The sequence below is a fragment of the Urocitellus parryii genome, chromosome 6 (genome assembly GCF_045843805.1).
Source record: "Urocitellus parryii isolate mUroPar1 chromosome 6, mUroPar1.hap1, whole genome shotgun sequence".
Classification (NCBI taxonomy): domain Eukaryota; kingdom Metazoa; phylum Chordata; class Mammalia; order Rodentia; family Sciuridae; genus Urocitellus; species Urocitellus parryii.
In genome coordinates, this window is record NC_135536.1 from 192683413 (window position 1) to 192784715 (window position 101303).

General features: G+C 47.9%; 1 protein-coding gene across 2 annotated transcripts; it reads left to right on the plus strand.

The window, feature by feature from the left end:
* The first annotated feature begins 25776 nt into the window (after positions 1-25776).
* On the plus strand, positions 25777-96250 carry B4galt5 (beta-1,4-galactosyltransferase 5). 2 transcript variants are annotated; one of them, XM_026390999.2, is made up of 9 exons: positions 25777-25914; positions 79469-79603; positions 85160-85273; positions 86385-86509; positions 87811-87927; positions 89364-89551; positions 90195-90317; positions 93364-93465; positions 94175-96250. In XM_026390999.2, the coding sequence occupies exons 1-9, from the start codon at positions 25800-25802 to the stop codon at positions 94320-94322; spliced, it is 1167 nt and encodes a 388-aa protein (XP_026246784.1). In that variant the 5' UTR covers positions 25777-25799; the 3' UTR covers positions 94323-96250. The 2 variants fall into 2 exon arrangements, with proteins under 2 accessions (XP_026246784.1, XP_026246785.1); XM_026391000.2 differs by lacking the exon at positions 25777-25914 and adding an exon at positions 26560-26579.
* The last annotated feature ends 5053 nt before the right edge of the window (positions 96251-101303 follow it).

Genomic DNA, 101303 nt, shown 5'->3' on the forward strand with positions numbered 1-101303 from the left:
ATGTAATTATGTGGGTTTGTCTCTGTGTCCTCCCCAACCCTTTTTAAAATTTTTATTTTGAAATGGGTTCTCCCTGTGTTGCTCAGGCTGGCCTCGAACGAAGTTGCCTCAGCCTCCTGAGTAGCTGGGTTTACAAGGCGTGTGCCATCGTGTCCAGCTCTACACGTCTGTCTATCTGTCTATCTATCTAAATACACCGGAGACTAGTCAACAACCTGGCCTCTGGGGCAGAGAGGTGGCAGGAGGATGGGGGAGGGAGGGACAGTTGGGAGACTTACTTTTTCTGGGAATTTTTATTCTGCTTGAATAAAGCAGCAGCAGAGCCATCTGACCTGAAGCTGGCCTGGCTGGAAGGAGGCCCCCAGGGTCAGTCCTGTCCTCTGCCTCTGCTGGGTGACTCCTCTGTGTCTCACCGTGGCAGCGCTCTCTCTCTCTCTCTCTCTCTCTCTCTGAATATTTTTTAGTTGTTGATAGACCTTTATTGTATTTATTTGTATGTGGTACTGAGGATCGAACCCAGGGCCTCACACATGCCAGGCAAGCGCTCTACCACTGAGCCACGATCCCATCCCCCATGGCATCTCTTTTGACTGAGCATCACTAAGTGCCTGAAAAGATTCCGGTGGCCAAGAAAACTGTGCACTCTTCATTCCCTCCACTATGGAAACCCCTATGTGGTTAAAGCTGCAAGTCCTGAATGGGGGCCGTGCATAGTGGCGCACTCCTGTAATCCCAGCTGCTTGGGAGCCTGAGGCAGGAGGATCACAAGTTCAAAGCCAACCTCAGCAACAGTGAGGTGCTAAGCAACTCTGTGAGACCCTGTCTCTAAATAAAATACAAAATAGGGCTGGGGATGTGGCTCAGTGGCTAAATGTCCAGAAGTTCAATCCCCAGTACAAAAAAAAAAAAGAAAATAGTAGTAGTCCTGGGTGGTCCCCAGATGACACATCTGCCCCACATCTGCTTTCTTTTGTAATACCAGATTCGTGGGATCCCAATTGACCTCCAGGAGCCGAATCCGATGCAATCACACAAGAGTCTTTATTGCAAGCTCGAGCCTGGACTCACTGGCAATGGCCCTCAGCAACTCACAACCGTTCCCGACACAGCAGTCCTAGGGAGTGAGTCCCGGTCCTTTGTTCAGTGAGATTTTACAGGTTTTGGGGGGATACTCTATGCATAACAACAACATACAGCAAATCATTCCATACCGCGGGAAAATCAAATAACTCTTTTTTTTTTTTTAATATTTATTTTTTAGTTCTCGGCGGACACAACATCTTTGTTGGTATGTGGTGCTGAGGATCGAACCCGGGCCGCACGCATGCCAGGCGAGCGCGCTACCGCTTGAGCCACATCCCCAGCCCCACAACAACTCTTAACATTGATTAGCACATTCACTGGGGGGAACAAGTTGGGTAGGGGTGATTGGTTAGTACAAGAAGGGGATTCCTTTGAACTGATGGGTTTAGGCTAAACTACATGGTTTCCCAACATGTTATCAACCACCATAAACTACTTGGGGGTCATCTGGCATCCCAGGTATTTTCCTGTCTCATGCTGATTGGTGGTTGCTAAGAGGTTGCTATGGGTCCTCACCTAGCCTAACTGAGTCAGGGACACCTGGCACTGGAGATCTCTCCTGTTATTTGCAGACAAACAACTCAGCAGGGTGGCTATCTGCCCAGAAAGGCTCTAGGGATTTTTCCAAGGACAAGGGTCACGCCCCCTTCCTTAGGACAGACCTTGGGGTACAAGCTGCTGTTATTTATTTTCAAAAAAGGAGTCACATTAGTTTCTCACTTTCACTTAAGGATGAGAGCTGCTTAGGACTCCAGAGAGATCTGGGTTCTACCCCAGCTCCGTTGTCACGTCACTGATGGTAGTGCTGTGTGTCTTTGGGAAGGTTATTTACCCCTCTGTGTTTGGGTTTGCTCCTCTGCAGCAGCTGTATTGCTGGAAGTGTCAGTGCTGTCCTTCAGACTGGAACGTCTCCCCAAGGCCCAGGTGTTAAAGTCCTGGTCCCTGGCGTGGTGAAGGTGTGGGTGACGGAAACTTTGTGAGCTTGACCCTCGCGGGAGGCCTCTGGTCCCTGGGGATGCCCTTGAAGGGGACTGCGGGCCCAGCTCTGCTCTCTTCTGTTTTTCACTTCCCAGCCCTGAGGTGAGGGTTCTGCTCCAGCATCGGCCTCCATCATGATGCGCCACCTCAACAGCTGAGCCCAAAAACTGTGACTGAACCTCCAAAACTGTGACCAAAACAAACCTTTTCCCTTTATAAGCCGGTCATCCCAGTTATTTGTTGCAGTGACAGAAAGCTGACCAACACAGTCGGAGACTTGGCAGGTCTGAACTGTTGGGCTCTCTGCCTCCTGGCAATCCATCAATCAGTCTGCTCCCGTTGCTCCCACTCCCATGCCCCCTCCTCTCACTGGGCCTTCGCATACGCTGTTCCCTCTACGGGAATGCTTTTCCCTCCCTCTCTTTGCCTAATTAATGACCACTTATCCGTCAGGGTCTCTAACACTTGACTGCAACTTTCATGAGGGCAGGCCTATTTTTGTTTCAACATATAATGCACCTGGCGCTTAGCACCACTGGCATTCAGTCACGTGTGAGGGAACGACTGCATCAGTAAATGAAGGAAGAGATCCGTTATTGCTAATCTGCTCAATCAATGTCCTGCAAAGGAAGATAGTAGATACCTATCTCCTATCACCATGGGGACTGAGGGCATGCATTTAAAGTGTGTGGGGTGGTGCACACCTGTGATCCCAGCTACTTGGGAGGCTGAGGCCAGAGGCAAGTTTTCGGCCAGCCTCAGCAACTTAGTGGGACGTTATGACTTATTATTATTTCCGACAGGTATCCAGGTGGCTTCCTGGTGGCTCCAGCTCTCAGCCCTGCTCAGATGGGAGGCCCCTGCAGGCCCTCCACACCTTCACCCTGGCAGCTGGTCAACTCACCCATCCCAGCAGCCTCAGTCACACTCCAGAGGAGAGGACTGTGCCAGTCCTGAGGAAGCGAATTCTTAGCACCTGCCGGTCATCTGGGAGGACGTGGCTTGGGTCTCTGTGAACCAGCTCACTGGGCTACACAGCGCCCTGCGCATACTGTGGTGTCTGATCAGTTCCTGGGGATCCCTCTCTTCGAAGCAGGTGTGTGCAGCTCCGAAAGCCATGCTTCCTAGCCCAGGAGACTGCGCTCCCAACACAGGCAACTGCACAAAGCGGGTACCTGAGTGAGCGGATCAGAACGTCTCTCTTGAAAAATGGGATGATGAGCTGATGCTTCTTGTGGGTTGTTGTTAAAGGAAGTTGGGTGTGTGGGCAGGTGTGAGGTGGCCATGTGTGTGACATGGGCCTGAGGAAGGAGGGAGAGCACAGAGAAGCAGAGACAGGGAACCTGTGGGCAGGGACAAAGAGACGTAGGGTACTTGACTTTTTAGGTGTGGATCTCGAAATGCGTGAGGCACTTCTGGCCTTCACGTTTGATGTGGTGCCAGCAGCAATCCCCAAATCCAGCTGGGTGGTATGGTGGACACCTACCGACTCTGCCTTTCTGGTCTCCCAGAAACTGCACCCGAGGCTCCCTGGAGAGTCCCCCCTCTCCGAGCTCCTCCAGGATGCTCCAGCGGAGCCGCTACCCAGTCGGCCTGGCTCCAGGCGGCCAATCACAGCCTTTGAATGCCCGAGGCTGCGGGGATTGGTTCAGAGACGGATACGCGCTCGGTCAGAGCCAATGAGACTTGTCGGGCCTCGTTGAAGCCGGAGTGTCTGGTCCTGCAGTTGCCGAGGCTCCGCGTGGTCTTGTCCCCAGGAGGGGGCTCACTGCGGAGCTGGGGAGTGGCTGGAGGTGGAGGGAAGGTCCCTGAGCTGGCACTGCTCCTGGTGTTGCCAGTCCTCCCGTTTCGGAATTTCATGGGTTTCTGTCGCCGGGAGCTCCCGACCCTCGGACCGGGCACCCTGCTTCCAGGAGGGCGCGTCGGGCGGGTTCTGACCCAAAGAGCCCGGACCAGGACATGGAGCGCGCCCACGTGCCCTCCCGGTGATCCCGTAGGTTCCCGGTTTGGGGCTTTGGATCATTTTTCGGACTCTCTTTTGAGACTTTGGGAAAAAAGAAGTGGGACCCCCGCGCGTCTGGTCCAGGGTTACGGCTGTGAGGGTCCCACCGAGTGGGGAGGCTGTGGGTTCACTCCGCCCAGGGGTGCAGCGCCAGGGCTTCACGGACCCGGAGGCCGACGCCCACGGTGTCCCTGGTCAGGATACCCAGTGGCGAAGGCCCATGCGGAGGACTTGAGCCTGGCCTTTACCACCGCCTGCGCTGCCCTCAACCGGGCGCCCCGCCCGCCCGCCAGCGTCAGATCCGAAGTCCCCAAGTCTGCGCTCTCCGCTCTTTGGCCTGCACCTTCCAGGTCTAGGTGTTCATCTTGAGCAACAATCAAGCTGGGCGTGGGGGCTTGTGCTGTAACACTGATCACTCAGAAAGCTGAAGGATCACAATAAGAATTTCTATCAAAATACAGTTTTAAAAAGGGGCTGGGGTATTCCGAAGTAGGGGCCTTGCCTGGTGTGGGAGACTTGGGTTCACTCTCTGGTATCCTCCCCCCCCAAAAAAAAAGAGGGCTGGAGTTGTGGAGCTGTGGCCCAGGGTAGAGCCCTTGCCTTGCACGTGTGAGGCTCTGAGTTCCATCCTAGCACCACATAAAACAATAAAGGCATTGAATCAACCTACAACTAAAGTAAATAAATAAGAAGGAAGGAAGGAAGGAAGGAAGAGAGAAAGAAGGAATGAGACAAAGGATAGTTGTCTTTGAGGTTGTGGGCTTCATAGCACAGGAGTGAACTGGAACCATTCTAAATGGAAATTTAAATAAAACGTGATAAGACAGATCACGCTAGGGAAATCTGTATATAGGTTTATGATTAAGGTCATAGGCTCTGGAACCAGATTATCTGGGCTCAAACCCTTGCTCTCTGCCCTCCTCTAGCTGGAAGATGGATGATGTTGGTCAACTTATTTGACACCTCTGAGCTATACTTTCCTTTTTTGTAGAATGACGGTTCTCAGGAAGATTAAGGGTTAAAACATTCTTTATCACCTGAGTGGTTGGTAAGGGTGGGCTCCTGAACTACTTTCTCTGGGTGGGAGTCTCAGCCCTGCTGTCCAGTTAACTTTTCTGTGCCTCATCTTCCTCATCTGTAAAACGGCATAATAGTGTTATGCTTGTATATATGTATTTTTTTTTTTTTTGTACTAGAGATTGAACTCAGGGGCACTTTACCACTGAGCTAATCCCCAGCACTTTTTAGTTTTTATTTTGAGACAAAAATCTCATAAATCGTGAGGCTGGTCCTAAACTTGTGATCCTCCTGCCTAGCCTCCTGAGTGGCTGGAATTACAGGTGTGCACCAGCATGCCCAGCAATAATAGGACTATTTTGCTACACAAAACAAATAAAGTGCTTAGTACAGGGCCTGTCACATAGCAAGATTTAACAAATGTTAACAGTTATTTTTTGACTTGCAGAAGTCTTGTAGAGGGCTGGGGATGTGGCTCAGGCGGTAGCGCGCTCGCCTGGCATGCGTGCGGCCAGGGTTCGATCCTCAGCACCACATACCAACAAAGATGTTGTGTCCGCCGAGAACTAAGAAATAAATATTAAAATTTAAAAAAAAAAAAAAGAAGTCTTGTAGGGTCACCTATAATACTTTTTTGGGGGAGTAGGGGAGTACTGGGGATTGAACTCAAGGGCACTCGACCATTGAGCCACATCCCCAGCCCTATTTTGTATTTTATTTAGAGTTAGGGTCTCACTGAGTTGCTTAGCACCTCACTGTTGCTGAGGCTGGCTTTGAACTCATGATCCTCCTGCCTCAGCCTTCGGAGCCACTGGGATTACAGGTGTGCGCCACCACAGCACCTATAATACTTTTTACAAATTCTGTGTGTCTCTTCAGTGGGTAGCTGCTAATGTTTTGGAGCACTTCAGCATACCCAGTACTGTGCTAAATTCTGTGCTACTGTGTGCTTTTATGTGGCCTTTGAGCTTGGAGTGCTTTTCACATTTTTAAATGTTTTTTTTTTTTTAAGACTCAAAAGAATAACACTTTGTGATGCATAAAAATTCAATGAAATCCAAGTTTCAGTGTCTTAAAGTAAAGTTTTATTGGCACCTGTACGGCTCTACCCATCTGTTTTCTTTGCCCTACATCAGCAAAGCTGAGTATTTGTGGCAGAGACTGATGATTTTCAAAGCCTGAAATATTTACTATATGGCTCTCTACCTAAAGGATTTGCCAAACCCTGTCTTATTTGAGTCTTATAACATTTTTATCCGCTTCTGCTAATCCCGTTTTATCTACTATCCCATTTTTAATCCCTTTCTGCCAATGAGAAGTCTGAATCTCACGATGTTGTGCCAGGTTCAGGGAATGCGGCAGAAAAATCTAGGAAAGGGGCTCAGGAATCCTGGCTCCTGTGTTCAGGGCTGGAACCTCCACTTTGCGTCTCTGCCTGAGACGTGACTGGGAGTGCCCCACCTACAACCTGTCGCCCTGTTGTAGTGGAGGCCGGTGCAGAGCCAGGGACCGCACAGTGTCTCCTCAGGTGGCCTCCAGGGCGCCCTGCCAGCCCTTTTTACCCCTGGAGCCTGGCCTGGCTCACACAGGCTGCTCTGTGAGGCTGTGGGCAGGAGGCCTCTCTGGCCGCCGTGTTGGGTTACCCCGGTGACATTCAATTGTTCCTAAAAGAGATGGCCCATTTTTGGCAGCTCCTGGTCCTGGATTCCAGGAAGCTCTGCCTGACTCCGTTTCTGTTTGCTGCGGATCAGATCAGCGAGCTGGCCTGCATCACTTCGCCCTCAGTGACTTCGCCTGTTCCTCTGACTCCCCTGTCACAGGGCCCAGGGTCTCACCCCTGAGAAGAGACCCCGGAGCATCTGCTCTATGGGTGAAGGACCCAGGCCCGCGTGGCCCTGGCACTGCCCCTCTGCAGGCTAGTTTGATGGGAGCTGGGAAAACAGGAAATGGACACACAAACTGGATCCCAGGCTCTGTCATTTACTGACTGTAATTCAGGGCGACTTTCCGAAACCGGAGTCTCTGCACTATGGAGACAATAATAAAATCGCTCCTATTCGATGGAATAACAAGGCTTCTCCCCCGCATGCTCCCTAGAAATTTTTTCAAAATAAATTAAAAAATAAAAAGGCCTAGAGATGTAGCCAGAGGTAGAGCGCTTGCTTAGCCTGAGTAGATCCCCAGTACCTCAAAAAAAGAAAAAAGAGGTAGATCTACATGGCCTGATATCCTGATATGATAAGACTTCCAAAATATAGCATTCGGTGAAAAAAGGGAAGTAGCAGAAGAATACAGAGAGGGTGAAAGGTTACATAAAACACAAAAGTGCAAAATGGCCCTTGAGTGTCCATGTATTTGTAGATGCTCAGAAGGTGTCAGGGTTGGGGCGGTTGTCTCTAGCCACTGGTGGCTGGCTATTTACATTTAGATACAAATTAAATGGGATTAAATTTAGAGTTTCTCAAAGCCATCAGCCGAACTTGAAGTGCAGCAGAGGCTAATGATGACATTTCTGTTGTTGCAGAACTTTCTATTGGATGGTGCTGATCTGGAAGGAAAGAAAGGCCAACTGATAATGGCAGTTCCCTTGGCATGGTGGGGACAGGGATGGAATGCATATTTATTGCCTTCACTGTGGCCGCTGTCCTCAGCACTGGGGCTACCCGGATGCATAAACAGACCCATGGCTGCCCGGGGAGCCGCCATGCCGGAGGGTGGTTTGTCAAGTGGAAAAGCAGGGGCCAGGGCCTGGGTGCAGAGTACGGGCCGGTGACACAGGGTGGCCATGACACATTGTTTTCACTTACCTGCATGTTGTTCAGATGAGGAGACTCCTTACTTGTATAATTTACACTTTGTAAAGGACACAAGGGGCTGGGGTTGTGGCTCAGGGGTAGAGCGCTTGCCTACTGTATGTGAGACAGTGGGTTTGATTCTCAGCACTGCATATAAATAAGTAAATAAGATAAAAAGGTCCATTGACAACTAAAAAATATTTTTAAAAAAAGAAAGAAAGAAAAAAAAAAAGAAATGAAAGCCCCCAGTTGCCGAGAGAGGAAACCTGGATTCCCATCCGATTCTCACCCGAATGTGCACCTCGTGGCCTAACCCTTCTGGGACTTTTCTTTACCTCCCTTGTGCATTGGGCAGGAGCTCTGGGCCACCCGCCTGCCCTCCTGGGGTTGGCTGCATCTTTGATCCTCTCTACCTGCCCAGGAGACCGGTGGAGCTTCTATGGGAAGCTTCTAAGGGAACCTATTGCGAGAATTGCAAACACACACACACACACACACACACACACACACACACACACACACACACACACCAGAGGAGAAGGCAGCACAGGAGGCCTCCGCAGCCCCAGAGGCTTGAAAATCCTGCAAAGTGCCTCTGGGCACCTGGGTTAAAGTGATCCAAGCTCCTGAGACTCGCAGCTCCAGCAGCCAAGACGGCCCTGCAGGCCCTTCCTAATGACATTTAGCAGCGCGTACCTTCCCCTGGGCACCTTTACACAGACTAATTTATTTAATCTTGAGGACAACTCTGCCAGGTCAGCACAATATATCACTTCCAATTTACAGATGGGGAAACTGAGATCTCAACTAGCTACCTAACACCTGATTATTATTTTTGGGGGGTACCAGGGATTGATCCCAAGGGCACTTAACCACTGAGCTACAGTCTCAGCCACTTTTTGTATTTTATTTAGAGACAGGGTCTCCCTGAGTTATTCAGGCTGCCTCTGGACTCCCCATCCTCTTGTCTCAGCCTCCTGAGCTGCTGGGATTACAGGCGGGTGCCACTGCACCAGCCTAACACCGGATTATGAAGTGGGGAGGCTGGACATCAACTCAGAGGGCAGCCTCCAAAGCCCTGGGTCTTAACCACCTTGCCTCAGCACCTGCTGCATACAGCCAACTAGGACAGAAAACAGAAGAAATCGAGGCTTTGCTTGTTGAAAGCAGTGTCTGCTTGTGTTTGGGGCGCACAGACCAAGTGGGGAGGAGCTCTGAGGGAAGTTACTGGAGTCTACCTGCTTCTCCTTTGCCAAGATATTCTCTGGATACCCAAGGGCCCAAAGCCAGTGCCAGCTACAGGAGCAAGGGCTTGTGGGCCAAGGGAGGACTTCAGCTTTTATTCTGAATAAAGATGGGAAGGACTTGGAGAGCAGGATTGGCAGGGCAGTCCTGGTTCTTCCCAAGGGAGGCTTGGTGGGGAGACTAGGGTCCCCCTCCTGGGTCCCACCTGACTCCCCAGTGCAGAGTCCTGGGAGAATGTCTTCAAGCCCGTCCTCAGCCTGCTCTCTGGACTCTCCTGTGCATTTCACTGGGGTCTCCACCTGACTCAGCCACGCCCACCCGAGCTGCAACTCAGCCTTCCTCTTGTAGCTACGGCTGCTGGGTTGCAGTACCCATTTTGCCATTTACCAGCTACGGGAATTGGGTAAATCTGTGCCTTAATCTATTCCTCTTCCTCCTCCTCCTCTTCCCCTCCTTCCCTTTCCCTCCTCTTCCTCCTCCTCCTCCTCCTCTTCATCTTCTTGAACTGGAGATTGAAACCAAGGACACTTTATAGCTGAGCTACATCCCCAGTTCTTATTTTTTGAAACAGGGCCTCACTAAGTTGCTGATGCTGGCCTCAAACCTGCAATCCTTCTGTCTCAGCCTCCAGAATTGCCAGGATTATTGGTGTGCACCACCATACCTGGCTTCAGTTCCTATTTCTGCAAATGGGGATGGAAAGGTTACTAATTAATAGGGTTGTTGAGTGAATTAGCTAAGTTAATATGCGTGACATACTTGGTGTTGTGTCTGGCACAGAATAAGAACTTAATAAATACCAGCTGTTTTGATAATTGCTGCTGCTGTTTTCTTTCTTTCTTCCAGCTGGTCCTGGAGACAGGGTCTCGCTAATTTGCTTAGGGCCTCACTGAGTTGCTGAGTCTGCCTGGAACTTGTGATCCTCCTGCCTCAGCCTCCTGAGATGCTGGGATTGCAGGCGTGAGCCACCATGCCTAGCTCTTTGATCCTTCTCTTTCTTTTTCTTCCGATTTTGCAGTGCTGGGAATCAAAACCAGGGCCTTGTGCATACTAAGCTCATGCTCTACCACTGAGCTGTACTCCAGCCTTGTTTCTTAAATAAGTCCAGGGAGCCCAATCTTCACTAGCAAAAAACTTTTCCACCCTTTCAAGCATATTGGAGATGTTAAAATACAAGCTTGGGAGTTCCACAGAGATCCTGGTCCCTGGCACAAACCTAGATAAGTTTCTGTTGCTTATAAGCCACCTGAGCCACCCCAAAAGATAAAGCCTGAAAGTTGGCACCCACAAGTGGGGGAGGAGCTGCTGATGCAAATATTCATAGTGTGGAAGAGACTTTGGAACTAGAGGAGTTTTGAGGTGCACGCCAAGAGAAACCTACGTTGCCATGAACAGACTATTAATATTAAGGGTGAAAAAAATATATATTAAAAAAATATATATTAAGAATATAAAAAGCCCAGAAAGGAAAGAGGAAGCTGCAGAGAGAGCTTGCCCTTCTGACCATCAAAGAGAACACTTTTGAGGCCAGGAACAGAATGCTGAGGGGTTATGAAGAGTAAGCCATTCTGATGAGGAATGTTATTGGGAACTGGGGGAGAGGCAGCCCTTGTTATAAAGTGGCACCAAATTTGACTCAGTTGTATGTCATGGTGCTTCATGAAGATGGAACCTTATGAGCAGTAAAATTGAATATTGCAGGGCATGGTGGTGAACACCGGTAACCCCAGTGATTTGGGAGGTTGAGGCAGTAGGATTGCAAGTCGGAGGCTAGTCTCAGCAACTTATTGAGAACCTGTCTTGAAATCAAAAGTAGAAAGGGCTGGAGATATAGCTCAGTGGTAGAGCACCCCTGGGTCCAATCCCTGGTATCACACACACACACACACACAAAAAAAAAAAAAAAAAAAAAAAAAAAACGAAAGAAAGAAGTATGTTTTTAAGCAGTGTTGTAGGTGTAGATAGTTCTTTCCTAAGTGCTTACAGTAAATGGGAGAAGACAGAAGTGTTAATCAAAAGGTCAGAGCCCTGGCATACTGGGGAAAAATGAAATGCTGTTCAGGAGAGAACAAAGGACATTCTGATAAGGTTAGTGTGGGTCTGTTGTCCTAGAGAACTGGAGAATGTCTGAAGGCATTGCAGGGGGTCACTGGCCTGCCCCTCCCATCACAAACCCGGATTGCCAGACCCCAGCAATTTCAAAGGAGGTGTGGGTGCTGTGGGGCCTTGGCTGCCAATGTCGCCCCAAGGCTCCCCACCTCCATTCTGTCTCCTCAGCCACCCAGTTACAGCCCCAGGGAGTCCCGGTATGGCACACGCTGTGCCCCCAAATCTGGGGAGGGGGGTACGGCTGCGTCCACCTGTTACCGCTGTTGATCCCAATGTTGAAGAATAACACCAGAGAGCATGCCGAGGCGAGGTCCGAGTAGAAATTAGAAGTTTATTAAAGGACAGCAGAAAAGAATTCTCAAGAAGGGGACCCAAGAGGTGGAATCCATGGAAGTGTGGTTGTCTCCTCTTTTTATAGTTTTTTCGGTGATGGAATGTAGGTGGGAAGGCCCGAGGGGTGAGGCACAGGTGGGCCAAAGAAGTCATCTTCATTAACATTTCTTTGGGATGGGCTCTGGGCCTTGGGGACATGAACATTCCAGTTGTTCTGCTGTTCCTGGATTCCATTCTCAACCTGGCCTCCCTTTTGGATCTTACTGGATATTAGACCCGGTTTACCTGACCACACTGACTGCCTAACTTTAAATCTGGCTTCACACCTAGGTTTCTAAGAATGGCCACAAGCTCTGGAGCTCAGGCAGAGAGTGGCTGCAGGGACAGCAGAGAATCCCCCGAGGGACACGTCCAGCAGGGCTCTGGGACGGGGCTGCCTTGGAGCCCCCAAAGCACAAGTCCAGCCCCGGAGAGCCCCAGGCTCCGACTCTAACCACCAGAGTGTGCAGAAGCTGCAGCAGCAAAGCCTTGGAGTCAGGCTGTCCTGGGAGTCTGTCCTGGGAGTCGAGCTGTGGGGGCAGGACCGTGGGGGCAGGACCTCCACCCTAGGGGGTCTGGAAGGCCACAGCCAACCCAGGGAGCCTGGGGGCAGAGACTTGAATCCAAGACCGTTCTCAAGCCTCGGGGGTTGGAGCTGCTCGCGGACCTGTTACCCCTTCTTCCTCCCAGTTCCTCAGGAAGGTCTCTGCTGAGCGATCTGCCTCCCGTGAGTCATCCAGTCCTGCCCAAATCTAATTTAGATAATCTTTAGATGAGACTTTGGACTTAGACTTTAAAGTTCAAGGAGTGAGTTCAGACTTTGAGGCTGTTGGGACAGAACAAATGTGTTTTGCATGAGAGACAAATAGGAATCAGAGGGCTGGGAGTGGCCTCTGGGAGGGGGTGATCTTGCCTGAAAGCCGGATTCTCCAGGTCCATATGTAGACACTGGAGGCTGGAGGGAGATTTCCCTTCCACCCTCTGAAATTGTACTGGAGTGAATTGACATTAGGCAGATTAAATAGGAGAAAAGATACACACATTTATTCACATGAATGTGGAAAAAATCAGAGACAGGACTCACACACAAAACATGAGACTCTCCAGCAGCCATTGGTGGAGGCTTAAGTAACTTTCTGAGCGACCTTAATGAATAGTTTTGAATAGGGAGGTTTTTGGGGGATCTGGAGGTGCTGGTGACCAGGGATGGCAGAGGAGAGGGGAGAGATACCTGGTAACAAAGTTTGTTTCATTATAGGTAAAGTCTCTCAGAAGAATAGATGAGACGTCTGTCCAGACAGGCAGGTGTCCTGGTGTGGAGATCTTTAGTCTTTTCTCTCTGGTTAATCTTGCCTGATTAATGAAATTTCATAATTGTTGCAGTCCTCCTGGGAAAGGGACCTCAGAGGAAGCCCCTGCCAGCACTTTGGGAAACAGAGAAAACCCAGAGACAAGACAGTGGCGGGTCAGGGGCATGTGAGGGGCTTCCCAGCGCGACCTGCTCTCCTGGGTTCCAAGTCAGGGCACTTTGGATCCGGTGAGTCGTGATCTCGTACGGCCAGAACCAGAACTTTTAGAAGTGTTTCCTCAGGTTTCTTATTACTATAGTGATTTAAGTTACAGCCAACCACTTAGTCCAACTTTTCATGGCTGAGAAGGAGTGGGAATGACATCACTCCCAGGAATCAGATGCCGATACAGCAGCCCTTCAGGTAATCCTATAGGACCGGATTCTTCATAGGCAGGTATTAGGAGAGCGGACCTTGCAAAGTGGTAGGTCATGAGGATGGAGCCCACCTGGATGGAATTTGTGATCAGTGTCCTTATAAGGGGCCCCAGGGAGCTGCCTCCCCGCTCTTCCACCCTTGAGAGCACTGTGAGAAGACCCCAGCTAACCAGCAGGCAAGGCCTGGCTACACACTGCATCCGCCAGTGTCTTGATCTTGAACTTCTCAGTCTCCGGAACTGTGAAAAATACACCTCTGTGGTTTATAAGCCGTCCAGTTTATGGTGATTGGTTATAGCACCGCCTGGACAGAGACAGCAGGCGGGAGGGTGGAGGTCTAGGGAACAGGAAAGAGGAGCTAAGCTGGCCAAGAAACCCAAGTACAGGGGCGGAGAAGCACCATCCGCTCACTACAAAAGGCTGAGTTCTCCTAGTAGAGAGCATCTTCTTTTCAGAAATAGAAAGAAAAGTGTGCATCCAGTGGGGAAGCGACAGAGAGAATGACCAGAAAAATACACATGGCTCCTGAACATGTCGAAAGAATGCTCACAGAAAACGAAATGCAAGCTAAACTACAGAGACGCTGCCTCCCTCAGCGAGGCTGGTGAAATCAGGCACCGGGCACTTTGCTGCTGGGGACGTGCATGGTAGGGCCAGTGTGGCACCATCTGGCAGTGTCAGTCACGGAGATGCACCTGTTGATTCAGAAAGTCCATTTCTGGTCATTTATCCTGCAGGATATGCTACAAAGCATAGAACAGCTTTGTAACATTGTTAAGGTAAAAAGAGGTGGGGTAGAGGCTGGGGGTGGGGTAGAGGCTGGGGGTGGGGTAGAGGCTGGGGGTGGGGTAGAGGCTGGGGGTGGGGTAGAGGCTGGGGGTATAGCTCTGCTGTAGAGCACTAGGCCACCAGTTCTATCCCCAGCACCAGAACAGAGTTAGGAACAACCCAAATGTCTATCCCAAGACTAGTTAAACGAATTTCGGTTTATCCATAAAATTGAATGCTACGTGGCTCTAAGAGGAACCAGGAAAGTGTAAACGCACTGGCACATTATAGGAAGGGCAAAGCAAGATGATGCTTCTTGTGTACCAGGGTGAGGGAGGAGAATCTATATTTATATTTACTTTTTTAAAAAATATTCATTTTTTAGTTGTAGTTGGACACAAACCTTTATTTTATTTATTTAGTTTTATGTGGTGTGAGGATGGACCCCAGGGCCTCACACGTGCCAGGTGAGCGCTCTACTGCTGAGCCCCAGCCCCAGCCCTTATATTTACTTTTATATGCATGAAAACTCCGGAAAAATCACAAGAAATGAACAATAGTGGGGTGGGGCTGTGGCTCAGTGGTAGAGTGCTCGCTTAGCACATGTGAGGCATTGGGTTCGAAACTTAGCACCACATAAAAAAAATGAAATAAAGATATTGTGTCCACCAACAACTAAAAAAAAAATTAAAAAAAGAGAAATGAACAATAGTGGTTAGCTGTGTGTGTGTGTGTGTGTGTGTGTGTGTGTGTGTGTGTGTATCATGAGAGACTTGTAGAAATGGGAACCAGTTCAATAAAAAATAAGTGTGGGATGGGGCAGGAGTTGGAGCTCAGCAATAGAGCACTTGCCTTATACGTGTGAGGCACTGGGTTGGGTTCCTAGCACCACACATAAAAAAGCAAATAAAATAAAGATCCATCAACAACTAAAAAATAAGTGTGGAAGTTGATTTATTTAAACTGGATTTAACACAATCTCTCTCTCTCTTTCTCTCTCTCTCTATTTATACACACACACACACACACACACACACACATATATATAAATGTTATTGAGAAACATTACCCATAGCATACAATGAATCCATTTAAAACATACAATTAAAAAATAAATAAACATAGGATTCAATGCTTTTTAGTGTATTCACAGAGTTGTGCAACCACCATCAAGTTTAGAACAATCAAGTTTAGAACATTTGCATCACCCCCCCAAGAAACCTCACACCCGTTAGCAGCCCCCCACCTCCCTGCATCCCCCATCCCTAGACGACTACTATCTATAGATGTGCAGATCCTGTACATTGCCTTAAATGGACTCACACAATCTGTGTCTTCTTTCACCCAGCATAAAGCTTCCAAGATCATTCCCATAGTAGCATGTGTCAGTTCTCTTTCTTTCTTTCTTTCTTTCTTTCTTTCTTTCTTTCTTTCTTTCTTTCTTTCTTTCTTTCTTTCTTTCTTTCTTTCTTTTTCTTCTTCTTTTTTTCTTTCTTTCTTTTTCCTTTTGGCTGAATATTATTCCTTTATACTGACATAACACATTTATCTGTTCATCAGTCAATGGATATTTGGTTTTATGTTTTTGTTTTGTTTTGTTTTTTGGTACTAGGGATTGAACTCAGGGGTCCCCGACCACTGAGCCACACCCCCAGCCCTATTTTATATTTTATTTAGAGACAGGGTCTCACTGAGTTGCTTAGCACCTTGCTTTTTGCTGAGGCTGGCTTTGAACTTTCAATCCTCCTGCCTCAGCCTCCTGAGTCGCTGGGATCACAGGCCTGGGCCACGGTGCCCAGCCGTCAATAGATATTTGACTTGCTTCCACTTTTTGGCTGTGATATCCAATGCTACTCTCAACTCTCGTGTATGGTTTTTCTGTGGACGTGAGTTTCCCTTTCTCTTGGGTCTACACCTGGGAGCAGAATGGCAGTCAGGGTAGCTGATTTTAACTGTTTGAGGAAGCACTAGTTTATTTTCCAAAGCAGCTCCACGATGTTGTTACATTTCCCTCCAGCAGGGCAGGAAGGTTCTAATTTTTTGATACCTTTTACTTAGTTTCTGGTGTCCTGCTGGGGTGGCGGCAGCCCTGGCGTGGTAAGCATGAGCTCTACCCCTGAACTGCCTCCCAGCCCTGCTTTCCTTTGTGCACAGCATCGCTGTATGAACAAGGTGTGGAAGAGGTGCAGGCAGGCGAGCCAGGCAAGGCTAGGGCTGGGCCGCCTTTCATTTTTTCCTCTAATAGTGACGGTTCCGTTGTTGGTGTGTGCCAGGCCAGCCAATGTCACCCAGCTGCGCATCTCATGCCTCGTTTTGAGCCCCCTCTTTTCTCATAACATTATAAACATCAATTACCGACACACAGGAAGTTCTAGTTCATTCATTGTAACTGCTGCGTGGTGTGCCACCAAGTGACCAACCCATATTTCATTCACCATTCCCCAGGGATGGGATTTCAGCTGCCTGCAGTTTTTACTGCCGAGCTCAACCCGCACGGAGGGGGGGGGGGCGGCGGCCCTCTAAGGCTCTTCTCTGCTCACTTGGCCAGAGTTTCTTTGGAGCACATTTCTAGAAGCAGAGTTTCTGTCAATCTCTAGATGTGAGCTGGTATCTCATTATGTTTTTAAGCACATTTCTCTGAATACTTCTGCGTGGTAGCAACTTTTTTTTTTTTTTAAAGAGAGAGGAGAGAGAGAGAGAGAGAGAGAGAGAGAGAGAGAGAATTTTTAATATTTATTTTTTAGTTCTCGGCGGACACAACATCTTTGTTGGTATGTGGTGCTGAGGATTGAACCCGGGCCGCACGCATGCCAGGCGAGCGCGCTACCGCTTGAGCCACATCCCCAGCCCCTGGTAGCAACTTTTTATACGATGATGAGCCCTTTGGGTTTCCTAGTCTCAACAAAATGCCTTTTGAAAGCCTTTATTATTTGTGATTGGACTGATGCTTTCTCTTCATGTCTCTCTCTCTCTCTCTTTTTTTTTTTTTTTTTGGAAGGGGTAGGTACTGGAGATTGAATCTAGGAGTGCTTTACCACGAACTACATCCCAGCTCTTTTTATTATTTTTTATTTTGGGACAGGGTCTCCCTAAGTTACCCAGGCTGGCCTTGAACTTGCGATCCTCCTGCCTCAGCCTCCTGAGTAGCTGTTACAGACATGTGCCACCGCACCTGGCTGGAATATTGAGCTCTAATGTAGGCAAGTGTACTATTCTTCCCCTCTTAGTTTATGTTCTTTGTGCCTGGTTTAAGAAATTCCTTTCTTGGAGTGGGGTACAGCTCAGGGGTATAGCACTTGCTTAGCTCCAGCACCACGAACAAACAAAAACAAACAAATTTCTTTCTGTCTCAGTTAACTTAAAGATATTCTGTGTTTGCCTTCCTTAAATCATCTCAGAGCTTTTGAAGACAAAATTTTTAAAAGCATCATGTGGTGGGCTTGGTGGTGTGTGTGCCTATACTCCCAGCTGCTTGGGAGGCCCAGGCAGGAGGTAAGTTCAAGACCCTCCTGGGCAATTTAGCATAACCCTGGCTAGACAATAACATCACATTAATGATGCCAGAGGAATCTGTAAGATGCTCTTATATTCCATAAAAGGGCGCATGGTTTAAAAACCTGAGAAGCAACAGCGATCACCTCTTCCCATCCTCGGGCCTGGGGGGCACCAGAATACGCCACTTGAAACGTGCTTCTTGGGCATATGGATATTCTGAGTTAAAGGTCACTGAGAACCAGCAGAAAAGCTTAAAAATAGGAACCACATTTTCCTTTTGTAGAGGAAATTTACATCGATAGAGGAAATTCAGTCACTTTCCTGTAAATTGCCTCCCCCACGCCCCCAGCAGCCCCAAGCCCTTTGTTCTATGTTTAGCACATGTTGTCACTGAAGCCCAAGCTCCACTCACCCCTGAGGTCAACAGCACTGGGAGCTCCTGCGTCCACGTGATGGATGCCACGTTAATGAACTTGTGTTCCTGCTTCTTGTAGTTCATCTTGACTGGTCTAGTTGAAAGCGTCCAGTGAGGAGCCTCAGATGGGTAGAGGAAAAGCTTTCTTCTCTACAGACCCCGAGCTCAGGCCAGAATTGTATTCGCTGTCATGTGGGTTTGATGGATCGTGGCTGGGCTCCGGGATGTTAAGACCCTGGACTCGGATTCTCTTTCCCGGCCTTTGATCAACAGCCTTCATTCCCGCTTGTGACCCTGGGCTTACTTGGGCCATAACTCCCCGCTCTGGCCCCATTTCAATGCTCTGGCTGGCTCAGAGCCCTCCCCTGGGGCTCCTGGGACACTTGTGGGGAGAGGGAAAGAGAAGCTGAAACAGCTGTTACTCCTTCCTGAGACCGTGACAATATCGGATTCCTTCAGACACCTGCCACAGCATACTGTCCTTGGCCAATCGGCTTCCACTGTGGCCACAGGGATGGCCTTTCCTCGAAGCTGGGTGCTATCTGGAGCCCAGTCCATCTCCCGAGAGTCACTCGGTGGTGAATGAACTGGGCCTGGCTTTGGGTTGTCAGCTCCCAGGGACTGGGTTGGAGAAGGGGCCATGGGTGGCTTCAAAATGGGAACTTCCCATGGAAACTTGCCCACAGCTTCCTCCTCTAGGGCCATTTCAGGATCTTCCTGGGCCCCTCGCATTACTTTTAAGTCCCTACCACATCCTATTAAGCCTAAGAAAATTGCCTCTTCATGTTGTCAATAGGTGCAATTAGATACAATCATCTGAATCCAGAGGCAGTTGATTGATACTACATTTTGTAGACATTTTAATTAAACATTGGTTAGTTTCAATTTTACAGTGTTTTTTTTTTGTTGTTGTTGTTGTTGTTGTTGTTGTTTTTTTTGAGTCAGTCTTGGTCTCCAGGTCTCCCATGTCTTTATGGGTCCTTGAAATGTTCACACAGTCAGGCTCTGACTTATGGTGTCTAATGGTGAAACGGTCCAGCCACCAACTTTCATCAGACCAGACTGACCAAGATCCTGATAGCCACAGAATCGCCAAGGATTCCCCAAGCACCTTCCTGGGTTTAAAATCACCGGCTGCTTCCAAACCTCCTTTTCCCCTTTATATAGAGTAAGTGGATATGGCAGAGATTCTTTCTCCCCTTGGCAGAATCAAGGAATCTTGCTGGACACCTTCATCTGTGTAAGATCTTGGAATGGGGTCTGAACCCCCTCCTACGTACGGATAAAACCACAGGATATTTGCAGACTTTCAGATTGTGAGTACAGCCGTGGCCTGTTGGCCAGCCTCCTCCTCTGGCGAGGGGCATATTTAGAGAATGGCCTCCTATCTCTTGCATCCTGAACGCACACAGAGTCCCCCAGGTTCATACCATGGGACCCCAGATCTAAAAGAATCGGGCAAATGAACACCTTCCTCTTGGCAGAGTTGTTCATTGTGAGGAGTTCTCTCCTGTCTTAGGATTGCCAGTGTGGAATCTGCTTTGACAAAAGGTCTCCACAGCCGGTCTCTGTCTGTAGAACTATGAAATACAATAAAGCCTCCTCATTATGAACACGAAACGTTCCTGAATACTTCCTGAGGATAGAATTTGGGGGTCGTAGAACAACTTCTTCTTCTTGTATATAGAATTTTGAAGAACAGTTAATCATGGGATGTTTGCAGAGCCCCTTCTTGTGCCTTGAGTTTTGTTCTGTTTGCAGACCGCCTGCCTGGGTAGGAAATCATGGAATGTCCACAGAACCGCTTTCCTTATCCTGATGGAACATCTGCAGAGCTTCCTCATCTGTGTGGACTTGGAATGTAGGCAGAAACCCCTTATGTGTGGAATTATGGGAGGCTGATTGAGCTCTCTCCCACATATGTGCTCGGGGAACCCTGACCGAGCCCCCAACCCTGTAGGAACTCCTGAAATGCTGACTGAGCCCCCAACCATGGAGAGACTCCTGAAATGCTGACTGGTCTCCTGATGGTGTCGAATCACAGGCTGTTACTTAAGGACATTCTTCAGTATAAAATCTTGAAGTCCTCAGGAGGGCTGGAGGGCAGGAAGAGAGCAGACATGGGCCATGGCTGTGCTCTATCACATGTTGGAGAGAAGCAGAGGATACAAAGTGCGTGGCCAGATCATGGAGGGTCTTAAAGACCAAATGAAGGTTAGGAATAGTTCTACACACTATAAAGAGCCACCAATGTTTTGAGGTAGAAGAATGATGTGATGCAAATTATATTTGAAGAAGCTTGGGGCTGGCTAGCTCCGTTGGTAGAGTGCTTGCCTTGCATGCACAAGGCCTTGGGTTCGATCCCCAGCACCAAAAACAAAACAAACAAACAAATTATATTTGAAGAAGCTTAATCTGGTAAGAGAAATAGATCAAATAAACTGAAGGGTGGTAGTTTATAAAAATAATTTTAAAGACAAAACAAAAAATCGATATTTACTAAGTACAATAACCTATTGTAAATACTTTCATGAAATAAAGGCTCATCCTCTAAAGCGAGGCTCAGCAAACAATCACCTCTGGGCAAATATGGCCCACCACTTGTCTTTGTAAATAAAATTTTATCAGAACAGCCATGCACTTTTGTTCATTTACTGTCTATGGTGGCTTTTATGCTACAATAGCAGATTTAAGTAGTTGTGCCAGGGATTGTACAGCTTGTTAAAACCAACAACATTTACTATCTGCCTTTTACAAAAGAACTTGGCTACAGAGCTATAGAAAACTAAGAACAGGGCTGGGGATGTGGCTCAAGTGGTAGTGCGCTTGCCTGGTATGCGTGCGGCCCGGGTTCGATCCTCAGCACCATATACAAACAAAGATGTCGTGTCTGCCGAAAACTAAAAAATAAATATTAAAAAAAATTCTCTCTCTCTCTTAAAAAAAAAAAAAAGAAAACTAAGCAAAAAATTGTAAATGACTTAAATAGACCTCCTCAGAAAAATGATTTTTAAAAAAGTGTGACCTAGTTATATGATAAAATATTATATAGCAGTAGAAATAAATAAACTCAATTTTCATGTATCATTATGGATACATGTTACAGAAATGATGTCAAGAGAAAGCAAGTTGCAGAAGAGTATATTTATATTCAGTTAGGATAGGCCAGGTTATGCTGCAGTAACAAACAGCCCTGATATCTAAAACTTAAAACAATGTTTTCTTTCTTGTTCATGCTATGAGTTAGTTCATCACTAGTCCAAGGCAGTTGGAGGATTCCTTTTCATTCTAGAACTCAGCTGCTCTGTAGAACATGATGGTTATTTGGTAGAGAGAAAAGAATGGCATAGGACCCACTGACTTTTATAGCTGCTGACAGGAAGTGATAAGTGTCCCTTCTGCTCTGAGTCTCATTTCTCCTGAGAATGACTGATTAGCCATAGCTCAGCTTTAGGCTACCAGGGTGAATCTCAGGGTCAACCACTGCTCAGCCTTCAGGGGTTCTTGGCACTGGGAGCCCTTGATGGCTGCAGTTATATGCATGCTTGTGCTCTGTATCTGCTGCTGCTCCTGGAGTTTGAACTGATGGTCTCTGCTCTGTGATGTTATCTTACTCCTGCATGTTTATGGATTATGCAATGGCTTCCTCAGGGCGTGGGCCTGGGACCTGCTGTAGGAGAGTCGGAAGGGGTGAGCAGGGCAAGGTGATACTTATGATTTTTACCTTTAGGCTGGATCCTTCTTTTTGTTTTTGGCTTGGGCTAAACTGCAGCTGGGCGGTTAGAAGCACAGGAGGCTCAACTATGCTCTCCTGAGATCTACTCGGGGGGCCTCCCTTTCTTTAGGCCATTCCCCTGCTCCAGAACCTCCAAGGGCTCTGTACAGCTCACAGGAAACAGTGTAAGAACAGCAAGGCTCCCGTGGATTGAGTACTGTTACATGCCAGGAACTGGAGGGACTCTCTCCCGAATCCTCATGGCAACTCTAAGGCAAGGAACTATAGGATCTCCATTTTACAGTTGTGCAAATGAAGGTCCAGGAGATGAAGCAACTGGTGCGAATAAAGAGGAAGGCCAGGAGGAGGTGGGACCGGTTGATCATCAGATCTGGCTGGCCCCAGGGCCTGCTGAGCTCCAGGGTCAAGGTCTTCCACTCTCAGTCCTCACCTTTTCCTGTTTCTTGCAGGAACCAGCTGCTGCAGCCAGCCAGGTGCCTCCCTCACTGCCCCTTGAGCAAATCTGTCTCATGTCCCTTCAAAGTCAATCTAGAATTTCTCAGGTTGCCTTCCCTAAGGCCAGCTACAATGAGTCCTGCCTTCACCTCCTTGTCCCAGCTTGCTCACCTCCCTGTCATCCCACAGCAGGACTACAGGAACCTCCACTTAGTCATCTCTGCCCCTGCCAGGCCCAGCATGCGCACAAAGCACATCTGGTGTCTTTCCAGCATTTCTTCAACAATTATTGAGCAGTAGGTGCCCTGGACACTGTGTAACATGCAAGAATATGGCAGAAAATGAAACAAAATCCCTGCCCTTGGGGAATTTAGTTTCTGATCTGGGAGACAGAAAAACGAACAAGTGAACACATGCATGGACCATACGATGCCAGGGGATGAAAAGTGCCACAGGCCAGGGATGGACAGAGAGGCTGGGGACAGGGAAGCTCCCTTGGAGGAAAGTCTTGGGAGAGGTAACACTCGAGCAGGAAGCAGAATTCAAGTCTGTTTGACGGAGGGATTGAGCAGTCCAGGGAAGGAATGAATGAAAAACGAATACCCGGGTGAGCTGGAAACTTGACTTGGAGATGAAAAAGGAGCATGATGGGGGAAATTGAGACAGGGACCCTGATATCTTTTTTCCCCCTTCTTCTTCCATTAAAAAAAAATGTAACCTGTAATCCTAGCTACTCAGGAGACTGAGGCAGGAGGATTGCAAGTTTGAGGCCAGTCAGACCCTGGCTCAAAATAAAATAAGATAAAAAGAGCTAGGGATACAGTTCAGCTCCTGGAACAGTCCCCAGTACTGCCAAACAGGAAGAAAAAGAGGGAGAGATGTAACAGAGGTTGGTCATCAGTATTTAATCTGGATGTAGCAAGGCCTCCTGGTCAAGGCCTCCAGAATAGACCAGAAGTTATAAGGATATGATATGATATAAGGATATGATACGATTGCTAATTTACTTGTTCTTTTTTTTAAAATTTTTTTAATACTTATTTTTTTTTTAGTTCTCGGCAGACACAACATCTTTGTTGGTATGTGGTGCTGAGGATCGAACCCAGGCCGCACGCATGCCAGGCGAGCGCGCTACCGCTTGAGCCACATCCCCAGCCCAATTTACTTGTTCTTGCTGCCCCCCTTCCCCCACTGGAAATTGAACCAGGGGCAGGCACTCTACCACCAAGCTTTATCCTTTTTATTTATTAATTTTTAAATTTTGAGACAGGGTCTTGCTAAATTGCCTGGGTTGGCCTCAAATTTGTGATCCTCCTGTCTCAGCCTCCAGACTTGCTGGGATTATAGGCATGTGCCATCGCAGCCAGCAAGGATAACAATTGTTGAATTCAGGTGGAGAGTGTACAAATGTGTTGTATTGTTTTTAAAAGTTAAAACTTTGGGGCTGGGAATGTGGCTCAGGCGGTAGCACGCTCGTCTGGCATGCGTGCGGCCCGGGTTCGATCCTCAGCACCACATACCAACAAAGATGTTGTGTCCGGCGAGAACTAAAAAAAAAAAAAAATATTAAAAATTCTCTCTCTCTCTCTCTCCTCTCTCACTCTCTCTTTAAAAAAAAAAGTTAAAACTTTTCTGTGCATTTAAAAATATTTCTTAGACATGGGTGTTAAAAAGGGTTATTATATTGGCTAAAGAAAAAGTATTCAAAATCAGATTAGTTTAGAGAGTTTGGTTCAGGGCCTTTCCACACTACCTCACCTAATCCACATCACATCCCTGTGGGGTAGGTGGCACGGGGAGGGGCGCATTTCACAAATGAACAGAAGCTCAGAGAGATAAGAGGTTTGCTCAAGGTCACACAGTAAAGCTTAGGCCAAGCCGAGAGTTGAACCCACATCTATCCAAATCAAAATTCTCTGCTTCTCTTTTTAAAGCCTCTTCTCTCCCATCCCATTTCCCAGGGCTGTTGGATAAGGTGAGACCCATGTGCATTTACCATGTGTCAGGCATTGCATGTATTAGTCAAATCCTCACAACAACCTCATATGGTCATTACTAATGACATTCCCATTGTATTAAGGTACAGAGAGTTTAAGTAACTTGCTTAAGGTCACAAGCTAAGAATGGAAGAGCTGGGAGTTAAAGAACCCCGGGCAGTCTGGCTCTATAGCCTCCCCTTAAAAGGGTCAAGTTAACAGTGGAAAAAGTACAAACTGCTTTAGGAATATAGAGTAGGATTAATTTTGGTTCTCACAGAATCCCTGAAAAGTTCACTCCTGGCTTCTGACATATTCCAAGACAGGGCTCTGGTTTCAGATGTGCCCACATGGGGGACACTTGCCTCTTGGATTCATCTGGGAGCTTCTTGAAGATGGTGGGGTGCTACTATCACTCCCCATGGGTCTCTAGCTATTGCTCACTGCCTTCTGAGGTGCTCTGGCTCAAGGCTGATCTTGAGGTACTGTTTTAGATATGGTCCCGTGCTAAAGTGATGGGGTAGGGCACCGATTTGCCTACAGAATGAGCTGCAGGGTCCAGAGAGAACACTGAGGCAGTTTACGGCTCAGTAGTCAAGGGCCTGCCTTCAGAGTCAGGCCAGTTTTGCGTGGAAGGGCGTGACTTGCTTCTCCTCATAGCAATGTCAGTTTCCTCTTTGGTTCCCTGTTCCGTGGGATGTGCACCTCTCTACAGGTCTCCTACTTCACTTGCTGGCCTTGGGTTCAACGTGGGGCCAGAGTGGGCTTTCTCTACCTCAGGGCCTTTGCCCTGCTGTTCCCCCTGGTGGCACTGCTCTGTCCTCACTTGTGGCTGGCTCTTTCTCACCCTTGGTCTCAGCTGATGTCAGCTGCTTAGGGAGACCTTCCTTGTCTACTGTAGCCTGCTGCCAACACATCCTCCTGTTTTATTTTGCTCATATCTGTTATTAGTACCAGATAATTATTGATTGATTTGCGTTTATTCTCCTCCACATGAATGTAAGTTCAAAGAAGATAAGAGATTTAATCTGTTTTGTTCTCAGCACCAACAACTGCATCTGGCATTCAATAAATAAATAATGAATTGATTGAATGAATAAATAAACGAATGAATGAAAGCGTATACCAGGCCGAGCCCCCCAAGCGTTACAATCCCAGTTCTTCTGCCGCAGTGGGCTACCAGACGGTCAGACTTTGCAGATGGCCCCTTGGCCCCCTTCTAGAGGAGCCCGAGCGCGAAGCCGGCTGGCTCTTGAGAGACGCTCCCCGCAAGTCTGGGCGGTGGCCCCGCGGGGAGAGGGGCTGTCGTCATTTGGTGACGCTCCCTAAAGCCGCCGCGCTGCCGCGGGGGCGACGGGGGTCGGGCGGCGAGCGCGCGCGCGGGTCTTTTGCGACGGTGCCCGGCGGCGCTGGCCCCGCCCCTCCGCCCCCGTGCGGCCGCCCGCCCCGCCCCCGTCGCTGCGCTCGCTCCGGGCCGCGCGGCCCCCGCCCGCTTCATGTGGCCCGGCCCGCGGCGGCCGGCGGCTGGGATCGGCGAGGCGGCGGCGGCGGCCCGCGAGGCTCGGGAGGCGGCGGCCGAGGCCCAGGCGGCGGCGCACGGGAGCGGCGGGAGCAGGCCCGGCCCTCGAGCGGCCGCCCGGCTGCAGCATGCGCGCCCGCCGGGGGCTGCTGCGGCTGCCGCGCCGCTCGCTGCTCGCCGCGCTCTTCTTCTTCTCGCTCTCGTCCTCGCTGCTCTACTTCGTCTATGTGGCGCCCGGCATAGGTAGGAGGGGGCCTCCCGGGACCGACCCCGACCCGGGCCCGGCGCGCCTGAGGCCGCCGCACCTTCCCGCCCGGCCCCGGGGCCCCGCCCGCCGCCCCGCGGACCCTTCCCGCCGCCCCGGCGCGGCTCCCGGCATTCCGCGCCTCCTCCCCCGGCGCCGGAGCCCCCTGCCCGCCCGAGCCGCGCTCCCGCGCCGGGTCTCCGGTCCCCCGGTCCCCGGGTCCCCGGGTCCCGCCCGGCCCCTGGCCCGCCGCGCTGCCCACTCCCCCGCCGCGTCCTGCGCGCCCCCGAGTCCGAGCCCGGGGAAGGGGGGTGTCCGCGCCCTCCTTTCTTCCACTCCCCGCTCCCAGCCTTGCGGGCGGGGAGGAGGCGGCTCCTCGTGTCAGCCAGCCGGTGCCCGCTTTGGGGACCGAGGGGAAGTTTGAATTGGCCCCAGAGGAGGGACTGTGACCAGGGCCTCCGGGAGCCGCTGCCAGGTGGAAGTGGGGGGAGCGTGGCCAAGACCGGGAAGGGGACTGGTTCTTCTCAGAGGCTCGTCCTCCAAGGAAGACAGCCCCGAGGAGCGCACCCCGCCCGCACGCACTGTGAGAACCGAGCCGGCGGAGGACAGAGGACATCCAGGTCAAACCTGGATCCCAGCCCCTGCCCGGGATGACCTTGGGCAGGTGACCGAGCCTCAGCTTTTCTCCTCTGTGAAATGGGGGTACGAACCCCAACCCATAAAGATTTAAGGGTGGAAGTCGATAAATGCCTTTTAAAGCTATTATCACTCTACCTGGTGCATGAGAGTTTTCAAAATAAGTAAAAACATTGATTATGTGTAAGTTTCAGAAAAGAAGGGAGTAGGTGGAAGATTTAAAGAATATCTTTACCTGCCTTGCCATCACCATGGAACTCAGATAAAACCTCAGTGTTGGGCGAAAAGTGAGCAGAAGATGCTGTTGGGGGGTGAGGCAAGGACAGTAAATTCTGCTGAAAAATTCTGATTATTTGGGAGTCAGAGATGATGGTTTAGCTATAGGGAAAATGCCTTTTAGTATTGTACTAGTAACGAGTGCCATTGTCTGTTGACTGCCAATACTGAACTGGCAGAACAGAGAAATTTCCAGAAATTTCTCTCCTGATTATTTAAAGAAGCATATTTTCCCTTGATGGTTAATATTGATGTTTGGTACTGTGAACTGGATCTGGGAAGCTGGAACAGGCAGCATCAGATTACCCTAACCATTTATTTACCCAGTGTCTTAGGGAAATGCATCCCTCTAGGGAGGTAGAATATGTGGCTTGTTGGCACTGAATGATTAGATGGTAAAAAGATAGGGATTCTGGCAGAACAAGAATAGATGACTAATTAGTGGAATTAATTGAGAAAATAATTCATTAGCATACTAGATATTAGATTTCTTAAAAGTGGATCCAAAGTGATGGGTTTGGACCCAGAGGCAGTGGTAGAGCCATTCTCCCCCTCCTTTTGTGAAAGTGACAGGTATTTCTGGTCTGGTTCCATAAGTCAGCTGTATCTAAAGGGGAGACTGTGTCTCATGGAGGAGATAATCACCCTTTTGATTGGAAAGGTTTGGAGCCAAATTCTTCTACAGAGTTGAAAATTAGGATTAATCAAGATTCCCCAATGGTAGACTTTTGGTCCATGGAACTATGTTTAAAGTGCCATATATTGTATGACCGAAAGATGTAAAGCACTTCAATTTTCATTAGTGTCTCCTTGGATCTAAGTGTTTGCAAAGGCTGATCTACTTAGTTTTCGGTTCTGTTAGTGGGAAAGAGGAACAGTAAAAAGGATGTGGAGGAGTCCTGGTCTTTACTCAACCACTGTTAGGTTTAGCAGTTTGTCTTGCCTTGTTAATAATGAACTTAATTTTCCAAATGTCTAGCTTTGGACTGTGGGGAGGCAGATGCTCCCAAAAGGTTAAGGCAGCCTGAAGGAATACATCGGTTCTCATGTGCCTTGGGATAGGAAGACCTTATTTGAGACAGTTATTAAAATGAGCTTAGAAAATATATTAGTTTGAACCACATGAAATTCTGTTTTGTAGGTCAAAACAGTGTATTAACTGTTTCATATAGTTTGGTCTGAAACATTTGCAGATAATGACACATCTGTTTTCTGGCACAATGGAAAGTGGCAGACTCCTGTTTCCTCCTAGGTTTAATTTTTTTTTCCTGTCCTTGCTCTTGATTTATTTTGTATAACTTGTGGCCATGTGCTCAAGGGCAAAGAGAAATTATCACTCCACCAGTACAACTATATTCAGAAATAGGTAGACTTGAATTTTGAATGAAAAAAATCATGTTATAAATGTTTTCAAGTTATTTGTGTTTAATACCACCTAGACAAAATTTCAGCCTAACCATTAACTTAGTATTTTTTAGATGATTGTAGTTCTTAACATTGTTGATCCATAATCAAAAGCAAATGGAAATTTTCTTGGACTTGAGAGTTTTCTGTGAAATGGAGGTAATGATACCAACTGACCTAGAAAATTAGGTACATGGGAAATTCCTGAATGTGACCCTAGTGTGTTTGCAACAAATCCAAAGTACTCTAATATCCCTATCCAATCCAGTGAGTATTTTAAAAATATGGTTGAGCTGGATGTTATGTTTTTTTAAATTCAGAGGTACTGTTTTAGGGCTATGGTTGTAGCTCAGTGGCAGAGTGCTAGCCTAGCATGTTCGAGGCACTGGGTTCGATCCTCAGCACCACATAAAAATATATAAATGTTTTTTTTCTTTAAAGAAGTAGTGTTTTATATCAGCACTGTAGGAGAAATTAAAAGGATGGACAGAAAGTATGAGAAAAGTGGTGGATTTGAAAAGGGAAGAGGAAGGTGATAAGATCATGAACATGTATGGCTTCTGCCCTCATCACTAACATCTGTTTCACCTGTAGGATTGAGGTATCCCTTTTCCTTTCAGGACTCTGAAGAAATCTTTGAACATATTAGTGGCCCTTTAACTTAAAAAGAAATCTAAGGGCTCAGAGTACTTCTAATGTTCTAGCTTGATCAGGTCTTTTAAAAGATAACAGGAGTGAGCTATTTACAAATATACATAAAAGTGCTGATTTTAAAACATGGTAGGGACTTTATGGTGCTATCATGTCAAGGTACAGGTTCTTGACCTCTGCACATTGTTAACACAGCAACCAGTACTGTGTGGTTAAGGGTAGTAGTTTATACATTAATGGAATTTTTTAATTAAAGTTCTGTTCTGCCATTTAAACTACTTTTCTCTTGTTCTTTGATTGCTGAAAAAAGGAAATGAATGATTTTTTCTTCTTTTTTTTTGGCCTGCTTAGTTTCAAGAAAAGTTTGATTTATGGCTAGCTTTTAGAAGGCAGGAACCAGGACTCTAATTTCACCTGACTTGATCAAATGACCTTGAGCAAGTCACTTGACTTCTGTGATCTGATACTTCAAAAAACAAAATGAAACTATTTGAAAAAGTAGATAGAACTGCATCTTAATAGAGTTTTTAGTCAGCTTTGAAAAAAATCATACCTCAATAGAGCTAGGGAAATGTTTTAGTATGTAGAAGGTTGATGATTCGTGTACGTGCTATACAAATATTGGACCTAAGGTTTTAGAGAAGATACGTGTTTTATATAATCAATATCATTTTTTTTCTAATAATCACTAAAATTTTTCAGATCTCCTCCAGTCAAGTATATCATGAAATAGACCTTTTTTGTTTGTTTTACACCAACATACCCTTTGAACACCAGGTACTTAATGCCTGGGCTTTTCTCGAATGAAATGTGTATGGGGAAATGTGGGTTATTTCATTTTAGAAAATTAAAAAACCTCATCCTGCTAAAGACACCTTCTGAATTTCCCTCAACCCACACACACTCTGGCTCACATATTTGAGTATAGTGTTGTGCATTCTTTCTTAGAAGGAATCCATATTTGGAGAACAGGTTGGAGTTATAAAACTGAGCAGCACCACCGATGACCAGGGTTTCTGGGGGGGGGGGTTTCTGTCCTCTATGCGGAGGTTTATTATTTATTTATTTATTAGGTGTAGATGGACACAACACCATGCCATTATTTTTATGTGGTTCCGAGGATGGAACCCGGGTCCCGCTCGTGCTAGGCGAGCACTCTACCGCTGAGCCACAATCCCAGCCCCTATGCAGAGGTTTTGCTATATTGGAAGCAAGGTCTTGGGTTTGGAGTTGAAAGTTTCCTTTTTTTTTAATACTTATTTTCTAGTTGTAGATGGACACAGTATCCTTATTTCTTTTCTTTTCTTTTTTTTTTTTTTAAGAGAGAGGGGGAGAGAGAGAGAGAGAAAATTTTTTAATATTTATTTATTTTATTTTTAGTTCTCGGCAGACACAACATCTTTGTTGGTATGTGGTGCTGAGGATTGAACCCGGGCCGCACTCGTGCCAGGCGAGCGCGCTACCACTTGAGCCACATCCTCAGCCCCTTACTTCATTTTTATGTGGTGCTGAGGATCGAACCCAGTGCCTCATGCGTGCTGGATGAGCGCTCTCTACCTCTGAGCCACAACCCCAACTCCGAAATTTTCTTTAATAGCAAAAACAGGCTAGTCCTGGACAGTCTGTGGGAGCAGCTGTTCACACAGTCCTGGTCACTCTTCTGGGACATGGGTACTCTAGTCAGTGAGCAGCTTCTGCCACAGGCCTGTTTTCCCCTCCTGAGCTGGACAGGCTAGTGGGAGCAGTGTGTGATGAGCCCCAGGAAGGAGGTCTCTGTGGCCTTGCCTCTCAGAGCTCTTTGGGAAGGTAAAATGCAAAGAGGTGGCAGGACACAATGCTGCTGGCTGTCCTGCTGCCTTGTATTTTGTGCCTTTTCGACCCTGGAAGATGTGTTGCGCGCATCCAGGGATGTGAAACAGACACAAACTTGTAGCAGGCCAGAAGCGGGAGTGTAAAATGGGGCCTGTAAAAGGAGCGAGAAAAGTGGAGGTGAACAGTGGTCAGGATACAGGATAATCGAAGCCAGCAGATTGGGCGTGGGTTAGGGGAAGAGAGAAGGCGGGCCTGTGGGTGCTATCAGTGAAAGCACAGTTATCCTTCAGGTTTCACGCTCCCCGGATGAGGGCTTGCCTGCCTTGCACACCGTGTGTGTTTTGTAGAATATTGTGAGAAAGTTAAAGAAATTTAAGGTCACTGGGTCGTTAATCTGGCATTTGAGTGTCTTTCCTGTTCCTAAATATGGGGGATCTTTGAATTCAGTTTTTTTTTTTTTAACAGTAAGAAATTTGATTACTCTATTTAACAAAAGTCTTCGAGTTGGCAGTTCCAGGGTGAATTCTAAGGTTTGAACTGCTGTTTTTATTTCATAGATGATCATATAAACCCAGGTTAGGTTATTATCTTGCCCAAATTGGGGAATTAGTAAGATATTCCTGAGTATGATTGAAAAAATGTCACAAGAGACAGAGAGTAATAGAAGGCAGTGTGTAATTAGGTGCTCAATTGTGCGAGACTGGCCCTTAAAAAGATGGGGTTCAGATCTGGGAGAGAGGCGTGTAGAAGGTGTTCATTTGTTTTTGGTACCAGGAATTGAACTCAGGGGCATTCAGCCACTGAGCCACATCCCAGCCCTATTTTGTATTTTATTTAGAGACAGGGTCTCACTGAGTTGTTTAGCACCTCGCTTTTGCTGAGGCTGGCTTTGAACTCGTGATCTTCCTGTCTCAGCCTCCTGAGCTGCTGGGATTACAGGTGTGCCCCACTGTGCCTGGCTCAACGTTTTTTTTTTTTTTTTTTTTTTTTTAAATTTAGTTTTATGATTTTTTTTTAATGTGGTTCTAGGGATCAGACTCAGTGCCTCATGCATTCTAGGCAGGTGCTCTACCACCGAGCCATAACCGCAGCCCTCAACATAGTTTTTTGGTACCTCCTCTTGTCAGATGTGCGTTGGGGAATTGAGTGATCTAGAAGGGGTGAGGTCGAGCTATCTTTTATCTAGTACTGTGATTCTTGCGGGAGGGTTTTGTACCTGTGCTTTTTCTATGATGGGGAGACAGCTAAGTACAGGTTACTTTGTATCGTGCTGGGAGTGACTTGGGAGAGCTTTTTGAAGAAGTGATGTTTGACCTGGGGTAGAGCCAATCACTCACCAGTCTCGGATGAAATGTTAGGGGCTGCCCAGCACACAGAAGGGCTCTGAGACAGGAGTGAGCTTGGGTGGAGTTGGCTGCAGTTTTGTGCGTGAGGGGCCTTCCTGTTCAGGAAGGTAGGCTGGGTGCGAGTGCAGGCCATGGGAAGATCACAGAAGAGGAGTGAACCTGAGCTGAGAGATCACCCGCCCAGTCAGCCCTGACTGAGTGGGCAGATTGTTTTCCATTTTCTTACTCATCAAATAGAGGATACTGCTTTTCCCAGGGTGGTTGTCAGAATTGAGCACTGAGACTGGTACAAAGCCCTTCATGCTTGTCATTATTTCTTACCGTAGGTGATGTCCTCCTGCTCTGTACCGATTCCAGGGTCCCTTCGACATCTGAAGTTAATGATTTGGAGCAGGTGTGTGATTGGGACCTTGAAGTAGAAAGCAGGGTAGTGATTCCTTTTATCCAGTAAAGATCCTCCCCGCTTTTTCGTGTGTGTGAGGTGCTGGGGATGAAACTCAGGGCTTTGTAAGTGCTGGGCAATGCTCCACTGCTGAGATACATCCCCAGTTCTCGGACCCCCCACCTTTTTTTACCCTAGGGGAGCTTTACCACTGAGCTACATCCCTAATCCCCCTATCCCCCCCTTTTTTGAGAGAGAGAGAGAGAGAGAGAGAGAGAATTTTTTAATATTTATTTTTCAGTTTTCGGTGGACACATCTTTATTTTATTTTATGTGGTGCTGAGGATCTAACCCAGCGCCCCGCGCATGCCAGGCGAGCGCACCACCGCTTGAGCCACATCCCCAGCCCCTCCATCCCTTTTAAAAATTTAAGTTGCAGATGGACACAATACCTTTATTTTATTTATTTATGTGTGGTGCTGAGGATTGACACCAGTGCCTCATGTTTGCCTGGCAAGTACTTTACCACTGAGTCACAACTCCAGCCCCCCTAGTCCTTTTTTTTTTTTTTTGTGTGTGTGTGTGTGTGTGGTACTGGGAATGGAACCCAGGGTCTTGTGCATGCAAGGCAAGCACTCTACCAACTGAACTATATCCCCCCACCCCATGTCCTTTTTATTTTTTTTATATAATCTATTTTATTTTATTTTTTTAAAGAGAGAGTGAGAGAGGAGAGAGAGAGAGGATTTTTTTAATATTCATTTTTTAGTTCTGGGCGGACACAACATCTTTGTTGGTATGTGGTGCTGAGGATCAAACCCGGGCCGCACGCATGCCAGGCGAGCGCGCCACCGCTTGAGCCACATCCCCAGCCCCCCCAAGTCCTTTTTAAATTTTTATTTTGAGACATGGTCTTGCTAAATTCTTGGGGCCGGCCTTGAACTTGCAATCCTGCCTCAGCCTCCTGGGTTGCTGGGATTACAGGTGTGCACCACCACCCCTGGCAATCTTTTTTTTTTTTTTTTAAAGGGGGGGGGAGAGAGAGAGAGAGAATTTTTTTTTTAATATTTATTTTTTAGTTCTCGGCAGACACAACATCTTTGTTGGTATGTGGTGCTGAGGATCGAACCTGGGCTGCCTGCATGCCAGGCGAGCGCGCTACAGCTGAGCCACATCCCCAGCCCACCCCTGGCAATCTTAAAGGTCCTGTGGAGGGGCTGTGTCTGCTTCAGGCAGCATAGCCTCGGTCTTTGGGGTGAGGGAATAGCCCCCTGTGAGCAGCCTCTTTCTTTAGGACATTTGCCTGGGAACATAGGTCTTAGAATTTCTACACTGAGTCTGTCTTCCAAAATCATTTTGACAAAGAAAGGGGAAAAGAGAAGGTGTGTTGTTTTGGTCAAAGGGAAAAACTGAAAGAATTTTACAGGGAATATTTTTGGGAATTTTATGGGAATGTCTTTGGGATGTTTAGAGCATTTCCCCCCCTTTTCCTTTTCAGTCCTCTTTTGTCCCCAGGGCAGTCCTTTTAAGTTTCAATCTGCAGAGTCAGTTTTCCCCCTTCAGCTGCTAAGCATGGAGCAGAGCCCTGGACCCCTCCTCAGTGCTCTAGGAAGCTGGATGTTAAGTGGAAGTGAGGGCTGCATTTTGACCCACTCATTCTTTTTACAGGGCGGCTTTATGCTGAGGAGCATTCAGACTCCTGCCAGTCCTGTGGATTCATTCTGTGTTTTCCCAAGCATGGGAATCACACGTTCGATAATTTACAGTGCTACTTTTTTTTCCAAAGTCCTCTTGCAGTTTGTTAGTTGGAGTGAACAATTATTTGCCCCTGGGCATTGTCCTCCTTCTTTTGAGGTTAGAGTTGTCCAAAGACTTTGCTGCCAGCAGAAGGGAGCAGGCCATTGTTTCTGAGGTGCCTTAGTTACAGCATCAATTATGGACAGCTCTCCTGGGAGTTGGCCTGAGGGTGCCGGTGGAACTGTGGTGCTGAGGGTCAGGTGCCAGAAAGCAAAGACCCAAGCAGGCCCAGGGTTGTGTCTGAAACTTAAATTAACCTGGGGTACTAGAGAGCATAACTAAATAAATATTAGTACCCAGGGAGCTTTTTCCGCCCTCCAGGGGTCCTAAAAGTACAATTAATAGATATTGAAACCTTTTGCTTAATTCTCCTGTGTTGAACAGCCAAAAACTTGGAAAGATGGGGGAAAAGAAAACAGAACAGTTTTTTTCTCCTTAAAAGCTGCTGGTTATTTCATCCTGAGTCCTGCTGTTAGGCACTAAGCCTAAAGTGTATTCGTGATCGGATGTGTATATTTTTCTGTTTGTTAGCCCATCGACCTGTGATCGTGATGTGTGTGTGTGTGTGTGTGTGTGTGTGTGTGTAGTACTGGGCCATGAACCAAGGGGCGCTCTACCACTGAGCTACTTCCCCAGTCCTTTTTATTTTTAGTTTTGAAGTAGGCTCTCACTAAACTGTGGAGGCCTTGAACATTTGATCCTCCTGTTTCAGCCTGGAGTTGCTGGGGTTACAGATGTGCACCCACACCTGGTAATTTAAAAAAAGAAAAATTTAAAAAAGAAAAATCTTTTTTTTTTTTTTTAAATATCTTTAGTTGTAGGTGGACACAATACCTTTATTTTGTTTATTCTTTTTTTTTTTTTTAATGTGGTGCTGGGGGATCAAACCCAGCAACTCATGCATGCTAAACAGGCGATCTACCCTATTATCTTCCCAGCACTTGTAATTTTCTTTCTTTTTAAAATTAATTATGTGGCTCAGTGGTCAAGTGCTTCCCTAGCATGCCCTGGATTCCATCCCCAGCACTGGAAGAAAAAATACCCTAGGCATCCTAGTAGATGTGAAATGGTACCTCACTGCAGTTTCAGTTTGCATTTCTCTGTTGACCTGCAGTGCTGAGCATCTTTTCATGTATTACTGGCCATTTGCATATCTTGTTTAGAGAAATGTCTACTCAGGTTATTTGCCCATTTTTGCTTTTTAATTTTTTTTAATTTTTTGGTACTGGGGATTGAACCCAGGGACACACATCAGATTTGTGATTTGCAAATATTTGGTCCCATTCTATGGCTGTCTTTTCATTCCCCAGATAGTGTCCTTTGATGCACAAAGTGTTTAAAATTAAGTTTGTGTGTGTGTGTGTGGGGGGGCGGTCGGGGGGAGCGGTGCTGGAAGTAAATCCAGGGTCTTGTGTGTGTTGGGCAAAGCTTTTAATTTTAATGAGGTCCAATTTACTTATTTATTTATTTATTTATTTATTTATTTTTTCCTTTGTACTTTAAAGATACCCTATCCTGCAAGTAGTATCACTTAACTTTTGGTCTCTACAGTGTTCCCATTTCTTTTTCTGCCCATGAAGCTACTGAGTTGATTGTATTTTATGTTTTTGGTACTGAGGATTGACAGTAGAGGTGTTCAGCCACTGAGCAACACTCCCAGACTTCTTACATTTTGAGACAGGGTCTCACTGAGTTGCTGAGGCTGGCTTTGAACTCGTGATCCTCCTGCCTCAGCCTTCTTAGCTGCTGGGATTATAAGCATGCCTTGCAGAGCCTGGCCTGATTTGATTTTTGAGAAAGCTAGAGTCAAAGTTTTGTTTTATTTATTTATTTTTTTTCTCTTGTGCTAAGTGTAAGCTTAGTGTTAGTTTCTTGATTTCAGGTTCTTTGTCTTTAATATTGCTCCTCTGTTTGCCAAAGCTGAGATGCTCTCCATTGTTAGATGTTTCAAGTGTTTGAAGGAAAAGTCTTCTGGCACCTCTTCTGAGGGCAGTGGGTAGCCATATCTTTTGTATTTCTTGTTTGTTGGTTATTTTGTTCAGCAGGACCTAAGTATAACTCATTTTTTTTTTTTTTTAACATTTTCTGCTTCTAACTGCAGTTCTGTAAATGCATGTAAGACACGGCTAAATGTTGGGACACATTTAGCCCTGTCTTAATTTTTGGTGTGGGGGACTGTACCATTCACAGGTTATGCATAAATACAGAAGAGAACTTTGTAAAATACGGGTTGGTAAACAGTTAATGAGATGGGGCTCATTTTTTTCATATGGAAATGAAAGGGAAAAGTAAATTGTCCTTGGCATCTGCTGGGTTCTCACCTGTTCACGTGGTGCTACTTAATAATAAGTGGTGATTATAGTAAAGACGCTGAGGTGGGACTTCAAGCCTGCTATTGTGGGAGTTTGTGTGTGTGCCTTCAGATTCTAAATTCTTTATTCCCTAGAACATTCCATCTGTCTCCTCAGGCTTCCCTAGTCCATGACACAGGCACAGGCTCCCAAGATGGTCCTTGATGACCATAGACAGGTGTTGTGTGACCACAGAATTTTTTTCCCCTTTTCCTTTATAATATCAGAAAGTGAAGAATCAAATAATGAAGAAAAAGGACAATCTAACTTAGAGAAACCTGCTGGACCCCTGCAACTCTGATTTGGTAAAACCTGGCAATTTTAGTATATTTTTCTTGATACCAGCTGAATTGTATGTGGTGTTATCCAAGTGAGAAGGATAATAATAGTGATTATAGGCAGGTGGTACTAGGAAATGTTTAATATTTGGGGGCTTGGGTTAAAAGGTTAAATTACAAATTTGGCTTTGCATGTATTTGTCTGATTTGCCGCCCATTTGTATATCTTGTTTAGTAAATAGTCGGTAAGCAAATGAAGGCAGGTGAAGGTTGGCAGATCTGAAGTTCTAAGGTGTAAACTAACCTACTGTTCCCTGCTCATTTGTGTATGTTGAAACTTGCTGCACAATTGAGCCTTTAAGGTGAGGAATTAAGAGGATCAAATAAAAACATGGTTTTGTAAAAATGTTAATTACAGTTGGAAGTATGATTCACAGCACAATTTCAGATTCAGGTTCATGATGCCCCCTGCAGTCAGATGCTTGGAGGCTGTTCGGGGGCCAGGTTTGTGCACAGTTGAGAAGTGTTTTCTGGCCCACTTAAGACTCAAGATGAATTTTAACATTAATTTCAAGTCGCAGTACTTTCTATTTTATATAGCATGTATATTGATACTGTAAATCACAAATCTGTGTATTAATGGTTTGTCTTATGCCTAAACCTGAAATCTATATAAAAAAATTGACAAACATAAGGAAACAATTAGTACTGACAAGGATTGAATTTAGGCCTTTTCACAAGCACTCTAACTGAGCTACAGTTCAGCCCTTCTAAAATTTTTATTTTGAGCTTGGCACAGTGGTGTACATTTGTAATCCCAGTGATTCAGGAGACTAAGGCAGAAGGATCTCAAGTTCAAGTCCAGCCTCAGCAATTTATCGAGGAGGCCCTAAGCAATTTAGTGAGACCCTGTCTCAAAATAAAAAACAGCAACAGCTGGGTGGAAGGCGCACGCCCGGGATCCCAGCAGCTCAGGAGGCAGAGGCAGGCGGATCAAGTTCAAAGACAGCTCAGCAACCACAGTAAGGCCCTCAGCAACGCAGGGGCCTTACTCTAAATAAAATACAGAAAAGGGGCTGGGGATGTGGCTTTGTGGTTAAGTGCCCCTGGGTTCAATCCCTGGTACCACCAAAACAACAACAAAAAGGGCCTGGGGATAGTAAAGGCTCCTGAATTAAATTCACAGTACCTTTTTTTTTTTTTTTTTTAATTTTGAGACAAGGTCTTACAAAATTGCCCAGGCTGACCTTGAACCTGTGATCCTGTCTGCCGTGTCCTAAGTAGCTGGGATTATAGGGGTGCATCACTGCACCCATTGGTATAGTAATTCTTACATATTGCTGAGAACATTGCTTCCAATTTTAATTAAAAAACATTTAAGTTTTCAAGTTTATGGTAAGATACATATTTATGGCTTAAATATGCTTGCCAATCTTTGCTTTGGATATGAAAGATTGTTTTATTCTTTATTTCTTTGAAAGAGGGACAAAGAAGAAACACTTTCTGAAAACGAAGTCCGAGCGGGTGATGTGGAAAGTCAGCCATCATTCACAAACAGCTGTTTTTTGTGTTCTATATTATTGAGTAGAAAGTGGAAATAATTTTCCTTCTGTTGCTGCGATTATCTAAGCTAGGCCAGGCCTGAACCTGGTGGTTGCTTTGTCTGAAAGTGGCCACTGGAATCCTTCGATGTGTGCTGGGCCTGTGTTGTGTGTGGGAGGAAGTTCAATGTTTGGGTTTTGGTGTTGGATTGATTTTCTGTCTCATTGTTGACTTGGCACGCCTAGCTTTTTTATTCTGGTTTAAAGTATTAGGAATCTTAAGATTTGTAGGAATTAGATTTGGATTTCATTTGGCACTAAGGGGAAATTAACTCCAGGTTAAGGGCTGCTTTTTGGGTTGGCTTTATGATCAAGGTAATTTTTTTTCCTTAATAATTATAGAAAATTTCAAACATATAAGTGTAAAGTGCATAGTAGAATGGGCAAAAGTAATTTTTTGGTGTGACCAGGGATTTATCATGCAACACATAAAGGTGAAAGGGCCCCCGCCCCCAAGTAAAACATAATCACAGACTCATCCTTAATCTTTTTTTTTAACATTAAAAATAATTTTTTTTAAGCTGTAGATGGTCACACAATATCTTTATTTTTATGTGGTGCTGAGGATCGAACCCAGTTTGATATGTGAGGCAAACACTTCACCCCTGAGCTCAGCTCCAGCCCAAATCTGGGTTTTTTTAAGCTTCTTGGTAACTGAGTGCATTTTGGTTCAGGTGTCTTGCTGACCCAGGTACCTCTGAAAAGGAATGACAAACAATGGGTAAGCTCATAGGAACACTGTGAGGATTCAAGGGAGGCTGTCAACTACCTGACCACAGTGGTGGATGAGGAGAGAGCTGGCCAGCTACAGAAGGAGCCTCCTTGTACCAGCAGCGCCAGCACTCTGCGTGCAGAGGAGACTGGCGTTTCCGGAGGAGTTCTTTTCTTTTTGATTACTTAGTGTTTTAATTTGAACTCAAAATTTAGAGCCGTGAGTGCCTCCCATGTGGTGGCCTTACCCTGAAGGTGCTGCTGAGCCCCAGGAGCAGGTGCCAGGGCCACTGTAGCTGCTGAAGTCTCTGAGGTGCCTAGGGAACACTCTAGTGTACGTGGCACCTGTGTCCTTTTAACTCCTTGGCCTTTTTTTCCTGATAATCTCTTGTTAATTTCTGTAGTTATTTATAGCACTTTGACCAAAGCCACATGGGGCTTACAAAGGAAAGGGTGGCAGTAATGCCCAAGTAGGACTTGTTTGGGCACAGATACTGTGGTGTGTGTTTAGTGACGTTCCCCAGCAGCCACAAGTCAGACACCACCACTGGTCTTATTTTAGTATTTAGTTTTATTAATTTATTAGCTTTATAATTAAAACAGTCTGCATAGATGGAAGCCGTAGTCTCAGGTGGTGGGGTGTGGGTGAGAATCAGGCAGTCCTCATTGTGAAGTCTGAGACTTACTGGTAGATTATTTATGTAAGTAAGCTGTGTCATCAGAGACATTCCAGAATGAGTCATGTTTAATTAGGAACTAACAAATGTTACCACCCTTGTTCTGTTGAACTATGTTTTTAAGCTATTAAGTCAACCTTAAGAGTGATAAAAGGAAATTCACTAATTTATTCATAATCATCTCTTCATCACAAGTGTTTGTTTGCCTCTCTTCTTTACACACATGCGGATATTTGTAAGTTTTGCGACTTAGGAATTGCTAGGCCAATAGAAAAAGCATGGTAACAATTCAGTAAGTGCTGGGTCTGTGATGCAGTCTTTTTGCTGTGAGACCCTTTTCCAGGATTGTTCTGCTTCTGGTACTTTACCACACGTAGTAATGTCTGCGTGTGAGATTATTTCTGGCCAGGGGTTCTTGATTAGAAAGCTGTAAAGAAAACATACTTGCTGGTTTTACCCATGGGGGAACGTTGATGGGAATTTCTCGCCTCTTTGGTGTCAAGTCTGTTTAATCTCATTCCGAAATACTGTTGACAGAATTAAATAGAAGATTTTCAAATATCATTGTATGTTACCCTACTTCTTCCTTTGCTCGGATCCCACTAAGTGGAGATAATAGCCTTTTTTAGGGAGCTGTTGGACTCAGTGATTGCTTTTCTCTGCCTGTTAGGAATGAGTAAACTTGGGTCAGGCACCCAAGTTTACTTTGAGTTTACTTTTTTAATTTATTTACTCCTGTAATCCTAGCTGCTTGGGAGGTGAGGCTGGAGGATTTCAAGTTCCAGGTCAGCCGGGCAACTTAGTGAGATTCTGTGTCAAATTAAAATTTTAAAAATGGGCAGTGGGTGCACTTTCCCAGCACAACCGAGGCCTCAGGATTGATACCCAATAGTACAAAAGGGAAAAAAGAGGGACCCTGGAAGATTAAGATGCTGTTGAGAGGTGGTCCCAGGGTCCCCTCGGTTTCTTTGGAGTCCTGAGGCTTGGCTGCGCTGGCCACAGCACCCAGGTCTCTGTGTCCTTCGCTCCCCAGATGCAGCCGCATGGTGCAGTGGCGCTCTGAATCCATCCTCAGAGTTCACCTGCGGCTTCCCTGGCCCTTCAGGAGGTCTGCTTAGAAGTGCTAGGTATAATGCACATTTGGAATATTTCCTTGCTTCTGAGCTGTTGGAAATGATTAGGTTGAAATTAAATGTGGTATGTTCTTTTTCCACTTTCCTTTTTAATATCTGTACATGCTGTATGAGAATATTATTGATGTCATATAATTTTTTTTCTGCAGTGGTAATTATATGTAGTTTTGCTATAGTGTGACTTAAATATTTCCAAAAAATCACTGTATTATACAGAATTGTTCAGTAAAAGCCAGAGAGCTTGGAGGAAAAATACTGTTATGTATCTACCATTCACGCATTCCATTAGTGACACATTAAAAAAAAAAAAAGAAAAGGACCGGGCAAGGTGGTGCTTGCTTGTAATCCCAGAGACTTGGGAGGCTGAGGCAGAAAGGCAGAAGGATTGCAGGTTTGAGAGCAGCCTTGGTAACTTAAGGAGAGATCCTGTCTCAAAATGAAAAAATAAAAAGGGCTGGGCTGGGCTGGGCTTGTGGCTCAGCGGAAGGTACAAGGCCCTGGGTTTGATCCTCACCACCACATAAAAATAAGTAAAAATAAAGGTTTGTGTCCATCCACGACTAAAAAACAAACAAACAAACAAATAAATAAAAAGGGCTGGGCTGTAGCTTGGTGGTAGAGCCCTTGCCTGGCATGTGTGAGACCCTGGGTTTGATCCCTAGCACTACCAAAAAAAAAAGGTCCTAGTGAAAAAACAACGTTAGCACAGTTTTGCACATTAAATGTTTAAGATATACCAGGATTGTGGCTCAGCGGTAGAGCGCTCGCCTAGCACAGGCAGGGCCTGGGTTCCATCCTCAGCACCACATAAAAATAAAGGCATTGTGTTGTGTCCATCTACACCTAATATATATGTTACTATTTCAAAGTTAAAATGTGGCATTTTTACTTTGAAATAGTCCTGAAGTTTGCTTGTGGAACTGGGTCTCTGCAGCTTGTGGCCCAGTCACTGGGAAGTGGTGGCAGGAAGGTAGCCCCGGTGTGGCCCTCTTGTGTGCTGGGTAGCTGCTGGGTGTTGGAGCTGTGCGGTGCACGCTGGCTGTTCAGGTGGGGGTAGTTTTCTGGGTGTTCACCAGGGAGGAAGTCACACATGCAAAAACAGAATTTGAGTCACGCTCATTGTTCCTAGGTATTCAAGCATTATAGCAGAACAGAGGGTAGGAGACAAAATGTGACATGTAATTTGAATAAATGTATGGAATTTTTAAAAAGCTTTGAAATGTCGATTTATAGAAAAGTTGCAAGTTTAGTCCCGCAGTTTTTTCTGTTTGGTAACATGATGCTCTGTCTTCCCCAAATCCTACAGTGTGTTTTACCAACAAGCACTGTCCAAAAGAGAAACTCAGCCATTAAAATTAAGAAAATAATATTAATACTTCACTACTATCCAGTTACCCCAATGATGTCCCTTTTATATCAAAAGGATCCAATTTAAAGTCATAGTATTTTGTTGTCCTATTTCTTTGGTCTCCTGGAAAATCTGGAAAGTTCTCAGTCCTTGACTTTCATGACTTTGACACTTTGAAGGGTGACAGGTCATCTATTCTGCAGTGTGTCCCTCACTTGGAATCCATTTCTTTGTGGTCCCATATTCATTTTTTTTCCCTGCTAGGAGTTGAACCTCATGCCTTGGGTGTGCCACTGAACTGCATCCTCAGCCCTTTCTGTTTTTGTCTTGAGGCAGGGTCTTCCCGAGTTGCCCAGGCTGGCCTCAAACTTGTGATCCTCCTGCCTCAGCTTCCCTTGTATCTGCCTTACAGTGTGCACCCACAGGCGATGTGGACTGTGACCTGTTGCATTGCTGTTCAAGGCCACATTGTCACTTGTTCCAGGGGGTATCTGCCTGGTTTTTCCAGCCCATTTTTTTTTTTTTAACTTTTAAGTTTTCAGACAGGGTATCACCATGTTGCTAAGGCTGGCCTTGATCTTGCTTTTTTGGGGTGGGGGAGTGGGTCCTGGGGATTGAACTCAGGGCACAGAAACACTGAGCCCAAACACCAAAGCAGCAGGGCTGTGTGGCGTGCCTCTGTAGAACCAGGTGCCTGGTGTCCATCGTCGGACCTGTGGGTGGAGTCGTCTTTCTGTCAGTGTGGACTTACATATTTGTTTTACAGTGCTAGGGGTTGATGGTTTTCTTTTCTTTTTTAAATTGGCACCAACCTGCAGTTTTTCTGTTAATTTTCGTGTGTGCTTGTGTTGATTGGCCATGGGGAGCCCTTCGCTTGGCTGTTTGTCTCGCCGTGTCCGTCACTCCTGAGCATTCGCGTTCTGGTAGATCAGGGTATTTGAGGTAGGTGGTGCTTTACCCATCCAGACTCAGGATGGGCTTTCTTCAGAAACCTCTCGATTGTTCTGGGGAGAGTGGGGGTTTGGAAACCAGCGTCTGGGTGCTGGCTGCGCTCACTGCTCCTGGGCCCTAGTCCGGGTGTGGCGCAGCCTTCTCAGTGGGAAGGTGTGTGTGAAAGAGACCCCCCCACCCCCCACACGGTGGGATTCCCACAGTGACAATCCCACGGCGGCGCCACACCCCAGGGCTCATTCTAGCTTGCTCCCTTTCCATGTTTTTAGCTCCCGTTGTCCTTACGCACTTCTGGGTCAGTCCCCGTGGGACCGCGTTGCTCTGCCCTGCCCCTGTTGGCCGTCCTCCCTGCGCACAGGCCCCAGCTCTCTGCCCGGGGCCTGCCTCTGCTCCAGCCCCCTCAGGCTGGCCGCCAGCAGGGGCGTCCTCCTCGCCCTTCCTGGCTTTGACGCTCCCAGGCTCAAGGGATGGCTCCCCAGTGTGCACCTCACCCACCTCAAAGAAAGGGGAAGAAAGCCCCCAAACAGAAATTCCAGGGGTGCTCTACCAATGAGCGACACCCCCGCCCCCGTCCCCCCTTTTTAAATTTTTAAGTTTTGAGACAGGGTATCACCAAGTTGCTAAGGCTGGCCTTGATTTTTTTTTTGGGGGGGGGGCGGGGAATGAGGATTGAACTTGGGGGTGCTCCACCACTGAGCCACCTCTCCAGCCCTATTTTGTATTTTATTTAGAGACAGGGTCTCACTGAGTTGCTTAGTGCCTCACTACTGCTGAGGCTGACTTTGAACTCATGATCCTCCTGCCTCGGCCTCCCGAGCTGCTGGGATTTACAGGTGTGTGTCACCGTGCCTGGCTTATATAAGACTTTTTGATAAATTCATATTTTAGGGAAAAATATTTGCCTTGGCTATGTCATCTAGTTTTACATCCCGAAAATAAAGTCCCATATCTGTTGGAAAAAAAATTTTTGCTTGGTTTTGTTTGGGACACAGGGTATCCCTCTGTTGCCTAGGCTGGCCTCTAACTCTTATCCTCAGTTGATCCTCCTGCCTCAGCCTTCCAAGTAGCTGAGTCCATAGATACCACATGCCATGTTGAAATTCTTTAAGACTATTTTCTGTGTCTCTCGATGGTCTAGATATTCTTGATGTCTTCATACAGACTGCATGTATTTAGCTAACCATAGGGTGACAATGTTGTGAAACAGTCATCCCTTATAATTATGATAAACTTTTTGCCCTCCCCTCTTCAGCCTTCCCTTGTAGATAGGGACTGGGTGTTTGATAAACTGTTTTCCCAAACACACGAAATGAGCCTGTGGTTTGTCTTGCTGGCGCTCTTGTTCCTTGGCCATCCATGCCCCCCTCCCACCCTGACGGGAGCAGCCAGCAGGTGCTGCTCTGTCTTTGCAGAAGCACTTTGCATGAGCCAACCTGTTAGCACACTAGCTCTTTGAGACGTAGGTGTGGTACATACTAGGAAACCAAGGCTTGGAAAAATTGAAGAATATGTTCAGAGCCAGGCTGGTGGTGCACACCTGCCATCCCAGCATCTTGGAAGGCTGAGGCAGGAGGAGCCAGCCTCAGCAATTTAGCAAGGCCTTAAGCCTTAGGGAGACCCTGTCTCAAAAATAAAAAAAAGGCTGGGATATGGCTCAGTGGTTATGCACCCCCAGGTTCAATCCCTGATTTACAGTCACCCAACTTGTACAGGGTAGATCCATGATTGGAGCCCAGGTGTCTCACCGCTACTCCAGCCTGTGCTCTTGAATAACTCTTTGTTTTTTGCTGAGGCTGGCCTCAAACTTGCAATCCTCCTGCCTCAGCCTCCTCAGTAGCTGAGATTATAGGCTTGTGCCACCATGCCCATCTCTTGAAAGTTGTAGTTGGAAAATGAAAAGTAGATGCCATTAACGATCTGGAAACTCTGCTGCTTAAGTGGCTAAATTGCTTAAATAGGTGCAAAGCAGTGGTGGGCACGAAGCCTAGCCAACCCCTTGACTCTCGTGTCGTCACGGGTGTTCTCTTTACATAGACAGTGCGCTTTGAAATATGAAGAAGAGAGCTTTTCTGATTTCCCTCTGGAAACTGGTGTGAACATTAGAGTCTTAAAAAGTGGATACTTAAGCTGACTGGTGCTTTTAAAAGAAGAGCAGCGCAGACCTCTGCAGCGCGCTGCCTCCTCCCTCCAGCCTGCCCGGGAGTGGGGTCATGTGGCTCATGTCCGAGGGGAGTGCAGTGTCTGTGCTGTGCTTTCAGTGTTGGCAGGTGCAGAGGTTAACTGTTTTGTGCCTTTGTTCCTTTTCATGGCAGCTCTCCCTTGCCCCTGGCATTAGGCGTTTGTGAGGTGGCTGTCTGGGGAGGGGGAACCCTGAACCCTCCCAGCCTCTGGGTGCAGAGTGGTTCTTCCTGCAGAGCTGCAGGCCCGCCCTGGGGTCGCGCTGGCACTTACCCTTACTTGCTCTTTGAACTCCGGGCCAGTCCTGTCTGAGCAGAAGCACCCACCGCCAGCCATGGTTTCGTTTTCCTGTTCTTGGTGCAAGGGATCAACCCAGGGCTTCACCAATGCTAGACAAGTGCTCGCCCGCTGAGCTGCACCCCAGCAGGCTTTTTGAAGTCTCTAAAAGTGGCAAAACTAAAGGAAGCTGGTTTTTTGATGATGCGAAGTCATTAGAGGGGTAAGGCTATTCATGCTCAGAATTCCTGAGCCCCTGAAATCAGAGGTGTAGAGAGCCTGGCTCATAGGCCCTTGGAAACCGCGAGCCAGTTCTGCGCTCGCGTGTGCTCTGTGTGGGACAACGGAATCGCGTGTACCTGGGCCATCACACACTGCTGGCAGCTCAGGCCAGCCATACCTCCTGTGCTCCTGTCCCAGCCCTGCAGTTTGCTGATTTTGTGTCTTTGGGCCAATTGCTGAATGTCCTGTTTCTACACCAGTCCGTAGAGGAGTGATAATGGCGAAGTGCTTATTAGCGAGGCCTGCCGTGGAGAGCATGCCCAGTAATATCAGCTGAGGCCTGGACTGCTATTCTGCCTGCTGGGACAGCATAATCTTGGATGTGGTCTCCGTGGGAATTCACATATAGAGAGGATCTGAAGAATCGCAACATTTTGAAGTAAAGCAGATATTCAAGATTCCTGGGCCTACCTCTGTATTTTACAGAGTGGAATCTAGGAGCTGTTACTGGGTCTGCGCAGCCAGACTAGATCAGAGGCCCAGCGTAGCTCTGGGACGGAGTTTCTGCAGCTACAGCAGGAGCTCTCCTTGCCGTGGTGGTGATGAAGACGGTGTGGTGATGCGGCAGGGGTGGGGGTTTAGCTGGGGTGGGCAGAGAGGCTGTGTGTAAATGGAGGCAGCTGTTGGCCGACCATTGTTTTTATAATGCAGGTGACAGTGAATAGGTTAAGACAAGTTGGCAGGTGAGAACACCCTGAAGACAGTGAGGAAGCTGTTTCTAGGGGCAGAGTTTAGAACAGGTGAGCGGCCATCTGCTGCTTTACAAACGTGGGGTGAGTGGGACGCCCAGGTGTTTCGTCGCTGGGAGAGCCAGGTTATGTGGGTCTTTGAAGTGGCAGCAGGACAAATCGGGTACAAAGGGCATTGTAACTCCATCATCACCAGAGTGTGATAAGATCTGTCACATAGGGGTCATTACAGGTCAGTTACATTTCAGGTCAGGTTTTGTTTTCTCCCCAGTAACTTTTAAGAAAAAGTTGGCTTATAAAATAATATATTCAATGTAGAAAATTTGAGAAATACAGCAAAACATATAGTAAATCAAGGCAGCCTAAAGTCTCATAACCTGATGATCACAGGCTGTTGACATTTTGGTGCTGACTCCTCTGACTTCTTAGTTTAGTTTTGTATGTGTGTAATTTGAAAACATAATTGAGCTTGTGTTGCATGTACACTGAAAGTGTTAAAAAATATTCTAGAGGCAAAGCTAGTGTCAGGTTTTCAGTCTACTAAAGAATGCTGACTCTACAAATCCCACAGAAGACCTGCGTCGGGGTGTGCTTTATTAAGGGGCGGGGTTTGAAGCTGGTGACTGTCCTGTATCTGTGGGGTTTTTATTAATATATATTTTTAATTGGCACACAGTAATAGTACATATTTATGGACTGAGGTGTGGCTTTCAATGCATGTATTAATGTGTACAGATTCCATCAAGGTATTGACATATTACCTCAGTTACATGTCATTTCCTTGTGCCGGGAACAGTCAGACTCCTAATTCAGAATAGTCATTTATTTGATTGTTGTCTGCCACAAGTGTCCCACTGTGCTATAGAACATCAGGCTGTTCTTCTTACCCTGAGCCTGTCAGCCCCTCTCTCCCTCCCGCCGCCTCTCCAGGCTAGGTCATCCTTCCACTCTGCACCCCTTTGAGATCCACCCGCTCCTGTGCATACGTGAGAACATGCGGTGTTTGCCTTTCTGTGTGTATCTCTGTTTTATCAGAATGACTCATATTTTCCATCTATAGGTTGTTTTAAATTAAAGTCATAACAAGTTCCTTAATCCTCAAGGAAGTTTTGCCTGACTCAACAAACCATTTTGATCATTTACAGCTCTTATCTGCTATTTGTTAAATAATACCCAGAGCACAGCCATAGTCCGCTAATTTATGTTAAATTAACTGATTGCAGGGTAACTGCAGGTCACAGCGGGAACAGCATTCCATCCTCTCCAAGCTAGGGTTCTATTTGGTCAAATGCAGAAGAGAAAACCAAGTACTCAAGGAGTATAAATTATAGATACATTGACATCGAAGGTAGTGATTCTTCCCTAGAATATTTTGTGCCTCTGTGAATTTATAAAACAGCATTTCAGAAAACAACAATAGTTGTTATACCTAGGTTGGGCAATTAACCAGGGTGCTGCTGCCTTTCGAACTAAATACAGAATTATTTCATTAAACGTACTGGCAGTACATTAATCATTACTTTTCTAAGATCAACACCAGAGACTTGATTGTTCAAAATGCAGTGGTTGAAAACAACGCTTTTTCTGGGAGGGGAAAAGGAGGGTAGGACTTGGGGAAGGGACTTGAGGAAATTTTAGGGGTGATGGTGATGCTCATACTCCTGATAGAGATTTGGGCCACACAGGCGTACGTTTACCCACACCCAGCATGTGTACATTAGGCATGGTGTGAGACTGTACCCTGCCAGGAAGGGAGAGAAATAAGCTATATTGATCTCTAATTAATGATATGTATGCTGACGGTTTTAGCAGGAAGCGTATTGATCTGTGTGTTTACCTGGAAAGCATCACAGAGTGAGATGGGTTAATGGGTGGAAAGATGGAGAGGGTGGTGGTGGTTAGAGTCAGGATGCTGAGCATGTGGGAGTGTTCACTAAAATTCTTTGAACTTTTGCTGAACATTTGAAACTCTTCATAATAAGACGTTGGTTTAAACATGTTATAGATTAGCATCTTTAAAGCTCTCATTACCTGAGGGCGGTAATGGAGACATTCAAATCCTTTAACTAGGAGGGTTGAGGTTCTTATCTTTATTGTCTTAAGGGTCTCCCATTGTCTTTCTTATTGTCTAAAGATTCCTTTTCTGATTGTTGTACTATCCTGGGAGTGATTAGGTAAAATAAACTGTATAATTGTCAAAGAGCGCTCTATTACTGAGCTGTATCTCTAGCCCCTCTACTTTATTGGCTAGAGTTATTTTTAAAACCCATAGTGGTATCTGGATCTTTTCCTATTTTGTTCTTTATTTTTGTTCTGTCTCTTGGTAATTCTGATTGAAAACTGGGCACTGTATATAAAAAACTGTAGTAGCCCTGGATGGCTTTTATCTGTGTCAAAGGTGACTCATGCAGTTTGCTAGGCAAATAGGCTGGGGACTGATTCCATATATCCTCTTGGCAACCACCAGTGTTTGGGTCTTGACATCTCCCACAGGCCCATGTGTGTCAAGTTTTGGTCCCAGGATGATGCTCTTGAGAGGTGGTAGAATCTTTGGGATGTGGGCCTAGTGCTAGTCACTGAGCACATGACCTTGAAGAAGATTGTGGGACCAAGGTCCCTTCCTCACTTCTTTTTGCTTCTCGATGAGTGGTTTTGCTCATTCCCTCCATGGTGTGCTGCCTTGCCATGGGCCACCTGAATATGGACTGGAACCTCTAAAATTGTGAGCCAGAATAAACCTTTTTCTAAGTTGGTTATCCCAGATATTTTGTTACAGGAACAGAAAGCTGACTAACACAGCACCTGAGCTGAGCACAGCTGTAATGTGGTTTGGAGTCAGGCTCCTTCTGCCTGTGGTTTGTCTGTGCCCAGCAGTGGTTCCAGCTGAGGACCTGGGCTTGCACCTTGGCCTTTGCCCCATGCTGTCTTCATTCAGTTTTTATCTCCCCAGCACATGGAATCACTGAAGACTCCCCTGTGCTCCTCAGAGGCTTTCTTTGAGATTCTGCAAATGCCTTCAGGAGGAAATTGACTCAGTCCTTTTCACCAGAATCCTGGCCTTTTGCCTCTAGTTTTGATTCTGCAGACCTGAGCTACCATCACAAGCTCTGCTGAGTTCTCTGCCTGTTGGAGTGACTCCAGTTCTGTGCTCCGGCTGTGTGCCTGCTGCCTCGGCCTTCCTCCTGGCACCCAGAATTGTCCAAGTTCTCAGGGGTGGGTCCACCCTAAGGGCTCAAACTTCTTTCAGATCTGTTGGGGCTGCCTTGGCAGCTCTCTGAAGACTTCAAACTTTTTTTCTTTTGTATTCTGGCTTTTCTAGTTCTCCTAGTGATCTCTGGTCTGCCATTACTACTTGGTCATAACCAAAACCTGGAGCTACTTTATGCAAATCCAGATTCCATGAGAAAGCCACCAGGAGATCCTTAACAGCAAAGATAATGAACCTGGCAGTCCTTAGTAGCAGAAGCTACTTCATGCAAACCTTTTTACAAATCTTGCAAGTGTTGTTCCTCATGTTGTAGAAGAGATGATGTATTGTACTTACTAAGGAAGGGACAGTTTATAGGGAGTTGAAAAGAAATGTGCTTATTTGTTAATCTGTAAGTGACCCTGCAGCATTGACTCCACGCTCCCTTGTCACCAACACTCTGTATCCAACAGTGTCAGGGTGGATGTGAGGCAGTGCTGGTTCCTTGGTCTCCGCATTGTTGATATTTTGGGCTGGATAGTTGGCGCTGTGGTATTAGCAGGTCTGTGGCCTGTACCCACTTAGGTACCAATAGCTATGTCATCAAATATTGCCCGATGTACTCTGGGGAGCAAAATCAACCCTAGTCCCTAGTGGTGAACTGCTGGTCTAAAGGCAAGCATTAGCATTCCTAATTTTCTAATATTGCCAAAGGAGTGGAGTTGAATTTTGAATCACTGTGGTCATTTTTTTGACCATTGAACTGTCTTTGGGTCTGGCCTGACAGTCGGTGGTGCTCGGGCTGCCCCATGGTGTTAGGAGTAGATGGATGCTTTTCATCATTAGCTCCGGTGGCTCTTTCTCTGACTTGGGGTAGAGAAGATGGTCTCTCTGGGTTTCTAGGTGACAGTGCACAGCCTGGCTGTGGTATTCCCTTTTGCAGAGCTGTTAGCCCCGTCGTGGCCCGTCTTCTTTTCTATCTAATGCATGTCCAGTCGTTTCTTAAGCTAACAGGGCAAATCAGCGCAGGAGTAACCATAAGAAATTCAAGGTGGGAAGTTCATTGGAAAAAATAACTCAGAATTAGGGCGAAAACTGAGAGTTAAAACAGAACAAAGGTTCGGGATCAGCGTGGGCAAAAAGACCCTCAGTCGAAACAACAGAAGGGGGCGGGGGAGGATAACTTAGAAGACACTTCTGAAAGGTGTGAGGGCCAAAAATGATTGCAGCTGTTAGTTACTGTTTCTCCTACTCTGCGGACAGTTTCTGGTTTTCCAAGTCATTCTGCTTTGATGCCAGAGGTCTGATTAATAATGCATGCCTTCTTAAATAGTCCTTCCCTCCAGCCGTGCCTTCTAGGTGCTGAGTCAGAGGAGACTGTTAGAGCCAGCCGAGGACCGGTGAGGAGGAGGTCCCCTGCAGCGCCCGGACGGGCCATTGTTGGTGCATGTTTGTCTCGTGGCAAGCTTTTCTCCTTAAATGCTTCAAAATTTCTGTTTGGAGGATGCTATTTTATTATTCCTGAAGAATAAGACTTTAAAAGCTATCCAAGAATGTCTGGTGACCTAAGAGCTCTGAGCCAGGGCTCTGAATGTTCGTGAGCGTCGCGTTGGTGTCCAGGATGGCGCTGGTATTTTCCTGTCTGGATGTGTTTCTTCTGAGTTCTGATTTCTGTTTTGTACAACTAGAAATAGTTTCATAAACCCCCCGTTATGCCTGAGAGTAGAAGAGACAGATATGAAGGAACGGGACAGAATTGACTGTTCCACGAATGCCGGGAACCAGCCCTTCCCCCTACCTTTGCTCTCTGGACGGCCTCTGCAGAGTCTGGCCTTTGAGAGCCCAGCCCCCACTCTCGCCGCTGCTTCAAGTGGGGTCGTGTCTGGGCCGCAGTTTTTCATTGTCCCTTGGTTAGGAAATCACTGTTTTGAGAGTCCCTGGGATAAAAAGATGTGTTAGAGCTACCCGCGGGAGCTCTGGGATGGTAACGTGGAGAAGGGTTGCTGTCTGGGATGAGCATCGCTCTGACTCTTGCTGCCTTTAAGCTCTGTCCGGCCGAGCAGACCTGTGCAGTCAGCTCCGGATGCGGACGGGGTGTTTAAGTGCTGGAGCCGGGTTTCCCGGGGACAGGATTCACTGTCGCCATGGATTTTAAAGGTGTCTTAAAAGTTATTTACTTGTTTCCACATTCAGAATAGCTTGTGGACACAAAAGCAGTTGTACTGTAGTCACAACTTTTCTACAGACCTAAACTTAGAATAAAAGGCTCATAAAAGTGACCACTGTCTGACTGAGCGAAGCCCGACGAGTTCTGATTGCTGCATTCTGGGTCTCCCCTGTGTTGTTTCTCACTCTGGAAGGACCAGGAAGTTTGGACATGAGCTTAGGACCACACACCGGCAGAGTTGGGGGCTCAGACTTCTGTCCCAGTTGAATGAAAGCCTGACCCCACCCCATGTCATCTCTGTTCACTGGGGAGTTAGGAGAGAATTATTTCAGCCAGTAGGGGCTCAGTGCATCATGGTCTGCTGGAGTACACCTAGATTTCTTTCTGATGTAGCCCCAGTAATTTTGCATAGCACTTATTTATTTGCACAATTGTGTCCTTGGAATGTGGCCTCTTTCAAATGTTGGAAAAGCTTTTTTTTAGTAATTAAAATGTCAGTTCTGAGCTTACAAATTTAGGGCTAACAGTACCAGCCCTGTTCTGCAGAGCCCGCCTGTGTTGCTTCTCTGCCAGCCAGTGAGGTGGCTGTGTGACTTTCCTCTGTGCATGAGGACGCTCTGCAGTGCCTTTAGGTGATTTGGCAGGGTTGCACAGTTAATGTGTGATAGAGCCAGCGCTCACGCCTGGTTAGTCTTTGAGGATGGGCTCTTAGCCACCAAGCTTTATGTCTGTCTCATTGTCTATGAGCTCCTTAGATGTTGATGGATAAATAAATTAATGAATATAAAAGCAAGGTAGGTAACAATGCAGTTCTGGTTTTTATCTTTTTCGCTTCTCTCAGAGGGCATAACTCATGCTGTGTCTGTAAGGGCTGGTCAGGCACTGGCGAGGGCTTGGGTCAGCTGAAGATGATGTTCTGTTGGAGAGGCAGCTCCTAAGCCCCTCACACCCACAGTTAAGCCTCATGGTAGAGATCCTTTGACTGTCGTTCCTAGATCATTCAGTATTTCAAGAGAAGCTGGAAATCTGAGTTTTTGTGTGAGTTATTAGCAACGTTTAAATAAATATAGTATGTACTGTGTTCCAGTCTTTATTCTTTAGTATTTTACAAATATTCAAACTATGGATATTGTTATCCCCATTTTATGGATGAGAAAACTAAAGCACAAAATAATTAAATAATTTGCCCAAAGTCACTTGACTGATGAGGATTTAAACTCACACAGTCCTCCTCCAGGGTTGATAGGTAGGAAGAAAACCAGGAAACATCTGGTAGACCAGACAGAACACGTTTATGTGCAGATGTTTTGCAACTTCTGAGCTGACCATTAACTATTCATGAGATCAGAATAACTTATGTTGGGATCTAGCTTGACATGATTACAGCCATCTTGGTGGTACCCACCATTTGCCCAACTAGTGACCCTGGCGTGCATCCCATACCCTGTGGGATAAGCATGATCATTCAGCTAGCCCACCACGTGGTTTGTGTTGGCCACCCAGCCTGCTTCTTAGCTGCATTTGACATGTTAATCACTTTGAGAAAGCCCAGATGTGTTCTGATGTCAGTCAGCTTGTCTAGCTTAGCATATTAACTCCTTTCTCTCGCTTCTGCGTGCAGAGGTCCACCTGTCCTGTTGCCACTCAAGACACATCTGTCCTTAAATCCCTAACAAATTGCTCTCTGTGCAATCCTGGAGTTGCCGGCCTTTCTTTATTATTTTTTGGTTCCAGGGATTGAACTCAGGGTGCTTTACCACTGAGCCACATCCCTGGCCCTTTTCTATATTTTATTTTGAGACAAGGTCTCGCTGAGTTGCTCAGGGCCTCACTAAGGTGCTGAGGCTGGCTTTGAACTTGTGATTTCCTGCCTCAGACTCCCGAGCTGCTGGGATTACAGGTGTGTGCCTTGCCTGCCTCTTTCTTCCATCTCTCTGTACCTTTCCTGTTTGGCAGCTGATTTTCCATACACTGGGTTTTAGTTTTCACTTAGAAAACGAGATAAAGTTTCATAAAATTTAAGCATCATGGAGCCGGGTGCAGTGGCATGCCTGTAATCCCAGCATCCCAGGAGGCTGAGGCAGGAGGATCAGGAGTTCACAGCCAGCCTCAGCAACTTGCCAAGGCCCTAAGCAACTCATCGAGACCCTGTCTCCAAATAAAATATAGAAAAAGACTGGGCATGTGACTCAGTGGTTAAGCAATGCCCAGTACCAAAAAAAAAAAAAAAAAAAGGAAAAAGAAAGAAATAATATAATTTAGAAAGTTAAAAGTTCTTCAGTAATTCCATCAATTCCTCTAAATAACTGTCATTAGCATTCTTTTAAGCTTTTTCCTGAATATAAGCCTATATAATTTCTGAGTTTATTTCGGGTATATCAGTCTTTTGGGGGGTTGGGGTGGAATGGAACCCAGTAGCACTTCACCACTGAGCTACATTTTGAATTCTGTTTTTTGAGACAGGGTCTCACTATGTCACTGAGGCTGGTCTTGAATCCATGACCTTTCTCCCTCAGCCTCCTGGGTTGCTGAGATCACAGGTGAGTGCCATGGCACCCAGCACCTTAGACAGAGAAGCCGCATTTGTCAAGGCCTTTGCCTGACGGCTGGTAAATCCAAAACTAGAGTACTTTCAAAGTGGCCTTTTTTGGGTTCCTTGATTTTTTGAGTTCCCTTGCTCTTTCCTTCTGTTAAATACTCCTTTAAAAAGTAAAGTCACCAATTTTTTAAGTGCAGGTTTGGTGGTTTTTCACTAACTTATCCCATTTTATTAACCTGCTCCATTAAAAGAGGAGTTTCCCCTCTGGTTCTGGTTATTTCAGCTAAAAAGGAGGGATGGAAAGTACACCGTGGGCGACCGAAAGAGGGTAACAGGATATGTGTCATTTAAATGGTGACATCCGGGGCTGGGGATGTGGCTCAAGCGGTAGTGCATGCGTGCGGCCCGGGTTCGATCCTCAGCACCACATACAAACAAAGATGTTGTGTCCGCCAATAACTAATAAATAAATAAATGTTAAAAAAAAAAAAAGTCAGAAAAATAATTCTACACTGAGCATTTTTTTCCGCACTGCAGCCTTTCTTCTTCTTGTCATTATTCCAGTAACAATAAAGCATAACAACTATTTATGCAGCATTATGTTGTATTAGGCATTATGATAGCTATTACAGTGCCTGTAGCACTTTTGACTCTTAGTGGATTTTAAGTTCAGAACTTAATGTTCTTGGATTAGGTTTATTATTTGCTACCTGTCATCTGAAGTTATAATTCTGGTTTTCACATACAGCTTTTTTTTTTTTTAGAGAGAATTTTTTTTTTTTAAATGTGAGTTTTTGTTTTGTTTTGTTTAAATGTTTATTTATTTATTTTTTTTAAGTTATTGGCGGACACAACATCTTTGTTTGTATGTGGTGCTGGGGATCGAACCCGGGCCGTACGCATGCCAGGTGAGCGCGCTTCCGCTTGAGCCACATCCCCAGCCCTCACATACAGCTTTAAAAATTGTTCAACTGATGCTGGGCATGGTAGCATGCACCTGTAATCCCAGCAACCTGGGAGGCTGACGCAGGAGGATCACAAGTTCAAGGCCAGCCTCAGCAATTTAGTGAGGCCTAAGCAACTTAGTGAGGCCCTGTCTCTAAAAATAAAAAGGGCTGGAGATGTGGCTTAGTGGTTGACCACCCCTGGGTTCAATCTCTAGTATCCCCGCCCCCTTGTTCAAATAAAGAATAGGGAGGGTATGCATCAGCTATACCAAGTGCTAGATCATTTTTTACAAGGAACTTAAGCATGCTTTTTGCTGATACTTTATTTATAACTGTACCTATAAGAACAGGCAGTAGGCAGGATTCAACCCTAAAGTCCTTGACTTCTGATTTAGAGCCTTGGAAGGCTTTGTTCAGAGTTTGATGCGTTCTCTGAGTAAGATGAGGATTCACTGCAGGGCTTTTTTTTTTTTTTAATTTATTCATTTTTTTATTAATTAAAAAAAATTAAAAATTATTTGTCTTGTTACACATGACAGCAGAATGCATTTCAACTGATAGTATACATATGGAGCATAATTTTTCATTTCTCTGGTTGTACACAAAGTAGATTCACACCATTTGTGTCTTCATACATGTACCTAGGTAATGATGTCCATCCCATTCCACCGTCTTTCCTATCTCATGCCTTCTTCCTTTCCCTCCCTCCCCTTTGTCCTATCCAAAGTTCCTCCATTCCTCCCATGCTCCCCCTCACCCCCATTATGGATTAATATCCACTCATCAGAAAAGGCATTCAGGGGCTGGGGATGTGGCTCAAGCGGTAGCGCGCCGGTCTAGCATGCGCACAGCCCGGGTTCGATCCTCAGCACCACATACCAACAAAGATGTTGTGTCTGCCGAAAACTAAGAAATAAAATGTTTAAATTTAAAAAAAAGAAAAAGGAAAAAAAAAAAAGAAAAGACATTCAGCCTTTGTTTTTTTGGGATTGACTTACTTCACTTAGCATGATATTCTTCAACTCCATCCATTTACCTGCAAATGCCATGATTTTATTCTTTTTTAATGCTGAGTAATATTCCATTGTGTATATATATCCATTCATCTATTGAAGGGCATCTAGGTTGCTTCTACAGTTTAGCATTGTGAATTGTGCTGCTGTAAACATTGATGTGGCTGCATCACTGCAGTATGCTGATTTTAAGTTCTTTGGGTATAAACCGAGGAGTGAGATAGCTGGGCCAAAAAGTGATTCCATTCCAAGTTTTCTAAGGAATCTCCATACTGCTTCACTGCAGGTTTTTGACCAGAGTGGGATAATTTGCTAATTGAAAGGATCAGATTGCCATTAACAAGGACAGGAAGAGCATTCTCAGACTAACATGATTCGATGAATTTTGTGATATATGTGGCATTTTAAATCAAGGGGTAAGTTTGTATCATTTGAAATGGAAAACATGAAAAAAATTCCAGTTTAAAGGTAATAATCGAGTCAATAGATTTCTTTTTTTGAAAATGGGATAAATTGTTTTTAGAGAGAGGTATTTGGAGAGTATAATTTTGTAGCTTGCTCATTTGAGAAATTGCTGACTTCGGGGCAAGTCCTGCAGTGCCTCCCTATTGCTTTAAGGCATGTACAGTGGAACAGTGAGTTATTCGCTCTCCTAAATAAGATATTCAGGGCTGGGGATGTGGCTCAAGCGGTACCGCGCTCGCCTGGCATGCGTGTGGCCCGGGTTCGATCCTCAGCACCACATACCAACAAAGATGTTGTGTCCGCCGAGAACTAAAAAATAAATAATAAAAATTCTCTCTCTCTCCCCCCTCTCTCACTCTCTCTTTAAAAAAAAAAAAAAGATATTCAGACTTTGCCCAATAGCTGCATTTATGGCAGTGATATGCCTCAACCTGACTCTCCTTTGGGGTTCAGGAGTCAAGTCCGCTGAACGAGAATAAGGTGTTGTTTGTTCAGCTAGCAGCCAGCATTGTGGGCAGGGTCCAGTGTTGTCTTGACTGAGGCGGCAGAGAATCACCAAGGATAGAATGAAAATTAATTTTCAGTTTCTCATCAGGACTGGCAGTTGCAGGAAAAACCCTTGAGTCAGAGGAGAAGAAAATCAAGAGCCTGTTTAGTCTAGAGTCCAAGTAAACCTTCCAGGTCATCTCCCATAAGCCAGAGTCATCTCAGCAGTTCTGAAAACAGCTGTAATGAAAATTGAAAAGGAAAATCAAGTGTCCATTGTTCTCTCCTTTGTATTGTGCTTAGTTTGGGGATTGGCCTTATCTTCCCTGTCCCTGTGTAATCATCTGCTAAGCAAGAATTTTTACTAACATATCTAGGAAACTGGAGGGACTTTGCTTTGGGCTCCAGGGGCCCTGAGGTCATGTGTTTCTGTCCTTCAGCAGTAACAATACCAGCAGTGTCATTTGAAGTAACTGTGGAGGCCAAGGATCTCCAAGGCCTTCATATATTTTTTTAAACCTTTATTTAATTTACTTATTTTTATGTGGTGCTGAGGATAGAACCCCGGGCCTTGCACCTGCTGGGTGTCGCTCTATGACTGAGCCACAACCCCAGCCCCTCCAAGACCTTCATATTAATAGCTCGCTTAGCAGTGGACTCTTAAGCCAGATCAGAGCAACGCTGGATTCTCAACTCATTTTTCTATAAAGGGGAATAATGCCTCCTTCCTCAAAATTAAATGAAACTTCTGAGCTTTAATTTTCCTTTTGATGAAGGCATGAACAGGAAGGAAGTCTGAGAAGAACATGTGTCTTAGTCACCTTCCGTCTGGGCTCGTCCTCTGAGCCTGTCTGCCCCTGGATGTCTTCCAGGGCTTGGTGGTGGATTTCCTGAGCATTCGTTACTGGGCTTTCCCCTAGATCTCTTGCCCTTCCTGGGGAGCACCTGCACCAAGTGGTGGTATCCCCTCCAGGCCTTGTGACTCTTGGCTGCAAGAGGACAGTGTCCACATTGTTGGAACTGTAGGTGAATACACCCAGGCAAGGGCCGCCCTCTTGTCCAGCCCCATGCTCGTTCACTTGTCCTGGACTGTATGTAGGTAATGCTGGGGCACGTTTCCCGTCCTGTTTGAGTTCCAGGGCTGGTTTCTGTCCTGATTCCTTTGAGCTGTCCCGGGGAAGCTAGATGACCTTGTCTTTCATTTAGCCGGGTGGCCTGTGCTGTACTGCACGGGCACACCAGGGGGGGGAGGTCCAGGCCAACAGCAGTGTCATCTGATTCTCTGCCTTTAGTTTTCCTCTGCTCTCAAAAAATAAAATTTGGGGGCTGGGGATGTGGCTCAAGCGGTAGCGCGCTCGCTTGGCATGCGTGTGGCCTGGGTTCAATTCTCAGCACCACATACAAAGATGTTGTGTCCGCCGAAAACTAGAAAATAAATATTAAAAAATTCTCTCTCTCTCTCTCTCTCAAAAATAAAATAAAATAAAATAAAATTTGTTTATTATCTCGCCTAGGGTGGAATGTCTTTTAGAGCACATGCCAACATATAATTTAAGAGATATTTACCCATTCCATCAACCAAACCAGAGATGTGATTCTGGAGGGTGTGACCTGGGTTTTACATGGCCTTCCGATTACATACAGTGTTTGTTTTATCCATTCAAGAGCATAAGGGAAGAAGGCAGTGTCCACTGTTTCCAGGTGCAGACACTTCCACCTCAGAAATCAGGAATTCATTGAATGAACATTCTCATGTACTCATCTTCCTACTGGTTCTCGAGGAGCCTACTGTAATGGAATTGCCAATAGACGTCTGTCCCTAGCATGTGGGCTCAGAGGTTGGTATGCTCACAGTCTAAGTGGTGTGTGTGGAGAACTAGTCCACTGTGACTGATGCTCAGTGGTCAGGGGTTGAGGCGCAGCGCTGTCCTGGGTGGAGGGGAAGGGGGGGTGGTACATGGAGAGGAGGTTGGTGAGGCTCCATAGTGTCTGCTGGTGCTTTTAAGGCTAGACCTTTGGGAAGGAGGTTAGAAGACTTAAAGAGGATGAAACCACTGTAGCTTGCTCTTAGGTCTCCTTTGTACGCAGGTTGTCTTTATTGACATCTCCGACACCCTGCACTCCCCGCTCAGCCCTGCCCAGCAGTGGCATTAAAAAGTTGTGGTGTTCTCTGATACTCCAAAGGTCCTTCTGAAAAACCTGCAGAAATACCCCAGGAAACAAAAAACGTACAAAAATAGAATGACTGCTTAAAGATAAGAACAGGTACCCGTCCTAGGGCAGTATCACAGTGCCCCAGTCACAGGTTTGGGACGATCATGTAGGTGAAGGAATACCGAAGACATGGCTGTGTCTCCGGATGATCCCCATATTAATCACCAGAAAAACAGCAGATGGCGGTCGCCTCAAACACAGAACTAATGCCGTCTAAGTTGTTCTTTTAAATAGGGGAGACCTTTCACCTTCAGATCTCATCTCCCCTCCCTCAGAGGGCCAGACAGAGGTGCACACGCTCCTGCCCAGGTACGGACCTGTGATCAGCAGACCTCCAAGCATCTTGTGTGCCCCTGCTCCAGCACTAGGACTGTGGGGTCTTCACGGCTACCCACGCTCAGCCACCGGAGCTGCCAAGAGGGAAGAGATTGGCAGGCCATCTAGAGCTGGGTCTTGAAGAAGGTGCTCTTTTTTTTTCTTTTTAGTATTAGTGTGATATTTAGTCAATAGCTTAACTTCATCTCTGCTTTTATTACTGCTTCCAGCATCAATTATTTTTCATAAATGTAGATATAATCTCATAAAATTACTTGGTATCAGTGTCTTGCTGTGAGCATCATTTTGAGTGTTTTGTGCTCTAATTGCAAATGAGCAACACACGAAGAGAGTCTGTCTGTGGATTCATCTCCAGGGGTAGTTTGGATGTAAGGTTGCTGTCAGTGTTACTTGGTCAATATTTTCTTGTGAGGGAATTTTTCATTTATTCTTAATATATTTAATAGCTTTCCTGTAACCATTTATGAATTTTTAATTTACCTTTTTACCCAATCATATTTTAATCTCTCTAGGGTGGACAGAGTTGTTGTATAGATGAGGATCCAGAAAACGTGGAGCTGTGTGGGGCTGGGTTGGGGTGAGACCAGGGTCCTTAGTGAGCAGGGGACCTGAGGAGTCTGGGCAGGAGGGCACGCTGTCGTTTGAGGTCAGCGGTGAGATGTATGTTAGGATAGCCTTGGAGTTCAGCTGCTTCTTGAAGGTGAAATCACTCACCCCTTAAAGATTTGCTAGATTGAAAAAAAAAGCCTAGAGCTGAAAAAGTGCTCCTTTCTAGCAGCGATCTAACTGAGAAGCACAGGTGGCTTCTGACAGATTCTGAATGTCAGGCATTTGCTGAGTTTAAAAATAACTCTGAGCAGGGAGAACCAAGGGAAGAGGGGCCAGCTTTGTTGGGATTGGGATCTTCGGGCAACAAGAGAAACAAAACCCAGCAATACTAGACTGGCTCTGGCAGTTCTGTTATTGCCGGCGCTGCCTCCCTGGCAGGAGGAACCGGGCGTTGGTGCATTGATTGGCATAGGCTCTGGGGCAGAGGCCGTCCGGGAAATCCACAGGGCCACAGGTGTACCGCGCTGTGGTGGGAAGTGGTAATTGGCCTCTCGAGTGAATGAGGAGACCCGAGGGTAGGGTTCTCTTCCCTTGGTGAACTTACTCCCTCTGGCAGTCTTGTTAGTATTTAAAAAGAGTGCCAGATCTATTACAGAGCTTTGTAATTTAATTTTTGTTGCATTTCAGAGCTTTGTGGCTGCCAGCACAGGATTCATACCCAAAGGTCTTTGTCCCAACTAAATTTTAACTGTTGTTTACCTCTTTAGTTTTTGTTTGTTTGTTTTTAATTTTGATGTGTGCTGGTGGCCTGGGACTTGTTTTTTTTTTTTTTTTGGTGTGGGGGGGTAGTGGGGAATTGAACTCGGGGGCATTCAACCACTGAGTCACATCCCCAGCCCTATTTTGTATTTTATTAGAGACAGGGTCTCACTGAGTTGCTTAGCACCTTGTGGTTGCTGAGGCTGGCTTTGAACTCACAATTCTCTTGTCTCAGCCTCCCTAGATGCTGGGATTGCAGGTGTGTGCCACCACGCCGGGCCTGGGGCTTGGTTTTATCTGAGAGTAACCCAGCAGCCCCACCTGGGGATCTCTCTGACTTGCCTGGGGGAGCCTGCCTGTGGGGTTGAAGAGAGCCTCAGGGCGGAGCGGCAGGGATGCTGGCTGTGGTCTTCATTGGAGTCTTTCCCTCGCTCCCTTTCCTCTCATCCCTTTCCCTCGCTCCCTTTCCTCTCATCCCTTTCCCTCTTTTCTTCCTAAGCTCAGAATTTAGTTTGGTTGTGTCATGATTCCTTTTGAAATCTGTGTATTGTGTCTTTAAGTTCAGGCAGCAGGGTCAGCCTTGTCCGGGATCTTGGCCTGTTCCTGAGAGCTGCTCTTGGTCCATTATGGCCAGAGTTGGGAGTGGCAAGAACTGAAATGGCAGAGGCAGGGGTCAGGTTTTATGGGCTCTTCTAAGTCATGCTAAGCATGAGGAATTTGGATTTGACCTTGAATGCAGTGGAAAGCCATTCAGAGACTGAGAGATGGCCTGGGGATGTGGCTCAAGTCATAGCGCCCTCGCCTGGCATGCGCCCTCGCCTGGCATGCGTGCGGCCCGGGTTCGATCCCAGCACCACATACCAACAAAGATGTTGTGTCTGCCGAGAACTAAAAAATAAATAAATATTAAAATAAATAAATAAATAAATAAATATTTTTAAAAAAGACTGTGAGAGAGCAGCAGGAAGGCATATTTGTAATTTCTTTTAGCTCTTCTTTGAAATTATAGAAAAAGAATAAATGGATTTTTTTTTTTTTTTTTTGTACCAGGGATTGAATTCAGGGGCACTTAACCACTGAGACACACCCCCATCCTTTTTTTTTTTTTTTTTTGTATTTTATTAGAGACAGGGTCTCACTGAGTTGTTTAGCACCTCGCTAAGTTGCTGAGGCTGGCTTTGAACTCGTGATCCTCCTGCCTCATCCTCCCAAGCTGCTGGGATTATAGGTATGCGCTGCTGTGCCGGGCCCATAAATGGAATTCTTGATTCCAGAAAACAAATAATGAATTTTGGGGAGTGGAGTATTGCCACCAAATGCTTTAACTCCACATGTGAACATTACTAGGATCTTTATTCCCTGAATTACAATTATTTTTAAAAATGTCTTCTTTAGCATGTTGTAGTAATGTATAGTATTGGGGCTTGCTGGGACCTGTTCAGGCATGCATGTAACATTTGGCTCCATTTAATTCCCCATATTTTACCTTGCCTCCCCAACTCCCTTTCTTTACTAATCTCCCTTCTGTTCATCTAATTGGTAAGTTGTGATCATATATAAAGTGGGGTGTGTTGTGTCTTATAGGCACATAGCACCATTTGGTTGATTTCATTCCCTCAAATTTCCTTTTCCTTCCTCCTCCCTCCCCTTTGAGTCCCTTTCTGTACTGAATTACAGTTCTTGACCCACTTATGGGATTTTTAGTATATTTGGATTTAGGTTTAACTGACAATTTAGATACATCTAAATTAATACATACAATTTTATCCATCTTTTTAATCGTGAAAAATTGGAAATTTTTTTATTCACGTTTTTATCATGAAAAAATGAAAAAATTTCATTCAGGAAAGTTAACGCAGGGGACATATCACTTTCCGCCCAGAGTCATCAGTCATCATCATCTTGCTTTTTTGTTGTTGTTCTGGGGATGAATCTGAGAGGTACTCTGTCTCTGCCTACCACTGACCTACACCCCCAGCCTGTTTTGTTTTATATTTGGAGATAAGGTCTCCCTAAATTTCTGTGGCTGGCCTCCAATTTACAATCCTTCTGCCTGTGCCTCCTGAGTAGCTGGGATGACAAGGTGTGGGCCACCGTTCTCGTCCTGTTGTAACTCTTTCTGTTTTTTCTTCTGAGCCATGGGAAATTAAATTGTTGATAGTTACCAAGACAGTTAACTTCTAAATATTTAAGTTCCAGTCTCTTTTAATAAGCAGTATTCCTCTGTATAACTGTTGCAACTAAGAAAATTAACAGTTCTTTCATAATATCTTCTAATATCCACTCCACATCTGGATTTCCCTGGGCTGTTCAAAGTGTTTTTATAGCCGCGCCCCACCCCCTCTGTCATGTTCCCCCTGTCCCTTTGGTCTATCCACCTGCCTCTCTCCTCTAGGCCAGTGGTTGTGGAGTACCCTACATTCTGGAACTTCCTGATGTCAGTTTGATGTGTTCCTTAATGATCTATAGTTTTGTGAACGAGAAGTTAGTTCCAAAATCTTGATTAGATTTAGGTTAAAAGTGCTTGGCAAGCATATTCTGAAGATAATATTAGCTGGTTCTGGTTTTAGTGGTACCCAGTTTAGTCCCTTCATTAAGTAGTACCTGAGTAGCTGAGTACCTCACTGTTAATACACATTTTCCCCCTTGAAATTAAGTAATCTGTGGGAAGAATTTGTTTTTCATGTTCCAGAATACAGTCTTGAGTTTTGAGTAATCATTCTGCTGTTCCCGCGCTGCCCGTCGAATAGGCTGGCCCTTCTGTTTCCGTGGACTTGGGTCTGAATTGTTTTAGTGGGTGAACATCATACAACCCAAGAAAGAAAAACTGCTGGTGTGGCTCAGTGGTAGAGTGCTTGCCTGGCACGTGCGAAACTCTCAGTTTGACCCCCAGCACTGCTGGGGGGAAAAAAAAGGAAAAATCAATGTCTGATTCTGGGTGAAGTGATGGAGCGCTTTCTCTGGCGTCTCTTGCCTTTCCTTGGAAGGCATGGCTCTGATCTCTAACTTGCGGTGTTGATATCAGCTACAATGATGCCTTCTTGAACAGATCCCCACTGGGGATGGAATGCAGTGGTGGAGTGTTTGCCTAGGATGTGCCAGTCCCTGGGCTCCACCCCCAGCACCCCCCCAAAAAAAGTAGATAACCCCATTAGTGTGTTACAATCTTCAGGCAAACAGTAATGTGATTATAATATATTATCCCCACAGGACATGAAGAGTAATCTCCTTTTCAAAAGAGGATCAGGACCGAGACCAAAGAACAGGCCGTGGAAGAGTGCGTTTGGATTGTAGGCCAGAGAGAGGAGCCTGGCTTGGCAGAGTTAAAGCTAGGAGTGTCCAGTCGGAAGGGTAATTAGGAGTCATTAGGGAGGAGGCCAAGGTGGAGCCTCGGCTTAGGCAGGGGCGGACTTGAGCCTAGAGCAGTGCAGATGGGGAACCCTTAGTAAGACAGCCTGGCTGTGTTTCCATGTCCCCTTCATACAAAAGGTCTGATCACCTGTGGACAGCCACGCCAGGTGCTCTCACCTTCAAGTCCTGATGACCTCGGGGGTCTGAAAGATCTCTGTAGTCTGGCTTGGTAGTGCCATGACTCCTGGCTCGACCCTGGGAGTGGGCGACACTCAAAGGGTTGAGCTACACTCACCTGTTCCCTTGTGACCCTACCCTTTGCCTCATTTGAATGGCTTCTCCCCAGTAAAAGGGTTCAGCATGTGCTCTCTCCCTCTTTCCACGGAACCTAAGTTTGGAGGAGCCATCACAGGACCCAAAGAAAAAGTTATTTTTCTGTCTCTGTGTGATTATTTTGTGCTGCCCAGTTCACCTGGAGTGTCTAGGAACTTGACAATCACCTTTTAAAAAAAAGAAAAGTGACCCCGTGCTAAGGCAGCTCCTAAGATCACACTCCTAAGGTGCGACCCTAGACAGTGAGCAGGTGCTGTGTGATAAGGCCTCCTCGGTGACTCTGGAGACGGAGATTTGGGGTTGGTCAGTTCAGAGCTGGTCACTGAGAAAGTCTTCCTCGAATGCACTTCTTTTTCTGGAGGAGTTCCCCAAGCTCTGCCCTACCTCACTTTCGGAAGTGGCTGATCTGTACATCCAAGAACCACATTAGGTACTGCAGATGACAGTCACGTCCTTCAGCTCCATGACTGGCTCAACACATTCCCAATACCATGGGAAACATCTTCCCTCAGCTCTCCTTTTTTTTTCTATTCTTATTACCAAATCTTTAAAAGTTCATTTTTTTTTTTTTGCCATAAAAATTCGTATTCCATAGCCATTCTCAAACTGAGAGTGGACTTCTTACGTGTGTATGTGTTTCTTCAGGGCGGACACCTGAAGGTAGGAGCTCTTGGGTGGCTGTGAGCATCTTTGGACTCTGGCCAAGTAGCCCTCTACTGGCAGTTACCAGTTGGTGCCGGTTTATGCTGCCATGAATGAGATGAGAGATCCTTATTTCAGCAGAGCCTCACCAGAGTTCTTCATTATTAGCTATTTGGTTTAAAAAAGAGGTGTCCCCAAGGAGCTCATGTATGAGGCAGTGCCAGGATGTTGGGAGGCAAAATGAGCAGCTCATGAGAGCTATAATCTAATCCATGGATTATCCCACTTGATGGATTAACTGGGTGGTAGGGAGGGTGTGGCTGGAGGAAGTGGGTCACTGGGGGTGTGCCTTTGGGGTTTATATTCTGTCCCTGGCAAGCAGAGCGCTCTCTCCTTCCTGGTTATCATGCCCTGAGCTGTGACCCTCTGCCAGTCCCTTCACCTTGATGCTCTGCCCCATTGCAGGTTCGGAGCTGTGGAGTCACTGACCATGGACTGACCCCTGAAACCATGAGTCAAAGTAAACTTTCCCTCTAGTAAGTTCTCGGGTCTTTGGGTCTTTTCAGTGATGCAAAAGCCAACTAAAACATTAGCTTTTGAGTCATTTAGACAAGCAGCTTCTAGCTTTGTCTTAAAATTTCATCACATGTTTGCAAAGGGTTGGAAAAAACTTAGTTGTAGGCAGGTAACATTTCAGAGTTGAAGAAATTAAGCTCTTTGCTCTAGAATTACATTCTTTTAAATCATGACTCATTGAGAGGAACTTCCCAGGAGCCAAAGGAGACAAACATTAAAATTCATTTTCTCTCTACCAAGGTAAGAGAGGACGCAGAATTAGATGCCTTCTGTGGTTCATGCTGGCCCTAGGTGGGCAGGCCCCGTCCCTCCCTGACCCACTGACTCAGGCTCTGCTCCCGAGCCCCTCCTCTGGGAGGACAGGCAGGCAGCAGGGGGCATGCAGCCTTGTGGAAAGCGGGGAGAGGGAGGGGGAAGATTGTAAACCTGAGGTGTGTGAAAGCCAGTTTCTCCATTTGGGAAGAAGGGAGAAACAATTATTTAATTGTTAGACTGTTTAAAAAAAAATTGTAGTTGTAGATAGACGGAAAGCCTTTCTTTTCTTTTCAATGTGGTGCTAAGGATTGAAGCCAGGACCTCACACATGCTAGGCAGGCGCTCTACAGCCAATTAGCTCTACAGCCCCAGCCCCTATAACTGTGAGATTAAAAAACAATTTTTTTCCTCTTCATTTGTAGATGGACACGGTACCTGTAATTAATTTACTTATTTTTATGTGGTGCTGAGGATCAAATCCAGTGCCTCACACGTGGTAGGCAAGCGCTCTACCACTGAGCTACAACCCCAGCCTCTATTATAGAGATTTTCTTTCTCTTTTTTTTTTAAATATTTATTTTTTAGGTGTAGTTGGACACAATGCCTTTATTTTATTTACTTATTTTTGTGTGGTGCTGAGGATCGAACCCAGGGCCTCGCACGGGCTAGGCGAGTGCTCTACCACTGAGCCACAGCCCCAGATTTTCAAAGACACTTTGCAACTAGTGATTTTCAAGTCCAAGAGGAAGAGAGATGAGTCGAAATTTCCAGGGTTTGTGTAATTTTATAGAATCCCATTTAAAGTTCTGTGGTTTGTATTTGGGAAACAGTCAGTGTGGATATAAACTGGTGACACCTTTTATTCAGGAAACTGTTCTGTAACCTAACAAAGTCAGTTTGCAGATGACTTCCTGGGCTATCAGGGGTAGGGTCAGGACCTTGCTCCAGTTTACTAATGCCATTGTCAGGTTAGGAGCTGAGGTCCAGAGAGCAGGGTCGTGACCAGCGTTGGTCTCCTCAGGCCAGGACTGCCCTCTGCCACCTCCATCTTTCTCCCTCAGGAGGAGGATCTTGTGGTGGTTTCTTTCTCTTCCCATCATGGCTGTTATCTAGGTGGTGGGTTATCCACTGCTCCCAAGAGATGGAGCACCAGAGTCTTAGATATGCCTCAATTCTTGGTTTCTGTGGACAGTTCTGGTTCTGAGAAGCCCTTCAGGGATAACTTAAGACTGTGGTACCGTATTGGCGCCTTTCCTGAACGGAACGTGGATGTGGAAGTGGTTCAGGTATGGCAGCACAACGGCCTGTGCCAAGCTGTAGTTCATTAACACATGGCCAAATGCTGCTGTTCATCGACACCCCAGAGGGTGGACAGTCAGACGGTCTGTCCTCCTAGGGAACTTAGAGCCTGCTGAGGAGAGACATGGAGAAGTCCTGGGTCAGCTGGAAAAGAGCTCAAAGCGGGGAGTGGACAGGTCTGGTCTTGGGGGGGGATGACAACAGGAGAAGCTAGGAAGAGTTCCATTGGAACTTAACCCAGCTACCAGGAGGCAGGAGGACGGCAGGTTCAAGGACAGCTGGGCAACTAGTGAGACCCTGTCTCAAAATAGAGAAGGTCAGGGTGCAGCTCGGTGATGGAAAGCACTTGGCTGGTCGGGGTGAGACCCTTGGTTCAGTCCTCAGTCCTCAAAAGAGAAGGAAGAGGAAAAAAAGACGAAAGCTGGGTCTGAGCATTAGGAGCCTGGAACTGTAGACAGGGTGGGGCGGGGATCGGCTGCAAAAGAAAAAAAAACGGAGAGGGGACCCACCCTGTTCTGGCATCTGTGCCCTGAGCTTCCCAGCAGCACGCTGTCCCTCCTCACTGTGACTTCCCCAGCTAGGACGCCAGGCATCTGTTCAGTGCTGGCAGCACCCAAGGGTGTTGGTGGTTTTCTGTGACCTGGGTTCCACTTGGGTGTGCGGCAGGGGATTAGGGCATCTTCACTTGCTGGCCCCCCACAGGAGCACGTGCCTGTAGACGGGGTCAGTGTGGTGCCGTTCAGAATTTACAATTTTATTTATAATTAGAATTTATTTTATCTTTTCAAGAAGGAAAGAAATAAGAACTTTTTTAACCCTCAGAAAACATTCTTTGGGATATGAGTCTTTTATTATTGCATTTTTCTTATACAGAGTAATGGGTTTCGTTATGGCATATTTATACATCAAATAACATGCTTTGATGGTATGCAGTCCCCTGCCTGTCCCCTGCCTTCTTCTGTAGTCTCCTTGTTATTTTCATGTCATCTCTTTAATCCAAGGTTCCACACATGAGGGAAAACGTGTAATTGTCTTTCTAGAATGTACATTCTCAGTTAAGTGGTTACTCAGTCGGTTCATTTTTGTTTAGACAGCATTTCCACGTCTTGTCTCACACACAGCTTAACAACACACAGGTAGTAGACCCCCGGGTCAGTGGAAGTGTTCACACAGCACTTCACAGCGGTTCACTTTACCGTTTGGTTTTTGGTTTTAGTGGGAATAACAGCATGGAGAATAACTAAAGATTGACTCTGTGGGTTTCTGTCTGAAATGGGAATGACTGGGAAAGTAAACGATCAGATTGAGTTTCTCTCCCCAAATGATTCTTTTGGGGAGGCATTAGGTATTGAATCCAGGGGTGCTTAAGGCAAATCTCCATCCCTTTTTATTTTTTATTTTGAGACAGGGTCTCACTGAATTGCTTAGGGTCTCAATAAGTTGCTGAGGCTGGCTTGGAGCTTGCGATCCTCCTTCCTCACCCCCTGAATTGCTGGGATTACAGGTGTGCCACCATGCCTGGGCCCCAAAATAAGTTTTGAGATCATTTTCTCTGTTAATATGTGTACTACCCCACCCCCAGTTTTCTTTAACCACTTTTTATGTGAAAATAGACACAGTTGTTCCAAAACATTTGAATAGATGTGACAATGTTGCCAAAAAATTCCTTTCATCTTAAAATAAGAAAGCTGTATTTTTTTCTTAAATGTGTGCCACCGTGTGCTCACAACCTTGGACCTCAGCATCTCCTGGTGCCTGCTACGAGGGTCCAGTATTTTAAATAGATTTGAAATGCCGACATTCATGATCCCCATTAGAGCTTCAAATTTAGAAGATTTCATAAACCTTATAAAATGTGTGGGATGCATCGTGCCATCATGAGTATTGGCACCGCTGCTGAAGTGGAGTATTGGAAACCGGTTACACCTGAGATGTACACAGTAAGGATCCAGATGAAGCGGGGGGTTGTGGGGAACCTAGCTGAGGGCTAGGTGTCGAGCCCCTGGGACACTTCAGTGAGGTTGCTGAAGACATGGGCTCTTGGCAGAAGACTGCTGAGAAATCTCTGCTCCAGACGTCAGTGACTTCCTCAGACTCAGTTCCTCGTCTGTAAAATAGGGTAACCACCTGCCTGTCCGTTACCGTGCAGATGAAGTGAGATGACACACAGGGTTCTGGGAACAGCACATAAAGACTCAAATAAATGCATTAATATTTTCGTAGGAATCCATTTCCTCATAAGCAGAATGAGTGGATTCATGTTTTTACAAAACACCTGATGGGTGGAGCAGGTAATCTCAGATTGAGGGTAGAGTTCAATTGTTTTTTAGGTTCTGATACTATAGTGACATAGCCACAAAGTGTACATAGCAGCTGAATTCACAGTAGCTAAACTGTGGAACCAACCTAGATGCCCATCAATACATGAAGGATAAGAAACTGTGGCATATATACACAATGGAATACTACTCAGCATTAAAAGAGAATAAAATGTGGCATTTGTAGGTAAATGGATGGAGTTGGAGAAGATTATGCCAAGCGATGTAAGCCAATCCCCCCAAACCAAAGGCTGAATGTTTTCTCTGATTAGTGGATGCTGATCTATGATGGGGGGGGGTCGTGTCATGGGAAGAATGGAGGAATTTTGGATTGGACAAAGGTGGGATGAAAGGGGGTAATGGGGATAGGAAAGATGGTGGAATGAGGTGGTTATCATTGCCTTAGGTACACGTATGATTGCATGAAAGGTGCGTGTCTACACTGTGTACAACCACGTTTCGTTCCATTTGTGTATGATGAATTGAAATGCATTCTGTTATGTACAACTAAGAAGAATAAATAAAAATAATACATAAATAATTAGATAGCACAGGTTTTGCAGATACCCTAACATGCAAATAAATAAATAAATAAACAAACAAACAAATAAATAAATAAATAAATAAATAAATAAAATATGTGCCTGGGGGGTGTACCTGAGTGGCAGAGCTTGTCTAGCACATGTGAGGCACTAGGTTCCATCCTCAGCACTCCATAAAAATAAGTGAATAAAGTAAAGTGTTGTGTCCATCTACAACTTAAGAAAAAGGAGTGTTAACTTTTGACACACTTCTTTTGACACACTTTGTTTTCCCTTTTTTGCAGTCGGGGAGTTGAACTCACACACACTAGGCAAGCGCCCTGCCCGAGCGCCTCCCCCCCCCTTCCTAGTTCCTGTTGTGTCCTGGGGACATGCTTCTCACCTGGGAAGGGCACGGTGTGAGAGTGGCCACGAGCGCCCTTCCCGTTTCCTTCTGTTGAGTCCCCTTTGCTTCTGTTCTCTGTTTTCTTCCCCGTCCTTAATTTTATTTCGAAAGCATGGGCATGTGAATAAGGTATAACTACAGATTCAGAGATCGGCTCCAGTGTTTTCTTAAAACTCCCACATTGTTGTCTGGAGGGGGTGTTGAGAGCAGAGAAATGTGATGAGTGAGCCCAGGGAAAGGACGGCTGCCCGCCAGGGATGGGGATGCTAAGCAGCTCCCTGCTGGCTCTGCAGCCCTCACTGCCCACCCACCCTCTCTGCCTAGCATGAGGGTGTCCATGGCTTCACTCCTCCTGCCCACCTCTTCAGGTTTCTGAAGACGTGCTTTCTTCCTGCTGCTTCATGTAGACAGAAAGGACAGACTGGCACGGTTTGGGCGCCCAGCTTAGAGTAACCAACCGTGATTTCACATACAAAGCCTCACTCATTCATCCAGGAGGCTTGGGTCTGGACAGTTCATTCCATAATCATCTGGAGCTCCAGATTTTGACTAGGGGTGAATTTACTTGTTTGATTGATTTCTACTAGTCGGTCCCCTTGAATTGAAGTGCAGTCCTGGCCCACTTCTTCCATGCCAGGGCTTTGAGAATGAATTTCACACCCCAAGTGCAGCATATGAAGCCTTTTGTAGTCTGGATGCTCCTGCTCTAGCCGCACCATAGGTGCCCTTCATGGTGACCGTGCCGTGCTGACTTTAGTTGCTCAGGTGTGTTTTCTGCCTGTACCCGAAAGTCTTTATTTCTGCTCTTCCTTTCCTGTGTGAGGGCTCTTCCTTCAAGACCCCACCCCCCCCACCCCCACCTCCACTCCAGGAGGATTTTCCTGGCCCTCGTCCCGTCCCGGCACAGTTCTCCTGTTCCCAGACAGATGTGACTGGAGGCCAGGCCTCCTTGTTAGCCTTTTCCAAGACGACCCTGGGGTTCTGTGTCTGTTGTGAGGTTGTGGGAAATCATGAGGGCTCTTTGCTAAGCAAGTTCGGGGAACCTTGGCTCTCCGCATTCTCCCCGTAAGCAACCTGAGCTCCAGGTCAGCTCTGAGTCTGGCAGAAAAGTAGTAACCTACTTAACCTGGCAGTTGCAACAAACTTAATTAACAACAAGTGTTTCTTTCAGAAAGAAAGAAATGGCAGCCTCACAGGGAGAGAGACTAGTGGTGATTATGCAAACACCCCTCACCTGCATCTGCCACTTGCTAGAATTTTGCCACATTCCACGTGGCTCCACAGACACCTGAACCCCCTGCGTGCATGTGCACATTTTTCTAACCATTTGGAAGTAAAGTTGTAGATATCTGATGCTAGCCCTCTACACACTTAAATATGCTCCTCCTAGTAAGAGGGCACTCTGCATGACCACAGCGCTGCGATCACTGAAGGACCCGAGGTGGGCTCGGTGCGTTCCATGTTCAGGTTTTTTCCCCTTGTCTCAGTGTGCCTTTCGCCCTTTCTGTTTCCTGTTCATGGTTTAATCAGAGTTCGTGGGCTGCATTGGGTATGTCTCTTAATCTAGAACGGTTCCAGTACTTTTATGTGATGCCCCACATTTTGGAATTCTCTTCTGATCTTCTCTGAAATAGGCTAGCAGGACCATTGGGTAGGAGGAGCCGGCTCCTCTTACTTGCCTGTGTGAGGAGGTGCAACCTGAGGATGCTGGGGTGCCTGGGTCGGGACCCTTGGGCGTGGGGGAGGGGTGAAGGTGGCTGCTCCTCGTCCTGCCTTTTGATCTGGGGTCTGGTTCCTAGGCATGTCCATGCCTAGGTATGAGCTGGGACCTTGGTGAGGGGTCAGCGCCGCCTTTGCAGCGTTACACTTCCTTGTGTGATTAGCATGTGATACATGGGGGAGGCATGGGGCTGTGTTGTGGTTGCCTCCTTCCAGTCGGCCTTTCCCTTTCCCCTGAGGGTTTAGCAGCCCTGAGCCCTTGAGATCCGTGCCAGGGGGTGACTCAAGTGAGGCTTCAGACACCAGACCTGCCAGAGTCCCGGATCCTTAGGGATGGCTTTTTTTTTCTTTCTTTCTTTCTTTTCTTTTTTTTTTTTTTGAACAGGGGATTGAACCCAGAGGCCTTAACTGCTAGGCTACAGGGCCTCGCTGAGTTGCTGAGGCTGGCTTTGAACTTGTGATCCTCTTGCCTCAGCCTCCTGAGTGGCTGGGATTACAGATGGGGCCACTGCCCAGCCCTTGATGGTTCTTTTTGTCCTTCAAGTGTACCCCATTAAGATGTCGTGTCTGAGTGTTGTGTTCACAAGTTTTTTTTGTTTGTTTGTTTGTTTTTAAGAAAGAATAGTTTGAATGTATGCTCCATTGAGAGCTGCATTAAACTGAATGGTACTTGAATTTTTTTTTTTTTTTTTGAGAGAGAGAGAGAGAATTTTTAATATTTTTTAGTTCTCGGCGGACACAACATCTTTGTTGGTATGTGGTGCTGAGGATCGAACCCGGGCCGCACGCATGCCAGGCGAGCGCGCTACCGCTTGAGCCACACCCCCAGCCCTGTGTTCACAAGTTACTTGAATTGTTTTCTGTGGGCCCTGTTTTTCTTCCTGGTAATTAGTTCATGGATTCCTCATTTTTTGGTAACTATTATTGACGTATAATGTACATATTAAAACCCGTGTGAGTAAGTGAGCAGCTTGATGGATCTTTACAGCGTGGATATGCCTAGGTAACCGGAACCCAGGTCCAAAGGCAGGACGAGTAGCAGCCACCTTCACCCCTCCCCACGCCCAAGGTGGGGCCCTCTGTGGGCTCATGGGTTGGGGTGCTGCTCTTAGACGATGCGCACACCCATGTCACCACACATGGCTTTGGTGTCTGGCTTTGCTCCACGTGACGTGTGGGAGCCCTCCCGTGGTCCCAGCTCGTTCCTGTTGGTGTGCAATAGTCCCCAGATGGGGGGCAGGTCACTGGTGAGCCTCTGGGCCATTTGATGTTCAGGACCCTCCCAACAACTCCTGGTCTCCTTTATGCCCTCGCGCACTCCGCCCGCCGCGAGTCCTTATTCAGCCACTTGCCTTTGGATGAACTTTCAGTTTTTTCTTTTTTTCCCAGGGTTAATGTCGCACAAGTTCTGGATAAATTTGTGCTTTATAGTAAGGGGCATTTTTAAAGAGCTTTTCTGAGCAGGAGGAGCAGCAGGGAGCACTTTGGGAGAAAGCTCATCTCTGTGCTCTGCGCAGTGGTGAGGGCGCCGGGCCTTTCCTGGAGCAGGTTCACGCCGTGCTGGGTTCCCGAGAACGGAGTCTGGCTGTGGGGAATAAAGGCTTCCAGTCCCATCGGGTCCCTCTGGAGCAGGGTGGTGCTGAGGAGAGTCCACTGTCCTGTCCCAGTCCTCGCCCTTTATCAGCACATTCACTTGTGAGTGCATCTCACTGTGTGTCCTCGTGTCCCTGGCGCCTGTTCTGTGTAGCCACCAGGTGCCCTCCTGGTCCCCCTGGAGCTTGTGGCCTAGTGGGAGGCCAGGTAGGCTCGCAGATGTGTGGCCCTCCAGGGACGCAGGGGCGGGTGTGGAGGGGCTCTGGAGGGCGGCTTTCTCCTCAGCCCACCCTGCTGGCCTCCAGGGGGCTGGCGAGCCAGCGGAGGGGGCCTGCCATGCACGCTTAAGTGTCCTGCTTCTTTCTTCCCCTGTCGGGTTCATGATGTCAAATCAGGGGGCTCCTGATCGGGAGAGTCAGTTTCATTGTTTTGTGAGGAATTTTTCCAAGTCATGATCATTTTTAGTGTGTTCAAGGGGACATGTGTCACCTGATGACAAGATGGAGGCTGGCGGGATTCTGACGGAGGGGGAGAGTAGGTCTTCCTGTTAGAGTCCTGGGCAAGAGGAGGGCAGGCTGCTCTCTTGGCCAAGAGGTAACCTTGGTCCCCTGCCGCAGATGAGGCCTGGCCCAAGGCTGCTGCACTGGCCTCTGGGTGGAAGTTTCGGATTGCAACCTCAGTGGGGTTGATTTTTCTCAGCTGAACTGTGGTTTTGAGAGCTTCCTCACCCAGACTCAGGAAGAGGTGAAAATTGGTATCTGATGACATGCACAACGCAGGGTCCTCGTCCTGTACTGCACTCACAGTTCTGGCCGCAGCCATCCGTTGCCTGCCCCCTACCTGCTGCCTGCCCCCTACCTGCCGCCTGCCCCCTGCCTGCCGAGGGAGCTCATCCTGGCGCCCTGGGGCTAGAGCTGCGCACAGTGGGGCAGGTGCCCAGCAGGCACTTGCTTTAGCTGCTGTTCGGCTGCTGGCTCAGGGGCATGCTTCTGCAGTTTCCAGGGCGAAGGGCATGAGTTAGGTCATGAAGCACCTAACTTTACCTCTTGGGTTTTAACCTGCAGTCATATAGCCTTAGGCGAATTACCTCTGGAGGGCTTGCTGTCCTAAATGGAGACTTGAGATGGTATCTGTCACAGAGGTGTGAACCATAAAGGGAAAGTGGTGTGGGAGGGCACAGAGTTCCTCCTTTGGGCCAGAGCCCTGGGCTGAGTAGTGAGGCTTCTGACAGCGACACTGGGAGGCCCCACGTTCCTTCTCTACGACCAAGTGGCACACAACAGAAGGGAGCTTAGCATCTGCTGCTAAGACAGGGGATTCCGCTTCCACTGATCTCAGTGTGGGTCTGAGGAGCGACTGACTGCTTCCACAACAGGCATCAGGTGTCAGCCGAATACCTACCTGACCAAGGGGAGGACCCTCTAAAGTCCACTCACAGAAGTACCCCAAACAGAATTTCCCAAGGTGAGCTCTGCAGAGAGCCACTCCATGTCACTGGTTATTATGCAGAGAAAGGTGCTGGGTTGGGAAGTGGCAGGTTAGGTAGCTGAACATTCTGGGAATTTCTGGGCCTTGAGTCACTGTACATCACAAATCTCCAGAAGAGGCCAAGTGGACAGTTCTTTCCCAACAGATGGAGCAGGGCTCCTAGTGGCTTTCCTTGTTCCTGGGCTCCTCCAAGTGCACCTGGACCACTCTGTCACTGTGGGCGCTGGTTTGTCGAAGGCAGACAGCTGGGCCAGTGTTCAGAAAGAGCAAGGGGGGGGGCGTGGCGCACACAGGAGGATGGAGAGGGAGGCAGGTGAGAGGCAGGAGGTGAAGGGGACTGGGAAACACTGGCCTGAACCAGGGTAGACTTTTCTTTGCAGATGGTGTGCGGACTGGGTCTGTGTGCATGGAATCCGTCATTTCTGGGTAGTGTGGAAGCATGAGAGGATGTTGAGGAGTGTCCTTAAAATCCCAGCTGGTCCCAAGCCTGTGAATTTGTGACTGTTTCCTTTTGTTTGGTAATATTTACTTCCTCAGTCTTTTTTTATTTTTAAGCATTGTACTAGTTCCTGTGGATAATTAGAAACAGTATCAGCAAGTGTGAATTTATTAGCTGAACAGCGAGACTAGCACAGGAGACACGGGGGCAAACTCAAGACAAAGTAAACAAAAGCCAATCTTCGAGATCTGTTTGAGAAATGGAAGAGAACTGGCCTGGTACCAAGGCTTCCTCCAGAACCACGTCAGCTGGGCTTGAGGGGTTAATAGGATGTGCCTGGCAGAGAGGGCAGAGCCCCTGCAGGTCAGCGGCAGCTCAGGGATGAAGGCGGAGCCGGGCGGGCGTCTGCTTGGCCAGGACTGTGAGGAGGAAAGATCCCTGCAGTTGAGGGAGCTGAAGACTTGAGAGCCACGTGGGTCTTGAAACCTGGGAGGGAGGTGGTGACAGTGTAGCTGGACCAGTGAAGCAGGGTTAAGAGGGTGGCACACTGGGTCACTCCAGCGCCTTCCGTGGTGCCTGGAGAACCCGAGGCCGAAGGTAACTGGCGTTAGTTAGGTCATAGTTGCTGGCCTCTTAGGTTAATTTCAAGGATTGAGAAAAAGAATCACACAATTCAGGACACAATAAATACGGACGACTTTTATTTATTGTGTAACTGAAGTTCTCTGTAGCGGTGGGACAGCAATATGGTGTCTGTCACTCGAGAGCTGGTTATAGGTGCAAGCTTGTGGGCCCTGCATACCCAAGGACTCGGAGCCTTGCAGGAAACGGGCTCTCGGAAGCTCTGGAGGAGCAGGACAGGCCTGGAGAGGCGTGAGGAGGCCATCGCACAGGAATCCACAGCTGGAAGCAAAGCCAAGGGGGGAAGGCTGAAGCGGCTGAGCCCCTGTGGGAGGAGCGGACTCTGCAGGCCCAGCACAGGCTCTGCCGTGCTGCTCGGTGAACACTGTCACTGGTTTAGCAGTCAGTGGGGATGAGGGGAGATTTCAGGGCCACAGCAACATATTATATAGCCCAGATGACAACATAGAACAAAGTTAGAAACTTGGTGCCAAGTTGGAATCTTGGGGTCACTGGCTATTCACGGATGGCCGGCCCGCTGCGAGCCAGCACTGTGCTGTATTCTGGAGTTAGAAAATGAGACGTCACTCCTGTTGCTTAGGTTTCGCAGAATTACATGTTGCTTGGGTTTGGAAGCTCTCTTTTTCCTTAGCTTTTTCTAGCCATGATATCTGATCTGTTTTCTGACCGAGTAGGAAACTAGCAGCCGCCTTGGTCAGCGCAGAGCACTCTGAGCCACGCCCCACTCCTGACGCGCTGCACACTGACTGTCTGCTCATAGAGGGGACTTGGAATCTCGTGTCCATTTCATGTTGGCCTTGGGGGTTTAACACTGGGGAGTTGTGCCCGTCATTGTCCCCAGCCTCACTCCCATCACCACTACCAGCATAGATACCAAACACAGCTGCTTGGAATAAAGTAAATTGACTCTTGAGCGTCATTCATTCATCTGCTCAGTCACCGTTTACTCCCATTATGTCCCGGACACTCTGGTAATAATGATCAGTGTCAGCAGGATGCTTCTGTTGAAGAGCAGAATTGGTGGCCCAGGCTGTACACGCTGCCTGGAGGGTCGCTCTGCTGAGGCCCGTGCTGCCTGCAGCTAGGCTAGAGTCTAGCCAAATGTTGGGGTGGTTCTACCTTCAGACACAGAGCTTGGATCGTAACTGGCCACCCATGAAGGACACCCTTCTCCCTGATGAGGGAGAGTGAGTAAATAGAATGCCTGATTGGGAGTGTTTTAAAGCCACACAGCGGGCTGGGGATGTGGCTCAAGCGGTAGCGCGCTCGCCTGGCATGCGTGTGGCCCGGGTTCGATCCTCCAGCACCACATACAAACAAAGATGTTGTGTCCGCCAATAACTAATAAATAAATAAATGTTTAAAAAAAAAAAAAAGCCACACAGTTTCTTGAAAATAGGCGCCCTCATGTTTGAGATGGCAAACGGGTGCATGGGTTCCATTGGTGTCTGTGATTTCCTGGTTTTGCATTCTAGAGAGACTTAAGGGACATCAGGTGGTCACCCTGCAGAGATGACAGTGACAGATTAGGCTGGCTAATCTGAATGCTCATCTCTTCAGTGTAGGCCCAGGTGACAAGACCATGCTGCCTGCGCTTTCCCTGTTGCCTCGCACCGTTGTGCTGGTTTGGTGGGGACACAGGGCGGCTGGCATTCTGTTGTTACAAGCCCACAGGAGCGTGGAGCCTTAGTCTGCCATTTCAGGAGGGTTCACAGGGCCAGACCCGATGCCAGTGTGTGCAGAGGCAGAGGAGTCGGCAGTTTCAGCTCTCTGTGGGGGCCATCTGGTGTGGAAAAGGTGACCTTAAAGAGAGCAGAGACCTCTTAAAAATGATTTAATGGGCTCATAAGAGTCTTCCTAGGGCTGGGGTTGTAGCTCAGCGGTAGAGCGCTTGCCTTGCACGTGTGAAGCCCTGGGCTCGATCCTCAGCACCATGTAAAAATAAATAAATAAAAATAAAGATATTGTGTCCATCTACAACTAAAAAAAATATTAAAAAAAAAAAAGTCTTCCTAGCATCACGGTGCTAGGACAGAGATTGGGGCTGGAGACCAGCTTTTCTGCAACTGATGAATATTGACAGAAATTCCCCCGAGCCTCCCAGGAAATGTTAGTGTCCTGAAAACACTGCATCCAGTATGGAAAGTGGAGATGTGGCCTTGTCGGGTTTTAGAGCTGAAAGAGGTTTTACAGGTGCAAAAAGAAAAGAAATCCATGGCTCAGTGGTAGAGCGCTCGCTCGCATGTGAGGCCCGGGTCCGATTCTCAGCACCACATAAAAGTAAATAAATAGAAAAGACATTATGTTCAATACAACTAAAAAATAAACATTAAAAAAAAAAGAGAGGGCTGGGGATGTGGCTCAAGCAGTAGCGCGCCTGCCTGGCATGCGTGCGGCCCGGGTTCGATCCTCAGCACCACATACCAACAAAGATGTTGTGTCCGCCGAGAACTAAAAAATAAATATTAAAAAATTGAAACCCAAAGTCGCACGCTGCTGAGTTCCTGTGCTCTGCGCTCTTGTTCTGCAGTGAACACCTACCTCTTCATGATGCAGGCTCAAGGCATCCTTCTTCGGGACAACGTGCGGACCATAGGTGCCCAGGTGTATGAGCAGGTGGTGCGCAGCGCTTACGCCAAGAGGAACAGCAGCCTGAATGACTCAGGTATGTTCTTAGTAAAAGGGAGTCCTGGGGTGTCTCCTCCCAAGGGGTTAATTGGCTTCAAAATGGGAAAGGGTGCGTTTGAAGGCGAGGCAGGCGGCCTGGCCTTGCTGGCCCTGCTGCGGAGGGGGCGCTCCTACCCGGCGCCTAGCTCACTCCTGCTCACAGGCCGTGAGGGCGAATGGGTGGCTTGTTACCTCTCCTCCTGCTTTTCAGGCAGGTAAAGGGCCTTTCAGAATACTCTCAAAGACCCCTTCCCTGTAGTGGCCACCAGTGTCCTGCAGCAAGCAGGTTAAGTGTGTGTTTAGGACCACAGCAGAGCAGGAGTTCAGAAGCTACTTGAGGAAATGATTTTGACTTATTTTCAGGAAACGTGTTTGTCCAGCTGGTGGGAAGGGGAGCTTGGTCAGGCTCCTCAGACTCGCTGCATGGCTTAACACTGGGCTTGTTGATCTGATTTTGAGGTACACGTGGTGGGGAGGGGTCATGTCTGCGTGGTGCTCTGCGGTGTCATAATCTGGCGCTGGTTGCTGAATCAGGAGAGGTGGTCCAGCTCTTTGTTCTCCTGGACCCACTTGAATTTTTCCAGCCTGAGACGTCTCCAGCCCCTGTTCACGGGTGCTGTTGTCGAATCTGAACGGATTTCCATTTCATGATGATCATGTGATTTGGGGACAGTTTTCACAAATCCCAGTGGCAGAAAGGCAGCTCCTGGAGCAGGTGCAGTGGGTGTGCTGGCTTTCCCTCTGGTCAGGTGTGGGGCTCATCTGTGGTCTGGTCTCTGCTGCGTGGTTGGGTCTGGTGTGTGAGCTTCCGTCACTCATCACACACCTGAAATAACCAGCCCAGGAGACGCTCACTGTGGCTCACCGTCTGGGAAGTCCCAGGCCACGGTCACCTGGCACCAATGCTTTGGGCCTGTGAGAGGCCGTGGGTTTGAATCTCAGCACCACAGCCAAATAAATAAATAAAACAAGAAATTTCATTAATAACTTAATAAAAATATTTTTAAAAAAGTCTGTGCCCATCAAGTTCTTCACCTTTAAGATGAAGCTTTTCCTTTCTTTTTAACTTTCCAGAAACTGAATACAACAGACCTTATAAAAGGATGTTTTCCTGTCCAGCCAGGGATGGTTTAAAAAAAAAAAACTAGAAGGGTCTGAGATGTTTGCATAAGCACTTAAAATTTGCCTCCTATTTAACCAAGGATAATATGCTTTTCTGTGGCTTCTTAGATTCCATCTAAGCCCAGTTGTTTGTGTATATTTTTTTTTATCTGGTGCTGAGGATCTAACCCGGGCCGCACGCATGCCAGGCGAGCGCGCTACCGCTTGAGCCACATCCCCAGCCCGTTTGTGTATATTTTTAAGTAGGTTCTTTCTTTTGAATCAGTCCTCTCTCCTGTCATAAGTTCTGAGATGGTCTGAAGTTCACTGTAGAAAGTGAAATTGCTTTGCTGTGAGAATCACCCTGTGGTACTTGGGAAATCAAGAGAAAGTATTGCTTCTTGAAGGGAAGTTAAATCCTTAAAAGATTGACCATCAGCCTGCTGCTCCCAGTTTAGCAGCAATGTAGGTTGTGAGTCTGCAGAGTGATAAGCCCCTCGCCCCTTCTCCCCGATGGGCTTTGGATCCAGCGCTGCACCACTGAGCTACACCCCTGGCCCCTTTTGCTTTTTATCTGGAGGCAGGGTCTTGCTAAGCTGCTGAGGGTTTGGGATCCTCCTGCCTCAGCCTCCTGAGTGGCTGCGGTGCCCCCACACCCAGCTGTTTGTTTTGAACCTGTCTGCTTTGTCTTCTGAGTTTTGGAAATGACATCTGACCACATCGTTTCTCTGTCTCCTCTCTAGCCACCCCCTCCTGTCTCCCTTTGCTGTTGATCCAAGCCAGGGCCTCAAGCCTGCTAAGATGGGGTACCACTGAGCCACACTCCAGCCCCTCCATTTTTTCACAGGGAGAAAATACTCTTGGGGTTGGGTAGTGGCTTACCGACCCCTGCCTTGGAAATTCAGCAAGCCTGTCTTTGAGCAGTTGCCTCACTCAGTGGCACAGAAGACACTGATGTTGGGTAGAGGCCCCCTGAGTGGGGCGTGCAGTGACCCGCTACTTCTTGGCAGTCGCTGTGCCATCTTCCCAGGGCCAGAGCTGCTCGTTTCCTCTGCCTCTTCCACAACCTTTTTGTTGGTTATTTGTACCAGAGATGGAACCCAGGGATGATCAGCACTGAGCCACATCCCCAGCCATTTTTATGGGTTTTTTTTTGAGACAGGGTCTCACTAAGTTGCTGAGTCTGACTTTGAACTCACTATCCTTCTGCCTCAGCTTCTGGAATTGGTGGAATTCCAGGCGTGCACCACTGCGCCCAGCTGTCTTCCATTTCTTTAAAAGGTTTCTATGGTTGCTAAGAAAGTAAATTTAATTTATTTTTTGCAGAGCTGGGGATGGGACCTAGGCCTTGTGCATGCTAGATAAGCACGTTGCCACCGAGCCTTTCCCCAGCCCTTTTTGACGTTTTTGCTTAAAGGATTTAAAATAAGAAATGAGGAAATTGGGTTTTGTTTTGTTTTACCTCTAAGGTGTAGTGAGAGTTGTTTTTTATCCCTTAAATGGCACGTTATTAATTTAGTAGTCAGAAGAAAAGTATTGTTTTGTTTCATGCTACTTGTTACCGTGTTTATTTTTTCGATGTTTGAAGGAAGTAGAAGGCAGTTTATCTTCTGACACACCCCAAATAGCAGGATCCTTCCAGATGGAAATGTCTGGTCTCTTTTTTATCCCCCCCCCCAAATTTCCTGTTTCCTGTTGAGGTTGTGCCTTTAAGGCTTGAAACTGCCCTTGCCTAGACTATCCCTCTTCTGTTTTTGCTGTGGCCTGTGGCCTTCAAGGTGTGTCTAATGGTGGTGCTGCTATTCCCACCAGTTCCTCTCTCTTCACCAGGGCCCCTCGCCAGCTCATAGACCCATCAGGGACGTGTTGGTCAGCAATGAAACATCCTTTTTTTTTTCTTTTTCTTAAGAGAAACACATCTCAGAATCATCCAGGGTCATAGTTAGTACTTGGGTTCTTCACATAGATTTTGAAGTCGTTATTACCTTCAGAAGGAGGGTTGGCTCGGGCTTCCTCGGTTTATAAAGTCTTCACATTCTGGTTTCCACAAGTGCAGGTTCAGTGTCTCAGGACAGCTCTAGCTAGAAGGACAGAGTCTTCCTTTGTTAAGACCCAGTTAAAATCCCCTTCAGGCCGCCTCTCATTGGGTTTTGCCACAGGTGCTTACAGAGTTGGTGCCAAGTCCATGTATTTTGAAAGAATTTAGTGATTCATTCAATTCTTGGAGGCCCTTTCTCAGTGCTTTTTTAAAAATAATCTGAGTTGAAGATTCTGCGGTTCTAGGTTGCAAAGTGAATGTGAACACCAAATCTTCATTTTCATGGAATCATCATGAATCTAAAAGGACTGGGAAAGAGACTTCAGTAAACTCTGCAAGAGCCACGCAGCGCGGTACAGAGGCCCAGCCCGGGCAGTCCGCCACACACCAGCCCCTCCTGTGGGAGGTGTGCGCTCGGCGCTCCCCTCTATCAGTCTGGAAAGGCAGGCGAGGGCAGAAGGTCCTCCTCGAGGGCCCCAGTTATAGTCCCTAGGAAAAGGGCGTCTGCTGCCACCCTCTGCAAAGCCCACTGAAGTGACGGGAAGGTGCATTCATTTTTTAATGTCAGGAATCCTTAAGAATCAGGAGGGGAAGGACCCCCAGCCAAAAGCCTTGGAGGTCGGAAAGCAGAGGATAAGAGCAACCCGCGGTAACGGACGTCTGCGTCCCGAGAAAACTGACTGCTCATGCAGCCGCAGGGACAGCCACAGCCAGCCCAGACACCAGAGTCCCCCACAAGCCAGGAATCACCCGTGTCTGCTGTTTTTGGAAATAAGAATTAAGGTGCAGCGAAGATGAAGCTGGGCTGGACGCTGTTGAAAAGCAACCAAGGCCAGCTCTCCTCCCCAGGCATCCTAACGGGAGGACACGGGAGGACGGGACCTCAGACCTCAGAGTCCCACTGTTTCAGTCAGCTGTTCTGTCACCGTGACCAAGTGCCTGACAAGAACAACTTAAAGGAGGAAAAGTTTACTTGGGGCTCACAGTTTCAGAGGCCTCTGTCCACTGGTGGCCGACTCCATTGCTCTGGGACCTGGTGAGGCAGCGCGTCGTGGCAGAAGGGCCACTGCAGAGGAGGACTGCTCAGCTCATGGCAGGGTCTGGAAGCAGAGAGGAAAAGAGGAGGGGAGAAGGGGCCGCAGGGAAGGTGCGTCTCCCAGGGCACCCCTGTGACCCTCCTTCAGCCATGCCCACCTGCTGCAGTCACCCGTCAGTCCAACTAGGATGGGGGGATTTGAGTCAGAGCCCTTGCCACCCGGCTTCTCCCTCTGAATCCTGCTGCCCTACAGGAGCCAAGCCATCTCCTCTCCCCTGCTTGGCACGAAGGCACGATGGCACGGGCAGCTTAGCAGGACCTTCTGTCAAAGAGGGCTGGGGCTGGAACTCGGTGGGAGAGCACTCGCCTAGCACACCTCTGGCTCCTCTTCCTCTTCTTGCTCCTCTTCCTCTTCGCACTGCGTGGACAGAAGACTGACCAGGTGGCCGCACAGTGAGGGACGGTAGAGCCTCAGTAGGCACCCTGATAGGAAATCTCTTGAAATGTGAGAAGTTATTCATACATCCAGAAAGAAATTACTGGCTACCTGTAAAGATTAAGAACTGGGGGGGTGGCATGTGGCTCAAGTGGTAGCGTGCTCGCCTAGCATGCATGAGGCACTGGGTTCGAGTCTCAGCACCACATAAAAATTAAACAAACAAACGAGAAGGCTTCAGCCCTAGCAGCCACCTCAGAGGCAGGGACACAGCACCTTCACATTACCAGTCGAGAATTCTATAAACTGAACCACACCAAAATGAGAAAGAACAGAAACTCTCAAATGCACGAGGTTTCAGGACTGCGCTTCCTCTCGCTCACCTTAGGAAGCTGGGGGTGTGAGGCTCAGCCTTCTCCTCCAGGCCTTGACACAGCTGGAAAGCCACTGGTCACCCCTCCCGCAGGGAGTGGAGTTGACAGCCCTCGGGCCACAGTGAGCTGAGCCAGAGGAAAGGCTGGAGGTGGCTCCAGGAGAGCTAGGGGCAGGCTTCCTGGTGCTCAGCCCTGACGTTTACGACACCGTCGACACCATCACTTCCACACTGCCGAGGGCCCCAACCCCAGCTAGGGTGTGTGACCGTGGGGCAGGAACTGGAGAAGGGAGGGTGACCTCCTCACCTCCTGTAGTAGGAAGTAGCCGACCAGCTTCCAGGCCACCTTAGGGCTGATAGGAGGGAGAGAAGAAGCCTGTGGCAGGAAGGGAGCCTGGTTAAAGCCGTCCCCTCCAGTTCCCTTTCTATCAGTGGGTTCCCGTTTTTAAGCGGAGGCTTAAAGCCACCCCTGCCCGCGCCCAGCCGCACCGAGGAAGGCCTCCCCGGAGGCAGGAGGGATGGCGTTGCTCTCATGGACCGCTCTGAGTTGCTTTCCCCTTGTCCCCCCAGATTACCCTCTTGACTTGAACCACAGTGAGACCTTCCTCCAGACCACGACCTTCCTTCCTGAAGACTTCACCTACTTCGCCAACCTCCCCTGCCCCGAGAGGCTCCCTTCCATGAGTGAGTAGAGTGCAGTCCCCCAGCCTCTGCTTTGAAGCAGATTAGTGTTTGTGTTTGCGGAACTCGCAGTGGGTCTGTCTGCTGGTCTCCCTCTCTGAAGCCCGTGAACACTCCTGGCCTCTGGAGCGGCCCGCTGCAGGCATTGGTGCTGGCTCTGCGTCACGCCTCCCAGGCTCGCCTGGGCTCGGCTGCGGCTCCTGCCCCTGGTTTATAAGCTGTGGTCTATTAGGTTGTCCTGGAAAAGGCAGAGACGGCCAGCTGTGTCCCCTTGGTACAGATCACACTGTTGATAGCCAGTTGGGTAGGCATATGTTATTTTCTTCACAAGCTGTTGTGTGTTTGAAAAAGTCTTGGGCCTGGTGCAGTGGCACACGCTGTCATCCCAGTGACTTGGGACACTAAGTTTGTGGCCAGCCTCACCAACTTAGCAAGACCCTCTCTCTAAATAAAAAATGAAAGGGGCTGAGGGTAGCTCAGTGCTAAGGCACCCTGCATCAGTACCCAGCATCACTCAGCCAGCCAGCCGATAACATCAGTTTGGGATATTTTTCTATTTGGAACTCCACGTGTGATCTGACACATTGACAGCTCACAATTTTTCTGTACTTTGGGGCTTCTTAGTTGTGCTTTTTATTTTTTATTTTTTTAAGACAGAAGCTAGTGTTTCCAGGTCATCCTTTTGCTAGCATTTGTTGATTGCCGAGTGTGTCCTCAGCCTACGTCAAAGGCTCGTGTTCTGAGACTGGACACGACCCCCTGGGCCCTGGCTCACGGGCGGGTGAGTCCAGAGACAGCAGTGTGCCTGGATCTGCGTCAGGAGTGGGCTAACACAGCCTGAGCTCAGCCCCTCTGTCCTCCTCTGAGAAATTCAGCTGCCGTTCTGCACCCTGGGACAACTCTGAAGTCCAGACTCCTTGAGCCGCTTCTTTATGGATGGCAGTGCTCCGCTGAAGTGCAGACAGAGGTGGAAAGCCACACAGAGGACCCCACTGTCCCCCGGCACACAGTCAGATGCGAAGGCTCAGAACTTATCCAGAGAATGAAACCCTGAATAGAGGGGGAAAACAATCATTTTTTGTTCTTTTAATTTTATTTTTCCCTCTCTCTTCAGAGGGCCCAATAGACGTAAACATGAGTGAGATTGGAATGGCTGACATTCATGCACTCTTCTCCAGAGACCCGACCATCAAGCTCGGAGGCCACTGGAAGCCTTCGGATTGCCTGCCTCGGTGGAAGGTAGGCCGTGAAGTTGGACCCCAAGTGCTGGAGGGATCATCTGGGGTTGGAATTCCTGATTGTGGCCTTTTCTAATTTGCCCTCCTCTAACACCACGCCCGCAACACATTTGCATTTAGTTTTGCAAAATACTGAATGTTTTGAAGACATGAGCTTTCCCAAGGACTCTTGTGTAGCCACAGGAATTTGCATCATCCTGATGATGAAGCCAGACCCTTTTGTCTTCCTCACAGGAGTATTAGCAAAGCAGGGGGTGGTAGGTCTTGGGTGACACGTTTGCAGGAGTCCTCTCCAGTCCTCTCGTGTTTCAGGCCTGATGGCTCTAAGATCAGTGGGAGAGAAAGCAGAGTCAGGTCGACCCTGAGCTTTGTCCAGTGGTGTGCCGCGTGACCAGGTCAAGAGAGGAGACTTGACGTGGTGCAGGTCGAGCTCATGAGCTCAGCTTAAGTCTGTTCTTTCAGCAAGTGTTTCTTAAGGAGCGGGTTCTGTGCTGGTCCCTTCAGGCGCTCGTGGTGCGCAGAGGTCAGGCAGGTCTGGAGCGCAGCAGTGTCCCACCCATCACTGGGATGTAAAATCAGTCTAACAACAAGCTCTTAGAAATATGTTCATAGAGCCAGGTACAGCAGTCACACCTGTGATCCCAGCGACTCAGGAGGCTGAGGCAGAAGGATCACAAGTTTGAGGTCAGCCCTGGCAACTTAGCAAGACCCTGTTTCAAAATCAAAAGGGCGGGGCTGGGGTTAAGGCTCAGTGGTAGAGCGCGTGCCTCGCACATGCAAGGCCCTGGGTTCCATTCTCAGCACCACATATAAATAAATAAATAAAGTTTTAAAAAAATCAAAAGGGCTGGTGCCGAGCTCATGGTAAAGCATTCTTGGATTCAGTCCTAGCTGCGCTCCCACAAAACGTACAGACACACATGCACTTTTGGCTATGTATGTGATAATGTAGGGGATAGTCTGTAAGTGTGCAGTGTGCATACAGCTGAAAGCTTGTTCTGATTTACCCATATGTTTACCTGTCTGTGGGTGTGTTTGCGTGTCGCGTCACAGTGTAGAATGCGTGTCTTCTGGGTGTGTTCTAGCGTGGATTGGTGGAGCAGGCCCTCCCTGTACACGCTGTGGTGATGTAAGAATGAGAGTCGATTAGTTCTGGGGTGGACTTGCTAGCTCAGGTCTGTATTAGAGAATGTCAAGGACTCCCCGGGGACGGCCCAGCCATGCTGCAGGGATGTCCACTGTGAAGCAGAAATTCAAGGACTAAGAAGTTGAGGTGACCTGTTTTGCTGTAATCACCTCCAGGTGGCGATCCTCATCCCCTTCCGGAACCGCCACGAGCACCTCCCGGTCCTGCTCAGACACCTGATCCCCATGCTCCAGCGCCAGCGCCTGCAGTTTGCGTTTTATGTGGTCGAGCAGGTACGTGGTCCTGCCTCTCCCTCTCCTTTCTCTTTTGGAACCGCAGTGTAGAACCGGCCCATCTTCGGTGTGAAGAGCCAGGGAGCTGAGATCTTCGGGCTGAGCTCCCTGAGGGGGGAAGGGCAGAGACACTTCTGCGCTTGGTGTGAGACGTTGCCCGGCCCCGGCAGATTCAAGTCTGGGATGGAAAGGCTGCCTGCCTGCCAACAAAGGCCTCTTGTTATGGGGTTTTGCTGGCAGCTGCTCTGGGTGATGTCTTTAGGCTCCCAACCCTTAAGATAGGAGCTGCCTGTTGGTCCAGCTCAGAGTACATGGCCTTGGAGTCAGGAGTCTGCACCTGCTGTTAACCAACCACGTGGCCCAGGACTTTCACAGACTTCTAAGCCTTGGGGTTGGTTTTGCTTCAGTCTAGAGTATTGGATTAGATTCCTTCTAAGTCTTTTTTTCCCCCCCAGTCCCATGTGGTATTTTGCCTGGCTCAGTTACAGTCACATTACTGACCAGGCTTCTTAGGCACGTTTTAAACATGTGATCCTTTAACTAGAAGCTCTAGGGACAAATGAATGGTTGACAGATTCCCCTCAGTGCTCCGATTCTCAACTCTGCGCACTGTTAGCAAACCTGTCCCCCCTCCAGGCAGGCCTCTGAGCCTGGTCTGCCTCCCCAGGGGGTCTCACAGGGAGTGAAGCCCAAGGAATGAGCCCCACTGTTCTAACAGGGGAGGGAGTTCTGTGTGCAAGGGGGAGAGCCCAGGGTGCTCTGGAGAGGAGCTTTCGTGTCTGCATTGCTGTGGCTGGTTGACATTGCTGTCAAACACGTCCGCTCATTAAGTACCAGATCAGGTGTTTTGGTTAAACCTCACGCGCCTATCCTGAGTCGGGAGTTTTGTTATTGGCAAGGGTGAGTGAATGCTGGCATTTAGATAAGTTAGGCGCTGCCTGTTGTGCCCTAGCGTCTTCATAAGTCACCAGCCTCTTTATTCAGGGGCAGGAGTCTCTGGTGTGTTCAGGGACAATTGTCTTAGTTGAACCTTCAAAATAAAACCAGTCAAACAAAAACCTCTATTATTATATTTGGTTATGAAATAGAAATGGCAGAGTGGTCAGCGTGTTGGTGGCAGGTGCTAGGGATGTGGTGAGAAGCAGAAGTGGCCGTGTCCCTCACCTGGTCTCCCTGTGCGTGCTGTTATGGGCTGGAACTTCTGCCTTTGGCAGTCTGGGGGGAGAAGTTCGGCTTTCTCACCTCTTACTGCCAAAGAGTCGAGGCCAGAGGTCCTTTGACCTCTGGGTCACACCAGGTGTCATTGATGAGAGGTGCTGGTCCCACTCACAGGAGCCCAGGGGTCTCTTTCGTTGGTTCTAGAAAGTTCTTTCTGCCTGGCAAAGGTTGTGGGGGTTTGTTCCCAGGCTCCTTTTCAAAGAGAGTTCTTCCTCTAGGTCGGGACCCAGCCCTTCAACCGAGCCATGCTTTTCAACGTCGGCTTTCGAGAGGCGATGAAGGACCTGGACTGGGACTGTCTGATTTTCCATGATGTGGACCACATTCCAGAGAGTGACCGCAACTACTATGGGTGTGGACAGATGCCCAGGCACTTTGCCACGAAGCTGGACAAGTACATGTATCTGTGAGTGTCATTTCCCTGAAGGAAGAGGTCTCATCTGAAAGGGTGAGAGACGCAGAGACCCTGAAATGCAGTTAGCTGCGGCCCCGTGTCCAGCAGCTGGTGAAGGGACAGCAGGCTGTGGCACGTCCGTGCAGTGGAGTGCTGCCTGACAGACCCAGGAATGAAGTGCTGACTCCCACCATGGCGCAGGGCAGCCGTGAGCCGGCCAAAGGAAAGAAGCCAGGCACAGAGGTCCTGGGTGGAGTAGCACGTCCTGTGGGTGAAATGTCCACTTAGGGCAAATCTGTAAGATAGAAAGGAGATCATGGGCACCTAGGACTGGGGGCTTGGGGTGGTGACTGCTGATGGGTACAGAGCTTCTCGGAGGGTGATGAAGTGCACTGATAATGATTGTGGCACGCTCATCCACAGACAGCTGTTGAATCACTCCCTTTGAATTGGGGGTCAGGAACATCTCTGTAAAGCTATGGTTAAAAACCAAATAGGGCAAATTCAGTCGTCTCCTTTGGTGTGTGTCGGCACCAGGAGACAAATTCGGCTGGCTCAGGCCAGCAGCTTGGAGAGGCCATGGGCCTCCGCTGAGCTGGCCCGCTGCACAAGAGGCCGTCCTTCGACACAGGAGACATGCTCGCTCTCCCTGCAGGCTTCCCTACACGGAGTTCTTCGGTGGAGTAAGCGGCTTAACAGTGGAGCAGTTTCGGAAGATCAACGGCTTTCCCAATGCTTTCTGGGGCTGGGGTGGAGAAGACGATGACCTCTGGAACAGGTACTGCCCTTAGCTCGGGTGCTGAGGCTGCTGCAGGCTGCCCGCCAGGCAGAGCAACAGTCAGGGCGACGCAGATGTCCCAGGAGCCACCTTCCTTTCTTTTTTCCCCAAGGATGCGGGATTGAACCCTGGGGTGCTGTACCAGTGAGTCCTTTCTATTGTTTATTTTGAGACAAAGTTGCTGAGGCTGTCTTTGAACTTGCCATCCTCCTGCCTCAGCCTCCAGGTCACTGGGATTGCAGCCTGTGCCGTCTAGTAGCCATATTTTATTTTATTTTATTTTTTTTTTAAAGAGAGAGTGAGAGAGGAGAGACAGAGAGAGAGAGAGAGAATTTTTAATATTTATTTTTTAGTTCTCGGCGGACACAACATCTTTGTTGGTATGTGGTGCTGAGGATCGAACCCGGGCCGCACGCATGCCAGGCGAGCGCGCTACCGCTGAGCCACATCTCCAGCCCCTAGTAGCCATATTTTAAAAGATTCAAGTAAAAGAGGTAAAATTCATTTTGGTAGTGGATTAACAAAATATTTAACACCCTATATTCAAAATAGTGTTTCAGTGTGCAGTCGACATAAAATGCCCGGGAGTTGGCCCGCTCTCAGTCTTTGAAGGCTGCTGGGCACTCTGTGCTTACAGCCCCCGCCCTTCTGAGCAGCCAGCTGGGCTCCTGGCCACAACGCTGGTCACAGCAGCTTCACACAGTTCTTCCTCTGGCTGGAATTTAGCAGCTAACTAGTTTTCTTTAATGACAAAGACCAGAGTATTTGCAGTCAGAAAAATGATTTTTATGTATTTTAAAAAGTGATAGTTACAACATTAAAAACACACCAAAAAAAGCCTCCTACCACCCTACAAAAAACTACCTCCCACCAAAGCAGCTGTTTTCTTTTTGTTCTCTTTTGACTGTAAAAATAAACCTAAATGATTTTTCTTATAATAAGGAATATACTTGGGCTGGGGATGTGGCTCAAGCAGTAACACGCTCGCCTGGCATGCGTGGGGCTGGGTTCGATCCTCAGCACCACATAAAAATAAAAATGTTGTGTCCACTGAAAAATAGATATTAAAAATCATTCTCTCTCTCTAAAAAAAAAAAAAGGAATATACTCATTATTAAATACAGGTGATTACAAAAATTCATTACCCACAACCTGAACACCTAGAAATAACATTCATTACCATCTCAGTGAGTTTGTCTTTAAAAAGTGGAAGGTGGCGCAGGTACTATGGCGCACACCTGTAATCCCAGCTGAGGCAGGAGAATCTCAAGTTTGAGGCCAGTCTTGGCAATTTAGTGAGACTCTATCTTGGGGGAGGGGGTGGCTAGGGATATAGCTCAGTGGTTGAGAAACCTGGGTTCAATCCCTAGTACTACCAGAAAAATAAAAGAATTAAAAGTGATAAGTGGAAAGTCAGGGACATGGCTTAGTGGTAGAGCACCAGACTAGCATGTGTGAGGCCTGGGGTTCAATCCTCAGTAACTACCTCTGCCCCCCAAAATTGTATAAAATCTCTGAGCTCCCCCCACACCAAAAACAAAGATATAAAATCTCTGAGCAGGGCTGGAGCTATGGCTCAGCCGTAGAGCACTCGCCTAGCACGTGTGAGGCCCTGGATTCAATCCTCAGAACCACATAAAAATAAATAAAATAAAGGTATTGTGTCCAACTACAACTAAAAAGTAGTATTAAAAAAATAGTAAAATAAAATCTCTGAGCATCAGTGTTTTAGATCTGTAAAATCACAGTAGCATGAGTCTCAGGGACGTGAGAATCAGGTGAGGACGTGTGTGGTGCCCCTTCCCAGTGTCTGACCTGCAGTGTGACGGCATTAGACGTATTGCGGGTAGGATGCCAACATTAAGTAAGTCACGTTCGGTGAGTGGCTCATGTGATCCTTTCTGCGGTTGTGCCCTGCTTGCTCTAACTGTCCCTGTTGTGTGCTGCCCGCCCTTTCCCTACTGTAGAGTAAGACATAAAAAAGCACTTGCTTTTTCGCACCTGGGAAGAAGCCCTGGAAATGATGCAGCCAGAATAGGAGTGTTTTAAGGCCCTTAAGCTACGTTAGGACAAGTGGATACCTTAAGTTTGCACGTGGCCAGCATTCTGTGTGCTAAGTGCCCACATCACCAAAGCCTCCCTAGTAAAGTGGCATTTTGGTCGCGTGCAGTTTGTCCCTGCTGTCCCAGGAGGCTCGCACCGTACACACTCATGTGAACTCCCGGTGTGAGTGGTGGGTGTTTATACACTGATGAGTAAAGAGTAATAATAAAGAATAGGTGTGAAAGGATTCCCACCGTCTGTTTACTTTCTGGCTTAGCTTTTGAAAATAAAGTAAATGTTGGTCATTAACTGAAGTTAATTTTCTGTAAGTATTCAGATGACACGCAGGTACACAAACTCAGAAGGGTCTGGGAGTCTTCCCAGTGCCGTCCTGCCCCTCTCCCTGGTAGTGCCCATGGAACAAGCTCTACTCCTTTCCCGTTGGTGACTGTCAGAAGTTATAACTGTGAACCTCCTTGTTCATATGTGCAGGCATTTATTTAGACTAAATAGTTGTGCATCTAACAGCCAAGAAATCCATGCATTTCTGCTGGTCATGGCGGCGCACACCTGTGACCCCAGCAACTCATCAGACCCTGTCTCAAAGTAAAATTTAAAAAGACCCAGTGGGTATCTCAGTGGTGAAGCACCCTGGGTTCTCCAGTATGGGGTAGGGGTGCAGAATTTAAGCACTTTTAAATTCAGATTTTTTTGCCAAATTCTCCTTAAAAAAAAAAAATCACTTTGCCATTCTTTCTTTCAAAGCAGTCAACTCTTTTCATGGAAAGAACGGTTTGTGTTGTTGATAATTTGTGTATGATTCAATTAAATTGCAAAACTTTGATATTAGGCACAGTTAGCATAAAGTCTGGGTGGGAACCGCTGGCCTCTGCCGAGCGGCTGACTGGCGGGTGGTGCAGGCTGGCGCCGGGCACGTTGGCCCCCGGTGGAAGCGGTTAACTCTAAGTCCAGGTGGCGTGACAGGCGGGTCTTGCTCCTGCAGAGTGCAGAACGCAGGCTACTCCGTGAGCCGGCCGGAAGGTGACACGGGGAAGTACAAGTCCATCCCTCACCACCACCGAGGAGAAGTGCAGTTTCTTGGAAGGTTGGTGCCGTGTCCCCGCTAGACCTCTCGTTCCAGCCCCCTCCCTGCCCCAGGCTGCAGTGTTCTGATGTATCTGTGAGGCCGGTACCAGGGGGACGGACCATTGGAGGAAATGTGGGCAGCCATGTCTCTCAGCCCACAGGGAGGGGAGAAGCCCCCTGGGTGGGTCGCCTCGGCAGCTCGGGGCTGGGGCTGCACAGGTGCTCCCGAGCTTCACGCGTGGCCTTGGCAGCTGGGTTCCTCTTGTCTTTTAAAAGTAAGGTGCAAATGGGCACAGTGACATTCTCCATGCTCCTAGAGGGACTTTTCCTGGGCCTTGCAGACTGTGAGGTGGACTTTCTGTAGAAAGCAATTCTGATCGCTTAGCTCTGTCCCTGGGGGAGGGATGGGCACGGACTTACTGTCATTGGATCTGTCTATAGTGTCTCACCTCCCTTCCCCACTCTGTCACCTCCAGCAAGTCAGTTAACAGGGCTGAGCCGTGGCTCCTCGCTGGCTCGGGGCTGGGCGGTTAGGGAGGTGACCAGTAAGGGCAGCCCGGCGGCAGTTGGGGGTGTCTAGGAAACTACCCCCAGAAGCCGCAGCAGGATGGCCGGCCACCGCCTGTGGCCCAGAAGTGCTGGCCTGGCTCCGTCCCCCTGGGCTGCCCTGCTCTGGGCCTCTGAAGCGCTGGAGTCCCCGCTGAGAGCCACTGTGGTGGTTTCCACAGGTACGCGCTGCTGAGGAAGTCCAAAGAGCGGCAGGGGCTGGACGGCCTCAACAACCTCCACTACGTCGCCAACGTCACGTACGACGCCCTGTACAAGAACATCACTGTCAACCTGACGCCTGAGCTGGCGCAGGTGAGCGAGTACTGAGACGCCCGGGAGGACGCCTTTGCTTTCCCACCGCCACAGGGACACGGTCCTGCCGGCTGTCCTGGGTCTGCACGGGGAGAGCAGAAGCGGTCCAGCAGAGGACTTCAAGGTTCGAGGAAACGTGACCGAGCACACGCACAACGCCTTCATTTGAGGACCTGCTCGGATGGAGGGCCAGCCCCGGCTTTCTGTGCCCACGAGGTGGACGTCTGTCCTGCTGCTCTCTCCTGTCTCCCACCCCAGCGTCCTGACGTAGCCAGTCTCCAGAACCCTGGCCGGCCGTGAGCGGCCGAGGCCCTGCCATCGCCTGGCCAGCCTTGGGTCCTAGGCAGCGTGGCTGGCGGCGGCTGGATCTCCACCATTCCCTGCATCTCTGGTGTTCTCTTGGTTTCATTTTTTTTTTAAAAAAAATTATCTGCTTTGGGCAGGGATTGAGGGTGGGGGAGGGCTTTGGGTACAACAACTAGACATAAACATATAACAGTCACTTCTTGAAGAAGTATAATTGTAAATAAGCCATGTAAAATGCCTTTTTAAAATTTAATTTTATAGCTGGCTCCAATTCAAAGCGAGGATTTATACATTAGATCACTTTTTTGGTTGGCAAAAGCAGGAACTCAGTTAAATTGCAGTTGAAGAATATCATCTCCCAAATTGTGGTCACTTGGAAGGGAGACAGGGCACATCACCCAAGAGCAAAACAATCTGACCACCTCACCAGTAGCTGGCCTTTCTGTTCCCTCCCTGTCCCTCCTACAGAGTCCTGCTTGGCTCCTGCTGTGCAGACCCTCCCTGTGGCCCTGAGGCCCACTGGGGCCCTGTGGGACAGGAGAGGCGCTGCTGCCTGTGCCAAGCAGACCGGGCTCCCCAGGCACCGGCCCTCTGGACTTCAGTTCTGGGCCTTCAACATCATAAGACAGCGGGCGTTTCCCTCTGTTTTTCTTCTCCTTCCTGTGGACACTGGCCAGTTTCTAGGAGCTGTGCCCTACATGACCAGCTGGCTTCAGGGATTCCTCTGCTTCCTGTCTCCTCTGTTTCTGGGAAGATTCTGTATCCTCATGGTTCTGTTCTGGGCCACACAGAATGACGAGCAGTTGCACTGGGGGAGTGAAGCCAGAGAGCAGGTGACACCTGTGTCCTTGGTCAGCTGGGGTCCAGGGGAGACTCCAGCCCAGCTTTGAGGTGAGCAGAGCGCCCGTGCTTTCTGAGGTCAGATTCTGTCTTGCGTTTGAATTTGTGCCTCTTTCTTTCCCCTGAGCCAAAGCCCTCAGTTCATAGCTCTGTCCACTTGTGCAGGATCCTGGAGAATCCCGGCTCCTCTCCTTTTCCACGCAGCATATTTACACATGTGATTGGGAGTGCTTTCTGAAGAGTACTTCATATTTTTTTTAATTGCCTTGTTTGCCTTCAACCTCCTGAATTTTCATGGTTTACATGGGTGTGTGTAGGGCGTGTGTGTGTGTGTGTGTGTGTGTGTGTGTGTGTGTGTGTGTTGGGTTCCATGGACGTATGATCCCCACGAGCTGTGGGAGTGATTGGCCAGGCCTTATTTTTTGTTTTTTGGTTATTTTGGTTCGAGTTTTTGTTCTTTTGAAGAACAGAGTGGTATTTAGGAATAAATTGCATTGCAAACTCTTACCAGCTCATATGAGAGAGCAGGTACCTGCCCTTGAAAATGCTGGTGAGTTATATCATGTATTAAAAGAAATGTGTTCATTTCATGCGTTAATCCCCTGAGGGAACGGCACGCACAGGCCCGTCGGATGTCCCTTGCCCGATGCTGCCGACAGTGGTCCCCCTCCACCCGCGCGCCCCCGGCCCTTCTCATCCCCCTCATCACTGAAGGCTGTGGTCTGCTTTCCCATGACGGACTGGGTGTCATTTGAAACTCTGCCAGAACAGATGCGTTCTGGTCCAGGGTGAGGTGTGGGGGGCAGGCGGGAGCAGGACGTGGGAGGCCACCACACCCTCCTGAGGACAGAGGAAAGCTCTCCTCTGCTGCAGCGCCATTCAGATTCCCTTCAGTCACGTCTGAGTCTTCTGTCAGGTGGAGTTTCTTCATGTGCACTGTTGATCATTGATGCCCCACGTTGATGCCATGTGTAACCGTTATGATCACACAGCCAGGCACATTGCTGTCACAGCATGGAATTCTCGTGTTAAAAACACCCCTAGAACTAAATGTGACCTTGAGCATATTTCGGCAGCTGACATTCTTCAAGGCTACTGATGGGGTCCCCATAAGCCAATCTCATCTCGGATTGTTGTGTTCGAGAAAGGTTTCCCTTGACGCTGGTGTTTGGGGGGTGATATTTGCAGAAATGTTCATCTGACCTGCCAGGGACCCCGTCAGAGCTCCTTGGACACCAGGAGCCGAGCCACAGCCACTGTCTCGATGGCTTCCGCTCATGCTGCTGATGGCGTTGAAGGTAGCTAGCTTCTTTCCATCACTACATTGTTTTGAGCTTGCTCTTATGTTTTAAGAGGTGCCAGGGGTACATTTTTGCACTGAAACCTAAAAATGTTTTAAAAAACACTTTTCACAAAAATAGTCCTTTGTCATTACATTATTTACTCATGTGTTTGTACATTTTTGTATGTTAATTTATGAATGATTTTTTCAGTAAAAAATACATACTCAAGAACCAAACCTTGGTCGCCTCTCTCTTTTGTCTAGCACACTGTGGCTCCTTGGGGACCTTTCCCTTCTCAGCAGCCAGCTGACCTGTCCCTGGTATATACTGTGGCAGAGGTGCCTGTCTGCCCACGGTGGGCATCCCCATGCCTGGTTTACTCTTAGGAATTACCACGTCATACCTGTGAAGTTGAGGGGCAGCGGGGGGCATGGAGTTTGGTTCTAGAGGGTTCTCTGGGGCCTGACCCTGCTCAGAGGTTGTACCCAGGGCTTCTGCTGCTTGAGGCGGGGGCTGTGCCTGGGGCCAGCGGAGCGCAAAACCGCGCGGGCCCAGAGACAGAGGCAGAGGCAGGTGCAGCTTGCTGTGGGCTAAGTCCCGCCCCGGGGCATCCGAACGAGAGCCGTGGGGGCGCAGAGGGCAGTTAAGGGACAGAAAGAAAGTGGTGTGGCCTGAGCAGAGCAGGTGAAGGGGCGCTGGACGGCTGGGCGATGGGCCAGGCCGTGCAGGACAGGGCCTTGTGGGGCCCCAGCCAGGAGGCTTCTGGGCCTCGGGCCGCGCGGTGGGTTTGCAGGGTGTCCTTAGGGGAGGCCTCGGTCGGACAGAGGAGGCGGCGGGGCTGGCGCTGGGGTGCAGGGTGCACATGGGGGGCCGTCACGCTGCCCCGGAAGATCACAAGGTTCCTCCTGACCCCTGCCTTCGGGGATCTGGACACCGCCCAGTAGAAACTGCCGGGAGGCGGCCCCTGGCCAGCTTCGCACTCAGGCCAGCCGGGCCAGGCGGAGCAGCAGGTAGTGAAGGCCTGCGAGCAGCTGGCAGGCAGGAGGAGCAGCGGGAGGACACGGGAGTGGCAGGTGGCGGGTGGCAAAGTGATGGAGACAAAAGCCAAAAATAATGGGAAGGGGTGGGGGGCAGAGGTGCTGGAGGAGAACGGGGCTCCTCTCTCCCGGAGAGTTTGGGCTCTGGTTTTCCAGCAAGAGCAGATGGAGTTTTTGAGACATAGGGACATCACCAGGAAAGGTGGCACAAGGTACCCGGGACACGGGGTGTTCCTGCAGCAACTGCCCGCATTGGTGGCCGGGAAAGAGATTACAAAGGAGAGCTGGGGGCTGGGCTTGTGGCTGGGGCAGAGCGCTCGCCTGGCACGCGTGAGCCCTGGGTTCGACCCTCAGCACCACAGAAAAATAGAACAAAGGTATCATGGGCTGGGGATGCGGCTCAGCGGTAGCGCGCTCGCCTGGCATGCGTGCGGCCCGGGTTCAATCCTCAGCACCACATACCAACAAAGATGTTGTGTCCGCCGAGAACTAAAAAATAAATATTAAAAATTCTCTCTCTCTCTCCTCTCTCACTCTCTCTTAAAAAAAAAAAAAAAAAAAGGTATCGTGTCCACCCACAACTAAAAAAATGAATATTAGACAGAAAGGAGGGCTTGGAATTCTTGTCCCTGTGAAGCTGGCTGTGGGTGAGGAGGGCTTCCTGCCGGTCCCGAGGGAACCCAGCCAACCAGGGTCCTCATTCCTCCCCTTCCTTCTCACTCCCACTGTGCCTTAACCTGGGGACACCCGGTGGTAAAGACAGCGGTTCGGCTGAGGAGGACCTGTCTGGCCGGGTCTGTGCAGAGCACATTGGATACAACCCAGACCCTCGCCCCCACTCTAATAACCCTGCAGGTGGACACCACCCTTGCCCTGGAGCAGGGCCCCTCCACTGCCCACTTGACGTTCTGGGCCAGGTTATCCTCTGCCTGGAGGTGGGGGGTGGAGCGTGGCAGGACGGGTGGTTAAATATAGGGTGCAGTGCTCTTAGTAGGGTGTTTACCAGCACGCCTGACCTCTGTCCTCTGCGTGGCTTTCAAGTGTCACCAGGGCCAGGTATGGTGGCACATGCTTACAATCCAAGCCACTTGAGAGGTGAGGCAGGAGGGTCACTAAGTTTGAGGCCAACCTTAGCAAGACCTTGTGTCAAAAATAAAAAAGGGTTGGGGATGTAGCTTAGTGGAAATCACCCCTGGTTCAAAAATAAAAAAGGGTTGGGGATGTAGCTTAGTGGAAATCACCCCTGGTTCAGTGGTTCGTATAGAGGGGGCAAAGGGAGATAGGGGCTGTCACCAGACTATCAGGTGACTCCAGAGAAGCAGTGGGAACAGCTGCTCTAAATGACTGGCAGCCCCCAGCTTGCCTGAAGTCACAAAGTGAGAGGCTGAGCCAACCAGGGAGGTGCTAGCCCTTGACCCTTAGGCCACTTTTGACCCAACTTCTGTTTTGCATACGTGCTCTTAGTAGCTTTCTCTTTATAGCTTTTGTTCCCAGGGGTTTAATAGTATTTTTTAATTATTATTATAAAAGCAATAAGGGAGTACAGGCCTGCTAGAAGGCAAGACAAGGTCCTCACATTGTGAATGGCGGGACTGCGCCCAGCTGGCAGGGTGGTGTCTGCACTGGTGAATAGGGAGACGGACAGTCCTAGTTCTTAAACGTCCTGCATTACCTTGGCTCGCTCTTCTAGCATCCTTGGAGACCTCTTTCCCACGAGTGACGGTCCCATGCATGAATCCAGGAAAGCTATATGAGCAGGCCACCTTGAGAGACTGCAAGAAATGACACTGATGGAACAAAGGATCCCCACATTGTGAATGATGGGATACACCAAGCTATTTATATCTCTAATCCCCTGGAATTGATTTTGTGGGTATGAGCTAGGGGATCTATTTTTTTCTGAATGGATTGCTAATTGTCCCAGAGAATACTGAATACTTCACAATCTCCCCCAGGTCTTTAACAACCCCATCTGGTACATGTGAATTCTTGATGAAGGCCCTTCCTCTCACCGGCCCTGGTCTCGCTGTGAGCAGTTCTCTGCTGTGGGTTTTCCTAAGACAAGTGTCTCCTCCCGTGTCCGTCTGTCTTCAGCAGCTGTGTCAACACCTGACACTGGGAAGTTTATAATCAACAGAAGTTTATTTGGCTCATGGTTCTGGAAGGATTCCAAGAGCGTCATGCTGGCCTCTGGTGAGGGCCATCGAGGGCCATGTGTCATGCACGGGGGAAGGCGGAAGGGCAAGAAGGCTGAGCTTGCTTTTCTAACAACCCATTAGTCGCCAGGCCCGGGGCTCAGCTGTAGCTCCAGCTGCTCAGGAGACTGAGGCAGGAGGATCTAAAGAGGGGCAGGGGGACAGTAACTGTGATAATGACGTTAGTTCATTTAGGAGGCAGAGCTGCCACCAGGCCCTGCCTTGACACTCTTGCTTCAGGATTGTTTCTAACACATGAGCTTCTGGGGACACATTGTCCTCCATGCTTTTTAAGCTTTTATAAAGGGGTGGTAAACATACAATCCATGAATCCTAAGCCAGCAGCTCTTTGAATGGTCAGTGTGAACGTAGTCATGTCACTCCATGATTGTTTATTAAAATTTTCTCAGTAATTATATTTCAGGGAGGATTGAACCCCCTGGTGCTTAACCACTGAGCCACGTCCCCAGCCCTTTATTTATATTTTATTTTGAAACAGGATTTCACTAAGTCGTTCAGGGCCTCTCTATGTTGCTGAGGCTGGCTTTGAACTCACTCTCCTCCTGCATGCACCACTGTGCCCAGCTTTCTTTGCAAATTTTACGAAGTTTCTCCATCCAGTGAAATCAAAATTTATTTTGTCAAGTTCTATCAAAAACCTGCTGAGGCGGCTGGCGATGTGGTCCAGTGGTAAAACTTGGCCTCTCATGCACCAAGCCTGGGTTCAACTCCCAGCACCACCAAAAAAAGGGATCGTAGGTAGGGGCTGGGGTGCTGCGTGTGTCAGGCCCTGGATTTTATCCTCAGCACCTTGGGGGGGAGGCCTTTCAAGCACGAGGGTGGTCATTGTGTCCACTGCACTTGGTTGTTGACCTGGGGAGGCTCCGCTTCTTTAGCGTGTTTGTGACAGTCGGTCTTCATTCTGGAATCGCCAACGTTTTGGCTGAGAGAACCTTGGCCGAACTGCGTTCTTATTGGCGGGTCCACAGCCAAAAGTAGTGTGAGAGGAAGAACCAGTGTGGCCCAGACCTTTCTGGTGTCGTCTTGCTCCAAGTTCCCTGAAGACCTTCCCTCAAGGGGGACGCTGGTGTGTGGCACCGACCTGCCGCCTTGCCCAGGTGCTGTGGCCTGGCCTCAGGGGCGGGCTTTCCTGAGCTCCCTCCTGCAGGAGGAGGCTGCCACAGGCCTCGGCAGGTGCACCTCAGCCAGCCGCCGGCTTACTGTCTCGGGGACCTGGGTTGGAAAGGAGAAAACAGGAGAGAACTGCAGCCTCGCCCTGTGCTGGGCTCCCAGGTGGCTCTAGGCTGGCCTCCTGCTGTGGCCTTGCCTGGCCTC

Bases quoted from the DNA above. Each gene is read 5' to 3' on its own strand.
- B4galt5 (XM_026390999.2), top strand. From the start codon at position 25,800: ATGCGCGCCCGCCGGGGGCTGCTGCGGCTGCCGCGCCGCTCGCTGCTC. The intron at 86,510-87,810 runs GTAGGCCGTGAA...AATCACCTCCAG, and splicing joins ATTGCCTGCCTCGGTGGAAG to GTGGCGATCCTCATCCCCTT. The intron at 87,928-89,363 runs GTACGTGGTCCT...TTCTTCCTCTAG, and splicing joins CGTTTTATGTGGTCGAGCAG to GTCGGGACCCAGCCCTTCAA.